Raw genomic sequence first — 144,179 nt, forward strand, 5'->3', positions numbered from 1 at the left:
TTTTTATAGGCCAATATAGCCAATCAAAAAATTCTGGATCTCTATCCACTGATATGTGCCAGGCTTCTTGATTTTCTCTTTTGGAAAAAAAAAAGGGTTTTCATTTCCTTTCTGCATTCCTCTGTAGCCTATAGGATTGTGCTGCTAAAATTCTACAGAAAATTGCCTATTTTCCATGCATTTTCCCCAATTGGGATTAGGGCATATTATTCTATGGGAAAATTAGGATTAAAACAAATATTTTAAGGCTGTTTTAGGATTAAACATACCTATTTTCCATTTATGCCAATTCCTCCAAAATATTAAAAAGGATGGAATGTTTAGCCCTGCTCCTCCTATGAAGATACTTAAAAAGATGAAAGTACTTAAAAAGTGTGTGTGTGGAGGGGGTTTTCAGTGTCTATAAACCACTGTGCCCATTTGGGAGTTAGGAGATGCAAGATTGGGGACAATGCTCTAGCCCAGGGCTTTTCAACCTTTTCACCCATTGTACCACTTTTAGGATATGGCAACATCCGAGTACCACCAGTCGTCTAGCAAGGTGTCAAAAACTTGACGACAAAAAAGAAAAAAGAAAAAAAGTGATGAAGTACAGGTAGTCCCCAACTTACAACAGTTCGCTTAGTGACTGTGTGAAGTTACAATGGCACTGAAAGAAGTGCCCCCCCAAGCCACAGCCGAGCAAGACACCTGCCTGCCCGCCCAGCAGTGCTCTTCCTCCTGTCGGAGGTTTTCATTGTTGTGAGCATTTCTGTTGAGGATTGGCAGCGGGGGTGGGGTGGGGTGTGTTTGGTTTTTATTTCCCCCCCCCCCCGTCTGCTGGGTGGTTGCAGCAGGTTTTGGTCACTTCACATGACCCTGGGACACTGTGACCATCATAAATATGAATCAGTTGCCAAACATCTGAATGTAAATCACAAGACCCTGGAGATGCTGCAACATTCCAGCTGATTGGTGCTTCTTCTGGGCTCATAAGCCTGATCCCTGACAGCCCTGCAGCTCCAGCCATCTCTTGCTCAAGCTTGTATGGTGCTGCCATTCACCTCCCCTGTTACCACTTTTATAGGATGATCGCGTACCACCTGCCAGGTGCCAATGTACCACAGGTGGTACCCGTACCACTGGTTGAAAAGGCCTGCTCTAGCCTTCCCCAAATGGCACCAGGGCTCCAACAACCTTCCTAAAGCTATGAAGTAGTTCATAGTCCATTCTATCACTACCCATCATCACCCATCACAAACAATGTTATTGACTTAGCACTCCATTACTTCTTCATGCCATTGCAATTCCCTTTTTACTTTAAAAGACCAAGTACAATTGTACCTTCTATAGTCTATGGATCAAAGTTATCATAATCTTCCAAACCCTGGGACAATAGGAAGTTTTAATCCAGGGGTCTTCAAACTTGGGTTTTTTTATGACTTGTGGACTTCAACTCCCGGAATTCCTCAGTCAGCGTGCTGGCTGAGGAATTCTGGCAGTTGAAGTCCATAAGTCATAAAAGGGGCAAGTTTGAAGACCCCAGTTAATCCAACACAAATAATGGGCAGCAGATTATGGAAGTCTGTCCTAGTCCCATTGGGAGTCATCTTTATACTACTAAAACTATCATGTCTAGAACTTTTAACTGGGAGAAAGGCAAAATGTTTTCAATCAAGTAATGCTGGGATGCACTACATCTGTGAAAATTAAATTTAAGCTGCTTACTGGCCTTGAACTTGCAACCTCCTACTAGGTTCCCCACTAACTTTCTCCCTGAAAGCTCCCACAAGCAAAGTAAAGGGGAAAGCTGGAAACTTTTGAGGGAAGGAGGGAGGGAGGAAATGACAGAGAGAGATGGAGGAAGGAACAATGAAGGAGGGAGGGAAGAAAGGGTGAAAGGGTTGGAGGGAAGAAGGAAAATTTCTGATGCTCTCTGCCAGCTTCTCACAAGGGAACTGAATGGGAAAGCTTGCAATGGAGTTGCTCTCGCTCCCACTACTTTTTTGACCACCCACGGTCATTCTGTTTCTCTATTTAGATAAGAAATATTTCTGAAACAATGATCCAATAGGGCACGAGTTACATAGTAGATATTACAATTATATTCAACTGTCCCAAATATATAATGAAAACCTTGGGAACTTCACAAGGCCTCTGAAACTATTCAGCCAATGAACAAGGCTTGTCTCTGATACTTTAAAACAATACAGAAATAACAACAAAAGAGACAACTTCATTTACAAACAGAAACTACAATTCCATTGCATTGTCTCCATATTCAGATACATTCCTGGACAGAGAGAGTAAATAATATTTTTTTATTCATTCTGTGGTATGCATGTATTGGTGATATTTCACATTCCACCTGAAGAATAAATGCAAAGCAGAGGAGATATGTTTTTTATACATCACTTATTAACCAACAAAACCTGGTCATTTAAGGGAGAAAAAATAGAGAGCTTGACTCAATATAATTTAAAATGTAAAGTGGAAAAACCTGGAAAGCAAACACTGTGCTTGAGTCATAGTAAAGAAAAGAAAAGGAAATTAAGAACATACAACAGCAGATTTCTTGAAGAACTGGTAATAACAGCAGACAAAATGTAGTAGAAGGCGTTAATACTCCAGGAATCTCCTCAAGAAGAGAGCTTGCCTGCAGACTCTTAGCTCTCAGCTCTGCCATTAAAGTTGGAGCCTAAATTATTGATCCCTTTCCTTGATCAGCATAACAGTCACGTCCCAGGAATCAAGATCTAAGTACACTGCGGTCCCTGTGCTGCAGCCACTGAAATAATTAGGAGAAATTCTCATTAAAGGAGAGTGAAAGGTTTGGCGATGGAGGCAGAAACAGGGGTCTGGGTGGGTGTTTAATGTGTTATAACAGAGTAGAGGAATGGCTCTGATCAAATCCCTGTACAGGGCTCTGGAGTGGGGGCGGATGTCAGTTTATCCAAACGGAAAGTATAAACAGCATTCTTCCCTCCAGTGTGTTCCTGTGTGTATGTGTGCCTGTGTATGTGTGCACATGCGCATGCACACCCAAAGCTAGACAGACAAAAAGCTATTGCTGATTTCAGACCTAAATATAGTCACACACAGTAATAGAGACAAAGGGGGAGGGGGAGGGAGGAGAGAGAAAAATGAATACAAATAACTAAAGAGAAAATTAATAATGGAAAATCCATCATGTACTCCTTTGAGTCTAATTTATTCATCCTGTAGAACTATGAAGGATCTGGGGAAAGAGGAGGAAGAAAACATAAAACATATGGACTTAAATCTAAAAGCACTTGGGAATTTAGACCTCACAAACCATAGTATAACACAAAACATCAGGAATATATGAAAATCTACATATAAAATATTATTTGCCAACTGATAGGGCCAGTCTCTTTTTACTGATACAGGAAGAATTCATAAAATTGCTTCCCGCTGGGAAACATGTCTGGTATCTGAGAGGCTGTTGAGAAAACAGTGCTACACACACACACACACACACACACACACACACACCAGTGGAGATGAGGGGAAGAGGGAAAGGGGAGAGGAAGGGCAGGAAAGCTGCAAGAAAATGGTAAAGGAAAAGAAGCAAAAAGCACATTTAATATGAAACCCAGCACATATTAGAGTTTAAAGCAAATTCCATCTCACACATCTAATCAGAATGATTTGAGACTGTATTAACCCAAACCCATTTGTTTGCTTGTTTATTCATTGATTCATTCAGAATGCAATCCTATGCTGACTCAGGGGCTCCCTGGAAGTCTACTATTAGCAGTGGAAGGCAGATAACCCTTTTGGCTGTCCCATCTTCCTTTGCCATTGCTGTGCTCCTGGTTTCCATGCCTGGGTGTTGCTGGGGGCCAAGGGAAGAACACAGCCCAAAGTCATGTGACTGGTGTGATTTAAAAATCCTGTTAGTTATTATACAAGCCAAAAGCCCAATATTCTCTGATGTCTCTGTGTCTGACATGCCACTTGGGAGAAAGAGTCAAGCAATTTCTTTGTGGTACTGCAGATTCAACTCTCAGGAATTCCAACCAGGCAGGCAAAAAGTGAGGGGGGAGGGCCATCCTTTCACACACACACACACACACACACACACACACACACACACACACACAGGGGTCCCCCAAGAGGTATATGGGAGTCCTCCCCAGGTGCACACACTTGTATATGTTCCAAAACAAGGGTTCTGAGCAGTTTGAAGTAGGGTTGGTGATCGGGAAGAGCAGTATCATTGCTGACTACATTGTAAAGCTGATGGGTATGGAGGCACTTTTTTGGCACACTGGACGCTCAATAATGTGGATGTTATTAATTGGGTGCAATTCTTTATTGCCTCCATGAAGATGACCAATTGGCATTGTTCCAGGCACAGTTCCTGATTGTGGGTACATGGGTACATTTCTGGGGACATCCAGTAGTCTGACATTATGTTACTTTTGTATTTTTGATTAATATGTATTTCTACCTTTCTCTCCCCATTAGATGCAGTGATTGCTCCACTAGCATGATGACAGTGCATCTTGTATCTAGTTATAATGTTAAAATTGAGTTATGGCACACCCATTTGTGTAACCATAAAATGCATTACTACTATGGACAGTAGTAGGGTGAAAAATGTAACAGAATTGCAACCTAAGAGGAAATTGGGCAGGAATGGATTGAACAGGCCCTGATAATATTCCCCCTGTGTTATGAAAGCATGTCATGTAGCATGTGTATCACTTTTCATGGGAAGCACCACATTATTAAATGTCCTAGGCTGGAACAGCAGGGAATAGCAATGCTGAATGTCATTAAGAGAGAAGAATCTGGAGATACATTCAGGTATTTCCCACAAATGCCCCTGTTGCTGTATAAATCTGATACGTCTAGGATTTCAGTTTTATCCACTCGAGATATTGATACCACACAACTGCTGTTTCAGCAAGACCTGATTCTAGTTTGATCCAGGGACAACTGCTTCCCTTAGTAATTTAGTAGGCAATGATTGCATATCTCTGTTCAATTATCCTTCCAACATCACCTTTTAATGCAAAACTAGAATTCCCAAGTGCCAGACTTCTTCTGGATAGTTAGGAATGTCAAGAAAAATCTACATATATATGTCTGTCTGTCTACCAACCTACCTACCTCATTCATCTATTTCCTTCCTTCCTTCCTTCCTTCCTTCCTTCCTTCCTTCCTTCCTTCCTTCCTTCCTTCCTTCCTTCCTTTCTTTCTTTCTTTCTTTATTTCTCCCTTTTCGGTATTTAGATCCTTCTTTTTTGTTAACTGATCTATTTTACTTTACATCACTATCATAGATATAAAGCTTATGTACTGTAAAGTAATGGCTATAAATAGTAAAAATAAATAAAGGAATACATAAAAGTTTCCCTATATTTATGACAGATTAGGAGACATCTAATGGGCTAATAAAACAGTTTGGCATATTTTCTCATGCCTCCTGAAGCCTCATTCTCCCATAATTCCCTAGGGGCACGGATCATGAAGCAACCCTCAGAAACTTGGTTTTTAACAGCAGCACTTGAGAAGGAGATGAGAGAAGCCCATCTTTCATTCCTCTGACCACCCCAGGCTTTTACAGTAGCGTGAGGAGGAAGACTGCTAGAGGAGGGGGAGGAAAGAGGCAACTGGGAGTGGTGACAACAGTGGTAAACAAGAAATTCTTGATAGGAGACTAGGCTGTTTCATAGCATTTCTACTCCATTTATTATTAAAGAAGTTTAACAAATGCAATATTATGATTAATATATATTAATATATTATTATATATTATAAAAGGGGACCCAGATTCATGGGAACTCATTAGGTGACTTTAGGCCAGTCAGACTCTTTCCATCCAATATGCACAGCAATTTTTTTTGGGGGGAGGGGCTTCCCATAGAAGCTGCTTTAGCTTTTGAGGAAGGTGGAGACAAATTCAACAAATAAATACAGGTAGTCTTCACTTACGACCACAGTTAAACCCAAAATTTCTGTTGCTAAGCAAGACACTTATACAGATAAGGTAGTAAAGGAAAGAGAAGACTAAAAACCAGCATTTCATGATTAAAAAGTATGAGAATATTAATGGGTTATCAGTATAACCTTTTAGCAATTTAATATAGCACTTCTACTGTAACCAAAACATTTTGTTAAATCAAACTATTTTTGGATCAAAGCCTAAAGGTTTGGGTTTTCAGTAATTTCTATTGAGATCAATGGAATTTACTACTGAGTAAACACATTACAAAACTATCTGTTCACTAAAACACTACCTTTTCTGGAGTGATTTAACATAATATAGTCTGAGCTTAAATTGTCATTGTGCTGTAATGAACACCTGATAACTTAAATCTAAGAAATCGTGCATATTATACGTGTGATTAGTGGCCCTGGAGTAACTTTATTTGTTGATTATTTTTAAAGTATATATCTTGTGTATCATAACTTCACACTAATTTATACTACTTAATGAAGGACAGTTTTCCATTTCCTGGGATCTCTGCTTAAAAAATGGAGCAGGAAGAGCTCAATTAACCCAGGGACATGACTATAATCCAATCATATAAGGCAGACATGTCAAACACAAGGCCCGGGGGCCAGATCCGGCCCGCGAAGTGGTTTCATGTGGCCCGTGAAGCCATCCTGGAAACAGTGAGGGAACAGCCCCCACTGCCTTGGCCCTGGCCCAGAGACCCTCCTTCTGCCAGAGACCCTCAGATCTGTCCCACTCCTGCCCAGGCCCCCATAGGCACCCTTGATGCGAACGATGTAGAGTTGGCCACGCCCACCCAGTAGGCCATACGCACTCTAGCCACGCCTTCCCAGTAGGCCACACCCACCCAGGCCACACCCACCCGGCCCCCTGAGGGCAACCACAATGCTGATGCGGCCCTCAATGAAATTGAGTTTGACACCCCTGATATAAGGGTTTGAGGGGAACTGAAAGAGTTTTTAAAATACAGTTAGTCCTTGACTTACAACAGTTCATTTAGTGACCGTTCAAAGTTACAACCACCCTGAAAAAAGTGGCTTAAGACCATTTTTCACACTTACGACTGTTGCAGCATCCCCACGGTTACATGATCAAAATTCAGATACTTGGGAACTAACTCATATTTATGACGGTTGCAGTGTCTTGGGTCCATGTGATCAGCTTCTGTGACCATCTTACAAGCAAAGTATATGGGAAAACCAGATTCACTTAACAACCGTATTACTAACTTAACAACTGCAATGATTCACTTAACAATTGTGGCAAGAAGGATCGTAAAATGGGGAAAAACTCACTTAACAAACGTTCCACTTAGCAACAGAAATTTTGGACTCAATTATGGTTGCAAGTTGAAGACTACCTGTATGCACCTTAGATTTATCTGAGACCTTAAAACTGCTTCCTGGGCCATATACATCCTGCTATCTACAGGGTTCCCAATTTTTACTTAAGGCCAGAATTGAAGTCAGAAACTAAAACAGGTAGATTTAAAAAAAATCAAATAAAAGCTTTTTGAAATACAAAATACAAATGTTGCTTGGTGAAAAGAGGTAAATGAAAGGGAACACTAGGGCCATGCAAAGTCAGAATACTTTGCTATATGATCAGGACGGATTTGGGCCAGCTCTGCCTTGTGTAAATCTCCCACACTTTGGCTCCCCTCACTACAGTCATATTCCCACCACACGGATTCTAAAGCCCTATCATACCTAGAGCCTTGGTGGAGCAGTGGGCTAATGCCTCCTTAAGTAACACCAGCTGCCTGCAATTAGTGCAGGTTCGAGTCCCACCAGGCTCAAGGTTGACTCAGCCTTCCATCCTTCCGAGGTAGGTAAAATGAGGACCCAGATTGTTGGGGGCAATAAGCTGACTTTGTAATAATGCCGCTTGGGGTGTGTGTGAAAGCCCTAACAAGCAGGCATATACATAGAATGAAGGCTACTGCTAAGTTGGTAAGCCGCCCTGAGTCTTCGGAGAAGGGTGGGATATAAATGTAATAAAAATAAAATAAATAAAAAAAATCATGCCACTTAAAAAGAAATTTCTGAAAACAAATAAGTCAAAAATGGAACTTTGGGGTTCTATGAGGATCTTTTTTTTTCCTGGAGGAAATGTAACATTTTATTCAACGATGCCAACTGTTAAGCAAGGGGAGGGAGTGTGTGCAATAACATGGTTTTGTGCTTCTTTGCTTTCTCAGGACTTGTCCAAAATGAACTTTCCTTTGTATCACAAAATTCTGCAGGAGAATCTCAGATCATTTGTCCATCAAAGCACAAGTGGGGATCATTCAGCAAGCCCATGAGCCCAAATTTCCAAGGAATGGATGGTGAAGAAATTCAAAGTTTTGGAATGGGCAAATCAAAGTCTGGACCTAACCTTCAAAGAAATGGTGTGCAAGACGTGACACAAGAATCTTATGGCAGAAAATTCTCAAATGTTGTTAGGTTCAATTAAGTGCCATGGTGGAATGGGTTAAAATTCCTACACAGCAATGTGATGACCAATTACACATGACATGAAGTGTTTGGTTGGACTTATTACATTTAAAAAAAATGATGCTACCAGTTACTGAATCTAAGAAAGCAATTAGATTTTTACATTGGGCCATTTGGATTAGATAACTTTGTTTATGAAATTAATAAAATAAAAGTTTCCTTTATTTTTAAGTATGCACATGAAGTTTTGAAAAGAAATCAGTGCAATGATATGCAAAAATTCAGAAAACCCAAAAGGGGCAAATGCTTTTTTTCCACAGAACCATAACTTTTGAAGTAGGCTACAGTAATGCTTGTGGAGAGCTATTCTCCCCAAAGACCACAAAACAACTGTAGCATCTGCTATTTGTGCAAAGTTACAGGAATGCTACTGGAGATAATGAATTGGGCATCTTGGAGCTGAGGACACCCTTGGTATCATACCAAATGGTTACTCCTTGGCTGTTTGTTGACCCAGCACATGGGGGTCAGCAAAGCAGTTGAAGTGAGCAAGAGATGTGCCCCAAACTCTGGAGGTGAATGGGCAAGAGCTGTAATGCCGTGCAGAGTGGCTGACACTGAACATCTTTGCACTGTTTGGCCTCAGTAATGCCAGGCCAGTTGTCATGTGCCAGCATGGCAGCAGCCAAGGCCCTCAGCTTGTTAGACTGAAAGAATGTGCCGTTTTAATTAATGATATGTAAATATCCTTGAATGGGCTGCATTTGCATATTAAGAGAGATTTGCGGAATCTGCGGAGTAATATATTTTAATTAAGGATTAATTAAAAATAATGGGAATTTCATTTTGCCTGGCAGAATCTGTTTAGATCTGAGCACACGTCTGCTCAGGAGTCTGGTCTGACTGTTCAACATCCCACATCCTGCAGCTGAGCCCACCCCTCCCATGTTTATACGGCACCACCCGGGTTTCCAACAACAAATCAGCACCAAAGGGGGGAGGGCAGGCAGCCAAAGCATCCTTTCTGTATACCTCCTTGGTGTGATTTTGGGTTGGTTTTGGTGTTTTTTTTTTAAAAAAATCGTAAAGTAAGTAAATGGCTCTGAGACACGGAACACTAGTTGTGTTGGCAATTATGTTAATGGGATGCTATTAGGCTATGATTCTATATGAGCAATTGGGGAGAAGAAATGCCTTACTGAGAGAGAATGATACAACAGACGTCTGTCTTATTGATATAGCTCCAGTGGAGCTCTCTGCATAATTACACTAGGCCACTTTCCACGGGTGGGGGGAGGCCTTAGACGTGCAGATAGGAGGCAGAACTCCAAACGAAAAGTCAATTTCTATCTCTGACAATAATGCAACACTTATGTCAACTGCATTGTCAGTTGTTAAAAAGAGATATGTATGGCTATAGCCAGCTAGAAATCTAGCCAGCAAATGCCATAGGTCTGTAGTTAGTCCCAGGCTCTTCCCAAGACACTCCGAGACACTTCCTAAGAGTCTGTAAAGGAGTCTGGGGTCAATATTAATTTATTGATTAACATGCTTTGTTATTTTTGGAATTAAAATATTTGTTCAATATAGTTTATAGAGCCTTGGTGGAGCAGTGGGCTGATGCCTCCTTAAGTAACACCAGCTGCCTGCAATTAGTGCAGGTTCGCATCCCACCAGGCTCAAGGTTGACTCAGCCTTCCATCCTTCCGAGGTAGGTAAAATGAGGACCCAGATTGTTGGGGGCAATTAAGCTGACTTTGTAATAATGCCACTTGGGGTGTGTGTGAAAGCCCTAATAAGCAGGCATATACATAGAATGAAGGCTACTGCTAAGTTTGTAAGCCGCCCTGAGTCTTCGGAGAAGGGCGGGATATAAATGGAATTAAAATTAAAAAAATAAAATAGTTTACAACCACAAAAGGCAAACAATGTAATGTCACAAAACACATCATTAAAAAACATTTTAACATTCCTAAAAATCTAATCAAAAAGGACAGCACTGAAGAGCAAAACAATGAAATGTCAGCCCAAACCAGTAATAAAACATATAAACAAAGCCATTGGGAAAAAATATATAAACATACAATTGAAAAAGTATAAGTGGACTCTGCAGAAACTAAATACAGTCAGACAAAAAATGTATTCCAGACCAAATTTAAAAGAAAAGTATTTCAAAGAAGGTGCAAAACACATTCCCCTAGAGAAGAAACATAGAGAAGGAGCCTGGTTTACAGTCTCACTATCCTCAGATCTCTGACCTCATGGATAAATTATGAAAGGAGTCTAAGGACACAGACAAATTCATAGAACTACAGCTTCAGGAACCTGATCTCAAATCTAGTGAGATTCTCAATGTTAAATTTCTGATTGCATTCAAGTCCTAATAGTCATTCTCAAAATTGGTTAAAATATTATATGCATCTTCTCTGTTACATTGATTTAAATTTCTAGGGCATAGTTTTAAAAAAGCTAGGATATTTTATAATCATTTTAAAATATTTAATCCATGTCAATAATGTCTCTTATTTCAGATCTTGCCATAATGAAATACAGGGGGGGAAAATTCTTTACTTTTTATTCTGTTCTTCATTTCTAGCCATAGTTGTTAAATGAATCACTGCAGTTGTTAAGTTAGTAACACAGTTGTTAAGTGAATCTGGCTTCCCCATTGACTTGGGTTGTCAGAAGGGTTACAAACGGTGATCACATGACCCTGGAACTTTGCAATCATCATAAATACATGCCAGTTGCTAAGTGTTCAAATTCTGATCACATGACCATGGTGATGCTACAGCGGTCATAAGTGTGAAAAATGATCATAAGTCACTTTTTTCCAGTCCTGTTGTAACTTCGAATGATCACTAAACCAATGGTTCTACTACTTGGCACTTTTTTAAGAATCAGAAATGTGCTGGGCAGTTTTCCAAAGGGAGTGGAACATAATTTCAATGGAAGTTTTGGATCTTAATTCAGCAGTGCCTTCTGGTTATACATATTTAGTGAGTTTTGTTGATGTGGCTAATTGAAAGAAAATTGGAATTCTGGACAGTTGTACTGTTGTTCAGTGTTTTTGCTTGTTAACAGTTAATACAGATCCCATACTAAAGTGTTTGAAATTCTTAAATATTATTCTCATTTATCTTAAATGTCAAATGTCTGTTTCAGTCTTTTCAATTGCATTCTGGCATTTATACTACCTCCCCCCCACCAAAAGGTTTTTTATTCCTCCAACTGCCTCAGTCTCATAGAAAGTGGTTTGTTTGTTTTTTACAAAACTTAACTCTATTGGCCTCACTCCTCTCTAATAATTTGCCAACTTAATTTGAATAAAATAAATAAAAATGTCTTTGTTTAAATCTTGTAGGCAATAAAGAATTTGTGATTCCTTCAGTTATAATTCCAACTCAATTAAACAAAAAATGAATTTTATTACAAAACTGCTGTGCTGACAATAAAGTACCTGGCAAGATCTGAGTCTCAAATACTTTAATCATATTTTCCTTCCACAAAATATTTAACAAGAGTTCCACATTTCTGAAATGTTCTAAATGAAATTTGTTTACCTGAAGGATGGAACATGATTTTTTTTACCAGATTTGTATTATATGAATAAATCATTTTTTGTGTGTTCTTCTACTTGGGGATTATCAGTGGTGGATTCCCACAAAGCCTGTATCTTCTTATCACAGACTAATGATGATAGAACTTTGACAATCATGAAATGTGATTCAATATTCGAAAAATAATTTTGTTGACTAGCAGTTTTTGGATTATATATACAGTATATCAAGCTCATTTAATTAATGGAACCACTTATTCTGCTCCTCAAATCCCATTTTGCACATGCATAAAATCCCATTTAGATTTAATGGACACCCCAGTTTAACAGACATCCTTTTCCCCATTAAATTGAGGGTTTGCTGAAACTGAAATTCACAAAATTGAAACTGTAAAAGGAGCAGTCCAAACAAAAATTTCCCATTTATAAATATGTTTAAAAATCAAGATGCTAATCCATTAAAAAGCCTAGGAAATTAAACATGAAAACCAAAAAAAGCATAATGCCCCCACTTTAAAGGCATTCAATAAATGAGGACTATCAGTGAAAAGTGCTATTCCTCCTACTCAGGGCATCTCTCAAGACACCCAGAGCAAGGTCTTTGAAGATTATCTCAGGGCATAGGGAGGAACACATAGGAGCATTCCTTCAACTATTTTGAAGGCTGAACCCATGACAGACTTTAAGGGGTCAGAATAGCACCTTAAATCTGGACTGGATATGATCTGGGAATCAGTGAAAATCAGTAAAGGCTGGCCCAGTCCAGTTAATGCCCAAATCTGGTCAATTATCTAAATTTCATATTTTATAATAGCTGAAGTTTCAGGACTGTTTTCAAGGTCGCTCACACCAGCCATTTGTTGCCACAGACAGATCAGTTCTACACAATTAGGACCTTTGCTAGTTAACATCTTTATGGCCCTGTTCCTGATTGTATGTTACCATGTGTCTGGACCAAGAATGACATATGGATTTACTCAATGGTGGGATTCAGCTGGTTCTACCAGTTCGGTAGCTAATTTTTTGTTGCCCAGGCCCAGAATGGACTTCCGGAAGCAGCATCCACACAGAGAACCGGTTGTTCACATATTTGAATCCCACCACTGGAGTTACTTCCGAGTAGTTTCTTTAGTTCACTTACAGATGGAATCTTGCCAGACCAAAGAAACCATCTGCATGACTATAGATGTATTCTGTGAACTGCTAGGGAGGTGTCATCTCAGTTCTCTTCCTGCCAACCACACATTCCAGGTTCTGCTATCTCTTTGCCCTCTGGGAAGTAGCCTCTCCCTCCTGGGACTTCAGACTACATTCTACCACATCATGTCTCAAATGTTAGGATTTAGCATATGCCTAAACAAATGAAAGGTATTTATGTCACAGAGGACACATATGCTTTTAATGATTAAGATAGATCTAGAACAACACAAAACTGCCAATTTGATTCTTAAGGAGACTAGAATATCATTCGGAACAGTTATACTCCTCCTCCTCACCTAAACAGATTAACTATCCAACAAGAGACTTGCTCAGATTAAATATAACTTTTGGCCCTTATCCAAGCAATTATAATGGCCAGACAGCACAGATTCAGAACTTTGACTGCCTCATTGGATTTGATGTAAAGAAATAGAGTCATATGTCATTAGCATGCACTGATGTATACTATATTACTCTAAATCTCTGGATTTCTCTGTAGATTTAAAACGTATAAAAGATAAAATGGAATCTTAAAGAACCCTAAAAGGCAAACAATGTGTACTTGAACTAATGCCATTTCATGTAGTATTTAGGCTAGGTATTGACAGTTTCAGTATCAAAAACAAAAACAAAAAATAGGCCTACGGCTTATTTGAAAAAGATCTAGAAAATTCATTTTTATTTGACCAGTTGTCCAGGAATGGAATACTGGCCACAGATCATTTCCCCCCTTGAACTGATTTCACTATGGCCTTGTTTAATGATGCAGGAATATATAACCTGACCCTATTGGACATCCCTGACTTCTTTGACATAATAAGCCATGAAGAGCAAGGGTCAAGTGAACAGATGGTTAGTTGGACTCAGACAAGGACCTTTGACTGAATATCAAAACTAAAGGGACTATGTGTTGACAAATATAATTATCTACTCTTGAACTGTCTAGCTAACATATCACAGCAAGTTATCAAAAGCTGAGTGTGATTTTATGCTAAGCTAGATCTCCAAAGGTCCCGGACCACATGAAAAAAAAAACTATTTGAAAGCCTGAGAGGACACAAGATTGACTCTATTACTGTATTGCCACAGAATAAGTTTGATTATGAGCTCTTATTCACATTTGATCAGATTCAAGAAAGGTTTTTTTTCAGTTGTCTTTTAATCATCTTTTAACTTGCTTCATTTTCTTAACTGGTTTTAGAAAACAACCAAAAGTATGCATAGTGGAAAAAGGTTTTCAACAGTATTATGTTAACTTTTGGGTCATCTTCCTATTCTACAGGATGATTTATTTTTATATTTATTTATATTTTGCCTTTCCTGACCACCTATCTCCCTCTAAAACATCAAATTATCAAGGCTATGAGAGAGGCTTCTACCACACTAGCCAGAAAATTCCCAGAGCTATCTAGAATCTCTTGAGATTCACTAGCTTCTATAGATATATCATCCTAATGAATAATTGCCATAAATCAAAATCTCAAGAGAAAGTAGTCTGCTCATGATAAGGGAGCAGATACAAAATCCCTCTAGCTTCAGACTACAAACTTCCTTCCTGGGGTAAAAAAATCCTGAGCTACTTCAACAGTCTAAAATCCACAGAAGCATTCTTCCCCACCATTTGAGACTACTATTGCTTAATTCAGAAAACACTGGAAAATACCTACCCAAATTTAAAGTGGACTTAACCCAGCTAAAAACCCCAAAACCAAATGCCTACACAAGCCAGGGAAAATAAAATAAAAATTCAACCTGTCTAGATAAAAATCACATACATTTCCCCAATCCTCTCCTTCTCCTTTTACCCTGTCTTTATCTTGTACAACTGAAACGAGCAATTTTCCCCACAACGACTCACTGAAATGGTTTGTGCTATGAGAGACCACTTGGTCCAAAGTCACCCAGTCAGTTTGCGTCCCACAGAATGACTCAAGCTCCTGGTTTCTAGTCCAGCACCTTAACCATGTCACGGAACTCACTCTCATCTGCCGCACCCACTAAGCCAAAAAAATGATTACCATTTCTTAATAATCCAACTTGGAAGATGGCTTTAAGCAAATTATTCAATTTGCCTCAGTTTTCTATATGTAAAACCTTAGCATTAACTTGATCCAGTCCATTCAAAGGGGACACTGATTTCAGGAGAGTCTGGAACGTTTGAAATAGAATCTGCATGAAAATTAATGTGTAGGCCAGGAATAAAAACAATATTGATCAGTAGCCATCTTATTCCCCTTATTTGTAAAAAGTAAAAGTAAAAAGTAAATTGTTTAAAGGGAGAGACAAAACACACGATTATGGAAAGCCTTATAACTCGCAATAAAGTGGTTTTATCTGACAAACATCTGACAAGTTTCTAAGTTGTTTGATTTACATCTAGGAAAGAAGTTAAATACCTGAGGATTTTCATACTATGACTTTTCACTATGCAATTAATCTGATCATTGGTTTATTGCTATCAAGAGGTAATACTAGTATAGAAGTTTCTCTTGGGAGCTTTTATCCATTCCCCAGACAGATTTAAAAGAAGGAAAAATAAAAACCCATCTACACATAGGATAATTGCAAATCACTGTACAAAAAGGAATCTTACCACAACAGACAGAATGGAAATCTTTTAGAACAATTTCTTATAAACTTTTCCCTTGCATTTCTCTTATTATCACTGGGAAATATTTTTAAAACTGTATATGAAAAAAGAAAATGGAAAATTAAACATATAATGCAAGAAATCCCTATTTATAATTAATTCTATAGTCAGAAGACCTGACAGTAAAATCCTGTTTTTATAGGATCAGACCACTTTATAGCTTGATGAAGAATGTGTTTTATTCCCTTTTGCAGCATTAATTTTTGTAATCACAAAATCATGCAATATCCATTCCCATTGTCCTTTAATAAATCTTTAGACTGTTGCTTTATATCTCCAATCTCCAAACCCAAGTCTCCCAAACAAATTGAAATAACTTTATATAAAAGGAACCAGTATAATGCAAGATCATACAATATTAACTGATGTTGCATTTTTAACATTACATCTCCCACAATTAGTTGAACCATTAGTTTCTTTCTGAAAAGATTCATAATGCCCAACAGACATGAAATAATGAAATAATAACTTTTGTTCAATTATCATTTTAAATCTATAACTATGTAATATATAGGTGTCCAAAAGTTAATTAATTGGCATTTATCCAGTGACTCTATGTTCTTGAGCATTTAATTTGCATATTCTAACAAATATAAAAAGCTAATTATAAACTTGTTATTTTGTACATGAAAAGCATGTTAAGGCATCTGATATTAGAATAGATCTGAAGTACCTAAGGTTGTTAATCCACATCTAAGCCTCAAAAATATGTTGTAAATGAAATACTGAGAAAAATACTTATGTTGTGAATTCTATAAATATAAAAAAAATCTTCATCTGAATAAAATAAGAGAGAGAAATTTTAATACTTTCCACGGTAGTTGCAACCTGACATTCTCTAACTTATATTAAATATACAATTTCTGTGAAAGAAAAATTCCACAAAATGGGTCATCCATTAACCCATAAAAAAGATATATACCTTGGGTTATAAAATGAAATCTGGAAATCTCTTGTTTTAACTGAAACCTCCAGAGTAAAAAACAAGGGGAAGAATTTTCCAAGATTTTCAAAGCAACGCATGAAATGACTGAATATATTTTAGGACTATATAGACTATACATACAGGATTATATCATATGTAAATATTTTTTAAGCTTTTCACCTGAAAAATACAGTTTAAGAGAAGCTGATCTATACAAACCTATAGCCAATTTAAATAATATATTTAAATTTAAATATTTAAATTCAATTTAATAAACCTTGAAGTTGTCTGGAGAGAAAAGAGAAAAGTTTTAATGATCATTAAGCATATTAGTCAAGTCTGGATCAATTCACATTTCCCTAAAAAGTTGCCAAAATAACAATTTTATTAATCTGGTTTAGATATTTCAGTACATGCTACCGTAATACTTGCAAACAGAACACCTATAGACTTCTTATATGTATACTATATATTAAATGATTATTCTTACTGCTGTGGTTAAATGGACATGTTAAAAGTTAGATATAGGACAATCCTGCTTGACATTTTTCAGTGAAAACATTTGGACAAAATCCCATTAATCCCTTAAATTTTTGGAAAATAATTTTAAAAACACCTGAAATTATAGGCATTTTTGAGCATTCCTAAAGAAAACGGGAGGAGAGTTACTAATGAAATTTAAAAATGACCTTTCCACATCAGATAAAACTATTATAGCAATATCCAGTGCTTTTTTTGTAAAAGAAAAAGGTGCCGGAACTCACACATGTCATACAACCTGCCTTGCCTACCCTACAAGGTTCCATCCAAAAAAGGTGCCGGAACTCCGTTCTGAGCATTCTATGACAAAAAAAGCCCTGGCAATATCTACCACAGTATTTCTTCATCTTCACTTTAAAACTAAGAGGCATCTCAAGAGTGCAAAAAATTAGAGAACTAAAAGGTGTGCTAGAGAAAAATTTGCAATCCGAATGCAAATCTTTAACAGACAGTATGAAAACAGACTTGTAGAATGTGGTTGCATGGAATTCATGAAAGAAGAAACACCAGGAAAGAATGAATGAATTCATCATTACCAAAAGAGGGACAAAACTGCAAAGATCCTTAGCTACCTAATGTGCTTTGCCTCTTAAAATAGTTTAGTTTCCTGTTTAGCTTATTCTATACATTTTATAATAGATTATGTACAATTCAGTGTGTATCCAAACTCAGATTTATTAATATGTACAAAAAAACAAAACAAATTAAGCCTTGGTGGTCATAAGAAAATGATTTGCACTAAGCAATACGTTTGTTAGGTTAACTAAAGACCATGAGAGGTGATCCCATCAAGCTGCTATATAGAGATCATTAGGACCTGATGGGAGATTGACATACAAAGGTCTTTAATACTCTTTTAAAAATTGCCATTGAAGAATAGAATCCATTAATAGTATACTTAAATGACCGACTGAAAAATAATTGCAATGTCTTATGTCTTTACTATTTGGGAATGTTCCAAGCATTATAGTTGCCATATCAGTATCTTTACTATTACTTGTACAATAATATTTCAACACTCCAGATCCAAGGAAAGTGTTGCTTTTTGATGATTCATTTGTCTCATGGTTCCACCCTTTCCCCCCATCTCATCTTCAGTGATCGGCAGATGTTTATACCCCACCACCAAAGCCAAAATCATTAGGGAGATTTTTTGTGAGTTTGGGTTTTTGTTTTTTGTTTTTTTGCTAAACAAAGACATTCTTTGACTATTTATTTTGTAACTGGTGTTTTAAGAAGGGAGAAGGCTTCAGCAGAGAAAGCTGCACTTGCATTTGGCAGTAGAGGCGAGAGGAAGCCACAATGCCTAGGCATTAATTGGCTGTTGGGTTTCAGCAAACAAGACAGTGCCGCTGAGAACTATCCTCAGCACTTAAATCACTGTTTAGAAGAGGCTCACCACAGAAACCACAACTTAGTCCCAGAGGGCACTGCCATGGAAAAATCATCCTTTATCTTAGTCAGCAATCTATATCTTCAGCTAGAGTTCTTGGGTCCTCTTGTTCAAACTAGGGTGTTTTTTTAATGGGAACATACAATAGCTGTGATTCACCCCCAAAGGACAAAGAACAATCCTGTTTATAAAATATTTGCCTTTAATAGATTTAATAGGCAGGATGAAACACAAAATATCATCTATATTTGGTTCTTCATCCCTGCAGGTGTATTAGGTTCCATGTCAGGCATAAGACAACAGGAGGAATAGTTTTGACAAGCTAGGGAATGGTTTGTATTTTGACTGACAGACAAATAAGGTCAGTTATTTAAGCAAACAGTTTAGAAGGAAGGGGCACATCCTGACAGGTACCATTTGGCTGGAAGAAAAATTGTTTTCTGACTTTCATTATGATGAAATGGTAGATTGCTGCATTATTAAAATGCAGGAAAAGGTAACTGTCCACTGTCTTATTAGGAAAACAGGTATAACACTAAGACAATAGGGAAAGAACGATATCAGATAAATATGTTAGCAAAAGACAACCAGGGAAGAGTCCTTAAATGTTAATAACATAAGGGAACAGTAAAGGGATGCGGTGGCTCAGTGGGTTAGGACGCTGAGCTTGTCGATCAGAAGGTCAGCAGTTTGGCGGGTCGAATCCCGAGTGCCGCGTAACAGAGTGAGCGCCTGTTACTCGTCCCAGCTTCTGCCAACCTAGCAGTTCGAAAGCACGTAAAAATGCAAGTAGAAAAATAGGGACCACTACAGTGGGAACAGCATTCCGTGCGCCTTTGGTGTCTAGTCATGCCGGCCACATGACCACGGAGACATCCTCGGGCAAGCGCTGGCTCTTCGGCTTTGAAACGGAGATGAGCACCGGCCCCTAGAGTCAGAAACGACTAGCACGCATGTGCAGGGGAACCTTTACCTTTACGTTTACCTTTAAGTATATTTATCCCCCCAATAAGCTTAGAAGAAATTATACCATATCTTATCAAATCAATCTAGTTTCACCATTCCCATTATGTAAGTCTGTGGACTAACTTCTCTCTCCATGAAAACAATCCCCATAGTCTTGAATGCCTATTTAAGTGGGTCACTAATTGTGAAGTATCAAACAATGCAGGAGACAAAGACAACAAAGTGTGTTCATCATTCAGTAAACAATTCCTGATGCACTTAACTTAACTTAACCAGTGGAATTTAACTTAACTTAACCAGTGGAATTTATTCAGCTCATGGTTAGTCATATTCAGCATCTCCTTTTGATAAGACGAGTTCTATCTCCCAATATGATCATAGCCAGAAACAATTCCCAAGATTGCACTGCCATTTTCCCATCTGTTGCGATTATGAGAATTGCTGCCACTGATATCTATGACCATTTGGATAACATGTTTGATTTTTGTTCATGTGAAGATCATGTGAAGATCAGGTTATAGCAGTTGAGTTAGGGCTGAGGTTAGGGGTAGGAATCAAAAATGACTTGATGGCATATAATCAATAGATCAATTCATGCAATCTCAAGGAATTGAGTCCAATTCTAAGGAATATTTGCTTTCTTATTTTATCCTTTGGAATTTGCAGTCCTCAACTGAAAAGATAGAAAAAACATTAAAATGCAAACTATCCATAATATAAATCTATTCACAGACAAAGCCAAGTTGTGCCTGTGTCCTGTTCAGATCCAGGGATGTCTAAACATATTCATAAGCATTCTGCATGGCAGATATTAGTGAATCTCCTAGTCAATATCATGAAATGCAGAATTTCTAAGCGTGCCAGTGTAAGTGCCCTCTTGTGTGAGAATGCAAATATATAATAAAAATATTTGATTCATAGATCTTACATTCCAGGTTCCTATGGAGAAAAAAATCTTTACAGCATTGGACTTTCCTTTCACCACCAGATACATCCACAGCTGAGCATCCTTTCGGCTTTGGCCCAGTTGCTTCATTCTTTCTGGCACTACTAGTACTAGCCTTCTGCTCTTCCCCAGTAGCATATTGGATGCCTTCCGACCTGAGGGGCTCATCTTCCAGCGTCATATCTTTTTGCTCCATGGGGTTTTCATGGCAAAGATACTGGAGTAAGTTTCCATTTCCTTCTCTAGTGGATCACGTTTTGTCAGAACTCTCTGCTATGACCTGTCCGTCTTGGGTGGCCCCTGCACGGCATAGCTCATAGCTTCATTGAATTACGCAAGCCCCTTCACCACGACAAGGCAGTAATCCATGAAGGGGTTGATTTCCATATAGCACATCTATCTGATTATGTTAAAAGCTTTTTTTGCATCAACCATAAGATTTGAAGATTGAAGTTTCCAGGACGAAGACAATTGAAAATAGATATCTATTTATTTAAAGGTTTTTACCAACTTAATTTGGATGTTTTTGTTTGTCCAAATACAACAGAAGTCAGTATACTACGTAATAAATGCAACCAACATGATTTTTGCATACTTGATTTCTAGCATTTCAGTCTGCCAATATGATATAAAGCACATGGAGGCTTCATCACAGTCTTGCTTGGGATGTAGAAAGGATGGTAACATTATTAGTGTATAATAGTATGGAGATGGGGTTGCAAACTAAAAATGGGGATTAAGTGCCAGTAAGAACTTGTACAATCTCATTAACACAGAAAGTAAATAATGGGGGGGGGGCAATATGCATCCCTACTTGACTCCCTTGCAGGTTGGAATACTGTAGGCATACCCAATTTCTATGCTCTTCATGCATTTGAACTGTGTCATTTCCATGCAGCATCATTATGGAATGTGGAAGACATTAATCAATAGAAGAGGTTACCAATTTTCACCATAATCTCCACAAGGGATTGGTTCAACTGTGCCTTCAGATCTATGAAGGTAGCATAGAATCTCTTGGTAGGTGTTATAATTTGAAAACAAATGATATAAGATGGTGCACAGATCTGCTATTGAAAAGCTTGGTTTAAAGCTTGCTTGTTCCATGGCTAAGGTTCTTTCTTGATGCCCCCAGTCAGTTAGTTTATAATATAAATGTTTTACATATAATTTACTAATTATACATATAGACTGATTGGGCAGAATTTGTATGGGTATTCTATCCCCCCCTTTTTATATATTGAAGCTACAGAGTTATTCCATTATTTGGGAATCTGCATTATCATTGTGGAAAGATAGGGTAGCCAAAAACAGGCCAAAAATTCAGGGTTTAATTTTAGCATCTCTGAAAAAAAAAGGTTCCTTCCTATGGGTGCTGCTAACTTCTTAGCTGGGCAAAATTAATATTTTCGACTTTGAAAACTGGGACCAGTCAGATAGAACTGTTAGGTTGGCTATACATCTGAATCCTTATTATTTGAAATAATAGTGGGCAACCTCTCATGGTACTGAGTTAATCCTGATATTAAGTTATCTACTCCATTTGGGCAAACAAGACATCATAATACAGTACTGTATTGGTTTGACCTTGAGCCGGCTGGATCAGTTTGCGTATACAGCTAGTTGGCTCACCTGTTTTTTTCCTTGTCAGAAGGACTTTATAGTAATTTTTAAGCACTGAAAGGTTTTCTGAGCATAAAGATTATTGGTGCCTTTCATGGCTTTATGCATAGCAATCATTAAGGCCTTAGCATGCATACATTCCTTGTGAAGCCAAGATCTGGACATTTATTTTGCACTTTAGGATGATTCTGTATATTTTTATTTTATTTATTTATTTATTTATTAAATTTTTATACCGCCCTTCTCCCGAAGAACTCAGGGCGGTGTACAGGGCAATAAATATCAAAATGTAAATACAAAAGTTAAAAAAGAGTTTAAAAGAATTAAATAATTATGCCCAATATAATACAATAATAAAACTGTGTTAAAACTAAATCCAACCCCAAACCCATCAGACCAGGCCAGATTGTTCAAATAAATAAATTTTTAAATCGCGCCGGAAGGAGCGAAGGTCGGGAGCCATCCGGAGCTCAACTGGCAAGCGGTTCCACAGGTCTGGCACGCCCACAGAGAACGCCCTCCCCCTGGGGGCCACCAATCGACATTCTCTGATCGGAGGCACCCTGAGGAGGCCCTCTCTGTGGGAGCGCACTGGACGGAGGGAAGTTGGGATAGTGTCCCGGGCGAGGCACCGCTGGGATTCCCTCTTATTTATACTCTAACTCTGTAAACGTTAAACCAAGTTTACCCCCAAACCAACCACCATTGAGTCCAGTGGAATTTCTATTCTACTAGATGCAGACCGAACACTTTGCATGTTTTCGCAGAATGTGTATTAATCTGCATATTTGCAGAACAAGGCATACAATTCTCAAAGAATTAGAATCAAGCCAGACAATGCACAGAAGCAGAATATAAAAAAAAAACATGCACAGCTGATTTGAGTGCTTATATTAAGAAAAGGAAAACTGATCTACATGCATCAAATAACATGTTCCATTAGTAGAAATCTGGACTTTTAATCAGTGCTTTAAAGTGAGCTCTGTTATAGTGTTTTTGGACAAGATCACATCTTAGCCTTATTCTAAATCCACTTTCTCAGAAATAACAATTAAGGAGGTCTGCCAAGGAAAAGAAGGGGTGTTAATTTGGACTCCACCAATACTAGTTTGTCGTTGTTTGTTGCCAGGTTCAGAGCAGCCCCAACATACTTCTGGAGGCTCTTTGATTTTAATGGGAGGCTCTCTCCTCTGGGAGATCATTTTTCAGACCATATATTGGCTGCCCAGATACTGTTGCTGCAAAACATAGAAGAAAATGAGCCTTATAGCTATTTTCGACAGATAAAATGACAGACTGAAGACCTGCAAAAATAGGATGAGAGGAGAAGCTGAGCGGGTCTCTACAAGTAGTTGCAAATATGATAATTCTAACTAAAATCTGTGTTCTGTGTTGATTTTTGTACCACCAGAATATCCCACTTATTATGTTAAGGAATTTGCTTTCAGGCAGGAGAGCAATAAGCAAGATATAATAAAAACCCATGACAGCAAAATTTTGAGAGACACTATAATTGCACGGTCTTGGAGATGATGCAGGAATTATGCTAGCAATCAAGTCTTGACAATGACTGGACCAGAAATCAGCAGGAAATGAACCCCAATATATCCCACATAGAATGCTATAAGAAAAGGAAGGTTAGGTATAAATTCATATCACTGAGTGCCTCCATGTTTCCTCCCATGTCAGCTTCTGTACTGCCCAGACTCCAATGCACACACTAGCGCTGAATCACAGAAAGTAGCCACCTAAGTGATCAAGAGTAGCCATCCATGCAGGACACTTCGCATAGACCTTGATCATGAAAGAATAGAACAGCAGCCAGAACATCCTATGATTGGAGTAAATGTTGTCAGAAGTGATTGTTTTAATCACGCTGTGTCAGGAAGCAGAAAGCCTGACAGTCTTGACATAAGAGACTAGAGGCATTTTTTTTAATGATGCAAGAGCTCCAAAAGAAGGAATGAAGCAAGCTTATAATCTAGAAACAAGGTGGCAATCAAAACTGAAATTCTTTTAGGACAAGAAAAGCTGCAGCAATCTCAAAAGAAAGGGAAGATCATATTAATGATGCCAATAACTGCAGGCACAAAAATGGCAGGCGTTAGGAGAATGACTAAGCTGGCCCCATGGTTCAGGGACCCATGGAATGAGGGGAATGTGGGGAGAGCCTCCCCTCCCCCACCTAGGTTTGGTTTGTACCTACAGTAGTATTTTTTTTTTTTAAAAAAAAGGCCCTGAATACAGAATTCTTCCACAGGGGGTATGAATTATTAGAACAGTTCCATATTTTTCATAATTTTATAGCCTGAGACCTCTCCCATTCATGGAAATAGAAAATAGAGTTCTCCACTCAGGAACCCCAATCCCCTGGCTCTGCTTTGCTCTGTAGAATCCCATTACCAATTGGCCTTCCGTGGAGAGCATCCAATTTGGTCTCCCTTCATAATTTATCACAACTACAGCCTTTCTGCTTTCCACCCATCTTTTCCAAGAAAATTACCTCTGTGGGTCTAACTGTAATTAGCCGCCTAGCTTTTAACTATTAAAAAGGGTTAAGCTAATTACTACCATTGAATTATTAATTTAACAATGCAGATATTTACATGCAAGTCTTGGGGATCCTGAAAGAAGTGGGCATTTTACCTTCAGTTCCTATTAAAAGTTAACACAGCAGAATATTAAATGGCTTCAAAAAAGAATCTAGTAAAAGACCCATCAGTGTTGTGTAAAATCCAGATCTAAAAGATATATTGACACTGATTTCATTTGAGCACTGTCAGCTTCAGTTGCCTGGGGTGTCTGTGTGTATGTGTGTGTGTGTGTGTGTGTGTGTGTGTGTGTGTGTGTGTGTTAATGCTGAAAGAAAAGGCACAGCACTTCTGCCCTGAAAGGAAACTTGTCACAGACAGGAAAGAAAATATATTTTTACCTATGTGGTCTGGAGCAGTGGTCAGCCTGTGTAGCCAGTGAGTAAGGCAGAAGCAGTAATTTATGCAGAGAAACCTGGAAAGCTTTTTTTAAACTAGAGTTTTGTTTATTTCTTTAATTAGAATATACAATTCTGTCTATTGTGACACTGATTTAAAAAGTAGAGCATGATGGCCTAATTCTTCTTTCAGGATACTGAGTGTGAAGCAGTTCACTTCTGTTGCTAGGTAGGCACAGCAGAGGGGAAAAAATTCTGTCCATTTCCAGTCTTTATTCCATTTCCATAGTTCTTTTCTTTCTTTTTTTACCATAAAATCTACATTTTAAAAAAAATCACTTGAAAACACTTCAGTAAGAATGAAAATGCTATGGCTCTGTGGTGCATTTGAATTCAACCTGTAAACCATGTTTTGAAGCGTGAAGGAACATGAATGTACTGCCAGAATATAACACCTTGAAGCAGCCTCATGTTTTCTTAATATCATGCTGCAGCTGCTTTAAAGTGCTACAGTCCGGTGCTGCATTCATACACCTGCACGTTCTGAATCACTGTAGTTTTTGTAAATCCTTGTTTTCCCTAAACAGTAAATTTAAAGTGTTAGGAACAGTACTGCAATTTGTGGAGTAAGCAGCATTTAGTGATATTGACATATAAGGTTGTATGTCATCATAATTTTCAAATTTTGCATTGCCAGAGAACTTTCCTGGGGCACTTATGGTTGTGTTAAGTTTACTTGGAACATTATCCAGCTCATATGAGTAACACAAAATGATCATACATCCTATATATGTAAATAAATATAATTAATATTTCCTTGTGATAACATATTGTGCGGTAAATATTATGGAGAAACCAATTCCAATTAATGACCTAATAACTGAAATCATAGAGTTCTGAGAAGACAGTTTCAAAAACTGCTGACAAATCATATTTGATAATACTTGCCAGTTGTCAAGCTGTTAAGTATTTAATAGTATTTTTATTTATTTATTTATTTTAATTCCATTTACATCCTGCCCTTCTCCGGAGACTCAGGGCGGCTTACAAGCTTAGCAGTCTATTCTATTCTATTCTATTCTATTCTATTCTATTCTATTCTATTCTATTCTATTCTGTTCTGTTCTGTTCTGTTCTGTTCTGTTCTGTTCTGTTCTGTTCTGTTCTAATCAGTTTTGAAAATTGCTTGTTAACTGCTTTTCAGCTATTAGAAATATTTGGATCAACAAGTCTGAAAACACTGGGTGAGTTTCTTTCAATTCTTAGTGAAGGAATTTTAAGGATTAAAAAATTAATACAGCAAAAGGCTGATTACAATTTTGATTCTAGAATGTTACAAACTGAGATTATGAGACATAAATTTGATAATAATAATACAAATGGACTAAGGGTCCAGATGGATTTGAAATAAAATGTTGGAATTAATTATAAGAATGCTTCCAATGGAAAAATGCTTTTGTTTTGAATTCTTTTTCCCCTCTAAATGATAGGATTCAATGCTAAATGTTGAACACTAGAAGGAACTAGAAGAAACTAAGAATTAAAGAAGAACCATTTAATTTGATCTTACAAAATTGAACAAAATATTTCAAAATTGGACATATTAAAAAATATTTTTGAACAGTGGACCAAGAAGTTAATTTTAAGAGCATCTGTCTTGATAGACAGACTTTTTAAAAAAATGATATGGACAAGGAACAAGTTTTTTTTGAGTAAGACCGAGACTGATCCGAAAGTGGATTTAAAAATCATAGAATTATATGGAAAAGGATACTACACTAAACATAGAAAAGAAGCCAGGTAATATCTTAACAACCAGGGCTTTTTTTCTCATAGAACGCTCAGAACAGAGTTCCAGCACCTTTTTTGGATGGAACCTTGTAGGGTAGGCAAGACGGGTTGTATGACATGTGTGAGTTCTGGCACCTTTTTCTTTTACAAAAAAGCACTGTTAACAACTAATAAAAAAGGTAAAGTTTCCCCCGCACATGCGTGCTAGTCGTTTCTGACTCTAGGGGCCGGTGCTCATCTCCGTTTCAAAGCCGAAGAGCCAGTGCTTGTCTGAGGACGTCTCCGTGGTTATGTGGCCGGGATGACTAGACGCCAAAGGCGCACGGAACGCTGTTACCTTCCCACCATAGTGGCCCCTATTTTTCTACTTGCATTTTTACGTGCTTTCGAACTGCTAGGTTGGCAGAAGCTGGAATGAGTAACAGGCGCTCACTCTGTTATGCAGCACTAATAGGAATATGCAAAAAAACAAAATCTGACCTGGATAATATTCCTATTTACAAAAGAGGCTTGTTAAATCTTTGAAGAATTTGGGAAGAATGGACAAAAAAGAAATGAAAAGAAATGTGAGTTCTAGGACCTTATTTAAAAGGATTAAAGATTAAGATTTTTAGAAATAAAAGGAAGAAATATAAAGTTGCTTTATTTAATCAGGGTTAAAATAGATATGTTATCTTTGTTAAGCCTTAATGGACTGATCATGACTGAAATGGTGATTTCCTTTCTTTTTATTTATTCTTACTTTTTCTTTCTTTCCTATTTCTTTCCTATTGTCTTTTTTATAACTTCTATTTTTATTTGTATTCTTTTATTTTTAGTTTGTATTAGTTTTTTATTGTCATAAGTGTAATTTTTAATAAAATTACTACTAAAAAATGAAAAATCTTGCTTGAGAAAACTGCAGGGATTGTTCCAGGTAGTCTCCAGGAGTCAACATTGACTTGAAGGTGTAATACATAGAATTTATTACGTGGATCCAGTAAGAGGGCTACAAACCTGAGGCTGTCATAATTTTGCTTTTACAAATCTGGGAGTGCAGTTCTACATGTGATTGTTAAAGAATAAATTTTAATAATTCAGTGGGATATTTCAACCTCTCACCAAATTAATAGCAAACAAAATTCCAGCAAGATAAATTCCAATAGTAAAGTCATGTACAGTCTTCCTTATATTCAATCTTTCTTCTTATTTTTTGTTTCATATGATATTCTCCAACATGTGATTTTTATCCAGGGCTGCCTTGATTTCCTAGAGAAAGTCAGACAACCATTGTCACTCAGGCTCAATGCTCCTAGCAACCACAGCTGAATTCCAAAGAACCAGGCTTCCAAATCAGCAAATATACTTCTGTATTTAGGTGCAATACCAGCCAAACTATAAATGTCAGTTGGAGGCAACCAAGAGGTTTCTGCATCTGTTGCTTTGTCGTCTCTGAACTTTCCTCCTCTAAGCGTTCAGTACTAAGCTTCCATCTTATTATGAATTAGTTCTGACTGCTTCCCTAACTCTCATCCATTGAGTCTGCTCAAGCTGTAACAAAAGTTGTAAAAATCAAAGCAGAAAAAAAATCTTTTTTAAAAAATGGGATATAATTCTTATATATATTCTTTGTTAGCAAGCCAAAAAAATTACACAAATATGAGCTGCCACTGCTGTGGCTACTGTCTGTAGATGGCCTTGGGCTAGGCTGAAACAGGAAATAAGATTTGTCCCGTGTTTGGGACTAAGCAAGTGTATTCTGAATGCTTAACAAACATTTAACATATATATACAGTGTTTCAGCCTAACCCAAGGCCATCAACAGGCTGTAGTCACACAGTGACAGCTCATATTTGTGTAAATCAGCCCAGGTTCGAATTTCAGAAGGGTGTGGCTGACTGATGAGAACAAATAAGTTTGAAATGGCTATATCAGTCTCCCTTTAATTCTTTGTTAGCAATCCAAAAAATTTACACACACACACACACACACACACACACACACACACACACTCCTCCTGCTGGAATAAGAGGAATGGGAAGTTATAAATGGATTTCTTTGTGTATGTGTGTAACAAGGATTGTTCATTGCTGATTTCTTGATTTAGTGCTTACACACTAAAATTCAACATAAGCATATCAGACTTCGGAATTTGAAGTGCGTAGGAAGCTAGGAATTATTCAGAATAATTGCATGGGGAATAAAAAACATTTTGTATAATCTCAAAGATACATATCAGAATACATTATAATACAGTACTAATATATGTACTGTTTTTTTGTTTCCTAGATTTGTATCTTGGCTTTTCTCCAGAAGTGGAGGTGACATATACAACCACCTTTTTCCAATTTTCCCCACAAATTTCACCTTATGGGGTATTGGACTGAGTCACTCAAAAACTCACCCACAATTGAACCTGCCTGCTAAGTAACATATCAGCTCAGGCCAGAGGTGGGGAAAAAAACTCCTTTATGGAGTATGCATAATCTTGAAAAACAAAAATAATTAGCTTAAAGAAACTGATCGGGGCCTCACAGTTTTGACTGACTTGATTTTATGTCACTTTTACGCACGCACATTAACTGTTGCATATTAAAACCTTAATGTTAACTTTAATTAAACATTTTAATTGTTGTGTATATGTGAGCGCCAGTTTGATTTAGTAGTTAAGGCACCAGGCTTGAAACTAGGAGATCATGAGTTCTAATCCTGCCTTAGTCCTGAAAGCTGTCTGGGTGATTTGGGACCAGTCACACTTTCTCCGCCCACAATGTCAGACTTGCATGACAAGTGGGTCAGTTAATTCAAGTCACAACCAAATGGGTCAATGCTCATTTGATCTGAAAAAAAGCAGATCCTGCTGTTGTAGGGAAATGATAAGGAAAAAATAATAATTGTTTAAATGTTTTAAAATATGTTGGTTTAGTCTCATAGATAAACAGATAGATAAATAAAAAGTTTGATAATTTGTTTGTTTGCTTAATACATTTTTATGACTGCCCAACACAAAACAACTCTTAACAGGCTAAAATTAACAAACAGATGGAACCAAGTTTTCAGATCCTTTTCAAAAACCAACCTGGTCAAGGCCAAGCATATATCCAAAGAGATAATGTGGGGAGGAGGAGGGGAAGGTAGTGATGTGTGCAAACATCTAGGAAATGTTGATCTTAACCTTTCCCCAAATTGTTCAAAGAATGCGATTGAGGTTTATCCATCCTTAAGCGCTTGTCATTAGAATTATCTGAGAATGGGTGATTTTTCCCACCTGAATTTTAGGGTGCTAACTGCTCTCTCTTCAGTGTTCCATGCCATTTTGCTCTCACTAAAGCAGTCCTACAGATCTAGCAGTCTTCCATGACAGCATCAGGCATCACCAACAGCTGTTCGTTAGGTGTCCCTAGTCTCAGCGTCAGCGAAGCAACCCTCCCAGCCTTTATGGTTCAAACTGCCCTGGCCTCAAACTAAGAATGTGCAAGGGGCATGGAGTGCGGGAGGGAGAAGGGAAGCTGGCTAACTCCATTCCCCAAAAGCTGTAGTTGCAATCTTAGCCTGGCATCAGATTGGCACCTTTTTTCAGAGCTTACAGCCCCCTCTTTCTCCCTCTTTCTTTCCCAACTCATCACCACCCCAAGCTTCCCTCACTCTCTCTTTCCTTTCCCAGGCTGGGTTTAATTTGACACCTTGAGCCTCGGTAACGAGGTGAGGAGCAGAACAGCCACAGTGGATTTCATTAGGCTCAGCACTGCAGGCCCCACTCTCTGTGCGTTAATGACATCGGAGGATAGGGAAACGAGACAGCCACTGCGCCAGATGAAATAAACATGAGGGCTGTCAGCAGTGACAGCTGAAGCAAAGGGGACAAAAATAAGTCAGGTAGAGACCTTTCCCATTCTACACAATGCAAAGCGACACCTTGCAAAGGACTTTTGCTGCAATTCTCTTTTCTTGGGAGAAAAGGGGTGGGGCAATGGGCAGAGGAGATGAAGGAAAGGAAAGGCTATTAAATTAGCAGCATTTTACCATACAAATTACATTTATCAGTTTAAATGTCAGCAGGAACCAGGCCCAGTCTCCTCCCTTAGGGAAATACTATGAAGGAACAAGAATTCTTTTGCAAATCATTGAGAACTTTCTTCCAGAGTTAACTTCACAAATCCAGAACTGTGATCCATCCTGTTAAATAGTGGGTTCTTGGGTGCAGGAATGACGACGCGAGGCTGAGTATAGGATAACTCATACTTTTATTTCTTGCTGGAACTGTACTGAAGCAAGGGCTGCAACCAGCCGCAATATATAGTCTAGCTCCTAGGCGGCAGCCAATAGGTTTGAACCAACCATTGCCGCCTGGGGCTAGCCAATTGCAGGACAGAAGACAGTTAGTCTGGGTTGCTGGAGAGCCATTAGCTGCTCCAGCAACCCATGTGGTGTAACACAAGAGCCCAGTACATAACACATCCAATGACAGGAAAGAGCAAAAAAACATGTTTCCTTCTCCCCAGGCCAGTCACAGTGAAAGAATTGCAAAAGAAAAAGGTAACAGCAAGGAAGATGAAGGGATGATCCACTTGCTCCACTGGACTCTTCCTTGAAGGAAAGAAATCTGGACTCAGGCCTTTTGCGGAGAGGCTATGTGTAACTGTGGGTAGGGGAGGGGGATAAAGGCATGCTGGTGAAGAAACTCTCCATCTACATACCTCAAAGTCATTGTTCTCATTTTAACAACTTCTCAGGCACAGTGATATAATCGGCCCAAAGACAGAAAGAACTAAACTACAGCATACAGATGAACAAGGTGGATAACCTTCTAATTCTGTGTGCCTTTTTAATTTAGTCTGAGTTTAATTAGCATTCCTTTTTATGTAGCACTGTCTCTTTTGACTGGCAATGGTACTTCAAAATCTTGAATTTTCCCCAGGCCTGCTAAATTGCTGTTTTCAGTTGAAGATGTCAAGAATTAAAGCTATGATTTTTTTATGTATACAAAAAAAGGAAGTGGGGGAAGAGAGAGAGAGAGAGAGAAAGAGAGAGAGAGAACAATCCACACATTCAACTACTGAATATTTAAGGGCCATGTTTATTTATTTGCTTAAAGTATTGTAAGCCGCCCACAACCTGAATGGCTCAAGAAAGCAAACAAGCAGTGGAGGAGGCTCTGGACAGCAGCAAAGCTCTGTTCCTGAAGTAGCCTTTTAGGTATTGTTTAAATAGATCTATCTCTGAGAAAACAAAACCGCAATCACGACAGCTGGAAAGTGTGATTCCTCTTCCCTCTCTCTAAAAGTAACCCATTTGGAAATCCAGATTTTGATAGGAAGACTGCGGTCTTAAGTGAAGCCATTATATAATTTGAGCAGAATTCTTTAACCCACAACTCCTCCATGTTTAAAACTATTCCTGATCCAAGAAAAGTAGGAAATGTATTATGCCTCCCAGGGAGTACAGTTTTGATTGGGGGCTTTTCTTAGATAAGCAACCTAAGTTTTGAGAATGTATACATCAGGCTGCTTTAAGCAATCCTATCAAATGAAAGTGTTTTTAAGCAATCTGCCATAAGCCAGCCTAATCATTACTACAAGCATGGTACCTAAAAACAGCAAGGGCATTTTTAACAAGTCAGACATACTGTCATGGCAGAATTCAGAGACCTTCCAAGTGTTTTTTCCTCAGAAAATCATTGTTGCAAATTGAAGGGAAGGAGGAGAAGCTGTGCTGATACTATCTTCCCATCAGGATTGGCCCAAATAGGATTGCTAAACCATGGTCTAGAACAGAGCAGACAGAAATATATCAACTACTTAGAGCAGACCTAGTCAATCTGAAAGACAAATACTATCTGCCTGACCAAGAGGAACCACATTTTTTTTTCTTTTTCCAGATGAGGATATGTAACTATGGACTAAGGACAGAAAAGGGCGAGTTTTGAGAAGCAGAAACTGTCCTGCCGGAATTACAGAATGATTCTGGGGTATGAACTGGTGCTAGAGAGGAAAGGGGAAAGATAGCTGGGCAGATATTTTCAAGTGCAGTGATAATATGCATAGTTAAAATGAGAGGAATTCTTTTTTTTGCTATGTAGTGTGAAAAGCTACAGAGCAAAGATTATGAAACCTGATGGTGTGGTAACCTGGTTAGAACTAGGGCCTGTTTTATGTTGCAAAAATAAATGCAGGTCTCATCAGCAAAATGCACAGTTTGGCCATGAAGCAAGGGAAGAGTTTCATAACCCCAACAGAGACTGGAGCTCCAAGCCATTGTTATCTTAGAAAAATCTATGAGTTTGTCTGTGGAGGCATAGTGGTTAGAATGCAGCATTTCAGGCTTAGTCTGTTGACTGCCAACAGTTCAATTCTCACTGGCTCAAGATTGACTCAGCCTTCCAACCTTCGGAGGTCAGTAAAATGAGGTCCCAGATTGTTGGGGGCCATATGCTGACTCTGTAAACCACCTAGAGAGGGCTATAAAGCACTGTGAAGTGATCTATTGCTATTGCTATTTTCACGTAGCTTTGATTTTTTTTACGATTTCAACAAAAAGTGCCAAAGCCACTTCTTTGTGTATGCGAAGGTAAACTAAAAATTATCTTTGGAAGTTCCAAATTTCAGTATGATACTGAAATATGCAAGCATGCATACAGAAGAAAAGTAGCAGAGATGAGTGAATGCTGACTACCAATGTATAAACACTATTTCTTGCTGGACACTAAGCAATCTGGGAGATCCACAACAGCATCCTATTCATTAGTTTCAGCAAGGAAGAGTTGAAAACTTAAATGCAAGCTATATAAAACTCTCAAGTTATCTTTGCTCAATCCCGTTTGGTTTTTTAAAAATCTACACATACCTCCAGTTTTTCACCTTATTTTTCATATGTGAAACATGGATAGATATATGTGAAAGAATCAAATGAAATGTGCAAAAAATGCAGTAACCATTCAAAACAATTAATTAAGAACCTAGCCAAATCCACTAAAAGGAATTTGATTATAGAGTTTAATCTGCCCAGCTTAGACTCCAGAATAAGGGGGTGGATTTATGGATGACTTTAATAACATTTTCCAATGGTTATTTTTCACACAGTAGTTTATTTTGTAAATATTAAGATGCATTGGAACTTATTGTTAGATCTGAGGATCCCAATTCAGGGAGAAAACTTTTTTTCCTCTGATATCTCCTGTCCTAGCTTCTTGTTAGTCTGGTTCAGATCTGAAAACAAACATTGGAACACACTCTGATTTCCAAGGAAAATTGGGATAACTCTTAGCAGCATCCTATTATAGGATACAGAGAATGGTGGCAATAGCTCACATAACAAAGCTATTGTCCTGTCTCTGGGTCTCATCGTCATATTTCAACTATAGCATGATGAAGTTGGTGGGTGGGTCATCCTTGGGGAAAACACTATTTCATCAAAGTTAAATCGTCACTGCAGATACAACTTCCTCACATTTGCTAATAACCAGTACATATGTGCAACTTGACAGGCTAAAGGGTTCATATCAAAAGGAACAAGATCTTCGACTGTTAACTGTTTCCTGCACATTACTTGGCACCTTTTTGGCATGCAGGCAATGAAGAAAGAGGCATGCATACATGATATAAAAAGATATTTATTGCTTTTTTGTCAGCTGTGCTACTGGGAAATATATGGGGCTTCCATTAACATGGCTACAGTCAAAACACAGTTCTAGTACCAGCTATCCCATTGTCCAGCCCTTGTTGACCCCAGTAGCATTCAGAGTCTGTTGTAGAATGGCTTGGACCAGTGGTGGTGAACCTATGGCACAGGTGCCACAGGTGGCACGCCGAGCCCTCTCTGTGGGCACGCGCACTGTCACCCCAGTCCTAGGCCTTCAGCTGGGCCTGTTCACTTTAGGGCTCCGCTGCCATGTGCAAAAAAAAAAGGTTCAATCAATCAATTTCAACTTCTCGCGGGGGAAAAAACGTTCTTGCAAAGTTGGAATTGATTGATTGAACTTTTTAGTCCCACCCAGTCTGCCGTTACCACTGCAGCCACACCCACCCAATTGGCCACACCCACCCAAAGGGCTACGCCCACCCGGCACCTGATGATACATAAGTGGGTTTTGGGTTGCAGTTTGGGCACTCGGTCTCTAAAAGGTTCGCCATCACTGGCTTGGACTGTCGAGTCAGGAGAAAACTCCCTGCGTAGTCTGTTTTTCATTAATGTTTCTCCACAGCTTTTCCGGCTGGATTATGATCCAGAAAATATTTCAGGGCTAAAGCATGCTTAAATATGACATAATGATGCTAAACAGATGAGACCTCAGAATACTGGGTCTACTGTTTTCTTCTGATTTTTTTCCTTGTTCTAGGTGAGGATTACTAATTATTCAGCTATTAGTCCACTTCAAAAGAAGAGAGCATTGAGAGGTTATCAAAAATGCTGATTTTGTCTCTTTGCTCACATACTCCACCATCCACAGAGATAATAGCTTCAGAGTGAGTGTGGAAGCTTTGTATCAGGCACAGAACAGAGAATAAATCTAGTATATCTAATTTTATTTATAATTGTCTATGCTGCACAAGGATTAGGAAACAATTGCTCACAATCTGTCCCTCCTGCTCCTCCATTACTTTTTTCTTGCAGGATCTTCTTTTTTTATATTTAATCATCAGGGGTAAAACATCACTGATATGCAGCTTAACAGCCAACTGACCCTGGCAACTACTGACCCAAGGAAAAGGTTGCTTATTGAATCCTGTTGGGACGTGTGCTACCAATGGCGTCATTCAGTCCTCAACCCTGAGAAAACCAAATAAGAAAGGAAGGAGAGAGGGAGACAGAGAAACTTGCATCTCTGAGGCAAGAAAAAATATTTATCAGGAGCAGTTTTCTTATACCTATTGTTCTTCACTGGGGCTTTTAATAATTTCTGGATTTGTATTTCCGATAGCAGTATGTCAGAGCACAGTCACTTCAGAGCAAAGGACAAAATACATTCCGTATCCTAGCTCTGATAAACTGCATCCAGAGAAGACAGAAAAAACCCTACAGTCCAAGAGATACAGACGTTTTCTTCCAGGGCATGATTTTATTTGTACTACTTCCCTTTTCTCCAATTTCTAGTACATTTGCAGCAGCAGAATCTTCCCTTGTTCCTACATGCCCTCTCCAGAAACATAATAAAAAGCTAGTGATAAACAAAATGCTTCTTCTATATTCTTTTTTCATAAAAGTTTTATTATTTTTTAAAAAAAAATTATAGCCTTTAGTGATTAGTAAACAACATGTTGTCTGAGTTCAAATATTTAACATTAACATTTTCAATATAAATCTGTTCAATACTACACAATCCAGTATTTTCCCCCTGATCTTCTTTTCTTCTGCATATTTTTTTTCCATTTTCCCTTCATTACATCATTACAATTTTTGGTACTGTTAATATATACAAAGTTAGATATAAGCATCTTCATCATATTTTACTAATAACATACAAATAATAATATCAATTCATAAGTCAATAATGCCAATTCATTAATCAGTATCCTGGTTTTTGTACTCTTATTAAAGTTTGATTCTCCCATCAGTATTTGAAATATCTTTATCAATTATGATTTCAATATTAATTACATTTATATAGCTGAAAGCTTTATTCAAATCAATTCTCTTCTTGTCTTTATATTTCCCATATCAAAAAAGGGGAAAAATGCTATCTTAATGCTAAATCATATCTTTCAGTATAAAAGTATATCTAAAAGTCTTCTATTATTTTAATCTTATTCAAAAAAAGTATTTTAAACATATAACGGCCCCTCTAGAAGGTCAAGTCTTCTGTTTTTTTAAATCTGACTCTCACTTTCTTTCTTTTACCAAGTCACTTTCCAAGCTAGGGCAATTAGATTGCCCAGGAATTTTCTTTCTATTTTTGTGAAAATTGCTTGGCATGAGGAAAACAATTTGGGTAGGGTATTTTTTTTGTGTGGTGGTGGTGGGGAGAATTCTTCCCATTTATATTCCTTAAACAATTCCCAGTTCCTTTTTCCTCCCATTTCTCTTTTCATTTCCTGTCGCTCAAGTTGCGACATTTCCCTTAAAAACTCTATATTCCCTTTTTAAAAATCTTTTTCTTTGTCATCAGATATATTTTGCAGACCTAAGGGGTATAAGATCTTTTGCATTTTCATTGTTATAGCTAAGTCTTGAAGTTTTTTTAATCTCTTCCATCTCTAAATCCATTTCCTCTATTTTGTCTTCTGATTTCTGGATTATTTTCATACTTTGTGGTTGTTATCTGACAGCTTTCTAATTGTAGATTTAATTTGGAGATTTGTTCATTTATATTGTCTAAATTGTTTTTAGTCTCATTATGATTTCTTTTTATATCCTGTTTGCATTCAACAATTCTTTGGTGGATTAGCTGTAGCCTAGAATATATTTCTTTCTGGAAGGAAAATGTTTTTTCTTGAGACATCATTCCTGGAGATTGGTTTTCTGGTCTTTATATGTATCCTTTATAATCCAATATATTCCAAAACATAGATTCACTTCTGAAGGCAATATTTTATAATAATCCCTTGTCTCAAGTATCCCAAAAATTGTCAATCAGGCAAGGTTGTAATCCACAATATTCAAAGTGTTCAGAATGTTCAACCTCTCTGAAAACAGCTCAAAGGTCTCTCCCAGCCAGGCATATTCCATGGTCAATTTTTTCTTTCTCTCCCACTAGCTTTTGAAGTTAAAAGTCCAAGCTCAGTAGGTATTTATAATCCAAGAAGGTCAGGATGGTAAGTATGCCAAAATATTTTCCTTTTTTGCCAGCTGTTCTCCCAGGGTAGGAATCACGAAGCAAATTATAGTGCTATACACAAATCCACCACTAGATGTCATTCAAAGTCCATTTTCCACTCTTAAAACAAAGGATTGATTTTTTTAAACATTTCGCCTCAGTGGTTTTTTTCCTTTTTTCAAAGAGAACATCTTAACAATTATCTCAGTTCTCAAATTTATCAAAATTATAGCTTTATGTTTTCGTTGTAAAATAGTACAGAAAGAACCAATATGCTTACCCAGTTCCAGACATGCTGTTTACGATGTACTAAGTAGTGCTTTTTTCCTCTTTGGTTGTCAGCAGCTAATGGCCAGCCACAGGAATGTAGCCGGTCTTTCCCCTGCTGGTTTGGAGGGCTTTCCTTGGATTGAATGGAAAGACCACTGTCTTTCCATGATCAGCTAAGCACCCCTCTTCTTCATCATCTCTTTGGGGCAATTTTAGGCCCTTTTTAGGGCCCTCAGCAGGACGAAATCAGGCACAGAAGGCAGAGCCCTGCCTTCCTATGTCCCATCCCACCACGACACAAACCAGGAGAAGAGGGCATGGCCCCTGTGCTCCTTCTATATTCTTTACAATAGCATTTTTGTCATATATATTGACATCCATGTCCATATGCATTCCTAGCTTGGTAGTAGCAAAATATACAGAAAGCATCAATTGGAAAAGTCTAATACAGGAGTCCCCAACCCCCGGTCCATGGACCAGTACCAGGCCACGGCATGCCAGCAACCAGTCCGTACAAATAATCAAAGTCTCATCCATGGGATGCAGGCAGTACACAAACCCATGCACTCTCCGGTCTGCGGAAAAACTTTTCTGCATGGAAACGGTCCCTAGTGCCCAAAAGGTTGGGGACCTCTGATCTAATACATACACAAAGTCAGAAACTACACTGTCACATTTTGGAAGAAGCATGTTAAAAACTATTTTTTTAGTTTAACCACAATTCTTTTGTTAACAATATTGTTGAATGCTTGGCTGACCTCTGTGGTTAGAAGCACATGCTACCACCTAAGGTATGTTAATCAAGAAAGATAGTTTGAACACATTATCCTTCACATCATCATTAGTATTACTATTAGACAAACTGTCCTTTTGATGGATTTGGAAGCTACAGCTAGTGCAGAATATAGCACCTAGGTGCCATTCTGCAGACATGTTAAACTATGTTACAAGGTATGCTCTGGCTGCTAGCATGCTACCAAGTTGGATTTAAGATGCTAGGATTAATGCAGTATACAAAGCTGAGGTGTGCTGAGGTGTTTCTGTGGTTGAATTTCACTCCATTCCATTGAGAATAAGTGTAAAGCCACTTTTTTAATATGTTAAAATTCATGCATGCTTTTTCCCTACTATGTCCTTATTTTTCACATTGCATCCCCTAATAAATCAATCTAAAATCAAGAACTCCAAATTTAAAAATATAATTGAAATCTGCATTCCGTTCTGATAACTGCATTATCAGGTAACTTTAAACTTTATTTAAAAATGAGATTAAAAGAACAGATTAAGTCTTGATTCAACCTATTAAATAATAAAGAACAGTAAAGGATCTACTATTTTATGAATAACTGGCATTAGAAACCTATTCTGGTATACAGCAATTCTAATAACTTCTTTAATTCAGTAGAAAACTTTCATGGCACCTTATGATCTGCTGATTCCATTTCTCCAGCCAACTTCAAATTATGCAAATTGTACCACTTTAAAAAAATTGAAATCATCTTTTGGTGGCCATAAACCCGCTAGGCTTGCCTTTTTCTGCAATGGGCACAAACCATTCATACATTTTACTAGCTATATTCATATTTGCATTCACTGGCACTTTCTTCTGCCTGATTCTCTTCTAAACATCACGCTCCAGATCTTATATCACATATGAGACTTTAAGTGATGCTGCTGTTCCATTTTTACATTCATTCTTACAGCTTCCCCATTTTTTTAACAATAATTGTATGAATTGCAGATTTGTTTCCAACTAGCAAGCAAGAAATAGAACAACTTGTCCAGCTCTTTGGGGCGTGTTTTTTTTCTTCCAAGATCATCACAATAATCAATACTTTTCACAGATCTCTTCCTTTCTAAAAAAAAATACTTGAGGGCCATCTTGATTTCAAGGGGGATTAGGCCACACAATTCTGAAAAGAAAAAACAACCTTGGATTTGGGGACTGCACAAGGCCAACTAATATAAGAAAATGTCCTATGGATGCCCAGTTTTATATAAAGTCAATTTATGTATGCTGAGGGTTATTTTATAAGTTCTTGAAGTATGAATAAGTTCACAAGACAAACAAATGTGTTCGCCATTCTTCCATTTAGGATCTACTTAAAAGCATATGGCAAACTCACAATATTCTCAAAGAAAGTCTGTCCTTTCAGACAATTTTCAAAAAGCTTAAAATGTTTCCTTTAAAAGCCATAGTCTTCCATTAGCAACACAAAATACAATGTTTAGTCTCTAAGCACATTCAGAAGCAGATGTCATATATACATACCATTGTGACCTAAGCAGATGGCTGAGCAGATTCAGCTCCTATTCATCCAGCTGCACCCTTTTTTGTTTGTGTAACTGCCCTTACTGGCTTCCTTTGATAAGATCAGACAAGTAATTCTTTTACTGTATTCTACAACTCCAATTCTAGTTTGTGGTCCATAGAAATTAGTTTTCAATTATGAGAACTTGAAACATATCATGATAAAGTAAATGTTCTCAGGGGACTGAGAATATTTCTGGTGTGGCTACCAGATTCTAATACGGTATTCTAAAATTGATTAAGTGGTTAATATTTTTCATTTTATTTGTATTTCAAAAAAAGCACTTACAACTCTTTTAGTCACTGCCATCCTCTTTCAGCCACTAACAAAAAATTAAGACAGTTAATTTATCAGAGGGACCGCAGTCTCTACTAAATCAGATTTTCCCACTCTTACATTTTCTAATATCTATGCTTAAAACAAAACTCATCTCCCTACTACCAATTCATGTGGTAAGATCAGTTAATACACAAAGCATACATTCTATGTAATGGAATCCAACTTGTACTAAGGATGCCTTTGTAATCACTAGATCTGGATTAAAGTGATTTGATTGAGCCAATTTGGCCCTGAACAATAAAATAACAACAACAACAACAATAATAATAATAAAAAAGATCTAGTTCTTAAAGGGAGAGGATTCAATAAATCTTTCCCTTAATCTTGCAGAATAAGTAGTGCATTTCTTGAGGAACCCAATTTGGCACACAGGGATGTTAACATACCCACAGATACTTCCCTTGACATCTGCTACCATCGAGTGTTTTTCCCCCCATTAAGTATCTGTTTATACTGTATATTTAAAATGGGAAGGTGGCATGCCTGCACAGCAAAGGTACAGTTTCCTGCATCATTTTTATTTCCAAAAACACTACAACTCCACCATAAAACTTCTTAGAAAATTGCAGCTCAGGGATTTCACGCTATGTCCAGCTCCCCAGAAACCTTCCTGGATTGAGAAGCCCCTTCTTATGGCCATGTCACCTTGGTCCCCTCACAGCTAGACTACTGTAATGAGTTCTACACAAGATGCCCTTAAAACCTTTTGGAGGTACAGCTGGTACAGAATGCAATTGCACAAGTAGTGGTGTATATGCCTATGCAACATCCCTGCTCCGTGAGCAGCTCTGGATAAAAGTGGGCTTTCAAATACAATTTAAGATGCCAGTTGTCACCTTGAAAGGGCTATGTAGCACAGGACCTAGTTATTTGAAGGACTGCTTGCCTCTCCTGAATCATCTTTCCCCAAATACCTTCCCAAAGTAGCAACTATTTCTCCCTGTTTAGAATTCTTGATAGATGAGTGGGGAGGGGACAAAAGGAGCCTTATTTTAGCCCGGCCTTTAATAGCATTTACAGGAAATACAATGTTTTCTCAAAATCATTTTATTCACTCTTCTACAATTACTAGTGATTCCTTTTTTGCTGTTAAGATAAAATCCTTGTTATTGTTTTACAAAATGCTGGTTATGGTAAGCAGTTTTAGATTTATATACTACCTTGAGCAAATCCTAACCAGGCATTCCATGACAATTTAGAAACAACTTCACAGTCTTGTGAAAAACAATCAGTTTCTACCAAACCTTAACTTCAACAAGGAAATGTTTTGAAAAGTACTTTGATAACTTTTTTTAAAATTATACAACCGTTTTCTAGAAAATATGCTTAAATCAGTTTTCAATTTTAGTCAAATATATGACAATAAAAAGAACAAAAGTACAATGAAGTAAAGTCTCAAAAAATTACAGATAAGAGACTAAATGGCAGCAAAAGCATAGAGATAATTAAGAATGGTGTACAGGTCTGCTGGAAGTGATTGATTGATTGATTGATTGATTGTGCAGAGCTAAGAAATGGTGGGTCTAACCTGATCTCCCTAACAAAGCTGGTGTAACTCTTGGGTGAAAAATATCTGTCACAATGCTTTCCCCTTCATTGTACTTCAGACAGAGGCAGCTAAAGCCGGGCCTTATAAGGGAAGGATGCACTTCTTGAAATATGCTGCAATTTATGTAGTAACAGCCAGTTGGTCAATTGACACCAGTAATTTAATCACAAACTACTGCTATTCATGAGTAAATTTAAAAAAATGTAAGGGCACCTACAATAAAGTAATAAAGATATTAGAAACTGCCAGAATGATCTAAGTCTTACCCTCTGGTGGTACATTTTAAAAATGTCTATGGTTTCCTTTCTTTTTTTTCTTTTTGTTTATCCATTCGTGTATCAGAGCTGTGCAGACCAGGTCCTGTTTAGATCGTCAGGAGCTATCCACTCAGCAGCAGACCAAATTAATTTCATTCTATATTTTTAAAATATATTATTTTAAGTATTCTAATTCTAACTTTAAAAACAAGCCTACCTATATACCTAAAAAGCAAGACCGATGGAAACATTCTTAGGAGAAAACAGCAACCAAGAGCAAAACCCCCTACTATCTTCCCTAGCCTACTCCAGGGAAGCCCTTCTGGAGCTGAACAATCGCTTTCATAGCCTCACAAAAGAGCATTCATTCGTCAACAGTTTCTAAAAAAAAGGCACAACCCATTTCTTCCTGCGACAGGACGAAAAGTATTCCAGACTACCCTAGGTGATAGGAGATTCAGTTCTTAGGGGAACAGAAACTATAGTCTGCAGACCAGTCAGTCAATCTAGGGAGGTATATAGTCTCCCTGGAGCAAAAATCAAAGATGTAACTTACAAAAAAAATCAACCCCATGGATTACTACCCTTTTCTTTCTTCTACACGTGGGGACCAATGACACAACAATGAATATGAAAACAATAACAAGAGATTACAAACAGCTAGGGAAGAAAGTTAAAGAATTAGGCCCAGAAGTGGTGTTTTTAGCTATACTTCCAACAAAAGGTCAACATCCAATGAGGGAGCAAAGGATTATAGAAATGAACCACTGTCTTAAAAACTGGTGTCATCAACAGAACTTCGGCTTCCTAGACCTAGGTCTGCATTACATAGATGAAGGGCTACTGGCAAGGGATGGGCTGCACCTCACAAGAACTGGAAAGAATATATTCAGAAAACAACTGACTCATCTTATCAAAATGGCTTTAAACAAAAAATGAGGGGGGAGGGGGGCCAAACTCCACGATCTGTAGAACCTAATTCCAAGCAAAAAACACTAGATAACCAATAATATACAGAGGAAGGGAGTAAAGAGAAAAAAAGAAATAAAAAAGAAAAACACAATGAAATAGAGAGTGATGGAAAGGATGGAAATCCCAGTTACAAAGTAGAAGATACAAGAAACATACCCAAGACCAATAAAGAACTCAGATGCCTATATACTAATGCTCAAAGTTGAGAGAACAAACAGGGCGAACTTGAGTATTAGTACATGAAGGCAGATATGATATAGTCCCCATTACTGAAACCTGGTGGGATGAAACTTATGACTAGAATGTACTGATGGAAAGATACAAAATATTCAAAAGAAACAAACCTAACAAAAGAGGATGTGGAATTACATTATAAACAATCACTACATCTCTACAGAAATACACAAAACCAAGGATGAAACCCTCCTAGAATCCATATGGGTCAATATAAAGGTAAAAAAAAAATGACATTGCCATAGGCATATACTACAAGCCACCCAACCAAGCAAAAGAAATAGATGAACTCTTTGCTAATCAATTAACAAAAGCATGTGGGAAACATACCACGGTAGTAATGGGAGACTTTAACTACCCTGATATCAACTGGGAGACAAACTCTGCAGCAAGTGGAAGATCAAACAGATTCCTAACCAACTTAACTAACAACTTTGTCATCCAAAAGGTAGATGAAGGAACTAGAAGAAAAGCTATGCTGGACCTAATTCTTACTAATAGAGAAAAAGTGATAGAAGGAGTTGAAATTGCTGGAATCTTGGGTGAGAGTGACCACATCATACTGGAATTCAATACAATGCAAACACAAGCAATAGAATATAATCCAACCAGTGACTTAAACTTTAAAAAAGCTGATTATGAAAGAGCCTAAGCAAAATTTCATGGATAAAAATCCTAAAGGGGAAAACAACTCAGGTAGCATGGGAAATACTGAAAAATATAATCATAAAAGCCCAATCCAACACAATACCACTAAAAAAGAAAAACAAGACATCCAAGAAGAAACCAGCATGGTTGCAGAAAGATCTCTCTGATAAACTGAAAGACAAAAAGAATAAGTACAAAAAATGGAAAGAGGGACACATAACTAAGACAGAATATCAGCAGATAGCCCAAATCTGCAAAGATAAAGTCAGAAAAGCAAAGGCTCAGAATGAACAAAGACTTGCAACAAAAGTCAAAGATGATAAAAGAAGTTTCTTTCAACATACAAATAATAACAACAACAAAAAAAGGCAGGGAAACAGTCAGTCACCCAAAGAGACAACTTGGAATTAAGGAGAAACTTCTTAACAGTGAGGACAATTAACCAGTAGAACAGCTTGCCTTCAGACATTGTGGGTGCCTCACCGCTTGAGGTTTTTAAGAAGAGACTGGACAGTCACTTGCCTGAAATGATATAGGGTCTCTCCTGCTTGAGCAGGGGGCTGGATTAGAAGAACTCCAAGGTCCCTTACAGCTCTATTCTGATTGACTGAGTCTGGAGGAAGGCTGTACTGAGCAGGAGAAGAAGGAACTAAAAAATATTGAACAGTTGGCTCACAATTTTTTCCAATTATAAATTATGGCAAGTACAGAAGGCTGAACCAATCAACCCAGTTTTTTTTTTAAAAAAAACTACATTGTATTGAATGGGCTATCAGTCTACTGTAAATCAATAAATATGGTGAAAACCTTTACCTTGAACTTCCACCCTAAGTTTCTCTTGTACAAGAGCCTTTGAAAATAATTTGGCTGTAAAAAGAGGCTGTTGAGCATCTCCCAGTTACAGCATTAGGTTCGGTAGCCCAAGGAAGAATCTAAGGCACGGTGTCTCCTGCTTAGCACAAAAGCCAACTTTTCAAGAGGAGGCTTGATGCAGTCCAAACCCTCCTATATAAGAGCTCTTCTCTTCAACATATAAGGATCTCTATATATCTATCCATATAAGGATCTATATATCTATATAAAGATCTCACCCTGCAAGCAGGGGATGAAAGAGAGGGAGAGAGCGGGAGAAAGCAAGTCTATTTGAAAGCAGCACATTCTAACCAAACCTAATGAGTTAATGCAGAAATCTTCCCATTGAGGCTGTCTATTGGAGACACTAGTCTCCCCTGAATCAAGAACTGCTATGTTGTAATATAATAGATGTAAATTAAAACAGAAAATCTATCATGCCTCTAATGTTGTCTGATAGCTGAGAGTCTGGATCTGTAAAAGGAGAGGCACAGCAAGAAAGGGTGATATATGGCAAGGCTGGATAGAGGGTGAAAAGCGTGGCGAGACAAGCGGGAGAATGCTGCAGCCTGCTCTCGCTCCTCAGACCCAAGGGCAAGAGAGGAATAAATGTTGATTAGTGTTGATTTTGTCCGACACGTGCTTGCCGAGTGACAGTTGGACTAAGCAGCTCTGATAGAGAACCATTAATCTTGGTCTGGTTTAAGTAGAGTATATTAATTTGTGTCATTTTTACTAAGTCGTACTGAGAAAGGCTCTTACTGCTTTGCATTTGACTGCTTTGGTGGTTCAGCCTCCTTTCTCTCTCCCCCACTTCACCCTTCCTTTTCTCTCCCCCCAAAACAGATCCTGCATTGAAGGCAGCAGCAGTAACACCATATTCAAATGACACAGCAGGAGACCAAGAGACCTAGAGCTCCTCACTTGGATTAAGAAAATAAACTCCCAGGGTGTTGGCATAGCAACAGCATTTCAGATGAACTGCTATATAGGCAATGATTAATAAATTAACATTTTTATCCTGTTTTTTCTTCTTCTTCTTCTTCCTCCTCTCCATGGAATCATAGAAAGCATTTGTTCACAACAGGGCAGGGAAGAACGGGAAGTTAGAGAAATGGGTGATGTTAGACTACCTGGTAGGGCTTCAATTTCACACTGCTGAAAAAAACGTATCTAGCAAAATTCCACTCTGCAACTCTTTTGTTGAATTTTAACTGGTGCATACTGTTGGTTACCAAGATTGCTTGCTGCAGGAATCAAAGGCTCTCTCCCACTAAAGTATTCTAAAAACTAATGGTACAATACGTCTGCTTCTTACCATCAGCCAAATCTAGGATAGATGTAAAATATGATGGTGCTAGGGGTAGGAACCCAGGAGAATTGCCAGTTATTTCTAAGTCCTATTTTGAGTATGATAATGTATATAACATGTAGCATGTAGTCTAGATCACAGCCTCATATTTGTTAACTTAGTAGTTAGTGCAAGTAAAAAAATAGTCTCTGAACTTTTTGGCCTTGCAAACCTTAACTGTATCCTTATTTAAGCAGCTTCTTTAAAAACAAACCCAAAACAGATAGTATTATAAAATAAAGAACATAACAGAGTGCTTTTTCACTTTTGGAAAACACTACCAAAGTAGACATTACCAGGAATTCTCTAATAATGCAGAAAAGCGCAAATTTATAAATAATTTAATCTTTGGAAATAAATAAAACAATGACTATAATTATAAAGAAAGAAATCTTGTACCCTAACAAAACAAGAGGCATAGCTACGAATTCACAAGTATTAGTTGGAGAGGGAAGAAAAAATGATGACTAGAGTGGACAGGTGAAAACCAAAAAATTAGCCTTTCATAGCTTAATTTATAAAGGATATGGGAAATGTGTTCTATGAGATTTAAAACACCATTTCTGCACTATACAATATGTAGCAGCAATACATGAATCTTTTTTCACATTGAGGGATTTGCACAGCCATATTCATCAGAGATGTTTTAAGAGGGAAAAGAAAACAGAATTTCATTTTTTCTTGAAGACTGCCTTAACTATCCAAACATACTCACAGCAGCCCATAACCTTCCAGATCTTCAAGAATGCCTCCATATAAAGTTTCCTATAATAATCCGACTATGAGCAACCAAAGTGTGAATGATTGTAGCCAAATCTCATCAATTGTAGAACAGTCCCAACCAATGAACTAAAACATTTTTCAACAGTGCTTCTCGCCGCTCCTGCCACCTAGAGCAGGGCTTTCCAACCTTTTCACAGATTGTACCATTTTTAGGACATGACAATATTTGAGTACCACCAGTGCTTAGCAAGGTGTCAAAGGATAAGGGGGTAAAACTAATTACATTTGTTTAAAGGGATTTAAACTTTGGACTCATTGCTAGCCTTTGTGAAACAGACTAAAATATTCCAATAACCAAAGCACACAAACCAAGCCTCTGAATTACCAAATGCTGTAAAAACTGTATAAAAATCCTTATGGTAATCCATTCAAGCTGCCAGTTGACCAGGAACCCACTGGCTTCTGAAATAAACCCACCTCCTTTCTGACATGCTCGTCTCCCAGCTTTTCATTTCATAAGTGCTGATTGCATTCTCCTGTCTGGAGAAAACAAACCAGGGGACCCTTTCTTCCAGCAACAGCATCTTCTTCTTCCCTGTCTCTTTTTCCTCCCTGCTTGCTGACCTCTTCTTCCACAGCTTCTTCTCCATCCCCTTCCCTTTCCATGTTGTCTTTTTTTCCCTTTCTCCCCCAAACCACCTCCTTTTATATCCTCTCCTCTCCCCCCGTTTTTTCTCCAGTTCACCTCCAGTTCCATGCTGCTTCTGGAAATGCCAATTAGTTGGAGCCAATCAGCTGGAGCCCTGCTGGTGCTCCTGGGGCTTCTGCCAAGCCCCAACAATCCTGTAGCTCCAGCTGCCTCTCCCTCAGTCTGCAGCTCCAGCTGCCTCTCCCTCACTTCTCTAGGATGGTTGCGTACAACCTGCCACATGCCAAAGTACCACAGGTGGTATGTATACCACCGGTTGAAAAGCCCTGACCTAGAGATCCAGAGATAGCTATTGGTCAATGATCACTTTGCAGATTGAAGAAATGCTTTTTCAGAATGAATACAACTCACCTAGACAATCTGAACTCTGGGCTCATTTCATTTCCTATCAACCAACATTGTCTCCTCTTACTTGGGTTTAACTTTGATTTCTTTTTCCATCATCCAGCCCATTATAAATGTAGGCAGTACTGAAGGGAATCAAATACTTCCTGGGACATAGATGGTAAGGAGAAGTGGATGCTTCCAGAATATTGGCAGCACTTCTTTACAAAGCCCAGAATACTTTACAGAGGTTTTATGCAAATATTGAAAAGGAGAGGGGGGAAGATGGAGACTTATTGGTTAACATAGACCAGCAAAGAAATATTTTCCTTTTTTAAATACTTTCTCACGAAACAGCGCAATCACTACAAAACAGTATTCTTGGGGGTTGTTCTATCAGGACGTTATTGAGAATGCCATATTCATAAGTATTAGAAACTGTCACCTTCAGACCACTGCTTCCCATGAGTCCATTTCCAAATGTAGACCATACCCAAACAAGATCAAAGTAGACTCATTACCATATCCTGAACAAAAACCAGAATAATCTTATGAAATCATCAATATGTTCTAGAGAAGTGCAAAGTTTTCCCCAGGAACCAATGGGACTCGCAACCTTCCCTAAACTACTCATCAAGCCTCAGTCAACCTAAAGAGAATTTGAGATTTAAAAAGCAATATTGGACTAATATACTGTACTGACCTTTCATTATGTTATGTCAGAGACAGAAATGTGAAGCCCTCCAATAAGGGAGAGCCTAATCTGGGATAGAGATAATCTATAAGAAGCATGAATGAAAATTGGATGACAGAAATTTTAGACGTGGATTTCATCTACAGAAAACCTTGAGCCATTTAGAACATTTAATATTTAATATTTTGAGAGGGACGCGGTGGCTCAGTGGGTTAGGACGCTGAGCTTGTCGATCAGAAGGTCGGCAGTTTGGCGGGTCGAATCCCGAGTGCCGCGTAACAGAGTGAGCACCTGTTACTTGTCCCAGCTTCTGCCAACCTAGCAGTTCGAAAGCACGTAAAAATGCAAGTAGAAAAATAGGGACCACTACGGTGGGAAGGTAACAGCGTTCCGTGCGCCTTTGGCATGTAGTCATGCCGGCCACATGACCACGGAGGCGTCCTTGGACAAGCGCTGGCTCTTCGGCTTTGAAACGGAGATGAGCACCGGCCCCTAGAGTCGGAAACGACTAGCACGCATGTGCGGGGGAACCTTTACCTTTACCTTTATTGACATTTAATATTTTTACATTATTTAAATATTCAATTTACTTTGCTTCATGCAAATGCTGGTGACATCCTATTAGAGATCTTGATTATTATGAGCTTCACGAAACATCAAGATTTGTCAGTACCTATTGTAATATTGATAGAAATTAACGTTCTGAGAATTTTTCTCACTTTGTGTATCTCTTGTAAGGTACATTTCATATGTCATTTGTCTTTTAAATAGTGAAAGACTGAATTAATACTTAATTCCTTATTTTCTACATCAGCCGACTCCAGCCATGTGCTCACCAGATGTGGTTGGGTTTACAAGTCTCAGGATTTCCAGCCAATTATAGCTCCTATGCATCTGGGCTCTACTGATCACAGAAGGTTGAATTCCTTGGTAATTCTCAAATGGATCAAGAAGGAAAATCAATGCCAAAATACAGATGTTGTAGGATCCCTACTCTTTTAAAAGTATGGTTGGTCACTAGAATATAAAAAAGATGCTAAGACTCTGGAAAGAGTACAGAGAACAGCAACAAAGATGATTAGCAGGCTGGAGGCTAAAACACATGAAGATCAGTTGCAGTCTAGTGAAAAGAAGGACTGGGATGACAACCTGTAGTAGTACAGATAGTCCGCAACTTACAACCACAATTGAGTCCAAAATTTATGTTGTTAAGTGAAGCATTTATTAAGTGAGCTTTGCCCCATTTTATGACTTTTCTTGTCACAGTTGTTAACTGAATCACTGCAGTTAGTAACCCAGTTGCTAAGTAAATTTGGCTTCCCTATTGACTTTGCTTATGAGAAAGTTGCAAAAGGGGATAGCAATAGCAATAGCACTTAGGCTTATATACCGCTTCATAGTGCTTTACTAAGCAGTTTACAAAGTCAGCATATTGCCCCAAACAATCTGGGTTATCAGATTTACCAACCTCAGAAGGATGAAAAGCTCTGTCGAACTTAAGCCAATCAGGATCAACTGCTGGCAGTTGGCACAATTAGCCTGCAATGCTGCATTCTAACCATTGCACAACCATGACTTTAGGTGACCTTGGGACACAGCAAAGATCATAAATATGAACCAGCTGCCAAGCATTTGAATTTTGATCACATGATCATGGGGTTGCTGCAAAGGTCATAACTGTGAAAAATGGTCATAAGTCATATTTTCCAGTGCTGTTGTAACTTTGAATGGTCACTAAAAGAACTGTTGTAAGTTGAGGACTACCTGTATGACAATATTTGAGAGGCTACCACAAAGGAGAGGGGAACAACCCATCTTCCAAAGCACCAGAAGGCAGGACAAGAAGCAATCAATGGAAACTAAGCAAGGAGAGATCCAACCTTGTAATGACTTCCCCAGACACTTCCCCAGATACTTCTCCAGATGTCTGGATAATGATTTATTAAAGGCTAAACAACTTATGTAATAATGTAATGTAATATAAGGTAGATTATGCAATAATAGGAATGACTCAGCAGGTGTCTGTATTCCTTTAAGAGCCTGAGTATAAAAGGGAAGACTTTTGCTGCTGTGTTCTCTCTCATCTGTTTCCTGCTATAATTGCTGTGTGTTGGAGTTTGCAGAATCACCACATGTACGTATCTTGTTCCTGGTGATAGTTGTAGATAGTGTAATATAAACCACCATTTAATACAGACCACTGTTTACTGTATTTACTCCTGGGTTATCCCAGAGCAATGACTGTGCATGCTCTGACATGTCAGCTTCAAGGAGGATGAACCAGTTCTGGGCACATCAGGAGGGGAGTTGGTCAGTGGCTCCAAGCAGCTGTCTGAGAGTGATTTGGCTGAAGCACAGATATAGCAGGACAGCCTTGAGGCTTCAGATGGGGAAAGCATAAAGCTGCAGGCAGTCAACGATGAGGAAAAGGAACTGTCTTCTGCCCCTGATCCAAGAACAGGTAGGCCAGAAAAAAGGTAGGAGCAGCAAAGGTCAGTAAGATTACCCATGAGAAGGCAGCTTTGCCCCTCTTGATGGGCTGCACCAGAAGCTGTCTATTTAGGACAGCAGACAGATAGAGAGGATGCTGGGAACAATGTGTTTGTTTCCTTGCTGTGTGTTCTTGCCTTGAACTTCGGTTTGTGTCTCTTCAGCTATTGCCTTTGCCTTGCCTTGCCTTTGCCTGTGGACTGGCCTTTGTCTTGGAACTTGCCTTTCCCTTGGAAACTTGCTTTTGCCTGGTGGACTGGAGTCGCCTTTGCTTTGAGGACTAGTGTTGGTTTCATTTGAGTAACCTGTGGAATTCCTTGGGGTTGAGCTAATGCCAGCACAGGGAACTGTTGGGGAATACCAGTTCAGACTTGGAAGCCTGAATAAAGACTCCTTATACCATGGGTGTCAAACTCGATTGTGTCATGTGATGTATTGTGATGTATTGCACTGTTTTTTGCCTTTGTGGAGCTGGGATGGGCATGGTCTGTGCACGATGCACCTGGCCTGTGGGCCGCCAGTTTGACACCCCTGCCTTACACTCTATGTGTGTGTGTAAGAGAGAGAGAGAGAGAGAGAGAGAGAGAGAGAGAGAGAGAGAGAGAAAAGAAAGAAAGAAAGAAAGAAAGAAAGAAAGAAAGAAAGAAAGAAAGAAAGAAAGAAAGAGAAAGAAAGGAAGAAAGAAAGAAAGAAAGAAAGAAAGAAAGAAAGAAAGAAAGAAAGAGAGAAAGAAAGAAAGAAAGAAAAAAGGCAGCACAAACCTAAAACTAAGGAGAAATTTCCTAACAGTGAGAACAACTAACCAGTGGAACAGCTTGCCTTCAGAAGTTGTGGGTGCTCCATCACTGGAGGCTTTTACGAAGAAACTGGAAAGCCACTTGTCCTGAAGGGTATAGGGTCTCCAGCTTGAACAGAGGGTTGTATTAGAAGACCTCCAAGGTCACTTCCAAGTCTGTTGTTCTGGTATATAAAATTAAAAAGTATATTTATTCCAATAATACAAATGTATTGATTCACTTTGCTTTCAAATGATTCAGTTTGAAACAAAAATAGAAACATCAGTCGTTGAAGTATAATTAATGTAGTAGCTCTTCATTTTTGTCTATGAAGTAGAAAAAAGTAAAATATTACAGCTGAAAATTGGAGAACCTGTCATACTTGTAGTAAACAAAGAACAATGTGTTTTGGGCTATGCAATGTTTAACAGAATTATTGCAGAATGCAATAATTAAAAAAACATGGGGAAAAATGGGAGCAACATCTAAATACATATTTTGCCACATGGGAATAAAGCCTAATCAATCTTACTTTCAGAATCTGGATTATTCAAAATACTTTACTGAACTTCAAAAACTTGCCTTATTCATCTTTGCACATTATTATTTATTTTCTGATTCAGTGTATTTCTTCCATAACTTAGCATGTGGAATTTTAAATGAAAACATTAGAAATAGTTCATCAAACATTTTTCTGTTTTTTCATATTTTTTTCCTTGATTTTCATAGTTACAACTGCCATTTTTATCTTCTGCCAATATCCATAAGGTGTAGTGAGGCCAAGAGGCATTCTTGGAAATAAAAATTGTGCTAGAAACTAACATTTTCTATCATGCCTGCTTCCCATTTAATTTTTTTTTTAAATTCCTTTTAAAAAGTAGATTTTGGAGAAAGATTGGCCATCGCCAAACCCAATGTCAGGAGATACATTTGAGTGCACAGACACTGCACTGAGGATTCAAATGCTATAAAGTTGGTAGCAATAGTAATAAAGGCTTAGCAATTATGAAGGCACATGCCAAGCCCCTTCAGAGTGTAAGATATGATAAAATAAACATCCTGTACTGATCTGTCTGCCCCCCTTTTCCAAGCACCTCCCTCACTCTCCAGATGCTTTTTTCTCCTTGAAAAATTGGGGCCTTTCTCTATTTTAGGAAACACTGGTGACTTTATAACTTCAACAACCCTTATTTATTTGCATCTCGGTAGAGCAAAAACAAAGACTGTTTTGTTTGATATGCTCTGATATCCAAGACTGAAGAGTCAAGAATGAATGTGGACATCAGAAGTGAACAATAAAAGAATAATCTTTATTGTGACATAAATAAGCAGTAATATAGTATTTACAAAAACTCAAGCAGCTTAAGCAAATGTTGATTATCCATCAAGCTGCATTTCTGCACAAATAATTTCCATTACTTAATGCCATCTCAATAATATACCTATAGAAATGGATTGCAGCTGAACAGAACACAAGGAAGGCACTAAAAGAAGCACTAAAGGAAATGCAGAGAAATGAGAAAGGAATTAAGAACATAAAATACAAATGGTGATAGAGGCTCAAACGATGGAGGTTACAGAAGCAGAGGAAAACAACCAGGAAGAAAGTGGGGATTGGCAATCATTCAACCATTTACCTCAGCTTTACAGTTATTCTTTAATTAGAGCTAGCCAACGTTCCTTAGAGGCAGAAAGATAACTTTATATCCATTGACTTATTATTTCAAATTCTAAGAAGCAATAAATAGAACCTAATATGCTCAAACTAGAATGCGCCCCTTTAAACTTGTAAGTTTCTTACTGGGAATCACATATATATCTCAGTACAGCATGGCATTAAAACTACCTATTAATAATATTTCAATATCCTACCACTAATGAGATTGCTAATTAGTTAACAATACTAATAAGATAGTATAAAGCCAATATTTAGTAAATAGTTTTAGTAAGAAAAGATCAAAAAGTTTCTGGGAACTTTAATGCAATGCAAAGGAAAATCAATAGAAAAAAATTGTACAATCTTTTCAGCAGCCTGAATTTTAAAATTGTCAATTGATCTGTCTTTTACCTAGCTAGTATTCCAAATTGTAATCTACATTTTCTTTAAAGAAAAACAACCCCACTCATATAAAAAAAAGTATACGGGATTACGGTATTTCATTTTATTTTATTTTTAAAATTATTTTCCTGCTAAAATAATAAAACAGAAAAAAAATTAGGATAACAATAATATGGAACAAAAGAATAACTAATACAGATTTTTTTTAAAAAAAAAAAAGTATAGAGAAAACTTTCTAGTAACATCCTTTCCATCCTTCTACGTAGCCACAGTATAAATTTTTATGCTTTTCACTGAACATTAATGATTGTTGTTGGTTTCTCCCTATGTCCAAGAAATCGTATTCCAAATGTGTAAATCTGCCTTGCTATGTGATATGTTGTTCATCAGGGAGTCGCTCCTATTTAAGCATGGTTACACTTCTATTATGGACATACACTGTCAGTTTTGCTATTGCAGTATATTCTCTACTTTGGGTCTCCTGGTCTGATACTGTTAGCATAGTTTCTTTTTTCAGAAATTGTGTCACATTTGTTACTGCTGCTTTTAGTGTAAACAGAGAATGCCACACAAATGTGGCATTTGTGCAGGGGCCATGGTAATCTTCTCTGTATCCTTCCAATTTTAATATACCTGCTGTCAAAGCAACATTTTATCTTCCCTTATGATAACATTAGGTGAATAGGTGAGGCTGAAAATCAGTGGGTAATTCAAGACCACGTTGTAAGCTTTATGACTGAGCAGGATGTGAATCCCGCTCTCCCCAGTCCAGCAGTCTCTCCACCACATTGTTCTGCTCTTTCAGGTTCGGTTGTCAGAAGCAGAGAAGCAAAGTCAGGAACTTGCCTCTAACTTGGAACAAGAGTTCTGCTTAATTTCTTGCACTGATTAGAGAAATATCACTTTGCCCTCAGAAATACCCTCTTTGACCGCCCAGCAATTTGCCAATCACAGAAAAGCTTACCAGTCCAACGTGAAGCTGAAGCTATTCTGCTTCGACCAGTGGTTGTCTAATTTTGTTTTAAAAGTAGTAAAGAAAGAGGAAGACTTCCAGATCATGTTCGCTTTCAGAACCAACAAATGGAACACTGACTTCCCAAAATCCAGATGCTGACAAGCACTTTTCCAGTGTTTTTTTTTAAAAAAACTGTTTATTTCTAGGTAAAGGTAAAGAATTCCTCTGTCAAGGTGTGTCCAACTCTAGGGGCTGGTGCCAAATTCCGTTTCTTAGCCAAAGGAGCCAGCGTTATCTGAAGACATTTCCATGTCACATGGCCAGCATGACTATAAACCAAGGTGCACAGAATGCTCTTACCTTCCCACCAAAGTGGTACTTATTTATCTACTCACATTTGCATGCTTTCAAACTGCTAGGTGGACATAAGCTGGGGCAAGTAATGGAAGCTCACCCTGTTGCACAGCGCTCGGAAGTATTCCACAGTAGAAAAATGTCTTGCCCCCAATACTAATATTTTGTAAAATATTCCAGCTGATATCCACATCTTTAATATAAATTATTAAAAGGAATTAATTTCACATCTTTAAATGTTTGTGAATCTTCTCTTACTTTGACTAAAGTAGTAGTTAGTACTTTAGTTGACAAAACTAGTGCCTAAACTAGTAGACCAGCAAAATGCTGTGCACGTAGTATACGTAGACTTCAGTAAGGCATTTGATAAAGTAGACCAAAACCTACTCCTTGGTAAGCATGAAAAAGGTGGAAGAGACAACATCACCACCAGATGGATCCGTAACTGGCTGGCAAACCATACTCAATGAGTAGTCCTCAATGGCACTACATCCACATGGAGAGAAATAAGCAGTGGGGTACCACAAGGCTCCATCTTAGGCCCAGTACTCTTCAATATCTTCATCAATGTCTTAGATGAGGGAATAGAAGGGGAACTCATCAAATTTTCAGATGACACTAAACTGGCAGGAATAGCCAACACCCCAGAAGACAAGCTCAGGATCCAAAAAGATCTTGACAAATTTGAACAATGGGCCCTATCCAACAAAATGAGTTTCAATGTGGAGAAAAGCAAAATCTTACATTCAGGCAGGAAAAATCAAAGGTACAAGTACACATTAGGCAAGACCTGGCTTAAAACAGTAACTGTGAGAGGGACCTTGGAGTCCTAGTGGACAATCACTTGACTATGAGCCAGCAATGTGCAGCAGCTGCCAAAAGAGCTAATACAATCCTGGGTTGTATAAACAGAGGCATAGAATCAAGATCATGCGAAGTATTAGTACTGCTTTATAAAACCCTAGTGAGACCACACCTGAAATAGTGCAACCAATTTTCCTCACCATACTACAAAAGGATGTTTATTTATTTATTTTTATTACATTTATATCCCGCCCTTCTCTGAAGACTCAGGGCGGCTTACAAGCTTAGCAGTAGCCTTCATTCTATGTATATGCCTGTTTGTTAGGGCTTTCACACACACACCCAAGCGGCAATATTACAAAGTCAGCTTATTGCCCCCAACAATCTGGGTCCTCATTTTACCTACCTCGGAAGGATGGAAGGCTGAGTCAACCTTGAGCCTGGTGGGATGCGAACCTGCACTAATTGCAGGCAGCTGGTGTTACTTAAGGAGGCATTAGCCCACTGCTCCACCAAGGCTTTAGAAGAACTTCAGAGAAGAGCAACTAAGATGATCCTGCTGCAGGACTTGGGTTTGGCTAATCTAAAGAAAAGAAGAAATCGGGGAGACATGATAGCAGTATTCCAGTATTTGAGAAGCTGCCACAAAGAAGAGGGGGTCACGTTATTCTCCAAAGCACCAGAGGGCAGGACAAGAAACAATGGTTGGAAACTGATCAGAGGGAGAAGCAACCTGGAATTAAGGAGAAACTTCCTGACAATGAGGACAATTAACCAGTCTCCAGAAATTGTGGGGGCTCCATCACTGGAGATTTTCAAGAAGAGGCTAGACAGTCACTTGTCTGAGATGGTATAGGTTCTCCTGCTTGAGCAGGGGGCTGGACTAGAAGACCTCTGAGGTCCCTTCCAGTTCTATTCTATTCTATTCTATTCTATTCTATTCTATTCTATTCTATTCTATTCTATTCTATTCTATTCTATTCTATTCTATTCTATTCTAAATTATATCAACCACATTTCTGTTGTGCAATTCTATTTTTTTTTTGTTTCATTCTGTTGTGTACTGCTGCTACCTTGCATGTAGGGGTCTATTATTTTCAAACAGCTGCATTTTCAAATCAAGATTTAAAAGTGACATTAGAAATTGGGTAAGATCTATAATATACAGATACAAAAGAAATATTATGGTAATTATAATTTTGGAGAAAGTACACTGAGCAACTAAGTAAATTTAAGTAAATTTTCTCTTCTATTTCCCACACCCATTCACAAATCTGGAATAAGAATGCTATAAACAGATATTAAATCTTTCCATCACAAGATTTAAGATGTCCAATTAATTTTTTTTTCTCCAACAGGCAGCCAAATGTGGATGCAGAAGATTAAAAGCTAAGTGGTTTAATTAATATTAAATTTATTTGCTACTTTACTACTGAAAGCATCGTAAAATTGAAAACCCAGTTATTTTTATGATCATCATGCTCTGCTTTGATCTTTGATCCATGGAATAAAATTACACAGTGTAAAGGTTATTCTGCTTTACTGTACTTGTTTAATACTATGGTCGGGTTGTGGAAATATTTTGATATTAAAGTGTGGCGCTGTCCAGATTTTCTGGAATGTCACTTCAAGAAGGTACAACGATAGCCACCAGTTATGATACTTGTTGTGATGTCTTTTCAGAACACAGTTGTCTCTTTTTCAAGAAGTTCTTTAATTTGTTAATTTACCAGATAAGCTCCAGCTCCCGCATACTTTTCCTTCAGGTTTTCCTCACATTATATATGTGAGAAGTCCATGTCAGTTTTGCTGATTCTGGTCCATATTGGACATATCTGACATTTCAATATCATGCTGGTATGATGTCAGAAAACACCATTGCAAGCAATACATCTACAGCACCGGTTATTTTTTCTGTTTGAACACACGCACAGTTAAGCAACCAAACCCTAATGGGTGTTTTTTTTTCAAACATATTCTTTGTTTCAACACAAACACTCAGTTTTACAACAGCAAAAATAAAGTGTGGGGAAAGGGAGGAAGGCAAATACAGATTGCAAAGAAAAAAAAAGGAAAGAACAGATTAAAGATATTTCTTACAAAACATGGGAATTCAAGGAGTTGCAGTCCTAAAAACTTTTAGCAGTGCTAAAACCTACACTGATCGATATTGTATATAAATTTAATACCGTTTTTTAAAATTTCCAAATCCCACTTAAATGCTGAAAGCACATATTAATGTTCTTGATTTCCTGAATTCAGGGTTTCTTTCATTGCTTTCACCAGTTACTAGTGATGGCAAAGGTGGTAGCCCTAGTCAGATAATCCAGATGTAGGAAACTTTAGTAGGAATTGAAGTAATAAAAATATTCATTCCAGTAGCTGTTATTTTTTAAGACCATACATTGGAGCTAAATGGATCTTCATCAAAGATATCAATGATTAAAGCAATCAAAGAAGTATCCCATCTTGTGGGGGAGGAAATTCAGTCTTAGCATCATGTGAAATTCCTGTTCCTTGACCCACCTAGAAATATGAGTGGGTGTCCAAAATGTAGGAATTAAACACAAAAAAGGACACAAGATGAGGATGTGGAAAACTCACGGCAACTCTCCTATTCCCAAACATGCTTCTCTGCTGACATTGGCTTGAAGCCTTGCTCCCTTCTTTCCCAATGGTTAGAGTAAAAGACCTAACCTGAATAACTGGGTATCTGGGTATCACCAGGAAGCTCTGCAGGAGGTGTCAAGAATGGCTGGAGCTTCCTTGTGGCCCATGCATACCATATAGCAGTCTGGATTATACCTAAAACTATTAGGTATGTATGTGGAAAAAGGAAAGTGCATATTATCATTTATGTGAAAGGGAATTCTACTCAAATAAAATGTTCTAGTTGCAGTCAAATGTGTTCAGACTGCATGCATGTATACACACAGCACAGATCTCTCTCCCCTACCATCTCTGTCCAAACAGTTTCTGTTAATCCATTTTCAACAATGTTTATCTGAGGCCATATCCAACCAGATTTGTTAAGCCCCCTCCTAACAACTTGTTGTCACAGTCCATTACCAAATTGCATATAGTTATATATTCCACTAATTAGGCTTCTAAAATATCATTAACATGTCTCTTGATCATTAGCATAACGTATGAGGCATCCTCGTTAGGCACGACTCAAGTTTGTTAACGTGATAATGAAAAGGCACAGGGCTGGCATTATGGGAACTGAGCTGATAGGAGGCTAGGAACATCAAAAGCAATGAAGCTAAACAAAAATACCTGTGTGTGTGTGTGTGTGTGTGTGTGCACGTGCACGTGCGTGTGTGTATGTGTGTGAATGAAAAATAGAATTCAGCATCTTTGAATTAGGGCCGTGTTCCAGTCTGAAGAAGCAGAAGTTAAGGGGAAATGCATAGGTATGTGCACTGGAGCACAGCTGTGGTTTTATAGAACTCAATTAAATCAGCTCTTCCAGGATAAGGACCATTGAAATGGATGAAACTATACATTTCCTGCATAGTCCCTATGTGGGGGGTGGAGGGGGGACAACAAAACCTATAATCAACAAACAAACTATTTCTAGATGTAGGTGGAAAATAACAGAAAAGGGGGGGAAACTATTGTTTTACCTCAGCCTTCAGGAAATCATAAAATCACAGAGATTTTAAGAGCCCCTAGAGTCCCTATTGGGGTGTCAACAGAACCTCTTTTGTTGTCCAGCAGCCTTCCTCCCTCCCCTCCCCTTTTGGTTTATCATTGGCCAGTCCATCCAGTCAAGCCCCTCCCCATGGCAGCCACACACACACACACACACACACACACACACACACACAGTGTAGTTTAAGTCTTCTGCTCAATATAGTATAAACGGTGCTGAAGAGGAGTAACTGTAGCTGTTGTAGAAGTGAGAAGAATTAAATGAACATGCATGGGACATTTTTTTTTAAAAAAAAAGGAAAACCAAAGCCAAAGGGCCAGACTTGTACATAACAAGGAATCACAAACTCTCCTCTCTCACTTCCCAGGAATTTTTAAATGTATTATTTTCTCTTTACAAAACAGACAAGGGAAAAGAAACTTATGGCAAAGGGAATGGAGGATTTCACACAGGGACGCAGTTTAAGCCATAGTGTTTTCATTTAATTAGCTGTCAGATGGCATACGGTAAAGGCAGCAGTTAATCAAAAGAGGCATATCAAGTGCAAGGTGGTTTCATATTTCACCTAGGACACTCTCAAAGTCTACAGGGAGAAACAACAGTTTACCTTTATATTTGAATCTATATAAATTAGTACAGGGGTGTCAAACTGCTGGCCTGTGGGCCGGATGCGTCACACGGAAGCCACGCCCACCCCATTGCCGGCAATGGCAAAACAGTCAAAATACATCGTGCGATGTCACATGACATCGCGAGTTTGACATGTCTGAATTAATTAATTCATTTATTTAATCATCTATAGCAGTTGTAACCCACAGAATCAACCACAAACTTCAGGAAGAGTTGCCTTCTCTCTGCCATAGTGAGATGTAACTAAATGTAGATTTGGTCACATGAACATTAATTTTTTTTTCCTTCTTCCCAACCTCAAAGAATGTTGGAAAGCAATTGTGAAAAGGGGCTTGGGGACTCAGGTTCTGCATATGGCAGAGGAAAGAAGAAAACGGGTTCAAACACAGAGATAAAAAATTGGTCAAATCCATCTGAAGGCTACTGGTCATCACTTCTGATCACATCTTCAGGCCATCAGTACAAAAAAGACACTGAGACTATGGAAAGTATGCAGAGAAGAGCAACAAGGATGATAGATGATACACGGTCTGGAAGTTAAATTGTATGATGAACAGTTGAAGGACCTAGGTAGGTTGAATCCAATCTAAGAGAAGACTAGGGATGATAGGATAACTGTCTTCCAGTACTTGAGGGCCTGTCACAGAGAAGAGGGATCGGCCTATTTTCCAAAGCACCAGAAGACAAGACAAGAAGCAATGGGTGGAAGTTTGTTAAAGAGAGGTCCAATTTGGAACTAAGGAAAGATTTCCTGACATAACAATTAATCAATAAAATAGCTTACCTCTCAGAGTTGTGGGCCCTCCATCACTGGAGGTTTTCAAAGATAGACCAAACAACCATTAGAATTGGGATGGTATAAAGCTCTGCCTTAAGCACTAGAAGATCTCTGAGGAGTAGAAGATCTCCGAGGTCCTTTCCAGCTGTATGATGCTATGTTCTATACCAGACATGTCAAACACAAGGCCCAGGGGCTGGATCCAGCCCACAAAGTGGTTTCATGTGACCCGTGAAGCCATCCTGGAAACAGTGAGGGAACGGCCCCCACTGCCTTGGCCCTGGCCCAGAGACCCTCCTTCTGCCAGAGACTCTCAGATCTGTCCCACTCCTGCCCGGGCCCTCATAGGCACCCTTGATGCGAACGATGTAGAGCTGGCCATGCCCACCCAGCAGGCCATATGCACTCTAGCCACGCCCACCCAGTAGGCCACGCCCACCCTGGCCATACCCACCCTGAGGGCAACCGCAATGCTGATGCGGCCCTCAATGAAATTGAGTTTGACACCCCTGTTCTATACTATGAAAAAACAACAACAACAGAACAATTCCTTCTGGACCTCCCCTATGGAGCATGTAGTTAGGAAAGGACTCCTCCATTCTAGTCTTTCTTCTTTTTTCCAGTCATGTGAATTCCAGAAGCCAAAATCTTCATGCTTCTTCTAATATGTTTTAAATAATCTTGCCCAAGATCATTAAAGAATTTGAAGGCTTCCACACTATTTGTCTTACCTTGAATAACCGTAATAAAAAATTGTTCTAATTTGGCCTTTGAATGTTTTCTAACAGTCAACATAGCTAATTTGCCTATCCTGCAGATGTTTATTTAAACTATGGTAGGGAACCTCTAATCTGTATAACTAATGTTGCCGGGGAAGAGATTTGGAAAGAAGAAGCACACATTTAAGAAAAAGATGAAAAACAAGACTGAAGAGTCAATCAAATGGATTTTTAGTGTTGTTCTATGTTGATGTAATCCTTTTTTTAAAAAAAACTGAATCCTTTCTATGTCAAGCAGATTAAAATGAGGCATAACTCATAATTTATTATAAATGCCTTTTCTGTGAAGTAGCAAACAAGCACACTTTCAGACAGCAAGGATAACAGGAGGGCTTGGCCTAAAGAAAGAATTTGAGCAAGGCAAATATGGATGATTTTGGTGGGATTCTAACCTGAGGTTGGCTTATTTTATGGAAGCTAAAATAAAAGCCACAAGGAGCAAGGGAGGGAGAAATTAACGGACAATCAGCAAGGGAACAGTGTATTGCCTCCGAGATTATTAAACTATAAAAAGCTCTCACTCGTTCATTCTCTGTCTCGTCCAAATAGGCTTTCCATAGGCAACAGTTGTGATGGCTGATTAACAAACATAGGATATAAAATACATTTCCCCAATTGTACACTGCAGAGACAATATTTCTAGTTCAGGCTATGGTGTGAAAGCCCCAAAACCAAATGTTGTGGAGTACCAGCAGCCAGGTTAAGTTAGGGTGGGTTATAATCAAGGTACCTGCCATTCCAAAAGTTTGTCCTCCCATTCCCCGCCATCCCACAAAGTGTTTGAGGATTGCCTACCTTTCTGAAGAAGGACTTCATTTCAGTGTTGAAAACATACAAATCACAGTGACCCGGTGACTGTACCCTCCATGACGCCAAAGCACAACAGCAGGAGGGGGAGTGTAACATAAAACCATCAAAACACCAGGAACAGAGAAGAAAGGGAACCATAAAGCTATTCAGCCTAATCCCCAGTGCTGGCTCTAGAAGCCCTCCTCCAATTAATTCATACCTTATTCTTTCCTGAAATAAATGGTCCCAACTTTGGAGTCTTCTATAACACAAAAATAATCTTTCTGCAAAATTTCAGCAAGTTCAATGTTGACCGAAGATAACACAGTTAAAAAAAATGCAACTGATAGGGTTAAGTTCTGGGGACGCATCAATTGTTTTTTAGAAGCCAGATTTTTCTTCTTGATGAGCAATCGTTTTAATGTTATATAGGTTTTACAGAAATAACTTGTACTATACTTTTTCTTTTAATCAGTTCTGACTTTCCAAAAACCTGGGAAGGAGAATATGAACCATGTATGGTATGTATGATAAATAATTTGAATTTCCAGAATAGCTGGTATATGAATGTTTCCAGTATTTTTCTGCAACTGATCCTAATAGGAATGTGCAAGCCAATAACTACTAACAACATAAAGAGTTAACAAAAAAGAAAGACACAGAAAAAAACAAAATCCTATTTTCGAGTTTTGTAAAGACTGAAGATAGGAGAATGGAAATACCTGTATTTTGGAAAGACTGCAGCAAAATAAAGCAGAGAAACTGAGTTTTGGCAATACAAGAGAAAGAGAAGGAAATACCTCCAAATTTATTGCTAGAGAAGTTTCAAATTAAAAACAAAGAGACACAATTCCAGCAGCAATAGGCAGACTGTAGCTCTGAACCTAACAACATACTTTGTTTTTTTCATTCAAATGATCTTGTTTTTATTCAAATAAAAACCAGACCAGTGTTGCACTAAAACGATTCAGGGGCTTTATCTCTGGATACTATTCTGATGAATCCAGGAACATCCATGTTGTCAAGTTACCTCAGAAGAAACAGTTCTATCATGAAGACTGTAATCAGAAAAAATTCAGCATCACCAATAGTATGCCACAGGGTAATTTATGAATCTAAGTTGAATTCTCACTCTATTTAGACTACTATAGCATCTGCAATCCTAAACGAAAGTAGCCAGGTCTTAATAGATCTCCTGACAAGAATCCTTCCAAATAGAGATGCAACAGCTTGAATGTAAAGCTTTCCACCTAAAAATCAAGCAATCTTAATCATATGGGACTACTACCCATATTTTAAATCTGCAATGTTATTTAAACTGGCCACACATCCCAAGATTGTTAGGAAATCATTATTTTCAAATAAGAAAATGGGCTTTGACTAAAGGTGACTTTTAACTGAAGCTTAGATTTACCACTTAGAGTTATGGATTTCAATTCACACAATACTCAAAACTCTGATTTGTTCATTGCACTAAGATAAACTGGCCTGGTTTCCCCACAATAAAGTAAGCTGTAAAATGCCTACTCAGCAGTTTGAGTGCCCTTTAGATTTTAACTTCCAGAATTCCTTGGCCAGCACATTGTTCAGAATGATGGAAGTTGAAGTCTACACACTGAGAGCACTAAGCCTGGAAAAACTGCCACTGGTCAATATTTACATGGCTAGATCACTTCATGCAATATGCTAAACCCAAATCCATAGAAAAACAATACAACATGTGAATCCTATTATATTGGAACATATTGAATGTACTATATCTCATGATAAAAATCAGGTCTCCTCCTCCACCTAGCCTTGAAATCTATAGCGAGAGAAAGATTAAATGAACTAGACAACTCCTTTATGCTTGTTCTGCAAAAGTTGGAGAATACTAGTTAGCTGTTACCCAACCCAGAAGATTATAACATGGTGGGAAAAGTGCAACATTTGGAGTGCATCTTATTACAACCGCCCTGTTAACACAAAGCACGAGAAAGTAGGAAATGTTTAGGCAATCAGCTCTAACTAATATTTGCAACTAAACATCAGAAGGTAACATTACATCAAAAGAAAACAAATCTGCCAAAGATGCAAGAGAATCAAAACCTACCCCACACAATAGGGATTAGCCTCTCCTATCACATGAATAAAATGTTATCCATAATGTATTTTGTGTGAGTTTGCAATATGATCTCCATAAGGGAAGGATAGGTATGAAATCTTTTCCCAACAAAACCTGGATGCAAAGTTTAGGACTCTGGAAAACAGCACCACCTAGTTGTGGCACATTAATTTGCTATCATTCTGTGAAGGTATTGATTTAACAGCTAACCAGTTTAGGTAATTTAAGATCTAATGTAATGATGAGAATGACTCAGCAGGGTTTGTGTCTCTTTAAGAGCATTGTATAAAGGGAAGGCTCTGCTGATGTATTCTCTCTCTTCTGTTTCTTGCTGCAATTGTGGTTAGTTGGATCCTGTTGTATTAGCATGTGTATGTATATTGTTCCTGGTATATGATACTGTAGATAGTGTAAGATAAACCACCATTTAATACAAACCACTGTTTACTGTGTTTACTCCTGGATTATCTCAGCGCAATACGACTGTGCATGCTCTGACAGGTATGGACCCAGAGAGAGGAGAAACCCAGTGAGAGTTTGGCCCAGAGCCACAGAAATTAAGGCTTGTGGTTTGTAGTGGTTTGTGGTGGTAGCAGGCAACATGGACTCAGTCAGCGTAATGGGAGGAGGTTTCGTAGTATCTTGTCTGAATGCGATAAACTACTGGTGTCTGAAAATGGAGATGTACAGTACCTGAAAGGGAGGAGTTGTGGATGATAGTTACTGATCCATCTGCAGCCCTGTATGATGGGGATTGGAGAAAGAATGAGAAAGCATTGCCCAGCATAATCCTGAGTTTAGAAGACAGCCAGATGATACATGTGCAGGGTCTCCCAGAGTGCTGGAAGCCTTGCACAGTGTGTACGTGAGAGAGACTGCAAACAGCAAAGTAATGCTGACAAGAAAGCTATATAAGGCCCAACTGAAACCGGGAGAGAGCATGTCTACATATTTGCAGTCCATGAGACATTCCTAGAATTAGAGGAAAGAGGGATGACTTTTACTGAGTCACATAAGGTGTATGTGGTGCTCAGTTCATTGGATACTTCATGGGATGTCCTAGTGACCAATTAGAATCCATGAAGGAGAAGGACTTAACCATGAGTTATACCATAACATCCATAGATGCCAGCAGGGCAGCCAAGAATGTTTGCATGGTGAAATACTGCTTCAAGTGTGGTTCTACAGAGCATCTCCAGAGACACTGCCCAGAGAGGAGAAACAGAGGAGCAGCGAGACAAGGTTGTTGAGCTACACAACCAACATTTTCCCTGGCAGCAACTTTAATGGAGAAAAACACTTGGTTGTTAGACAATGGGGTGAGTCAGCATATTGCAAATGACCCACAAATGTTTTCAAACTTAAGACCAGCTAAGCAAACTTTTGTTAGTTTGGCTAATGGATAACAGCCTGCTGTTAAAGGGAAAAGTAAAGTTTATGTAACTGGTATTGGAGAAACATTGGACAATGTATTATATGTACCAGAGTTAGACCATAATTTACTCAGTATTTCGAACTTGGATGATATGGGGTATAAAATACGGTCAATACACCATCAGGAAAAGTGGGATGATTTGTGCACAAGGTGTTAAGCTGGATAATTTATACGTGTTAGGGAAGCAGCAGAATGTTTGTGCACAAACACTTACAAATACTCCCACACATGATAATTGCATGCATCTATTACACAGGAGGTTAGGTCATACAACTTTTAGAGTGCTGCAAAGGATTTCAGACCTAGCTGAGGGACTTAACATTAAGCAATGCAACACATATTTAGATTGCGCTATTTGTAAGGAGTCAAAGTCCAGAGTGTATCCTGTATGTAAGAAAAACTCAAGGCAAACAGAGTTTTGCAGTTAGTGCACACTGATTTAATTGGTCCTATGGTGTCCTCTCTAGGAGGAGTTAGGTATGTACTAGTCTTAGTAGATGACTACACCAGATATGGGTTTTGCTATTTATTAAAGAGCAAAACAGAAGTTCTACAACAGTTCAGGCAATGGGCGAACTTGTACAGTGTAGAGTGAAGATATGGCCATAATGTATGCCAGCTGCAAACAGACAGGGGACAGAGTTCATGTCTGACAATTTCCAAAAGTGGCTGAGAAACCTAGGCATAAGGAATAGATGTACGAATCCGTACTTGCCAGCAGAAAATGGGAGTTGCTGAAAGGAGGAATGGTGTATTGCAAACCATGAAAGACTCACTGCTGGCAAATGCAGGAATGAGTAAAACATACTGAGAGGGAGCCATGAAAATAGCTAACTATTTAGTAAACAGGGTATGGAGTGTTGCTATAAATGAAATGCCACATTACCTATTAAATGGAAGGAAACCTTCATTGGCTCACCTAAGGATATTTGGCAGTTATGCCTGGGTGCATATTCCCAGAAGTACCAGAAGGAAAGGACATAAAAAGGCCAGGAAACTTAGGTTTGTTGGATATGAGCCAGGTTCCAAAAAATATACATTCACAGATGGAACAAAGAAGGTTCTGATTTCAAGGCCTGCTAGTTTTGCAGAACAAAACAATTGGGACAGGGTGCATGTTAACACTGAGGTGTTCATGCCAACATGTAGTGCTAGTTCTCAGGAATAAGAGGCTACATAAAGGCCAATGAAGAAAAAACAGGATAGCAGGTCAGAAATAGTAGGAATAGCAAGTGGGGTCAGAACATATAGTCTAAGGTATAACCCCATAATTACCAGGAGATGAAGTCATTGCCTAAAGTAGAACAGGATAAATGGAAGGAGGCAATGGATAGAGAAATGGAATCTATGAATGTGTATCAGGTGTTTACCCTTATGAGATTACCAGACGGACAAAAGGCTATGGGATGTAAATGGGTATATAAAACGAAGCTGTGCCAATATTTCAGGACAATGTTGCATGTATAAAGATGGCAATGGGAGAACGTATCAGAAGCAGAAGCAAACATGTAGACATAAAATATTGTAACATCAGGGAGGCTGTGAAGGATAATCTGGTAAAGTTACATTATTCCACTGACATCAATATAGCCAATATGTTGACTAAGCCTTTAAATGTAGGCAAGCATCAAGAGTATATAAAAGCATTTGGGTTAACAGCTTTAAATGGGAGGAGTGTCAAGGTATTGATTTAACAGCTAACCAGCTTATGTAATGTAAGATGTAAGATGTAATGTAATGATGAGAATGACTCAGCATGGTTTGTGTCTCTTTAAGAGCATTTGTATAAAGGGAAGGCTCTGCTGATGTGTTCTCTCTCTTCTGTTTCCTGCTATAATTGTTTTTTTTTATCCTGCTGTATTAGCATGTGTATGTATATTGTTCCTGGTGTATAATATTGTCGATAGTGTAAGATAAACCAACATTTAATACAAACTATGGTTTAAAGTGTTTACGATTATCTGAGAGCAATAAGACTGTGCACACTCTGACACAATCTAATAGATTGCTATCCTAACTGACAGGAGGAGGATTTAAATTACAGTGTTGGAGAGGGTATGTCCCAAGTTGACCTTCCCTTTCCCAAAGCTTTTTCTACCAAAATGGATGTTTTAACCTGACTCTAAACTGAATGCTGAGGGGGGAAAAAACATTTCAAAAGTATCTATGTGGATGTCTATACACTGTATATATGCAGAATACATGTATGCAGAAAAAAATATTCAGCTAGCATCTTCTTCTCATCTAGATAATAGATTAAAATAGTACCCTTGGAGATTCTTGGAGAACCACAGCCTACTTCTTGGTTAGATAGAACAATGTGGGATAGACTGTACCATCATCAGGTGGATTCACAGTTGGCTGATCAACCGCACTCTGTGTGTAGTCCTCAATAGAACTACATCTACATGGAAGGAAACACTGCAAGTTTCTGTCTTGGGCCCAGTGCTGTTCAACATCTTCTTAAATGACCTAGGTGAGAGGATATAAGGGGAACTCATCAAATTTGCAGATGACACCAAGCTGGGGATATTGCTAATGACAGGCTCAAACACAGGCTAGAAGATAGATTCGAGATTCAGAAGGATCTCGACAGATTAGAGCACTGCTCTATCCAACAAAATGCAATTCGGTGGTGAGAAAAGTATGGTCCTGTACATAGGCAAGAAAAACCAAATGTACAGGTATAGAATAGGTGGTACCTGGTACAACAGTGGTAGCTGTGAGAGGGATCTAGGTATCCTAGTGGACCATCACTTAAGTATGAACCACCAGTGTCCTGCAATAGCCAAAAAAGCCAATGCAGTCCTAGTGTCGGGTGCCCAAATCCTTATTGTCTCCCTTTCATATATACTTTTGTGCTTTGCTTTGAGGCCTGCCATTCTGCTGGGGGGAGGGGGTATATTGGTTTTGGCTTGAGATAACTTTTGCTTTCTGCTTTTCTTCTCCCACCTCTATCCACTTGAGAAAGGAATGTTTCTCCCTTATCTGGGAGATGGTTACAGAGAAACAAAAGCTGGAGAAGACTTTGAGATGCATGCCAATTGTGCCAGTAACCTGACATTGTGCCACCTGTGGATTGGCTGGATTTCAAATGGACATTATGACATTGGTGGGAGGAGGAATATTGCTAGTTTAACTATACCATTTGAGCGGGATTTTCCCCAGATCTCGCCTTGACTTCCCTACTGTCACTGACCCCTAATAAAAGTTTCCTTTTGAGACAATGCCTGTTTCAAGAGTTCTGCTTTCTTGGGTGATTATCTGAGGAGGGTCCTTACATAAGGCAAGATCTGCACAGTACTCAACCCAAAGAAGCTTCTGCCCTTATGGGGGACTCACAACTGATTTCTATGGAGGAGTTCCAGGAAGAGAAATAGGCCAGAGATCTCCTCTGTCTGAAAGCAAATGAAAGCCTCTCCAGGGACCTGGAAGAAGGCAGACCTTCTGGTGAAGAAGATCAGGCCAGATGTTCACTCAGGATTGGTAAGAAAGAAGGATGGAAGGAAAAAGCCCCAAAAGTCACTCCTACCCAAGGCAGAGGAAAGAAAAAAGGGTAGGACAAAAAGCAATGGGTAGAAGCTTGTAAAAGACAAAATCTGGAACTAAGGAGAAATTTCCTGACAGTAAGAAAAATTAATCAATGGAACAGCTTGTCTCCTGGAGTTGTGGGTGCTCCATCATTGGATGTCTTCAAGAAAAGATTGAATAGCTATTTGTCCATGATGAAATAAGATCTCTTGCCTTGGGCAGGGTGTGTGTGTGTGTTTGGATTAGAAGTCCTCCAAGATCCGTTCTAGGCCTGTGATTCTATGAGATTTACAGCCACTGCAAATTAGATCTGTGGATCTTGTGTTTTTCCTTGTAACATTATCTGAACTTGTTTGTATGACAGCGCTTCCTAATTTGATCTCTTCAAATCATTTTGGGTGCATAACTCCCACAATTCCTAGTCCGAAGGATGCCATGCTGAGGCAAGCTGTTTCCATGAAAAAGATTCCCATGAAGAAACAGACAGCAAGACCTCCATATATTCTGTGTACTATATTTTCTAAAACAAGAAAGATCAAACATATGTCAAATCTCCTTGGTAATTGTGGAGCTGAACCCATTTTATTATTAAGTCCATGTGGTGGAAAAATGTAACCATCTGTTCAGGCATGTAACTGGGTTCAACTGCAGCCACCTTTGGGAAGAAGCAGGACAGCTGTTAACTACGTACAACACTGTAAAAATTATCAAAGGGGCCACCTGAAAACTTCAGTGGGAATTTACTAGACCAAAATAGGGAGACTGACATTAGCTAAGATCTCAGCCACATTCTTGCAGAAGTGCCATCACTGAAAGTAACATCTGAGACTGTCTCACCTTATTCTCCCCAACAATAATGGCATTCTCCAAGTTTGGCATTGTTAGTTAATAGAGTTGGTACCAGCCTGAATAAGATGCAGCCAATGGTATAGGCCTGATTGGTCAACACAGCCAAGAGTGTCTTAAAGTGGTGCAACTCAAAACCTCAAAACCTACCTTTTCGAACAAGCTGGCCTGGCCTGATGGGATGGGGTTGGGTTTTACTAATCTGTTTTAACCTACTTTTTAATGTGTTTTAACTTATTTGTGGGCATTTTGTTTAATTGTTTTTAATTTTTGTATCTTGTTTTTTTAATATGTATTGCCCTGTTCACCGCCCTGAGTCCTTCGGGAGAAGGGCGGTTTACAAATAAAATTAATAATAATAATAATAATAATAATAATAATAATAATAATAATAATAATAATAATAATAACTGGAGCAACAGTCCAAATGACCTGCATCCCCACCTCCAAAATGGATGGGACCACATGCTTTGATCTTCCTTCTATGGTAGGATAAGGGCTTGGGATTTTTTAAACTGTACATTAATACAACTTTAGGGATTACAATAATGCTTTCATGTGTTTCTTTCCTCAGAAATGATTTTGGAGGCTACCTGAAGCATGGAATTGGGTTACTTAGTCAGTAAAGCTATTCTATTTGAAAGACTAGTCACTAAAAATTCCTGTTTGTGTTGTGCATATACAAGAGGGAGTTATTAAAACAAGAGCTGAACACAAGTGAGGTAGCCAAGCACTGCATCTTGAAAAATGAGACTGCCTGCTTTTGTTTGTGTTGCTAGGAGTAAAACCATGTGCTTGCTTTTAAACTCGGCGTTGATTGGAAGGAAGGTTTTATTAGAAGTATTCATCTTATTTTGCATTGATCATAATCCCTGATGCAGAGTTCTCTAATTTTTCAGCTCTTTTTCCTTAATCTGGTTCTGAAGTATTGTCTGCAGATTGCAGGTAGCAAAGGAAGACAGACAAGGTTTCCCAATAACCCAGAGAAAGAAACCCGACACTCTTCAAATGTTGATAAACTACAACTCCCAGCTTACTTCATGACTGTAGGTGTGGGCCTCATTACTGCAATTACATTCCTTCTCTTATTTAGAAATAATTATAGCCTTTTAGGATTTCAGAAACATGCAGCATAAATGACTGCCATGCCAGAACATGTTCTGCGTTAAAAAAAAATCTGAAATTATTATAATGACTCCTTGTATTTCATTATAGTGTTTATTTTGTTACTAAAAATGAGATGGAGCAGGTTAATAACCGAATAAATCCTTAAGTATGCAGGGTAAGAGAAAATCAATGTCCCAAAGGTGCTATTTCAAAAGGCAACTGGACCTTCTTGTTTTTGCTGGAAGACGTTTAGCTCCTCATCCAAGAAGCTGAAGTGAACTGAAGAAGCTTCTTGGTTGAGAAATGAAATGTCTTCAAGCAAAAACAAAGGAACTCCAATTGCCTTTTGAAAAAGCATCTTTGGGACCACCATAACCTGGATGACTGAGAATCTCCACAGACATAAAATCAATATATTGTTACTACTTTGCACAACCAATATTATAGATTTACTAATATTTTCAGAGGATTAAGAATCAGAAAAAAAGAAATAGGATTAAATCAAAGTTGGACAGACTGCCCTAGAAGAATCACAAAAGAAAACACTTGAGAAGATGAAGCAGTCAATTCCCGAATCTTAAGAAACCTTTGGTTTCTAATCTTTTTCATAAAGTGTTAAGTAGCCATACTAATTCATTTAAAAATAAGACATTCCATCCTTACCCTTAGGGAGGACAACTGAAATTTTTAACTACTGGACTTTCAACATACAGAAAATACATGGACCAAATAAACACCTCTCACAAGTACAGTTGCAAACAAGCTTTCAGAACTTAAGATGCTGAGCCCTCCTTTGGAGGAGAGCCCGCAATGCACTAAATCAGGGGTAGGCAACCTTGGCTCTTTTATGACTCGTGGACTTCAACTCCCAGAATTCCTAAGCCAGCATAGTTCCAAAGCTATGCTCCAAAGGACTAAGACAAGCTGAAGTTCTACTATGCCTGCAATCCCATCCAAGCTGTCATGGGACAGTTTGAGAATTCTGCAGAGGACAGCAGATGAAAGTGAATGATGGTGAAGCACAGAATGGTCTGGTCTGCAGCTTTCAGTAGCTTGTTTAAAGATACAAACAATGGAACAGCCCTCAGGCATAATTCATCCCCAGCTTAAGTTTTGCTTTCTAGAAAATGGGAGTTTCTTAATTTGTGAAACCCTTCCCACTGGCAGGAGGAGCCAAATTGAAGTGATAAAGACACGTGCAATATCATGCTTGCTTAAGTTTAATCAGCTAGAGCTTAGACTAATTCTAGTTCATTGTAAAATGTGAACACTCATTATCGTGGGGCAAGGACCTGGCATTCCTAGTGCATAAACCAGTACTGATGATAAAACAAAAATATAGCATTCCTACTAATCAAGGTTGTAAATACTATTCTAAACAAGAACAGCCCGGCTCATTGTTCATTGCTTCTCTTCAGCACATTTCAGAATCACAACAAAATGCAGTAAAGGTAGGTTTTTAGTGCTACAGATGAGGCACATCCCCCACCCCATAATTCACTGCAAGACAACACTGAACACTATGTCTTAATTCTAAAGGAAGGGCAGTGCATACACTAAATTTACTTCAGCAGGTGGGACATATTGTCATGTCTGTATGAAAAATAAAGCATGAAAAGGTAGATTTCTTCAAGGTGAAAAGGAAAATCTAGCCAGAACACTGGACAGTATACAATTAGACTAAAATTAAAATTAAGTGAACTGAGATTGTCACTTCTGTTTTTGTCTTTAGAACTTTATCTGCTTTATGAATTCAGGGACACTAATATGCATGCCTATTATTCATGTTTCATTTACTGTAACATGCTCTATGAGCTATGTATATCAACTTCTTCACCTGCTGCCCCACCACTAAACCATTTGAAGATTTACTCTAATCAGTAAATAATAGACTAATAATAATGACAGAAAGAAAAAGCACAAATGCCCATAGCAAACTATCCATTAATTACAGTAATTGAATTACTAATAATAATTTTTATGAGGTGTTTGGAATATTTTGAACAAAGTATATGAGTTTACATGATCATGGAATGTGTTTATTTAGTACATTAGCGACCATCTATTTTGCATCAATATTGGATTCATCAGTAGCAAAAGGAGAAGTAGTCCTGATTTCAGGCATCTCTTCATATTGCTTCCTCTAAACATGAGAGTACTGTAGGCTTAGTTCTGGGTCCAAAACAAGCAAGCAGAAACTTAACACCTTCAAAGGCCAAACTCCAACTGGCTTCTTTTACCAGAGCAGCCAAACCTATACATGCCATCCTGGGAACTCATAATGGTTCCACTCACAGAACTTCATTAACTTTTTATACACTCAGCTACTCATTTATAATCATTAGTAGACAAGAGGCGACAATTACTTGAGCACTGAGCAAAAGAGGAACCGTTTACAGGAGAAGGGCGAGAGCACAGCCCTCACCTAAGGACCCACAATGGCACCTTCATTATCTATTGAAACATTTCTTTAAGAGGTTTGGAAATGTGGGTTTGATGCCCATGGAAGAGGTGGTTATGAATTGATATTATATGGAGAAAAATATTTGGTGAGCACTAATTGGTGGCCTTGGTGGAGCAGTGGGCTAATGCCTCCTTAAGTAACACCAGCTGCCTGCAATTAGTGCAGGTTCGAGTCCCACCAGGCTCAAGGTTGACTCAGCCTTCCATCCTTCCGAGGTAGGTAAAATGAGGACCCAGATTGTTGGGGGCAATTAAGCTGTCTTTGTAATAATGCCGCTTGGGGTGGGTGTGAAAGCCCTAATAAGCAGGCATATACATAGAATGAAGGCTACTGCTAAGCTTGTAAGCCGCCCTGAGTCTTCGGAGAAGGGCGGGATATAAATGGAATTAAAATTAAAAAAAATAAAAATAAATAATTAATTCCAGGCAAGCAGCATGGTTAAAAAGTACCACTGAGTCCAAAAACTGGGCATTGTACTCAAGTATCGCTCTTAGGAGCAGATTTTATATTTTTTTAATCATATTTGGCGATTCATTCCGCATCTAACTAACACTTAAAAAAGTGAAACAAAGCCGTTAATGAAAATATATCAGTGAAGATATTCATTCCTTCAAGATCTTTTAAAGAAGGAAAAGACAGATACCCAGAGAGATATGGGGAGAGAGCTGCCAAGTAAATTAAGTATTGTTATTATTTTGCTACTTAGTATTGCATATACAATTCTATGAAAAAGTATTCATCACCTTTTGTATTTTCCGAATTTTTGCTCTTTGCCACAATATTATTTGAGGCGTAACAAATAATAAAATGTTATACTTGTTTTTTTCATTTACTTCCTAAGCAAAGTAATCTAATAAGTAGTATGACAGTGTGAAAAATACTACCATTAATTCAGTAACATTTTCTACTGTGAGCTATATGTTTCAGGTCCTGTCGCAACTATGGAAGGGCAGTGCATACGCTAAACTTTTTAATGGAACTTGGCCATCCCAAAGCGCTGAATGTATTCTCCTTTATCTGTTCCCTTGTTCGGTAGACTTACGTGAATGGTTGGCATCATTGTCTTGCTGTACTACACCTGTTCTTTAGTGGACAGTTAGCCTAATTTTCCCATGTAGAATGCTTAGCTACAAGAAAGAATCCATGGTCCTTTCAATGACAGCAAGTCATCCTGAGTAGTTTATCATCTCCAAAGCATGACACCACCACTTCCATGTTTGGATGGCATAAGATTCTTATTGCAGGACCCCATGTTTGATTTCACCTAGATGTATCAACAGCATTAGGGCAGCTAAAATTTCATTTTCAGATCATAGGGCAATCCCCCAGAATTCCTTATTCCATTTCTTCCTTTGACATTTTAAAACAAAACTTCCCAAACACTACTACAATGACAAAGAAATACTGTAGCTGAGAAAAGCTGCCACTGTAATGCTTCAGATCCATTTATTTTTCTTCAATGGCTTTACACTATTATACATTTAAAGGTTTCTTATTTTTGTTCAGATTTGAAAAAGGGACCACTTTCAAAATGTGGCACCTGCCAATCAATCAGTGATGTGTATAGCTATAGAAACATGCAAAGCTTTTGGATTTTGGAGATCCTGTAGTTGGAATCAAATACAGCAGATTAAAATTTGTGCATATAATTACATGGTTGTAACTCGAGGACTACCTGTAGTTATTTCATCCCCAATATTAACAAGAAAATACTGATTTTTCCTAAAGTCTAAACATTTTTATATATTGCGTCCATCCATATTTAACTGTTCGTTCCTAAGTATGCAAGCTTGAAGATTATGCATTTTCTTTTCCCCTTTTTTCCTATTTCCACAAAGGCCAAAGAATTAATAATAGTTACAGTTATTAACAGTAACCTAATAATAATAGATTTTACAGTTAAACACCAACAATTACAAACTAAAAGAAACATGCATTTTAAAGCAGTCAAAGAATGATAAGTAAAATAGACTTAAAATGTAAATCAGCCTAAGGGAAAACAAATTATCAAGAATGGTAGATAATTAAGCATCTAAAAGCAACATCAACTGCATCAAATTTAGCAGCCCTACTAGAGATACTGGGGATCTATCAGATAAGACAAATCAAATAATCTCCCATTCTGATCTTGCGTGGCTGGGTGTTAAGAAAACCATTATTAGTTCACTTTGTTACATAAAGGGAACATCACAACAAGAGATGGGAGACTGATTCTACTTCCTGTAACAGGTATGGACAAAATCATTCTTGCAGACAAACGTTGGCAACTCTTCCTTCTAACAGGGAAATGGCAAAACATTATATTAGATTAAGATAAAGGTTCTCCTACAGGGTAGGCAAAAGATGTCCACTAAGTACTGACTCAAAAAGAACTGCCTCCCAAACCAGTCAACTCCATATAAACACAAGAGTTTGAGATCAGACTTCTGATTCACAACAGATAGAGCAGACATGTCAAACACAAGGCCCGGGGGCCGGATACAGCCCGCGAAGTGGTTTCATGTGGCCCGCGAAGCCACCCTGGAAACAGTGAGGGAACGCCCCCCCCCTGCCTTGGCCCTGGCCCAGAGACCCTCCTTCTGCCAGACACCCTCAGATCTGTCCCACTCCTGCCCAGGCCCCCATAGGCACCCTTGATGCGAACGATGTAGAGCTGGCCACGCCCACCCAGTAGGCCATACGCACTCTAGCCACTCCCACCCTGTAGGAGTGTAGGCCACGCCCACCCTGGCCATACCCACCCGGCCCCCTGAGGGCAACCTCAATGCTGATGCGGCCCTCAGTGAAATTGAGTTTGACACCCCTGAGATAGAGGATCTAGGCTTGATTATTAGTTTATATTATTCAGGCATAATTAAAGGTGAATCGTATAATATCCTTTTTTGCACTCAGTGAAAATAAGGAGTGAAGGAATAAACATGAACATTGATGTTTACATGTGGCTAGCCATATACATAAGCCAAACTAATAGTCCGCCATTATGTCGCTACGCTGGTAGTGTATGCATTTCAAGAACAACATATTTTCAGAATAGGCCATCCTTTGCTACAATTGAAAACTATACCATGTAAAACATAAAAACAAAGATACACAAGAATCACCAACTTGCTTATCAGCATAACCTTACCACTATGTCAGCTGAACACTTGATGAAGAGTGAAGACAGGCGTAACGTAAAATGAGAGCTCCTACCGAATCCCTCTGCTACAACGTAAGCCCAGCTTCTTTCCAGCTTCACAACCGAAATGATTGGCAAGCATATAAGCCATACTGAATTTTAATTCAACAAAGGCATTTACTCCTTGCTTTGGTCTCTATTTATTTTATTTTGCTAAATTTTGTATTAAATGTCAATATTCATTAAATTAACTGTTAGCTTATCTATTATTCATTTTTCGTTTACCTAATGTCTAGTGAAAAAAACTTTATAAAATCAAAACTGCTTTAGGAACGTGGAAAAAGTTCCTTCAGCCTATAAGCAACAGGGGACTTCCGGTGGCTCCGCGGCGACGGAGGGAGCCTTCCCGGGCTGCCCGCGGCTCAGCTGGTGTTTTTTCGCCCGAAACAGCGCCGATCAGCTGTTCGGGCGAATCCGAAGCCCCCTCCTCGGGAGAAGAGGAGGGGGCGAGCTCCCAGGTAGGGGTAGAGTTCTCCAGGGCCACCTGAGCTTATGGCTTGGGCGGCTGAAGGATTGAACTCCCCCGTAGCCTGGGCTGCTCCCAGCTGGCCGTCGCCTCTGCTCCTGACTTCTTGGAGCAGAGCCAGCCGTCTGCGACCACCCCTGCCTGAAGGAATGACTATGATTTTAGAATAGAATAGAACAGAACAGAACAGAATAGAATAGAAGCTGGAAGGGATCTTGGAGGTCTTCTAGTCCAGCCCCCTGCTAAAGCAGGAGAACTTATATCATCTCAGATAAGTGACTCTTCTTAAAAATCTCCACTGCTGGAGTGCCCATGGTTTCTGGAGGCAAGCTGTTCCACTGTTTAATTGTCCTCACTGTCAGGAAGTTTCTCCTTAATTCTAGGTTGCTTCTCTCTTTGATCAGTTTCCAAACATTGTTTCTAGTCCTGCCCTCTCGTGCTTTGGAGAATAATATGACCCCCGCTTTGTGGCAGCCCCTCAAAATACTGGAATACTGCTATCATGTCTCCCCTATTTCTTCATTTCTTTAGACTAGCCAAACCCAAGTCCTGCAGCCATTCTTCATATGTTTTAGTCTCCAGGCCTTTGATCATCTTAGTTGCTCTTCTCTGATTTTTTTCCAAACTCTCAATATCTTTTTTCTAATATGGTGACCAAAATTGGCAGCAGTATTCCTTGTGTGATCTTGATTGTATGCCTCTGTTTATACAACCCAGAATTGTATTAGCTTTTTTGCTTGTTGCTGCACACTGCTGGCTCACAGTCAAGTGATCATCCACTAGGACTCCAAGGTCCCTTTCACAGTTACTGTTTTTGAGCCAGATTTCACCTAATCTGTACTTATATCTTTGATTTTTCCTGCCTAAATGTAAAAGTTTGCTTTTCTCCACATTAAAACTCATTTGGTTGGATGGGGCCCTTTGTTCCAATTTGTCAAGATCTTTTTGGATCCTGAGTTTGTCTTCTGGGGTGTTGGCTACTCCTGTCAGTTTGGTGTCATCTGCAAATTTGATGAGTTGCCCAATTCTCTTATCTAAGTTGTTTATGAAGATATTGAAGAATACTGGGCCTAGGACAGAACCTTGTGGTACCCCACTGCTTACTTCTTTCCATGTGGAAGTAGTCCCGTTGAGGACTACTTGTTGAGTACAGTTTGCCAGCTACAGATCCATCTGGTGGTGATGTTGTCTATTCCACCTTTTTCCAGCTTACCAAGGAGTAGGTTGTGGTCTATTTTATCAAATACCTTACTGAAATCTAAGTATATTACATCCACAGGATTTTGCTGGTCTACTAGTTGAGTCACTTTATCAAAGAATGAAATAAAATTGGTTTGGCATGATCTATTTTTTAAAAACCCATGCTGTCTACTAGTTATAACTTTCTTTGCTTCTAGTTGCTCACAGATCTGTTTTTTTATTATTTTTCTAGGATCTTCCCAGGTATTGATGTTAAACTGAATGGTCTGTAGTTTCCTGGGTGCATTTCCCCCCCCCTTTCTTGAAGAAGGGAACCACATCAGCTCTTTTCCAATCCTCTGGTACTTCTCCGGTGCTCCAAGATTTTTGAAAGATATGGTGCAATGGTTCTGAGATAACATCTGCCAGCTCCTTCAGAACTCTGGGATGTAATCTGTTGGGTTCTGGTGATTTATATTTGTCAAGATCCGATAGACGTTCTCTTACCATTTTCTTGCTTATTTTAATTTGTGTTTCTAGTTTCTCTTTTGCAGTGGTTTTTTTGGTAGGTTGGACTGTAATTTCTTTTTGTGTGAAGACTGATGCAAAGAATGAGTTAAACAGCTCTGCTTTCTCCCTGTTGCCTGTTATTTCCTTGCCATCTTCTCTCTTTAGTGGACCTATAATTTCCTTGACTTTTTTCTTCTTGTTAATATGTTGGAAGAAACTTTTTTTTGTTATCCTTAATTTCTGTTGCAAGTCTTTGTTCGTTCTGAGCCTTTGCCTTCCTGACTTCATCTTTGCATGTTCTGAGTAAAAACTAAAGCCAATAAACAAACCAATTTCATAAAAAAATGTTTATTGATTGTGATCATCACATCCAAAAGGTAATTACAGACCCTGGCTTTCATCTGGATGCTGCATGGTTTTTCAAGGGCCAAAGCTTAGAATATAGAAAGGTAGAAAATACATATATGTATATTGCAAGGTAACAGTGGAAACCTGCAAAGAACTGCCAACCCCACAATTGCCTCCTAAATAAATCATGTTTCTCTTAAATCACTTAACATAAAAAGGAGGATTGTGAATCTCTAATTATCCAGGGATTCTTTTCCTCAGTTCACAAAGCCTTTCTTTAACTTCAGATAGATGCATGTAGAAGCAAGTTAAAGTTTACGTCCCTCAAAAGTAAATATTTGTTATTTATTTTATTTATTAGTTTATTTATATCATGCCCTCTGTTTCTAGTCTGGGCGATTCCTTATAAATCAGTAAACTTGGTAACTAAAAGGGCTCATATGTAGGCTTCAGTTTTTCTTTCAAAGTTAACAAGTCCTTTCCATTTTGTGATATTTTTTTTAAAAAAAATCTTAAGGCCATCTTACCTCCATTCAAAATGGAAATGGAAACCATCAATATTTTGTCACGTTTTCCAGTGCCCTTCTCCCTCCCCTCCTCAGCAGGAGTATTTTTACCCACCAGTCATCTGTGCCAAATCTGCCAACCTCTGGTGGCGCTGGATTCCTGCCTTGCAAGGAGGGATGGGGACAAAGCGCAAGAAGTCAGGGGAAAAAAAGAAAAGAGCCACTCCATGCACTGGTTAGAGAGGAACTTCGAACTTTCAATGAACTCGGTTGGGAAAGAGGAAGAGGGTGAAACTCACCAGGCTCAGCTTTCCAAAGGAAGGGAGGGGGCAGGGAGGAGAGGGGGAGAAGCAGAGGGGAGGGGCCCTCCTGCATCCCGTTCAGCACAACTGCCTTTAGAAGCAGCAAGACATCAGAGGGATATGCAAACGGCCTTCCCAGGGGGCACATTCAGTAACAGAGGATGCCAACACAGCTCGTTTCTCAAACAAATCCTTCAGCAGCAGAACTAGGGGGCCAGGCTGATGGATTTGTAATCTGTAGGAACCAAATATTCATTATCCTTTTATTTTGAAAGTCACCGTGGAGTCTGCAAAGAAAAAAAGGACTTTGAGGAGAGCACAATTGTGAACCGTTCCCCAGAAATTCACACAACAAAGAATACCAAAGAAGTCCTATAAAGCTTTTTTTAAAAAGAGGAGGAGAAGGAAAGGCTTTGCAGCATCACGCTTCTCCAAACTCATGCATTCAATCTGCAGAAAGGAAAATTAGAGCTTTTCATTCATTGCCCCTATGGAAGCAGCAGAGGTTATCTAATTTGGAGTAATTAGGAGGAGTAATAAGGATTTTTCAACTTATTTTTAATCAACCTTGTTCCCTATAAGCACCCTCAAAATATAAGGACTTCACCTCCCAGAATTACTGATAAACATGATGATTGCAGAATTTTGAAAGCTGATGCACAGATACACAGATTCTCCATTATCATCAAATGGACATACCAATCTTGATTTTCTTGGCTTTCAAGAAGGAAAACAGGCAATTCTAAAACAAGGATTATCTATTTTCTTATTCAGCTCCACAGCAAACTTTACAGAGATCAAGATCTGCAACTCATCCAGGAATCCCAATCAAAAACCTGTCTTGTCACATGTGTTAGACTAGACAGGTCCACAATCATTATGCCGTCATGAAATTTCAGGCCACACATGACAAGGCAGCTAAGCATGCCTGTTCATTCTCTTCATATCATAAAACTTTTAAAATCCTCAAATCTACATCCAGGATTTTTGTTACAAAAACTGGACAATCAAACCATGTGTACTGTTCAGCTGGGTAACAGAAAGAAAATGAAACCCTTTTAGAATATAGTTAGCTATTCTCAAGATAGGATTGGTGCTTCATGTGGTAATTTGGTAGACATATGTCATGGAGATTAACCTTGTTTCCACTGTATCACCCAATCAGCCTGCTTTTCCTGGGCAGAATCATGGCAAGTCATCACTTTAGTTAACCCAGCACTTTCTATCAGTGTTATCTAAGCTTGTAGAAACTGCAATGAAATAATTAGAATTATTGTGGCTGCACATTATGCTGAAAAGGAAATAGTACAAAAACGTTTCTTCATCTGACTTTTATTTGAATTGGGGACTCTAACACTCCACGGGACTGGCCATGACATCCCTGCAGTGGCCCCTTTATTTCCTTGTCTCTTGGCTCAAAACCCAATAACCCCTAAATACACCCTTATAGTCAATGGACATACAGATGTATTCTATTTGCAAAGCCAACAATAAAAATGGAAAGGATCTCAAATTTCAGAATTGCAGAGAAATAGTATATAACAGCTTAATGACATTAAAAAGGACAAAGTCCACAAATCTAAAACTGCACCTCTTTTCCTGGAGAGCCTCCTACAGATTTACAATATGGACCTGACCCTTGCTTAACCCCAAATAGCTGTCCGCATTAGTCCCTAAGAAGTACCCCTGACCCCAGAAATACCTCTTTAAATCAGTGGGTGCTATACAGTATCCTGAAGGATTGAATCTCTTTCTGGCAATGCCATAGTCATACAAGACTCTTACTCCTTTGGGGGGAGGGGGGCACTCCTGGAATGATTTGGTAATTCTTACAAATGCTCAGAAAAATAATGAATTACATTTTTAAAGCAACTCAAAGAAGATTTTTATAAAGCTTCTAATGGACAAAGACTAACGGCCATGGACCTGTCGCAAATAATTTCTGGACCGACTCATGAGAGAGGCCACACCCCAGACTTAGTGTTCTTGTCTGGACGGTGGCGCGATGATATCGGTGGGGGTGCCACGACTGTTATGCCCCTGTCATGGACCGATCATCACCTCGTGCGGCTAGACTTCCCCTTTGCCACCCCCCGCCGTGGGTGCACGGTGCCAACCAGATGGTACCGCCCTAGGCGCCTAATGGACCCTGATAGGTTCCAGGCAGCGCTGGGGGACGCACATGCACTCCCTGCTCACAGCTCGGCAGATGCCTTAGTGGAAGCCTGGGAGAAGGCAGCCACGGAGGCTCTGGACCGAGTTGCACCCATGCGGCCTCTGACCCGGCGCAGATCCCAGTGAGCCCCATGGTTCACCGCGGAGCTCCGGGAAATGAAGCGTCGGAGACGGGGCCTAGAGAGCCATTGGAGATCCAGTCGATCCGAATCCGACCGATTGCGATTAAGAAGCCTCACCTGGTCTTATCTCGCTGCGATAAGGGTGGCAAAATCCAACTACTTTTCCACCCTCATCGCGTCCGCAGATAACTGCCCGGCTGCCTTGTTCAGGGTGACTCGCTCCCTACTGAACCAAGAGGTGAGGGAGGAACCCTTGCAGGGTCGAGCCGAGGAATTCGGTCAATATCTGCTGGATAAAATTGCTCGGATCCGAACCGGCCTGGACTCCAACTGGGCTGAGTTGGAAGAACAAGGCATGGACAGTCTTGTCGACGTCACCTGGGAGGAATTTGATCCTGTGACTCCCAAGGAAGTGGACAGGATTATGAGGAGGCTGAGCTCCTCCACATGCTTACTGGACCCGTGCCCTTCATGGCTGGCATATGCAGCTCGAGAGGGGACACGAGGCTGGTTCCTGGCGGTCATCTCCGCTTCTCTGAGTGAGGGTCACTTCCCCACCGCCTTGAAGGAGGCGGTGGTGAGACCTCTCCTCAAGAAGCCCACCTTGGACCCATCCTCATTGAATAACTTTCGTCCAGTCTCCAATCTTCGCTTCCTTGCGAAGGTTGTTGAGAGCGTGGTGGCGCACCAACTCCCTCAGATCCTGGATGAAGCGGTTTATCTAGACCCGTACCAATCGGGCTTCAGGCCGGGGTACAGCACGGAGACGGCATTGGTTGCTCTGATAAATGATCTCTGGAGAGCCCGGGACAGGGGCCATTCCTCTGTCCTAGTCTTATTAGACCTCTCGGCGGCTTTCGATACCATCGACCATGGTATCTTGCTGCGACGCCTCAGGGGACTGGGAGTGGGAGGCACGGTTCTGCGCTGGTTCTCCTCCTTTCTCCAGGGTCGCTCGCAGTCGGTGTTGGCAGGAGGACAGAGGTCGACCCCGAGGCCTCTCGCTTGCGGAGTACCTCAGGGGTCGGTCCTCTCGCCTCTCCTGTTCAACATCTACATGAAACCGCTGGGCGAGATCATTCGCAGCTTTGGAGTAGGGTACCATCAGTATGCTGATGACACCCAGCTTTTCATCTCAACTCCAAACAACATCAGTGATGCCCTCGACGTGATGTCCCGCTGCCTGAAAGCGGTCCGGGAATGGATGGGGAGGAACAGGCTTCAACTGAACCCGGACAAGACTGAATGGCTGTACGTACCGGCTAGCCAGGATACTCAGAACATCCCATCCCTTAACATCGGGGACGAGTTACTACCCCCTGTTGATAGGGCCCGCAACCTGGGTGTCCTCCTTGACTCGCAGCTCTCCCTGGAAGATCACATAGGAGCTGTGACCAAGGGGGCCTTCTCCCGGGTTCGACTAGTTCGCCAATTACGGCCTTATCTGGACCTGGATGCCTTACGTACAGTCACCCATGCTCTTGTGACCTCTCGCCTAGACTACTGTAACGCTCTCTACTTGGGGCTGCCCTTGAGATCCACTCGGAAGCTTCAACTGGTGCAAAGTGCAGCGGCGCGGACACTCTTGGGAGCCTCCCGATACTCCCATATCACACCTCTCCTCCGTGCGCTGCACTGGCTTCCAGTTGCCTTCCGTGTGAAGTTCAAGGTGCTGACAATGACATACAAAGCCCTACATGGCATGGGTCCGGACTACCTGCGGGAGCACCTTCTGCCAATGTCAGCGCCCCACCGCCCTGTGCGCTCCCACAGAGAGGGCCTCCTCAGGGTGCCACCGCTCAAGGAATGTCGGCTGGTGGCCCCCAGGGGGAGGGCATTCTCAGTGGGTGCGCCAGCCCTCTGGAACAGCTTGCCAACCGAAATCCGGATGGCCCCCGACCTCCGCACCTTCCGGCGAGAATTAAAAACTTACCTGTTCCAGCAGTCCGGCCTGGCCTGATAGCTCTTATTGGGGTCCCAGTTTGTATTTTACTATTGTTTGTTTTCACTACGGTTCATTCTGTATGCCTATCTTATTCTGTACACCGCCCTGAGTCCCTCGGGAGAAGGGCGGTTTATAAAAACAAATAAATAAATAAATAAATAAATAAAGGTATTTGTTTAAGAACCAGACATTTGCTTATTTTTTTCATGGATATCTCTTCCTCTTTCCATCTGATATACACAAACACACACACACACACACACACACACACAGACTATCATAAACTCACTAACATATCTACCTCTACACAATGTGTCCAGATTTAAGTTCCTACTTTGAACTATCAGATTATTGTATCCGATATTTTATAAGATCTTCTAATTATAATGTTGGGGTATTGATTCTCAAAATTCAAGAAAATTAAGGTAATACTTTACTTCCAATCCTCTCTTTTGTAACCAGAGAGGCAAGAACTGAGAAGCAGTCCTTCTTCTGGAGATGACTGTTTTCATAAACTGCACTAAGTCAATGTTTGTTTAATCATAATTTAATAACTGAGCCAGAATTCTCAAGCCAAAATTGCTGGCTTCCCATTAGCACACTAAACACAAAACTGAATACTGTAACCCAGACATGTCAAACACAAGGCCCGGGGGCCAGATCCGGCCCACGAAGTGGTTTCATGTGGCCCGCGAAGCCATCCTGGAAACAGTGAGGGAATGGCCCCCACTGCCTTGGCCCTGGCCCAGAGACCCTCCTTCTGCCAGAGACCATCAGATCTGTCCCACTCCTGCCCAGGCCCCTATAGGCACCCTTGATGCGAACGATGTAGAGCTGGCCATGCTCACCCAGTAGGCCATACGCACTCTAGCCATGCCCACCCAGTAGGCCACACCCACCCTGGCCATACGCACCCGGCCCCCTAAGGGCAACAGCAATGCTGTTGCGGCCCTCAATGAAATTGAGTTTGACACCCCTGCTGTAACCACTCCACAGCTTGGCATATCTTGTGAAAACCAGACCACAGCTTAGATGAAGTGGCCTTCAGCATGTCCCGTGAGAGCAAATTCTGCTTTGAAGTTTCATGATGAAAATATACTATTTTCTTTAAGTATCACACTTAGAATTTCAGTGCCTTCCTCCAAAATCTCTTCATCACCATTGCTAACACATTTTTACAGCTTTGTTTGGACATGGAAAGTATGGACAGAAAAAACAACAACAGATAATTAAAGGTACCATCCAACAGCTTGGATTTTAATCAGAGTTGCCACAGTTTCCAATCCCAAGTGCCATTTCTCACCCATCAAAATGGCGGAGTTATAGTTTGGAAGGAAAAGTAAAAAGAAGAGAGATTTTGGTTCTTTAGTGACGAGGGAAACACATGTGCTCAACTATCATTGCATTCTAATGCTTCACAGTAGAACTGGAAACAAGGATGAGGGCTAAACTGCGAACAAGACATCACTCCAGCCCCCAAGCCTAAGGTTGAGTTTTAAAGCTTTTCAAAAAGCTAGAAAAGCCAACCACATTACCTCCAAGTGGATCCCTTTCTCAAACCTAATGGATGAGTGTATTGAGCTCCTAGCACAAGCACCAGAGAGTGTGGAGAAAAATGAAGAAGAGGCTTTGCTTATGAAAGATTGGTATAGTGGTATAGATTCAAGGTGCTGGTGATGACCTATAAAGCCCTAAATGGCATGGGTCCGGATTACCTTAGGGAGCACCTGCTGCCAGCATCAGCTTCCCATCGTCTTGTGCGCGCCCATAGGGAGGGCCTCCTTAGGGTTCCGCCGGTTAGAGATTGCCAGCGGGTGATTCCCAGGGGGAGGGCGTTCTCTGTGAGTGTGCCCGCCCTTTGGAATGAACTGCTGATGGAGCTTCGGACTGCCCCCGACCTTCGCTCGTTTCGCCGAGATTTAAAAACTTGGTTGTTTGAATTGTCTGGCCTGGACTGAGGGATTTTAAGTTATATTAATTAAATTAAATTAAATTAAATTTAATTAATTTTAAATTTTAATTTTTAATGTTATCTTAATTGTGGGCTGCATTAATTTAATTTAATTTTATTCTCTCTTTTGTATTGTTTTTAACTTGCCCTGTGAACCACCCTGAGTCCTTCGGGAATAGGGCGGTATATAAATTCAACTAATAAATAAATAAATAAATAAATAGTAGTGAAAGTGCCAGGCTAGAAATCAGGAGGCTGTGAGTTCTAATCCCACTTTAGGCATGAAGCAGCTGGTTGACTTTGGGTCACTCTCTCTCACAGCCCTAGGAAGGCAAACCACTTCCAAACCCTTTGCAAGGAAGCTACAAGGAGTTGTCCAGGCAATGGTCAGGAGTCAACAATAACCTGAAGGCACACAAAACATTGCTTTTGAAAAGGAAAGAGCTTGGGGAATGTGCAAACAAAAAACATTTGTGAACATAGAAAGGAGGAGAAAAAACAATTTTGAAAAAAACAAAATGTTCTCTGGCTCTGGTTAGCTGATAAAAGTATGGGAAATAGGCAAGTATATTTTAAATATAACAACTTAATCAAAACTGTTTGAGCAAAGGATATTGCAATTCTCTGCTGAAGGACAGAAAACTTGGAGTGTCTTGAGCAGCACTCCTCATTATTCCGTTTAAGAATTCTCATCCATGTCATCCAGTCTCAACCTTGGACTGCTGTGAAGGTGCCTTCACAGTAAAACTCTTTGGCCAACAAGACAACTCCTTTGCAATTTCTCCAAAACAAGTCCCAAAGAAGAATCCCATTTCCCTTTTCTGTCTCAGGACTGATTTGCATCTCTACAGTTTGAGGCTCTCACAGGAAGTCTGAAAACCAAAATACCACATTTAAGATGTTCACTTTCTTCTTTCTCATACACATATAAAAATGGGGAACAGGATTTACCAGCAAAGTTAAATTTGTCCAAGAAACAGGAGGAGGAAAACAAGGAACAACCAAACCAGAAAGAAACGAAGCCGGAAAAAAACAAGTTGCAAAGACAAAAATACCCAGACCTGAAAAAAAGCTTGCAGTTCCTGGATGTGTTCGGGGGGGGGGGAGTGTGTGTGTGGGGGGGGGAACAGGCGGAAGAAAAGCTCAAAGGCGGAGGGGGCACATGGGGGACAGCAAGCAAAGGCAGTATAATTCTTAATTGTCTGGAATCTCCCATTTCCAGAAGAATTTGGCAAAACCTGCATTATACGATTCAATATAAAAGGATCTCTCCCTCACTTGTAATCCCATCTGCTTCTATTCTAAATTGGTGAGCTGCCTTTTCTTTCAGGGAAGAAAAACTGACTCCTGCACAAGTATCGCAATACTGTTTGGTGAACTGGCAGCAGGATCTGATCATATCATTCAGAGAAGGACCTCTAGAACAGACATGTCAAACACAAGGCCTGGGGGCTGGATCCGGCCCGTGAAGTGGCTTCATGTGGCCCGCAAAGCCATCCTGGAAACAGTGAGGGAACGGCCCCCACTGCCTTGGCCCTGGCCCAGAGACCCTCCTTCTGCCAGAGACCCTCAGATCTGTCCCACTCCTGCCCAGGCCCCCCATAGGCACCCTTGATGTGAACGACGTAGAGCTGGCCACGCCCACCCAGTAGGCCATACGCACTCTAGCCACGCCCACCCAGTAGGCCACGCCCACCCTCGCCACACCCACCCGGACCCTTGAGGGCAACCGCAATGCTGATGCGGCCCTCAATGAAATTGAGTTTGACACCCCTGCTCTAGAAGAAGAAGAAAAACCTTAAAAGAATTCCAGAGCTAGTTCTTTTACATATACAGTACTTGCTCTATCCAGAGAATTTCAACAACATTGTTGAAAACATTTCCAAGTTGTTTATTAATGCTCCAAATTCAGAAATGGAATCTGACTTTACCTTGGATTTACCCTCATTCTTGTGGAATACTCTTATCTTGACTATTTCCATAAATTGTAAGTTTATAGAAGCAGATTAAAGAACTCCTTACAGAAACCTGGAGCAGATTAGAATAGAATAGAGCTGGAAGGGACTTGGGAGGCCTTCTAGTCCACCCCCTTGCTCAAGCAGGAGGACCTATACCATCTCAGACAAGTGACTGTCTAGCCGCTTCTTAAAAATCTCCAGTGATGGAGCCCCCACGATTTCTGGAGGCAAGCTGTTCCACTGGTTTTATTGTCCTCACTCTCCGGAAGTTTCTCCTTAATTCCAGGTTGTTTCTCTCTTTGATCAGTTTCCAAACATTGTTTCTTGTCTTGCCCTCTGGTGCTTTGGAGAATAACGTGACCTCCTCTTCTTTGTGGCAGCCCCTCAAATACTGGAATACTACTATCATGTCTCCCCTATTTCTTCTTTTCTTTAGACTTCTTTAGACAAGCCAAACCCAAGTCCTGCAGCCGTTCTTCATATGTTTTAGACTCCAGGTCTTTGCTCTTCTCTGAATTTTTTCCAAACTCAACATCTTTTTTGATATGGTGACCAAAATTGGCTGCAGTATTCCTGGTGTGATCTTACTAGGGTTTTATAAAGTGGTACTAATACCTCGCGTAATCTTAATTCTATGCCTTTCTTTATACAACCCAGGATAGTATTAGCTTTTTTGGCTACTGCTGCACATTGCTGGCTTATGGTTAAGTGATCATCCACTAGGACTCCAAGGTCCCTCTTACAGTTACTGTTTTTAAGCCAGGTCTTGCCCAATCTCTACTTGTACCTTTGATTTTTCCTACCTAAATGTAAAACTTTGCTTTTCTCCACATTGAAACTCATTTTGTTGGATAGGGCCCATTGTTCCAGTTTGTCAAGATCTTTTTGGATTCTGAATTTGTCTTCTGGGGTATTGGCTACTTCTGCCAGTTTGGTGTCATCTGCAAATTTGATGAGTTCCCCTTCAATTCCCTCATCTAAGTCATTTATGAAGATATTGAAGAGTACTGGGCCTAAAACGGAACCTTGTGGTACCCCATTGCTTACTTCTCTCCATGTGGATGTAGTGCCATAGAGGACTATTTGCTGAGTATGGTCAACCAGCTACAAATCCATCTGGTTGTCTGTTCCACCTTTTTCTAGCTTACCAAGGAGTAGGTTGTGGTCTACTTTATCAAATGCCTTACTGAAGTCTAAGTATACTATGTCCACAGTATTCCGCTGGTCTATTAGTTTAGTCACTTTGTTGAAGAATGACAAAGTTCCTTTTTGTGTGAAGACTGATGCAAAGTATGAGTTAAGCAGCTCTGCTTTCTCCCTGTTGCCTGTTATTTCCTTGCCATCTTCTCTCTTTAGTGAACCTCCAATTTCCTTGACTTATTTCTTGTTAATATGTTAGAGAAACTTTTTTTATTATCCATGACTTCTGTTGCAAGTCTTTGTTCGTTCTGAGACTTTATTTGCTGACTTCATCTTGCATGTCTGGCTGTCTGCTGATAATCGGCCTTAGTTATGTGCCTAAGTTATGTGCCTTAGTTATGGAGCAAGCAAGAATCTTATTATCCCTGTACATATTTTTTGGTAAACCAAGAGAATGATTCACAAACAGATTCACAATTCATATATATATAAAACAGCATATTGTACATTTAGAATAAGAAAAAATATTTTATGTACTGAATGTACTGAACACCCTGTTTGCAACTTAAGTCCAAGAGATAAACCCACAAAACAGTAACAAGCACCTCTATTTGTCATGAGCACTACAGAATTCAAGAAGGAAAAGAGCAAGCAAGTAGTACATCTGTGCACAGACTAAATATTCTTCCTGTGATTTGTTTGTTCAAAGCTTTCTCAAAAGCTTTAAAACCGTAAAGGAGAGCTTATAGTGTCCAGTTGTCCATACCTATAAAAGTCAGTTCTTCCCATCATGACCTCCAAACTAAGAAGAGGAAGAGATGGGGGGAGGGCACTTCATTGCCTTGTGTGCAAAGATTAAGGTACTCCAGATGTGCAAATGTTAAAGAATGGACCAAATAGGCAGAAAGCAAATTCCAGCTACCTCGGGAAATATTGAGCAACATATAAATACAGGCTCTGCAAATAGCATGAGCCTGTGGAAAGTAGGGGAGAAAGCTTTGGCAGATATACCAGCCCTTAATCCTTCCAGGATACCTCAAGAGGGATATTTGCTCAAGAATTCAAAGCACATACCCACGCAAAAAGAATGGGCTGGAAATTAGTGGAGCCAAATATCAATTCACAACGGTATAGAGCACCCCATCTAAGAGAAAAAAGAGGCAGCAGACATTTGCTAGGAAATCATCCCATTCAGAATAACAGAATGGATTCTAGCATCTCTTTCTCCCTTGCTTTTAAATACATTATTGAGATTCATTGAGTCCCAATAAAAACTAAAGTAATTCCAATCAAATGCAGGCCAGAAGGAAATGGCTTCTCAGATATGCCCCAATCCTAAAATGATCATCAGTATGGTCATTCATTGTACCAATAATACTCTACACATTTTCCATCAGTCCTGAGGCTGCTAATTAGCAAAATGTCATGTTGCCATAGACTCACTGAAGTTCCATCATATTCTACCCAAAACTCCTCTTCATTTCAATGAGGCTTGTCATGGCTTCCCATTCTGCCGTTATTAATAATTTTGAAGCCTACCACTTCAGAAGGCCAAATCACCTTGCCTCATGACAAGGCTACCCTTGAATGCTTCTTCTGTGCTTGGCTTGCAAATGGCAACCAACTGGAAACTGCTGAGAACTCCATTATTCCCAGGCCAGCTGTTTCACTTAACTTCTTAATCTACATGAGCAGACAACTCAACATGACACACACTCAGACACATGTGCTCATAATTAAAAGGAGAAACAAACCCTTGAACTTGGCTTTTGTATGATTTTCTGCAACAAATCCTGGGGGTCCAGCAGCATTCTTCGCAACTGCCATAATCATGGTATTGACCTAAATTTGTGTTCAGTATGGTTCATTCACTCTAATGGCAGAAAGTGAAGAAGAACTAAAGAGCCTCTTGTTGCGGGTGAAGAAGGAGAGTGCAAAACTTGGGTTGAAACTAAACATTAAGAAAACCAAGATCATGGCATCTGGCCCTCTCAATTCCTGGCAAATAGATGGGGAAGAAATGGAGGTAGTGACAGATTTTATTTTCCTGGGCTCCAAGATCACTGCAGATGGGGACTGTAGCCAAGAAATTAAAAGACGCTTGCTCCTTGGGAGGAAAGCCATGGCAAATCTAGACAGCACACTAAAAAGCAGAGACATCACCCTGTCAACAAAAGTGCGGATAGTCAAGGCTATGATCTTCCCAGTTGCAATGTATGGCAGTGAAAGCTGGACCATAAGAAAGGCTGAGCGCCAAAGAATTGAAGCCTTTGAACTATGGTGCTGGAGAAGACTCCTGCGAGTCCCTTGGACTGCAAGGCGATCAAACCGGTCAGTCCTAGAGGAGATCAACCCTGACTGCTCTTTAGAAGGCCAGATCCTGAAGCTAAAACTCAAATACTTTGGCCACCTAATGAGAAGGAAGGACTCCCTGGAGAAGAGCCTAATGCTGGGAAAGATTGAGGGCAATAGAAGAAGGGGACGACAGAGAATGAGGTGGTTGGATGGAGTGACTGAAGCAGTAGGCGTGAGCTTAGATGGACTCCAGAAGATGGTAGAGGACAGGAAGGCCTGGAGGAACATTGTCCATAGGGTCGCGATGGGTCGGACACGACTTCGCAACTAACAACAACAACAATGGTTCATTCTTCTGTTTGTCCATATGATTGCTCACACATATGACTAGGAACAGGATATTCACATGGAGAGGCAAATAACTGGGAGAACTGGGTATTGCTGTGCAATTCTCCTTGTCGTCTGTTCCTTTGGGAGTATCTGATTAGGCTCATATTTTAGAATCTGACTAATAATGTAAAAGGCAGACTGTCTAACCAAGCCTTATTCTTTACTGCAATTTTGTATCCAGTCTCAAACTGAATGCCTTACGGAGTTAAATAATTTGAGACAGCAGGCAGTATAAAGTATAAATTACAGAAAGCAATGGAGTAAAGAGATTGTATGCTGAATAAATTAAAGCTTTCAGTTGCGAGACCAGTAATGGGTGAGGAGAGGAATTAAGAGCCATGGAGGCAGTGGGACAATGGACTCATTTTTAACTCTGGTGGGAAACTGAGAGTACCTTTGGTGTTGAACTGAATTTACAGCCCCAAACTTATAACATGTTGGTGTTTATTTTCTGAGTTATTTGTTATTAACATTTAGTTAAACAGTATTATTAAAATGTATTGACATGATTTTGCCCTGCCCATCAGTCCCATCCTTTCAAGTCCAAAAAAAAGCAATCAATGGATTTTTCCCATAGAGAAATAAAATGATGGGATCCTAAGCAACAGGCTAAAGGATTTAAAAAGCTTTTGTATTCTAGGGGGTACTTAACATTTGCAGGAGGGATACTGCCACAGTGACTGTGACAATCCTACCAAATTGACCATATCATAAATGTGGACAGGACAGAGATTGTTTAGCTTTTATTCATGGTTTGGAAGAGTTTTTTTTAAAAACTGTTTACTCAATTTTGTGACTGATATGAGTGATCTTTCTTTCCTCAAAATGGTGGGGAACGATGTCACTGCTTTTCAATAGTCATGGTTGAAGAAGATGCTTTGTCCTGCAAGCAAAAGGGGCATTGGGGGAATGCAAGTTGCTCTCTATCGATGGCATGCAAGAAGGCAAATGCTATGGCAATGCAGAGACAGAAGTTGTCAGCTTCCAGCCAAGATATGGAACACATGTCTTAACATGTACAGATTAGGCTTGCTCTTTAGTTGTCCCATGTTGATTTATTGAAAATAGCTGGAGGGGGGATTGCTCGCCTCTCTGAAGAAAAGCTCAAGGTTCAAAATGATCTTGATAGGTTTGAACAGTGGGCTTTATTTAGCAAAATGCAGTTCAGTAGTCAGGGGTTTGCGCTTAGGAAAAATCAGTGCACAGCTACAAGATAAGTAGTCTATTGCTCAGCAGTCTTGCTTGTGAGAATGAACAACAGATTAAGCATAAATCATTGTGTGTTACAACTGCCAAAAGAACTAATCCAATCTAGTCAATACTAGACCCAATCCGGCCCCTAGCAAATGACAGCATGTGAGTGAGTCAAGTCATTTCTGCCTTTCGACTGAAATTAAATAAAACCCAGTTCTTCCATTAAATCCTATGCCACCAGAGGGAACATTCAAAAGAGGAGAGATGAGCAGAAAGCATAAAGAAATACAGATAGTTAGTAAACTGTTAGTGACCTTGGCTGATCCCATAAAAGCTAAGCAGGATGGGATTTTGTTAGTACTTCAATAGGAAGCCACCAGGAAATCCCTGGGCTCTGGACTGGACTAAGAAGTCACAATTGTGCCTATACTCTTGCCAATGAAATAATAGTCCAGGTAGTCAGCAGTAGTCAAACATGGTTCAAGTGAGACTTTATAATAAACTCTTTGCCTCACAGAGGTCATGAATCATCATCACAGGATGTGTTTGTATGTGTGATGGCAGTACTGTCTTAAAAACACCTCCCACTGATGGCAAATTCCCATTTCTGTCTACACAGCATCTATAAATTTAATAATCACTTAGCAGCTAACATGCATTAAGGCATGGGTGTCAAACTCGCGACGTCACCTGACATATCACGACTTTTCACCCACTGCTGGCAATGGGGTGGGCACGGTTTTGGCGTGACACATCCAGCCCATGGGCTGGCAGTTTGACACCCCTGCATTAAGGGAATGGCACTACTATGACCAGCACCCATGCCCAGGTAGATATGATGCCAGTCTTGTCTAAGATAAAGATGGGAAAATAGCTATTGTTCAAATGGAAGGTTCATCCCATTGAACTAATTGCTATACTGGAAAGAAGTCAGATCTCACTCATTTCTTCTAAGGAATCAAGGAATGGGAAGAAGCAAGGTTTAGCCAAGGTAAGGATTCTGCATCTCTTGCAGTTCATTTCAAGCTTGCTCAGCATCAATATCACATACACATCTATAAAATGAGGGTAATTCTCTTCCAAAGTCTTCTCTTTGGCATTTCAGAGTACCGGTAAATATCTGAAGCAGAATGGCTGAATGCTTCTTAACAAAGGGACAAATGTATGGTAGGTTCATTCACTTTGCAGTGATTGCAGGCAAAGTGTTAGGCTTGCCTGCCTATTCTTTCTTTCATCTCAAGTTCAGCTCCAAATAAAGTAAGTAGATTTATTTCTCCCGAGGACAAAAGGAAAAGTGATGCTGATCTGAGGAAATCATTGGTATGTTTTGCCAATGATTTCCTCAGACCAGAGTTCCTCTTCCTTTTCTCCTTGGGAGAAGTAAATCTACTTACTTTTTTTTTGCCACCAAAACCAGACAAAAGAAGAAGAAAGATTGCAGTTTATGATCAAGGCAGGCCCAAAACATTTTATCGCCCCAGAATCTATAACAGTTAAGCTAATTTATTAGCACCTCACTCTAAAATAAACAAATAAAAAATAAAGAACAAATAATGTACTGCATGACACCAAACATCTGCCTGCTCTGAGTATCGGTATCTGTGCTAGAGATGTCTTTGTGACAGGAGCATGTAGGTACTGCTAAAGCTCCTCTCTCAATGAACAATAAGTCAAGGAACACTTTCTCAAGTAACCTCAGCTATTTCAAAGCTACATTTTCATCATACAAAGTTAAATCTCAGTCATAATACTCGAGTGCCTATGAACTTTCTCATCAGTGGTTGCTGTTGTCATTCACTATCATAGATTAAAACTTTAGTTTACTGCTTTTCTCATTTAAAGACTCTCCCCCCAAAAAGCAGTTTCTAGTAAAGTCGATTTTCTAGTTTTACAATAACATCACCTTTTAACATCACCTTTCAACCATTCAGATTCCAATGTAGTGTAGGATATACATAATAAATTACCAAAAACTAACACAATTCAATAAAATATTTGGCAGTCTAATAACATCTAGACAGACTGGGGGATGAAACCAATTAAAATGTCTGTAGAAATAGTTACAATTTAAAATAGCATCTAAAATATTGCAATGTAGACAGGCTTTCTTCTTCTGAAACCATTGGTGAAAAAGCCTACTTTTGAAGAATGCTAGAAAATTCAGTTGGAGCAAAACTAACTCTAAATTTAAATCCTGGGCATCAATTGTTCATTTTTATTTCCCAATTTAATTGAAGATGTTGGTTTTAACCTTTAAAACTTAAATCTCAACTATCTATGGGACCGCTTCACTCCTTATGTATCAATCAAGTTATTAGACTCTGCATGTCAAGCTACTGTTATTTCCAGCATTGGATAATGGCTTAATATATATTTCATATTTTGTGATGTTACTGTTTTATATTTTTTTAAAAAATGTTTGTCATTCTTGCAGGATGTACATTTAAGCCAGTTTGAGGAACTCACTCATGGGAACATTCCTACTTGTATGGTGTAGTAACAACAACTTGCACCTAAACATTGGCAAGATGAAAGAGATGGTGTTAGACTTCCGGAGAAAAAAGGAGGAACCTGCCCCACTTTACATCGGGGAGGACTGTGTGGAGAGAGTGTCCTCCTTTAAATTTCTGGGAGTCTACCTCTGTGAAGATCTGACCTGGAAAGTTAACACAACCCAGGTGGCTAGAAAGGCCCAACAGACATTTCACTTTCTTAGGTTTCTTGCGGAAGAACAGGGTAGAACAACAGCTAATGACCCTCTTTTACCGGTCTACTATAGAGAGCGTCCTCTTATATGGTATTGTGGTTTGGTATGCTGGTCTGACAGCCGCGGATAGGAAAGTATTACAGAGGGTGGTTGAGCACAGCACAAGACATTGTGGGCTGTTCCCTGACACCACTGGATGACATCGCCAGGGCTCGTTGCCTTGGAAGAGTGAGGAAGATTCCTCAGGGATGACTCACACCCTGGACAGTATCTCTTTACTCTCCTACCATCCGGTAGGAGATATAGGAATATAGCCAGCCGTACCAACAGGCTGAAAAATAGCTTTTATCTGTGGGCTGTTAGGCTTTTAAATGGGACATAATCTCTGTGAACTTATGCAGAATTGACTTGGGAGGCCGGTGTGTGGTGTAGTTGGTTCACATGGTGTGGTAGGATGGAGGGTTTGTTGTCACTGTGTGTTGGGGGGAGAGAGCATGGGGGGGGGAGGCTCAGCTAATCTCAATGTACACATGTTGTACTTCGACAATTACATTACATTTTGGAATACAAAATGAAACACTCAAAAACTTTCACAGGAAAGAATGAAAGATGTCATGCAATCAAGCTAGCAATCCACCACCAACCTATTTTCCCTCTACGGTTGCCCTCAATTTACAACCACAAATGAGCCTTAAATTTCTGTTGCTAAGCGAGACAGTTAAGTGCCCCATTTTATGACCCTTTTTGCCACAGCTGTTAAACAAATCACTGTAGTTTGGTGAATCGTGTGGTTGTTAAGCGAATCGGTTCCCCCCCCCATTGTCAGAAGCTGACTGGAAAGGTGGCAAAGGGTGATCACGTGACCCTGGGTCACTGTAACCATCATAAATACCTGCCAGTTGCCAAGTGCTTGAATTTTGATCATGTGACCATCGGGATGCTGCAATGGTTGTAAGTGAAAACTAGTCAGAAGTCACTGTGTTTTCAGTGCTGTTGTACTCCAGTCACTAAACAAATCGTTGTTAAGTAAAGGAAAGGCTGCTGCTGAAAGAGTGATGCCTTTTAATCCCCAATATTTCTCATTCGGGAGCGGGCGGTAGGGGGGGGAGACATCAGACTCTCCTTTTCAGGCACTCTGACCCTGCAGGCAAGAAGAGCCTTGGTGGAGCAGTGGGCTAATGCCTCCTTAAGTAACACCAGCTGCCTGCAATTAGTGCAGGTTCGCAACCCACAAGGCGCAAGGTTGACTCAGCCTTCCATCCTTCCGAGGTAGGTAAAACGAGGACCCAGATCGTTGGGGGCAATAAAGCTGACTTTGTAATAATGCCACTTGGGGTGTGTGTGAAAGCCCTAATAAGCAGGCATATACATAGAATGAAGGCTACTGCTAAGCTTGTAAGCCGCCCTGAGTCTTCGGAGAAGGGCGGGATATAAATGGAATTAAAAAAAAAAAACCTTCAACAGCTTTCTTTTTCTTACAGACCATACAGTACAACTTATCATGCTTCCCATAACAACTCCTATGTTAAAATTCAAGCAATTGTGAAATCTATTACATTTATCTTACTCAATAGTAAAATATGAACCAATCAATTAATCATTACTTTCTCCCTGCCCATGAAGTGCATGCCGCATCTAGACAAATACAAAGATGCAATATAATTCCCCTCGTGGTACATCAATATTAAATCTTGTCTTTTATCATTTTTGAAGAAAAACAAACAAACATGTTAAGTTTTCATACAACTCACAGCATTATACATCAATGATTCATGACAACCAAGCTTATATAAAAAGTATCCATAACTCCTTTAAAATAAATTGAAATGACAGCAGGTAAGGGAAAATTTTGGCCAATAAAGACAATCTGCTCTGTAAAAACTTTATAGACACTTTGAGTTTATCCTAGCAATGTTAACACCATGAAATATTAGTTGCACTGTTACAAGGAATGGTGGTATAACTTTCGGCATACTCTAGAGTCATCTAAAAATAGCAATAGAGCGAATACCAATTCGGTATATTGGAACTCCAGGGTTGAAAATAGATACAGAAAAAAAATACAAACCATATTAACAAGGTGATATTTTCATCTACTGTGATAAAAATAATGATATTTTTATGCGCTGGTTGCAGTATTCCCCTGTACTGGCCTGGGTATTTATTCCTATTCTATCTCAAAAAAATCAAATCTATTTCTCTTAATTCCTGGGCAATTTAAATTGAACTTATCATAATTCTTAGCCAGAAATATTCTAATAGCACAGACATATTACATGAAGGAAAATAAAAGGGTGTGCTAAAAATAAATTTGCTAAAAACTAAACAGGTTGGAAATGGCAGGTGCTCACCTAATTTTTGCTCATGGCCAGAATACTGAAAGTTAGAAGATAGGTTTTCAATTACTGTATGTAACGGTAGAAAGCATATGGGACAAAAATAATGTATCCGCCCAAAATACTCCTGGGACCTGTACTGCACCCAAAATCCCAGTTCCTCAGATCAGTGAAAATGCTCAGGAATAGAGGCAGTCCTACCTTACAGTTTGCCGTTTTGGAAATCACCATTATGTCTGCATGTTAGCATGCAAATTGGTTGCAAAGGCAAGACCAGAAGACAAAAAAAGTACACAAATAGGAGCAGTAAGATAAAAATATGCACATATATGCTTTTGTATATGCAGTCCTTCATATTATACTGCGGCACGTGGGTAGACAATTTACAACAACACTTTCATAGAGACAGGATTTTAGTAATTGTTTATTACAATTCCCTCTCTCAAACTTCCTGTCTCCACATTTCAACAAGTAATACTTTTGAATATGATAAAATAAGCAGAAAAATATCACAAAACAGAATTTTTTGGGAAAAAAGCAACCAAACTCTTTTTTGTTTGCAGGGTCAAATAGTTCCACCTTTTGTCAGGTCAAATAGAAGTTACAATATGCAAATAAGATGCACTGAGTGGGTAACAATGCAATGGAATGAACCAGTGGTAGGACAGTGCAAGTTTTCTCATCTCACCCCAACTATTAAACTTCTGAGAGAAGAGGAAGACATTTAAAGAAGTTGTATTCTCACCAATCATCTACTACAACTTTGAACCATGTCAATTTCCATTCAGGACACAAATCAATTAAAGACTGTGACAAAGAAGAGATTAAAAAAAATAGTCCCGGAAAATGAATAATACTAAAGCTTAAAACCACAAACCCAAATTAGGTTTGTTCAGGTTTTTTCAAGAAAAGACAGGAAAGACCAACAGTAAAAGAAAATGTAACCTGGTAAGGGTCAGCTGTTGTTCTTCCTAGACTTACATATTCAAGCTGCATTACATCCCATTAAGAGAGACTGTAGGTGCCCCTTTACATTACATTATAGGAGACACATAATGAATGGCTCTCCTCAAGAAGGTCAGCCTTCAGCTCTGCAGCCTTAAGGGCTTCAGAGGCCTGAATGCCAATGTTAGGTGCTTTGTCTAGGTTACTAGTAGCACAAATAAGATTTAACAAAGGATCTCCTTAGTCATCGTATACGGATTGCTGGAGTCAAATAATCCTATTTCATTTAGCTGTTCACAGGATGCAGAACACACACATAGAATTTCAGGGGCACAAGGAATTCAGTTTTTTTAAAATGCACTCTTTTCTTTTATGCATCCCTTTTCAATGTATATCAAGTGAGTTTACAATCATATTTGTTGTCACTTTCATTCATGTCAGACCTTGTCCTTATTTGATCTGAGATATTGACTGTTACATGCTCATTGAAAAATGAGGAGGAAAAAAAGGAAAAGAACAGGAGACAACACTCCACAACTGCACATCTAATCCAAGAGCTGAAACTCAGCAATAGCTGACACTCTGGCTTTTTCCTCTGAGCTAAGGCAGAAGACAAATCTCTCTTTTCCATAAAGAAAAACATTTGGAAGTTGAAATAAATAAGTACCGGATGTCACTGAACATTGTTCACTGAGCATCTGCTGTTTAAGATCACCCTTGATTGATGACAGCTATTTTTAATTGTTGCTTTTAAAATTTAAATGCCCCCCTGAGACATGTTATAAGTGTATTAGCACATGGCAGGAGGCCTGTGAGGTGGGAAACACAGAACGGGTATTTTCATGTCATTAACACTTGAAACCAAGAAATACAATGTAAAATAAGATAACCCTGAGAAACAATAGTCAAAAAGGCTAATTCCCAATAGATATTTGCATGTTTGCCTTGACATAGGTTTTTCCTGGTCTTGGTATACGCCAAAATGAACCATTTGCAATTATTCGTGCATTTTTCAATGAATTTATAAAGCACTGTGTAAAAGAAGAAAAATATTTATGTTTGAGTAGATTATAAATTACAGCATTGTAGGCACTTCTGGACTCTTTTAAATTAATGTAAATTTTAGAAAAGGTATTAAGATAAAAGTGACACAAGAAATGTTCCTCTCTTTGTTTTTCCTCTTATACATAGGAACAATATCACATAAATCACATTCTATTTGCACCATTTAAAATATGCTTATTATAACAATTGCAATGTTCCTTTTCATTTTTTTGAATGAAATAGGTCTGCAGAAATATGCATTAAAAAGAGGGTAAAAAATGCAAGATGCAAATAATAAAATTTCTCCTTACCTGTTTTTTCTTTAATTTCACACAAAACATTAAAAAGTGCAGGTTTCATTCTGTGACAGTTTAGAGCATGTTTTCTGCAAGGAAATCAGAAGGTTAGGTTTGAACTGAGCCACAGAAACGTGAATATCTTTAGAAATAGATTACAGAGGATCCCTTATTACAAAAAAAGTATTAAAGGTTAGAGCTCAGTGGAAATTTTGCCCTAGTGAAAAACAGCTTTCAATTTTATACAGAATAGGATATCAGTTTGGTGACTGTAAATGCTACCAAACAGGCAACTATTTGACACCGCTATTCCAGCAGCATCCATAAACTATACTTGCTGGCCAGGCTATTAACCGATCAATGCCAGGAGCATGTAGAAACCTTTCCAGTGTTTAATGATGATCTTATTCAACCATGTAGGGAACTTTTGTATCGTTCTCTTCCTTTTTCCCCCTCTATTCATCTGTGTCTTACAATTCTTTGTGTTGAAGCAGCTCTACTGGAAAGGTTTGAAAGCCCTTTAAGGAAATCTGAAGTACAGAATAGCCATTTTTAAGTAAAATAGTCTCAGAATGTAGAACTATGGTGCCAAAGAGAGAGACAGAGAAAAAAAAAACATCGAATAAGGCAGGATGGAAGTGGAAAAAATAATTACTTTCATGTTCCTCATATCTTACTGGCTTCCTTGAAGAAGTAAAAACCATACAGTTAAAAAAATAAAAAATAATATTAATCAGGGTAACAAATCACCATCATCACCATCATGTTGCTATTCTAGTACGCAAAAAAAAGAGAGAGAGGGAGAAATTATATGGGTCATTTCCTGCCCCACTTCCTTGTGCCAAAATGGGCCAGTTGTTTTTTTGTTTATTAGGTTGATTAGTTTCATGTCCCAGCAGATGCCCATACAAGAAAAGAAACAATCTAACATTGCTGTAACAATTACTATTTCTTTGACAAGTGATCTCTCCTGAAGATGTGCTGCTACAATATGCAAGAAGTCTAATCTCATTGGGCATCAAAAAATGGGTTTGAGAATCAAAATTACATCTCATCAGAACATGAACATTTGGGTGCCTCGGGCAGAAAAATTGAAGAACCTTCTCATTCCAATGATTTACATGGAATTCAATCCATTAGGCAGGTCTCTTTTGCCAGCGGGCCCCCTTGTTTCTAGTGGGGGGGGGAAGGGCTTGTGCAAGAGAACATCCCACTAGTGTGTACACAATGTGTTGAAACTGCTTGCTTTCCATTCCTAACAGCACCCAAAATCCATGGCTCTGTGGCTTGCACCTGGCACATTAGCATAGACTATATTTGGATTTCCCAAATATCAGAACTATAAAAAAAATAGTGCGAGTAAAATGAAACTTTGCTGCCACATACGTAAAAAATATCTTTGATATTGGGTTACACAAAGCAGAAAAATAATGAAATACACATTTCCTTTTAGGAACCTGATCTGCTTTTTAAAAGTCTGTAAGCAGAGCTGCGTAGACAGGTATGTAAAGAGTAACAGGCGATAAAAAGCATCTGTACCCTTGGTATTGATTTTCAATTAGATTAGCACATTTAATAGTATCTATACACATTAAGTATTTAAACCAAACATCAACTCTTGCAACTTTTAGAAACAACATCTTTCCTCTGCTTTGTCTTATAGCAATACTGGGAAGCAACATTCAGCAGAAGCTATTATTCATCAAATCCAAGTGTTCTATCAAAACAAGGTTATGAACCCTGCACTTCTCAGCTCAGTGATGCTTTATGCTATATGCCTTATAGTAACAAGAGTCAGTAACGAGCTACTGAAATCCATGGTACTTACTTGTAAGTAATCACTTAAAAGAATTCCACTGTTAGCTAGTGCTATATATCAATACCACCTCGGTGAATATTAGGTGTTACAAACCAAGTAAGATACGCAATATACCATTGACACATAAAGACTAGCAGTCTATCCCAGGCGATTGTGGAAAAGATTATAGACCCAGAGTGGAAATCAAATGCTAATAGCTTTTTCTCATGTAAGATTATTCTATTAACTATTGTCCTTTATTTTCCAATTTTATTTCTCTTTTATTTTCCAATTCTCTGTTCTGAATTTTTTTTTTCATTTTAACTTTAGAGATTTGCAGAAATGTTCTAGGAGAATGCTATACACTTAGTTATATATATATTGGTGTCTGTAAATGTGTTTAAGAAGCTCCATTTTTAAAATGCACAGAGGCACTAAAAGTGTAAGACTATACTTACTACCTACATTGAAGTTTTACAAAATACTTCTAAGGGAGATAGATAGATAGATAGATAGATAGATAGATAGATAGATAGATAGATAGATTTCTCAAAATTCAGTTTGAAGAGAAACAAACATGGTGACTTGTGAAAATCACAATGCTAAAGATAAAAGTATTGTACAAATTGTCAAATGCTTCAGTGCACATTAGTAATAGGCACATACAACTTGCCTTAGATTACGATCTGCTGTTTCATATGGAGAATTCATGTGGTTTCATATGTGGAAGTACATCCTGGAATGGATATCTAGTTGGGAAAGTAGCAACATTTACAGGGTGTATTCTACTATCTTCTAGGCTTCTTAAAAGGCTCAACTCCTTATGGTAGAAATATATATATCCTTTTGAATATCACACATAGGAAAAAAACTGAGTTCCTACTGCAGCATTAATACTTGCTATCACAAGAGGAACAGAAATTATTCTGTTTGTACAAAGAAACCACCAAAGGGAACAAGCATTAAATGATATTAAGATTATTGATTTTCCATGGGATTAAGTGTGATTAAGGTTTGTTGTTTTTTTCTTTCTTCTGTACCTAAAGAGCTATAGGGACTGAGCTTTCAACCATGGCCTTCAAATGGCTTTGCTTTTTTGCTATTTCAAAAACAGAAAACACCAGCCTTTTTTATAGCCACTCTATTTGCATATTTCTTTTAAAAGGTAAAACCCACTCAAAATATTTTTTGGAATAATGGCTGATACCATAATCTATTTGCCTCCTCTGTTAATAAGCAGATGCAGTCTGATATTTTACTCCCAAAGTTCAATCTCTCAGATATTACAGCTAAGAAAATGACAATGATTCAACTTCTTTTTTTCCGATCAAATACAAATTAACTTGGCTATTTGAGACTTTCCGTTCACGAACTACTACAAACAAAAGCACATGGGAAGAGAAGCTGCAGCTCCTTCCAACTCAAACCATCCAGTCAATTTAGCCTTGTCTAACTTAACTAAAGTCAGTCACAAGCATAACATCCCTTCCTTGGAACCTCTTTTTTTTTCTGTGAAAACCTAGTAAAAACGCAATTTTGGGTTGCGACGGTCGTCCAGTGAAAAATCTTATTTTTCTTCGGGATTACTTTGTTTCCGGAAAGGCTAACGAAACTACAGAAAGCACAAGTAATTTGTCTGGGTCAGATCTCTTCGAGTTAAATACGCGTATCATCTTCATCGCCGTCGTCATCACCCAAGGACTCACCTGGCCTGCGCTTCATCCAAACTCTGGTCGGTGATGGTCATGATCTGCTGTAAAATGTCCCCGATGTCTTGTTTTCGTCCCGCCTCGCTTTCAGTGCCGGCAGCTCCGTCCGGCATATGCTGGGACAGGCCCGGATGGCCAGCCATCCCCACTCCGGCGTGGGAATGCATCAACCTGGGCTGATCATCCATCCCCAAGGCTAGGCGCGGACGGGAGCCTCTTCTTTTACCACCCACCCCCCCTTCTCGAGCTTTTCCGGGAGCGCGCTTCTTGGAAGAGAGGAATCAACTGCCGGGCTCGCCTTCCTTCCTTCCTTCCTTCCTTCCTTCCTTCCTTCCTTCCTTCCTTCCTTCCTTCCTTCCTTCCTTCCTTCCTTCCTTCCTTCCTTCCTCCCCTTTCTTCTTTGGGTTTTCAAAAAAAGAACGACGTTATCCCTCAACGAACCTTAAACCTCCCGAGAGAAAGGGTGGGAAGGAGGGTGGGAGGGAAGGAGGGAAGGAGGGAAGAAACACTCTCGGAATTCTTGCGAGGAGGCTGTCGGCTCCAGCAGGCAAGGAAACCCCCTTCTCCGCGGCGCACTGGAGCAGGATCAATGCGAGAAGCCGGATCGGGCTAGTTTTTTGTTTTTTTGCTGCTCTTTTTTTTCTCCTCCCCGTCCCAGCCAGGTCCTCGCTTTTCGCAGTTGAGCGGGCCGACCGAGCAGCACCGGAGGCGGTCGGAGGTCGGCGGTCGGCAGGCTAGCGTTTAATCCTTCCTCGGGCAAAAAGCCGCCTCGATCGGAAAGGCGAGGGAAAGAGCCGAGCAAACTTTCCCTGCCCGCCCGCCCGCCCGCCCGCCCGCCCCGCTCGGGAGCCAGATGCTCTCCTCGAAAGGAGCTTCGCGCTAGGCAGAGCCGACGCCTCGGCCGAGGCAGGCAGCCTTCCCCCCTCAGTTCGGCGTCTCGGCGAACTCCGGAGAGCCCCTTCCCAGCCTCCTGCTTTGTTTCAGGCTCGAGCTCAGGACTCCCGAAACTGACACAGAAAAAGGCACAGCCAGGAAGGAAGGAAGGAGGGAGGGAGGGAGGGAGAGGAGGCGAGCAGATGGGTGGTGCTGATGAGAGAGCCGAGAGGGCGCCTCGCCCTCCTGATTGGCCGCCGCTCGCCGCCGATAACTCCGCCCCGCTTTCGCCATCAACCGATTCCCCCTCCCCCCCCCCGCGGGCGGCTGTCTGTCAGTCAACGGGTTCAGAGGTGCGCAGCGCTGGAGGCTCCAGGCCTTAAAGAGGCAAGCTGGAGTTGGAAGGGAAAAGGGGCTCCTGCCTCCGACTTAGTGGAGCAAGCCGCTGCTGGTTCATGTTATTGTATTAATTGTATTGAATTGGGCTGGAATATTTAATATTTTTTTTAATTTTTGTATGTTGTATTTTATTGTATTGCCCTGTACACCGCCCTGAGTCCTTCGGGAGAAGGGCGGTATAGAAATTAAATTATTATTATTATTATTATTATTATTATTATTATTATTATTATTATTATTATTATTATTATTATTTATTATTATTATTGTTGTTGTTGTTGTTTGTTATTATTATTATTATTATTATTATTATTATTATTATTATTATTATTATTATTATTATTATTATTATTATTATTATATAGTGCCTGCAGAAAAGGCCGTCTTCAAGTCAAAAGGCGGTTTTTCACTCGAACCCAGGAATCTGATAGAAAAGAAATGCAACTGACTCATTTAGTTGCTGTTGTAAGTAGCAGACTTGAGTAGAGCCTGCAGATCCTGCGTACAGTAATAAACTTCGAGTTAGTCATTAGTATTATTTTGGCTGGGACAAATCATTTGTTGCTTCTTTTTGTTGAAGCAAAACGAAATGAAACTGGGAGCCACCCATCCTTCCCGATCTGCTGCAGATCAGCCAGAGATCCATAGTAGATGAGATTTATTTCCTGCCCATCCTTCCAATAATGTAGGCAGCCCAGCTAATTCAGGAGGGAATGAAATATCCTAGTCGGGCCACCCAATTCTGTCTGCACACATTTGATTATGAGATGCATGATAGTAATGAGAAATAATATAAAAGGCATTTGGAGATTAGAAGAAATGATAAAAATAACCAGCCTGGGTAGTGTAGCCCTCATAGTGGCACTAGAGAATAGTACTTGGCTAACTGGGTGACTCAGTAACATTTCTACACACAATCAACCTTCAAAGATTCTCAACCTTTTTTTTCTTTTTGCTCAAGGGCCCCTTCTGAGCTTCTGTAGCTTTGTGACCCTGCCTCCCTCAATAGTTGCTGTTAGCTGGGAAAGGGGTACTTTTTGGGGTGCTATTGACTCCTGGTGACTGCCCGAACATGTCACTGCAGTTCTCTTGGCAAGATTTCATATGTTTCCTGCTTCCTAGGGCTGAGAAAGAGTGACTGGTCCAGGGTCACTGAGTTGGCTTCATGCCCAAGGTGGAAGTTCTCCCAGTTTCCAGTCTAGTGGTTTTGCACCCAACTAGCTCTCTTTTTTCTAATGAGTTAAAATTCCATTTATTATACATTTCTTTTATTAAGATATTTATTATAAACTGTAGTAATTTTCAGCATGTATGATGCTGAAATTAGTACAGATGAGATATGAGGTTTATGACAAATTGATCATTCAACTTTGAAGTTAAGTCAATGGTTTGTGATGAAGGAAATGGGCCTTTATATGCTTTTTATATTATGTATGTATGTATGTATTTAACTTATATGCATACCCATCTCAGTCAATGACTATGGGTGGCTTACAATTAAAAAAAATATTTAAAAATATTAAAACATTTTAAAACAGTAAAACCAACAAAAACACCAAAACATCCAATTAAATATACAAATTAAATATATTGTTTATTGATGGTTATTTTTTATTGCATTTTTATGAGCTTTCAGCTACCCAGAGTTGCATCTTATGAGATGAGTGGCCATATAAATTAAATAAATCAAATGAAATAATTCTAACTATTTCAAGCTCCTGAAGAAAAAGAGAGGCAAATATTGAATTCATATCATATTGTCTACTGGCTGGCTATTTCTAGATCCTGCCAGCCACAATCACTGCCAACACTAGTCAAGGATGGCACTAGCTTATTATCAGTTGCTCTCTCATCCTTCATCCTGTTCCCCATCTCCATGCCAGAAACCCACCAGTAGGGCTATTCTTTTTAACGTCGGTTTAGCACTTCTTCAGAAAAGCACTAGATCCATATTCAGAAATAATGACTTAAATATTATTATATACAGTCAATGTGCACACGGCTGAGAATAAGCCTAGTTGAATTTAGTGGATGTATAAACCTGCAGTGGATCAAAGAACATCTTGCTGGAATTACAAAATGTGTATATACCATGTTTCTCCGAAAGTAAGCCCTCTCCCAAAACTTAAGCACCAGCTGATTTTGGGGGTGGGCCTAATATAAGCCCTCCCTCCAAAAGTAAGCCCTACCTAAGAGCCTGCACAGATGGCCGGCTGTTGATTCCGTCTCGTTTCACCAAAGACACGAGGTAAGGGGGGGAGCTGCCAGTGCCTCTGCAATGAGGTGAAGCGAATGGGGGAGGGGGAATCTGACCATTTGCCGCCAGCTGCAGCCGTTTGCCGCCAGCCATGGCTGTTTGCCACCAGAATGCCAACTGCCATGAGTCCTAATGGGCCAAGTACTGGTGTGGGCAGGTCGCATGCCCTTCCCCGTGCCAGGCCAGCCCCTGCAGCCCTAGGGCGGCCGTGCTGGGTGGCGGGAAGGGCGTCAGGGTGTGGGTGGCCAGGCCGATGCTCCTTCTGCTGGAGCAGGGGAACTTTGCCCCGGGGAGGCCCCCTTCCTGGCCTGCATGGGCCCACCTGAGAGGTGAGCAGAGAGGTGGCAGCCTAGGATCAAAGCAGCAGGTGAGTTCCAGAGCCTTGGGTAGGGAGGGTACTGAAGTGAGCGGGAGTCCTGCCATGAGTACCCATGCCGGCTGCCCCTTCCCCATGGAGCTGGAGAGCTTGCCACACCAATGCCCAGATACCCTTGCTTCCCCCAGGAATTGCATGTCTTTGCTTACCTGACTTCCAGCCCCGTCCCATTTCTCCTTCATGGTCCTCCGCTGCTGCGTGCAGGGAAACAAAAGTTTGTGGGGGTGGAAAAAATCAATTCCAACTTCACGAGATATTTTTTTTTTGCGAGAAGTTGCAAAGTTACTTCAGAGCCTAAAAGAAAGTAAGACCAGGTCTTACTTTTGGGGAAACACAGGTAGATGATTATAGTTTCAGTTCCAAAGTGATTACTAGGGATAAGAGAGGTATCTATTAGGATTGTGCAGAGCTTTTCATTCAAAAAGTCCTTCTCGAACGATCGTACATTCTGGAAAAAAGGTGTTCCAGATCTAGTTCAAAACAATTTCCGTGGTTAGTATAATCACTACTGCCTAGATAAAAAAAAATAATATGAGCATTAGTATACCAGCACTTCTTTTTTCCTTAATTTTCCTCTTCCCACCATTTTGCTGATTAAACCTGCAAAATGGTGGGCTATAATAATTTATTTTTATAATTCAGTTAAACCATTGTTTTATTTACCCTTTAAAAATGAATCATAATACCTACAGCATTTGATATTTCCTAAAGAAATGTGTATTGTAGCAATCCAGTATTTATTTACTGAGAGCAGTAAGGATGGCTGAGCACAGAATTTGTCTCAAGTAAAATCTGCACAGCAACAACTGTGTGCAACTGTTGTGCAATTTCCACTATACAGTAGGCAATGTTTTGTTATGATGACAGGCAAAATACAAGTGATAATAAATCTGATTGCCCAAATGCTGTTACTATTCTCATACAACTACCAGCAATGTGAAGACACAGGGATACAGCACTTTCCACACTCTACTGTTTGCAACTTTTTAAGGCAAACAACCAAACAACCAAACAACCAATTTGCCCTCTATCAGACATATGCAGACTTGGCACTTGGCATCCTTTCATCTGATTGGTTGTCCAATTGTCCTTGGTTAATAATATAGCCCCCCCACCTCCCTTCCCCCACAGTATTTCAAGTGGATTAATTCTCTCTGCTCCAGACTTTCCCATAGTGCCCTAATTTTTCCTCACCATTACATAAGGAACCCACTTCAGCTAACCAACCAAGAAAGCAGAACTGTTGAAAAAGGCATTGTCTCAAAAGGAACTTTTATTAGGGACTAGTGACAGTAGGAAAGTCAAAGCAAGATCTGGGGAAAATCCCACTCAAAGGGTATAACTAGCAATCTCCCTCCTGCCACCAAAGTCATAATATCCATTTGAAATCCAGCCAATCCACAAGTGGCACGATGTTTGGGTAACTGGCACAAGTTGGCGCGCATCTCAAGGTCTTCTCCAGTTTCGTTTCTCCGTAACTGTCTCCCTGATAACGGAGACATAGCCTTCTCTCGTTAAGATAGTGGCAGGAGAGGAAAAGTGGAAAGTGAAAGTTCTCCAAAGCAACAATAATCCCCCCCCCCGGTCCCAGCAGAATGGCAGGCCCCAAACGGGAATACATATGCAAAGAAGCAAGAAGGGTTTGGGAATCTGACAATAAAAGTGTATTTTTCCAACTTTTCATGCAGAAGGAAGAGGGAGAACTGACAGCTCTGTCTGCTTGGCTGGTAATTCTGCTTTATTGTCTCTTTAAGTGTTTTCTTTGTTTTGAAATAGAGGTACAGAATGACAGTATAACAGACCTGGAAAGGACCTTGGAAGTCTTCTAGTCCACCCCACTGCTCAAGCAGGAGACACTATACCATTCCAAACAAGTGGCTATCTAGTCTCTTCTTAAATGCCTCTAGTGATGGGCACCCACAACTTCTGAAGGCAAGCCGTTCCACTGGTTTATTGTTCTCACTGTTAAGAAATTTCTCCTAAATTGTAGGCTGCTTCTTTCCTTGATTAGTTGCCATTCATTGTTTCTTGTCTTTTCTTCTGGCACTTTGGAAAATAGATTGACTCCCTCTTCTTTGTGGTAGCCCCTCAAATATTGGAACAGTGCTATCATACCACCCCTAGCCTTTCTTTTCACTAGACTAGACAAAACCAATTCCTACAACCTTTCTTCATATGTTTTAGCCTCCAGCCCCCTAATCATTTCTGTTGCTTTTTTTCTGCACTCTTTCCAGAGTCTCTTCATCTTTTTATAATATGGTAACCTATTCTAGTAAGGGACGCGGTGGCTCAGTGGGTTAGGACGCTGAGCTTGTCAATCAGAAGGTCGGCAGTTTGGTGGGTCGAATCCCGAGTGCCGCGTTTAGGATTGCAGATGCTATAGTAGTCTAAATAGAGTGAGAATTCAACTTAGATTCATAAATTACCCTGTGGCATACTATTGGTGATACTGAATTTTTTCTGATTACAGTCTTCATGATAGAACTGTTTCTTCTGAGGTTACTTGACAACATGGATGTTCCTGGATTCATCAGAATAGTATCCAGAGATAAAGCCCCTGAATCGTTTTAGTGCAACACTGGTCTGGTTTTTATTTGAATAAAAACAAGATCATTTGAATGAAAAAAACAAAGTATGTTGTTAGGTTCAGAGCTACAGTCTGCCTATTGCTGCTGGAATTGTGTCTCTTTGTTTTTAATTTGAAACTTCTCTAGCAATAATTTTGGAGGTATTTCCTTCTCTTTCTCTTGTATTGCCAAAACTCAGTTTCTCTGCTTTATTTTGCTGCAGTCTTTCCAAAATACAGGTATTTCCATTCTCCTATCTTCAGTCTTTTAAGGGACGCGGTGGCTCAGTGGGTTGGGATGCTGAGCTTGTCGATCAGAAGGTCGGCAGTTTGGCGGTTCGAATCCCGAGTGCCGCGTAACAGAGTGAGCACCTGTTACTCGTCCCAGCTTCTGCCAACCTAGCAGTTCGAAAGCACGTAAAAATGCAAGTAGAAAAATAGGGACCACTACGGTGGGAAGGTAACAGCGTTCCGTGCGCCTTTGGCGTTTAGTCATGCCGGCCACATGACCACGGAGACGTCCTCGGACAAGCGCTGGCTCTTCGGCTTTGAAACGGAGATGAGCACCGGCCCCTAGAGTCGGAAACGACTAGCACACATGTGCGGGGGAACCTTTACCTTTACCTTTAACCTATTCTAAGTGTGATCTTACTAGGGTTTTTTAAAGCAGTTGTCAAGGTCCCGACTTAGACATTTAGGAAACAAAGACCCTCGACTCTGTTTCTTTGAAGTGAAAGAAATCAAAAAAGTCAAATGGTAACAGCGAAAGTAAAGCTAGATCTGAGTATTTCCCATGCAAAGGTTGCACTTTTCCCTTTCCCTGGCCTTCCCTCCTTTAACAGTCCATCAGTGTCCAATAATATTCATTTTTGATGTTTTGAAAATGGATTTGGAGTGTAAGGTCTTGCCTCAGCTAGTGCTCCCAAGAAAGCACAACTCTTGAAACAGGAATTGCTTCAAACAGGAACTTTTATTGAGAGTCAGTGAAAACACAAAGGCAAGGCAAGATCTAAAGACTTCCGGCACAAAATGCTACATTAAAACATCCCTTTTCAAACCCCTTCCTAGACCCCAACTGTCCAGTTCATTTCCAGCCAATTGACAGGTGCGAAGTTGTTATGGGAACCTGAGCAATAAGGGACGGTTCCCAGGCGTAGCCTCATCTTTACAACGGAGTGGAGATAAGGCAGATGGCCCCTGGCACATTCCTCCCCCTTCGTCACACCAAAAGGTATAGATTAAAGATGGAGAGAACAAAGTAAAGGAAATACATCTGCTAACACTAATGCCCTCCCAAACGAGTGAAACCTCCCTCGTCCCACCAGAATGGCAGAGCCCTTAAAAGGTGAAATAGAGGGAATTTGACATTGAGATTTGGCACCTGTTTGCATTCTGTTCTTAGGCTGTGTGTCTTTGGTGGCCTGTTTATTCTGGTTTCTGGTTCTCATCAGCTTGTCTCCCCTTCCCCTTTTCTTCCCCATTCCTATACCCAACCTTTACTTCCCCAATTTCTTTCCCCCTCCCTTGCATTTTATGGATGTCAGCAAAGCAAAGAAGCTGATGAGGGCAGGCTTGACAGCAGTACTAATACTTTACATGATCTTGATTCTATGCCTCTGTTTATACAAACCAGGATTGTATTAGCTTTTTTGGCTGCTGCTGCACACTGCTGGCTCATAGTCAAATGATCGTCCACTAGAGCTCCAAGATCCCTCTCACAGTTACTGCTATTGAGCTAGGTTTCACCTAATCTGTACCTGTGCATTTAATATTTCCTCCCTAAGCGAAAAACCTTTACATTTGCTGTAAAGCTTCAGTGAAACACTCAGAGATTAAAACTTTGTTACCAATTGTTATTTTTAATGTGACAGAAAAAATAATAATTATGCCTTATTTTCATCTACTGTATTTTGGAATGCAGTCCTGACACCTATTAAAAAGCCAAGTGTGATCCTTAGCCTAGAGAAAGTTACATACCCCTGTTTTACAATATTGCTGAGTCAGTGGAAGGGAAAAAAGTACATGGTTAAGTGTCCATTTTTATTCTTACAAGTCAATTTTGGAAAGAATAACTTCCAAACTTGAACGGGACTGAATTTAGTGTAAAAGGAGAAGCTAGCAAAAAAATTTTTTTAAAAAAATGTTGGACTTCAAAAATGGCCCAGTGGACAAAAATCCCTTTAGGATCAAGAGTAGCAACTGAGATAGCGAATACCTGCTTCCTCCCTTCAAAGCCCACTTCCCACCTCCCTCCTGGTCATGTGATTAAGCTAATTTAAAGAATTGGAAGGAATTCCACCAACACTTACTCTGCATGTTTTCTTAGTCTTTGTTTTCAGCTGTTCTTCTCTATAGAACACTCTTCACCAACCCCGTGCTATCTAAAGGTCTGAACCTCCTGAATATAATGCAACTTGAAGAATAACAGCTAAAATGTGCAATATTGAAGGAGGCTGGTCTAAAACCTGAATCCTTAATGTGGAAGGCACTGGGACCTATGCCATCTTTCTTACTCCCATCTTGCTCTGAACCACCTTTATTATTTTTAATAGTTTTTTTAAAACCTTAGTTTTGAAAAAAAATAAATAAATTGGAAGCTAGCGTATTATAGACAAAAGTGTGCTGATATTGTTGAAGTTCTTGGACGTTAAGTCTATTTGAAATGAAATTGCAGGTACTGAGTGAAGTTACATATATAATTTCAGATATCTTCTGACTCAGTCGAGTAAAGTGATTTTGTAGGACATCCAACTTGTATTCTGAATTTTTGGCACAATGAATGTAACACCCAGCATCGTCTTTATTTCCACATTGGTCCCAAAGTTATTCTTAGAAGCAGAAAAATAATGGTTTCTTGAGTATGGTTTATTTTTTCAGAACGGTGAAAAAAGATAAAGGTAACCACATCTGGTCCAACTTCCTGGGGAGAGGGGGGACCTGGATGGGTTGCAGATGAACAAACTTTCCAATTTACACTCTGATAAATGGATTTTTGTGATTAGCCCTGCAATGACAACCATTTTGTGAAGATTCCCATCACATATCCTCAGAACTCCCAATGTGTCAGCTGCTTAAGCTTATATTTATTTATATTGATACAACTTTATATTGTTCTTGAATAAAAACATATCAGAAAATGACAGAAGTAACAATTAGCTACTTTAGATTTTTTTTTCTTTTTTGAACCGCGCTTTGTTCTTATATAGCTCCTTCTGTGATCTCAATTGGTATAACTCAAACATTTGCTTATTTACTCCCTGTTGCTTCCAGACTCTTTTCCTTGGAAGGTTGAGGTTCCTCCCTGTCATTTGGTGTCTACAAAAAGCAGAAGAGTAATTATTTTACCAGATCTCCTGCCAGACCATATATTGTTCTGTATTCCAAATTCTCAACCTTGGCAGGTAGCCAGTTTAAGCCTTTCCTATAAGTTGGGGTGAGATTCTTTGCATGAGTTGTTTGGGTAGCATAAAAAATAAATTTTCCCGTCCCATATCTGGACAGAAATGCAGCTAGATGTTCAGAGAATGATATGTCAATTATTACTCTACAGGTTATCCTCAGGTTATAACCATTCATTCAGCAACTGTTGAAAGTTACAAGGGTGCTGAACAAGGTGGGGGGGAAGGCTTATGACAGGTCCTCATAGTTTTGGCCACCATAACGTCCCTAAGGTCATGTGATTGCAATTTCCTATGTTCCCAACTAGCTTCTCACAAGTAAAGTTGATGGAGAAACCAGCAGGAAGTCAAAAATTGCAATCATGTGAGGTGACCTCACTTAATGAACTGTTGGGTCCTCACTTAACAATGGCAACTGGGACTGCCAAAAATGCCATTGGTAAGCAATGCAATCATGTGACATCACACTTTACAATAGTAGCCATGAACTATAAGTCATTAATCCAAGTATATCCATGGGGGGGAGTCAATGCTGTTTCCTCTACTTCCCTTTCAGTTCGTATAATTATAATATAAATTAATGTTTACATGAATATAAATACAGTATTCCGTATCAGAGAATTAACTCCAAAGCATAATCTGTTTGGGTACTTTAAACATATCTGAAACCTTCACAGAATATGCAAAGATGAAGTCAGGAAAGCAAAGGCTCAGAACGAACAATGACTTGCAACAGAAATCAAGGACAATAAAAAAAGTTTCTTTCAACACATTAACAACAAGAAAAAAAATCAAGGAAACTGTAGGCCCACTAAAGAGACAAGACGGCAAGGACATTACAGGTAATAGAACTGCTTAACTCATACTTTGTGTCAGTATTCACAGAAAAAGAAACTATAGGCCAACACATAAAAAAAACACTGTAAAAGACATACCAGAAACAAAAATTAAAATAAGCAAGAAAATGGTAAGAGAACACCTATCCAACCTTGATGAATTTAAATCACTGGGGCCTAACAGATTACATCCAGAGTTCTGAAGGAGCAGGCAGATGTTATCTCAGAACCACTGCACCACATATTTCAAAAATCCTGGAGCACCGGGGAAGTACCTGAGGATTGGAAAAGGGCTGATGTAGTCCCCATCTTCAAGCAAGGAAAAAAACGGACCCAGGAAACTACAGACCAATCAGTTTAACATCAATACCTGGGAAGATTCTAGAAAAGATAATAAAAAACCAGATCTACGAACAACTAGAAACAAACAAAGTCATGACTAGTAGCCAATACGGGCTTGTTAAAAACAGATCATGCCAAACCAATCTCATCTCATTCTTCAATAAAGTGACTAAACTAATAGATCAGTGAAACACAGTGGATGTAGAATACTTAGATTTCAGTAAGGCATTCAACAAGGTAGACCACAATCTACTCCTTGGTACACTAGGAAAAGGTGGAATAGACAATATCACCACCAGATGGATCTGTAGGCACTACATCCACATAGAGAGAAGTAAGTAGTGGGGTACCACAAGGTTCCGTTTTAGGCCCAGTACTCTTCAATATCTTCATAAATGACTTAGATGAGGGAATTGAAGGGGAACTCATCAAATTTGCAGATGACACCAAACTGGCAGGAGTAGCCAACACCCCAGAAGACAAACTCAGGATCTAAAAAGATCTTGACAAACTTGAACAATGCGCCCTATCCAACAAAATGAGTTTCAATGTGGAGAAAAGCAAAGTCTTACACTTAGGCAGGAAAAATTAAATGCACACGTACAGATTAGGTGAAATCTAGTTCACTAGCAATAACTGTGAGAGGGATCTTGGAGTCCTAGTGGACAATCACTTGACTATGAGCTAGCAGTATGCAGCAGCAACCAAAAAAGCTAATACAATTCTGGCTTGTATAAATAGAGGCATAGAATTAAGATCACGCGAAGTTTTATTACCGCTTTATAAAACCCTAGTAAGACCATACCTGGAATACTACAGCCACATATCACAAAAAAGATGTTGAGAGTTTGGCAAAAATTCAGAGAAGAGCAACTAAGATGATCAAAGGCCTGGAGACTAAAACATACTAAGAATGGCTATGGGACTTGATTTGGCTAGTCTATAGGAAAAAAAGAAATAGGGGAAACATGATAGCACTGTTCCAGTATCTGAGGGGCTGCCGCAAGGCAGAGGGGGCCAGGTTGTTCACTAAAGCACCAGAGGGAAGGATGAGAAACAATGGTTGGAAACTGATCAAAGAGAAAAGCAACCTGGAACTAAGCAGAAACTTCCTGACAGTGAGGACAATCAACCAGTGGAACAGCTTATCCCAAAAATTGTGGGCACTCCATCACTGGAGATTTTTAAGAGGAGACTGGACATTCACCTGTCTGACACAGTGTAGGTTCTCCTGCTTGAGCAAGGGGGTGGACTAGAAGGCCTCCAAGGTCCCTTCCAGCTCTATCCTATCCTATCCTATCCTATCCTATCCTATCCTATCCTATCCTATCCTATCCTATCCTACCCTATCCTATCCTACCCTATCCTATTCTATTCTGCTCCAGATTTCTGTAAGGAGTTCTTTCATCTACTTCTATAAACTGACAAATTATGGAAATAGTCAAGATAAGAGTTCTATTCTATTCTACTTCCTACTGTTAGGGTGGGATCTTTAACATGTTCCATGTTTATATGCACTGAGTGGGCACATTGTATCTTAAAACAACTGTCTTGAAGATACCTAGCCTCCAAGCCATAGCAGGGCTTTAAAGATGATGGCCAATATCTTGAATTGCATTTGAAAACAGTCTGGTAAGCAGTTCAGCTCACCTGCTAACAGTGCAATATGGTTCTGATATATATCATATGGGCATCTTTCTTCTGTACTTTGTTCTGAAATGCACAGGTAATCTTCAAGGCCAATGAAAACAGAAATGCAATATACAGTACCTATGAAAAGGCAGTAAAGACTGCACATAGTGCTTCCTAATCCAAGAAAGGCTGCAACTGGTGCTCTAGCCAGAATTGAGCAAAGTCCCTCCTGACCACAGCTTCCTCTGATAATTGCAGCAGCAGCTGTGACTCCAGAAAGACCTGTAGATTGCAAATCTGCTTTTTCATATAGCTCTAGTACGACATAGAAAATAAGCAGGCCTCCAAAAAAAAATATCCCTTATATTTTGCTTTGAGTACATCTAAGCCTGTTTCTCTCTTTTTAATGTAGGGAACATGGCAGTCTGAAACAGTCTGAAAACACAGAACCTATACTGAATTTCACCCCTTCAGCCTGGAATATTGATATATAACTAATTATTATCAGTGTACTGATGATTCCTCATCCTGAACATATGTAATGGGCTGAAGAAATAACATTGAGGAGCAGGAAGAGCCGCAACCAAGACAATGGCCAGATGAAATAAATTTGAGTCCAGGCTAGATCTGTAATCTGAATAAGTGTTGGTTCAAGACCCCTTCCTAGTTCCCAGAAACATGAATGGAGGGAGGGGGAAAGTGCAATCAGATTGCAAGGCTGTTACTATAACTTTATAATAAAAATAGCAATTTGCATGCTTTGATTTCCTAATCTGTCCACCTTGGAGATATATACCTTGACAACTGACAGATCATCTCACCCAGCAGCTTTATGTAAAAGCTGGTGAGAAGCTTGAGTCTTGGGACACTCCATACATGGGCTCCTCCCTGTAACCATCATCTTGGAGTGCCCACATAGGAAAAAGAAGAATCCTTCCTAAGGGAATAAGATTGATTTTTATCCTCAAATTGATGGCCCCCCCCAGCCAACTTCCAATCCTCAGAGGCTGCACACCATGGCCGACCTTATTGAAGATTGTTGAGAGCTTCAGCAGGACTTGCAGGGTCACATTCCCTATATCCATATCCTGCCATAGATCATCCATGAGAGCAACCAGGCCTGAATCCAGGTGGCCAAAGGTCCAAATGATCCTTTTCCTCCAGAGTTCTTTGAATTGCTATTGCATTACCTTCTGCACAACGTCCCTAAAAAGAGACAGTTGGAGATAGGGTGACAGATAACCAGACCCTCTTTCAAGGCTACCAGAATCCCCACCTTCCACAATGAGGCCTTGACTCAAGACCCAGTTCATTATTCTCTTCCTAGTAACCTGAACCATCCAGGAGGAGCAAGGATTAATCCTGTCAGTGATAAAATGATCATCATGAAGAACCCTGGCTGCTTCTCCAAGATTAACGACTTAAAAAAAAATATCCCAAATGATCTTGCAAGATATTATTCTTGTCCTCTCTTTGCGTTCTGGCTGTGAAGCCTCCAGCTTGAAATAAATATGGGCAAATTTCCTTTCACCAGGATTTTAATTAATTGATGCTGGTAGTGGCTTTAATATCTTTACAAATTTTTATGTATTTGTTTACTTACTTTTGTCATTTGACTTTGATTCAGTGTTAGCAGCATTTCGTGCTTAAACTTGTAGAAGGGAGGGATAATCCTCATTATCATAGCTCCAGTCCCCCTTCTGCACTAGTGATGAACCTCTTCAGACAAAAGCAGCAAAGTCCCCTCTTTGGGGATTTGAACATACACATTTCACCACAACTTTAATTTTAATCACATTCATTGCACTCCAAGTGGGCCTAGTTTGTTTTACAAATAGGACAGGTACTGGTATAGAAGGAGAGAGAGTAATAAAGATTGCAAGCAAATCTTTGTTTTCTATAGATTAAAGTAATTAGGCATAGACAGTATATATATATATATACACACCCATCCTCCACTGTCCAATGAATGAATGAATGAATGAATAAAATAAAAGCAGGAATTACCTCCAAACTATAGAAGTACAGAAGCTATTTTCCTACAATTAAAAAAAGAACCAGCAATTTATTTATTTCTTTTTTATTAAAAAGTTTTAAAGTACATTTTTAAACGTAAACCCCATCCCCCCTACCCCTACCCCATACCCTAACCCACCCAATACTCCTACCTCCCCCTGCCCCCACCCAACTTCCCAAAGCAGAATACAGGGTATTATTTTCACAATCTTAATCTAAAATATACTAACTAACTATAATTACACTTTAAATCCAGTCACGCTTTAACTCTCCTATTCTACCATTTCTATCTAATTCAAAACTTTCAAAATCCATTCTTCTATAATAAACAAATCAACCTTCTTCCAGTATAACAGTACCAAAAATTCTACTATAATTATTAATTATAAATATCTTTTTCTTAAAGATCTTACATATTCCACTAAATTACGTTAACTTTTAAAATTGTAATCTTTTACAATTCAACCATGCATAATAATACATTGCATCGTCACAACCACATCTTCAAGATTTAGACTAACAGGCCTATAACCGTCCTGAGAGGACAGTGGCTGACCTGCTCCGGAGATTTAACCAGCTTGAGTGGCAGTGGAGCTGGTTTGACGGTCTGGATTTCTGCCCACTTTCTGACTTTAAATCCTCCTGATCAAGCATGGTATCGCCTATTGCTGGACCTTATGAACAATTATGGCTCGCCTTTGCTATACTAACACAGCCTTATTCGCTCTCAGGGGTACCCCCTCTTCCTGGGTGCGACCCGCCTCTTTCTCTACTTCTCCTCTTGATGACGGACCCAATCATTGGGACCCCGAGAGATGGTTGGGCAGGGACGGGGACCTCCAATATAAAGCCAATAAGAGATCCCTGGTTTATTTTTTAACTAATTTTTTTGTGGGGTTAGGGAGAGGGGAGGGATTACAGGTTCGGTCAGATACTGGGAAGTATCCACCAACCGCTATTCAGGCCAGGCCTGAGATTGATCACGCTGAGAGGGAGCTTAGACTAGCTACCCCCGGGGCCCCGAAGTGGAGTGTGGGATTACCTATTCCAACGACGGCAGGGAATGGCAGTAGGTGTACAAACAGAGGGCCGCATCAACATCCGGGAGTGCGTCCCCGCTATCTTCAAGCGGTGATATGCTCCGACCCTCTGGTTTCGGCCCGTGGTTCTGGGAGTGAAGATAAACAACCACCTGAGCTCAGGCTTGTATATCTTAACGCCAGATCCATAGTCAATAAAGCTCCCCTCATCTGAGATTTGGTTGAGGGAGAACATGTGGATCTGGCTTGCATTACGGAGACCTGGTTAGGACCAGAGGGTGGTGTCCCTTTGGTGGATCTTTGCCCACCAGGTTTCTGGGTGCTACACAGGCCTCGGGCTCAGGGAAGAGGCGGGGGAGTGGCGGTAGCGGTGAGGGAGAACCTATATCCGCGGGAGGCCACTGTGGTCCAAATAGCCGGGTGTGAGTCTCTCCTCCAAAGATTTGGCCCTAAGGCTCAGTTGGGCTTGCTGCTAGTGTACCTTTCACCTAGTCGCGTAGCGGCAGCCCTGCCCAAGCTTCTTGTCATCCTCTCGGGACTGGTGATTGACCAGTCTGGATTCCAACTGGGCAGAATCTGACGATGAGAACATGGACAGTCTTGTTGATGTTATCTGGGAAGAGTTCGATCCTATGACTCTGGACGAGGTAGACAAGATCATGAGGAAGCTGAGCTCCACTACATCCTTATTGGACCCGTGCCCCTCCTGGCTGGTTTATGCGGCTCGGGATGGGACATGAGGCTGGATCCATGCTGTTCTAAACCAGCCCTCTTCTCGCACCCCTAATCAAAGGAAGAGTCTGGAAAGCGTCCAAGATCAAAAGGCTTCTGCCAAGTTTTAATTACACTGTTACAAAAATACAAGAGCTTGACTTCTCAAAGAAAAAGTTGCTTTCAGCAACTAGCCCCTCCCCAAACACTTCTTTTATAGAGAGCTCAGGGCGTGGTCTCCCTGTGCCTCCTCCCGAGGAGTCCCATAGCCTTCCTTTGTTTGTCCCTGCTCGTCTGCCTCCTGCGTCGGGCGTCCTTGAACAGGGCCAGCTGTGGGTCATCATCCTCCGCACTCTCGGGCTCACACAGCTGAGAAGAGGTTCCCGGCTGAGGACTCTGCAAAGTCTCCAAATCATCATCAGCCGGTTCGTTTCCCTCCTCCCCCACATCTGAGTCCTCCGATACATCGGACCCGGCTGTCGGGCCCACAGGCTGGCCCTGAGTCACAACACTATCCCGCACCGCAGGGCCCTTCCCCCGGGTCTGCCGATCCGGATGCGGTCGGGATGGGAACTGTTCGTGAAAAGCAGTCACCAACGCAGGGGCATGAACGGCGGTCGCGTCTTCCCATGTGAAGTCCTCCGGCCCGTACCCTTTCCACTCGATCAGGTACTGGAAGCGACCTTTCAGCCAGCGGGAATCCCTGATGCTGGCGACCTCGTACTCGGGGGTGCTGTCGCCATCACGAGGTCCTGATGGGGGAGGTTCCGCTTGGCGAAGTGGACAAGCCGGTTGTTCGGGGACCAACAAGGACCGATGGAAGACGGGGTGCACGCGCAGGGAACGTGGCAGAGTTAAACGATAGGCGACCGGGTTGATGACGGCCTCGACTGGGAACGGTCCAAGGTAACGGTGGTCCAGCTTCCTCGCCGGCCGAGTGGATGGTAGGTTCCTGGTGGACAGCCAGACCCGATCCCCCACCGATAATGGAGGCGTATCCCTTCTCGACCGATCGGCGAACCTCTTGTAGTCGGCCTTGGCCTTCTCCAGCTGCCGTCGCACCAACCGATGGATCGCCTGTAACTCCGCCATGAATTCGTTCGCTGCCGGCTCCGGTGAGTCCACGGGAGAAAGGGGGAAAAACCGAGGGTGATAACCCACATTGGCCAAGAACGGTGTCATCTGCGTGGAGGTGTGCTGCGAGTTGTTAAAGGCAAACTCGGCTATGGCCAAATAGTCCACCCAATTGTCCTGCTGCAGGTTAACGTAGCAGCGCAGATACTGCTCCAAAATGCCGATGACCTTCTCGGTACCCCCGTCGGTCTGAGGATGATGCGCGGACGAGAGGCAAACCTTAATGTCCAACGCCCGCATCAACTCCTGCCAGAAGCGGGCTGTAAACTGGGCCCCCCTATCGGAGACGACTCTATCGGGAAGGCCGTGCAGCCGGAACACCTGTTGGATGAACATGCGACTAGTGGCGCGAGCTGACGGTAAGCCGCGACAGGGGATGAAGTGCGCCATCTTGGTCAACATGTCCACCACCACAAACACTGTCGTGAAGCCGGAGGATGGGGGTAGATCCGTCAGAAAGTCCATGGACACAGCCCCCCAGGGTCTCTTGGGCGTTGGCAAAGGCTGCAGTAAACCAGGCGGGGCCCCTGTCGCTGACTTGGCCTGCCTGCATGGGACGCAGGAGGTGACATAAGACTGGACATCGTGTCGGACTCGGGGCCACCAGAATGTACGGGAGACCAGGTTCAGAGTCTTGAACAGGCCAAAATGCCCCGCAGCCGGGTTATCATGACATTGGCTGAGGACGAGTCCCCTGAGTGGCCCTCCTGGAACATAGAGCCGGTCACGATAATACAGGAGTCCATCCGTGACCGACCAAGGCGAATCTGGCCCCACCTCTTCCTTCCGCTGAGCCACCCACGCCTCCTGCTGCTGCGCCTCCCGGATCCGAGCCCGTATATCCACCGGCTCCCGCACCGCAGCAAAAGACTCGACGGGGATCACGGTCCTGGGCGGAAGCTTGTCTTCCACTCGGGTGTACTCGGGCTTCCTGGACAGAGCATCCGCTCTCTGGTTGTGCCCGCTTGGTATGTACCGCACCCGGAAGTCAAACCTCGCAAAGAAGAGGGACCACCGGATCTGGCGTTGGTTCAAATTCCGAGCGGTCTGCAGGCTTTCCAGATTCTTGTGGTCCGTCCGGACCTCGATTTGATGCCGCGCCCCCTCCAGATGATGCCTCCAAGCCTCGAACGCCGCCTTGATGGCCAGCAGCTCCTTCTCCCAGATGGTATAGTTGCGCTCCGAGGGATTCAATTTCCGTGAGTGATACGCGCAAGGGAAAAGGGTACCGTTGGGCGTCGCTGCCTGAAGTAACACGGCCCCAATGGCAATGTCGGAGGCGTCCGCCTCCACGACAAATGGCCGTTGCGGGTCAGGATGCTTCAAGATGGGCTCCTTCATGAAGGCGTCCTTCAGAGCTTGGAACGCCTGTTGTTCGGGGGCGTTCCACTGGAACCGAGTCTTCTTCTGCAGGAGCCGGGTGAGGGGGGCTGTCAAGGCAGCAAAGCCAGGGATGAATGTCCGATAGTAGTTGGCAAATCCAAGAAGTCGCTGAATATCCTTCACGCGACGCGGGGGTTGCCAACTCTGCAATGACTCAACTTTACTCGGTTCCATGGCGATGCCCTCAGGAGAAATGCGGTGACCCAGGAAATCAATGGTCACCTGGTAGAACTGGCACTTCTCCAACTTGGCAAACAGCCGATGATTCCGGAGGCGCTGCAGGACCTGACGGAGATGCTGATGATGCGCTTCACGCGACGGGGAGTAAATCAGGATGTCGTCCAGGTAAATCACAACAAACTGGTCCAACAGATCCCGAAAGACGTCATTCATAAAATGCTGAAACACAGCGGGGGCGTTGGTCAGGCCAAACGGCATCACCGTGTACTCGAAATGTCCATAGCGAGTACCAAACGCCGTCTTCCACTCATCACCCGGCCGAACCCTGACGAGGTTGTAAGCTCCACGCAGGTCCAGTTTCGTGAAGATCTTAGCCTCCCGGAGTCGGTCCAAGAGCTCGGGGATGAGGGGCAGCGGGTAGCGGTTACGCACCGTGATAGCGTTGAGTTTCCGGTAGTCACAGCAAAGCCGTAACTCGCCCGACTTCTTTTTGACGAAGAGCACGGGCGCAGACACTGGCGAGGACGAGGGCCGGATGAAACCACGAGCCAAGTTCTTCGTCAGGAAGTCCCGCAATGCAGCCAACTCAGGCTCCGACATGGAGTACAAACGCCCCACTGGGAGAGGCGCATCAGGGACTAGGTCAATGGAGCAGTCGTAGGGCCTGTGCGGGGGTAATTGGTCCGCCTCTGACTCGCTGAACACGTCAGCAAAGTCGGACAGTTCGGGAGGCAAGGAAACCCCTGAGGAACCCTCCACCTGGCCGGCACAGATATGGCGGGTGTGGTCCACGCACTGCAAACTTGGGAAGGTGACCAAGTTCTGAGACCAATAGATCTGTGGATCATGCGCCCGGAGCCACGCCAGTCCCAAGACCACGGGGAAGTGCAGATCCGAAGTGACGTAGAACTGAATGGCCTCCACATGGGTACTGATGGCCATACACACGGGTTGCGTGGCGGCCGTGATAGGCCCGGACAGGAGCACTCGACCATCGATGGTCTCCACAAGCATGGGCGGATCCACTGGACACTGGGGAACAGCCCATTTGGCCACAAAGGCCGAATCCATAAAGTTAGTGGTAGCCCCAGAGTCAATTAAGGCATGGACTGGAATCCCCTCTGACTTGCCAGGGAGGATCAGACGTGCCTCCAAAATCAAATGCCGTGGAGGTTCACAGGCACCGTTGGAACGGCGTCGCTCGGAGTGGATGTTGTGGGTCGCCCGATCTTTCACACCGTCTAGATCGGGCTCGGGCCGTTTCCCGATAACAAAGCAGGGGACTTTCTCAGGGCAGGCTTGGTCACTGACGCCCGCTGACGCTTCTTCGGGCAAGAAGCAGCCAAATGTCCAGGGTCCCCACAGTAAAAACACAACCCCTCCGATCGTCGTCTGTCCATTTCCATCACCGATAGACGGGACCTGGCGGCACCCAGCTCCATTGGCTCCTCCCTCTGGACCGGGGGCTCACGCACAACAGGGGCGGCAGGGGTCTGTGGGGTGGCACGGCGACTCTTACGCTGCTGCAGCCGGGCATCGATCCGCAGACAAAGATGGATCAGCCCATTCAGGTCTGAGGGAATGTCCACGCGGGCCAGCTCATCCAACATCTCCTCTGACAAGCCATCCTGAAAGGCATCCACGAGCGCAGCCTCATTCCAGGCGGAATCCTGGCTAAGCAGCCGGAAATCGCTGATATAGGCCTGTAGAGGGCGCTGACCCTGCCTCAAAGCTTTCAGGCGTCGGGTGGCCGTCTGTGCCTTAATCGGGTCCTCGTACATGAGGCGCATATGGTCACAAAACCCCCCAAAGTTATCCAACAAAGGGCTAGGCTGTGCCAACAGAGGCGTGCCCCAACGAGCTGCATCTCCCGACAGAAGGCTCAACACGAATCCCACCTTATCTCGGTCAGTGGGGAAATCAGCTGCTTTCACGCTGATATAAAGCTGGCATTGTCCCAGGAAGGCAGGAAACAGTTCTGGATTACCAGCGAATTTATCCGGCATAGCTATCTGACATTTCCTCCTGGGTGGGGGGGCAGCATGTACCTGAGCCTGCAGTTGTGCCACCTGAGTGGCCAGCAAGGTGAGTTGCTGGTTGAGCTGGACATTCTCGGCAAGAAGCTGCTCCATCGTAGTATTAAGGGGTGGGTGGCTGAAAGCAAACTGTTCTAAACCAGCCCTCTTCTCGCACCCCTAATCAAAGGAAGAGTCTGGAAAGCGTCCAAGATCAAAAGGCTTCTGCCAAGTTTTAATTACACTGTTACAAAAATACAAGAGCTTGACTTCTCAAAGAAAAAGTTGCTTTCAGCAACTAGCCCCTCCCCAAACACTTCTTTTATAGAGAGCTCAGGGCGTGGTCTCCCTGTGCCTCCTCCCGAGGAGTCCCATAGCCTTCCTTTGTTTGTCCCTGCTCGTCTGCCTCCTGCGTCGGGCGTCCTTGAACAGGGCCAGCTGTGGGTCATCATCCTCCGCACTCTCGGGCTCACACAGCTGAGAAGAGGTTCCCGGCTGAGGACTCTGCAAAGTCTCCAAATCATCATCAGCCGGTTCGTTTCCCTCCTCCCCCACATCTGAGTCCTCCGATACATCGGACCCGGCTGTCGGGCCCACAGGCTGGCCCTGAGTCACAACACTTGCAGTGATAACTGCTTCATTGAAAGAGGGCAGTTTCCCCACAGCCTTGAAAGAAGCGGTGGTGAGACCCCTCCTCAAAAAGCCTTCCCTGGACCCAGCTGTTTTAAACAACTTTCACCCGGTCTCCAACCTTCGCTTTCTTGCGAAGGTTGTTGAGAGCGTAGTGGCGCATCAGCTTCCTCTGTTCCTTGAAGATACTGATTATCTAGACCTGTACCAATCAGGTTTCAGGCCCGGACACAGCACGGAGACGGCATTGGTCGCTCTGATGAATGATCTCTGGCGAGCTCGGGACAGGGGTTATTCCTCTGTCCTGGTCCTATTAGACCTCTCTGCAGCTTTTGATACCATCGACCATGGTATCTTACTGCGGCGTCTCAGGAGATTGGGAGTGGGAGGCACTGTTCTTCAGTGGTTCTCCTCCTACCTTCTGGAACGTTCACAGTGGGTGTTGGCAGGTGGGCAGAGATCGACCCCGAGACCTCTCATTTATGGAGTTCCTCAGGGGTCGGTCCTCTCACCTCTCCTGTTTAACATCTATATGAAGCTGCTAGGTGAGATCATCCGTGGTTTTGGAGTGGGATATCATCAGTATGCTGATGACACCCAGCTTTTCATCTCGACCCCAAACCACACCAGTGATGCCCTTGACATGATGTCCCGTTGCCTGGAAGCGGTCCGGGTCTGGATGGGGAGGAACAGGCTTCAACTCAACCCGAACAAGACTGAATGGCTGTACATACCGGCATGTCAGGAAATTCAGATTATTCCACCTCTTAATATTGGGGGCGAGCTATTACCCCCCGTAGATAAGACTCGCAATCTGAGTGTCCTCTTAGATTCACAGCTCTCCTTAGAAGATCATATAGGAGCTGTGACTAGAGAGGCCTTCACCCAGGTTCATCTGGTGCACCAGTTGCGAACCTATCTGGACCTGGATGCCTTGCGTACAGTCACCCATGCACTTGTGACCTCTCGTCTAGACTACTGCAATTCTCTTTACATGGGGCTGCCCTTGAGAACCACTCGGAAGCTTCAGCTGGTACAGAGTGCAGCTGCACGAGTTCTTTTGGGGGTCTCCCGATACTCCCATATTACACCTCTGCTCCGTGAGCTGCACTGGCTTCCAGTTGCCTTCCGAGTGAAATTCAAGGTGCTGGTGATGACATACAAAGCCCTACATGGCATGGGTCTGGATTACCTGCGGGAGCACCTACTGCCGACATCAACGTCCCTCCGTCCGGTACGTTCCCACAGAGAGGGCCTCCTCAGGGTACCACCGGTCAGAGAATGTCGGCTGGTGACCCCCAGGGGGAGAGCATTCTCTGTGGATGCACGAATCCTTTGGAACCGCTTACCAGCTGAACTCCGGATGGCCCCCGACCTTCGCTCCTTCCAGCATGATCTAAAAACTTATCTATTTGAACAAGCCGGCCTGGCCTGATGGATTTGGGTTTTAAAATTATTTAACTAATGTATTCTTATTTTATTGCCCTGTACACCGCCCTGAGTCCTTCAGGAGAAGGGCGGTATATAAATCAAATAAATAAATAAATAAATAAATAAATAAATAAATAAATAAATAAATAAATAAATAAATAAATAAATTTAAATACATACATACTAATTTTTAAGATCTACTGTAAATACCATCCCCAAATATCCACCATTATTAGATCTTAATTATCCTACAATCTTTAACAAGTTCCATTTCTAAATCTTATTTCTATCAAAGTCCTCCATTAATCTCTACTGTTATTATTATTATTCCTTAAATCTAAATGTGACCCGTGTCCTTCTTTGAATCTTAAGATCTTTAAATAAAACCAAGGATTGCACAGCTTCTGAAACTATTTCTTGTAACTGTTACTCTCCTTCTTCCTTTCCTTTTTGACTTCTGAGGATGATGGTAAGCCTGCTTTCAATACATTAGAATAAAAATCACATGCCTTCCCTACTGTATTAAGACAATATCTTTTTCCAGAATAATTCACCACAATCCCCACTGGTATCTCCCACCTAAACCGAAGCTGTTGTTTCTTTAATTCATCTGTCAGAAAGAAAACTTTTTTTTCCTTTTTCTCAATATTCTTGGAGGAATCTCTTTCAAAATCAAAACCTCCTGATTAGCCACTTTAAGTCTTTTATTATAAGAGATTTGAATGATCTCATTTCTAATCTTTCTCTTTGTAAAATACACAACCACATCCCTTGGCAGTTTCCTTTGTTTAGCAATCCAAGAATTAACACAAAATACTTTATCTTCTCAAAAAATCCTCAAGTTGAAACCCCAAAACAGGTGCCAGGGCATCTACCAACATCTCTTCCAGATTCTCCTATGGATTTTCTTTCAAACCTCTGATCCTTAGGGCGAATTCCATATCTCTCTATTGCATCATCATCATTTCATCTTCAATTTTTTCCATTTTATTCTCCACTTCACCCATTTTAGCCTCCAGCATCAGATTATTTTGTTTCACTTCTTCCACACATTCATCCAGATTCTCAATACAGCCTGAAAACACTTGAAGTGCCATCAAAGTATCCTCCCTTATTTTCTTGCTCTCCTTTCCAATAAATTCTGCCACCTTCTCAAATATTTTTTCAGACTGAATTTTTAAGGCATCGTTTAGAGCATATTGTAAATCTTTTAAAGTCAATACAGATGCAGCAGCTTTGGGGGGGTAACTTCAAAGGCTGCGTTCCAGATTGCTGAACAAACAATGCCTCCGCACTTTTAAAAACGGGTCTATGTGGTTTGGGAGCCATTTTTGCAACTAATGACTTTCAATACACACTTTCACTTTCTAGTACTTTGTAGTTAAACTGTGAAATAACCAAATTTGGAAAATAACTTTTTAGCACCTCCAAATTCTAAATAGCTCTTTTAAGGTTTAAAAGTCCATTTTACATATTCCAACTCAGTTCAAACAGTCACTTTACTTTAAAGAAAAACACTTTCGCTTCTTGTTAAAAAGAAAAAAAATCAGTCAGGCGCCATCTTCCCCTTCTTTCAAAACGATCGTTGGAGCAGGAAGAGAGTTTGAGTTTCAGAGTTAAAGCTTTGTACTTGATATTTATACTGCTCCTGCATCGGCTCTGCTGCTACCGTCACTCAAGATGTCAATCAGATCCGGCAGGAGTGGATTCAGCGTCTTGTTCTGCTACAGCAGAAGAGTCCTTCGTCCGGAGCATTTCCAGTCTTCCGTGAGGCTCTCACCCTTCATGCCCCAGAACAAATGTTCTGGGGCTCTAGGGGAGCTCTACCCCTATCTGGAAGCTACCCCTCCCCTCTTTGCCCGAGGAGAAGGGTTTTCGAGCGGTGGAACAGCTGATTGTCGGCTATTCCACTGCTTCAACAGTTTCGAAGGGCCAGCAGTCGAATCTGACCATCCTCGCCGCTGAAGCGCCACCCGGAAGTCCAATTTATTTATTTCTTTAAGTTCATCAATTTAAATGTGTTTATTGGCCAGCATTATTACACAACTGTTTCCCAAGCTTTTATAAAGCACTTTTAAATAAATTCAGAATATTTCCTAGTGTTCTTAAAATTTTCAGATATGTGCTGATATTCATCTTTGAACATACAATTTACTATTCTGAAGCTTACAGGAAACTATTCTTGGTGGCTGTCAAGCTGGCCAACACCTGAGGAATTTTTGAGCCTGACTACAGGCCCTGCTCCCTCAGCCCAGTAAACTGGATTATAAGTGAACCAAAAAAATCCCTTTTCTGGCCCCACATAAAAAGAAAGGATGGTGTGATGATTCTTTGAAAAGCAAATGGAAAGTTTCCGAAGAGATATGAAATAGTTATGAGGGGAGATTTTAATTATCCCATCATCTTCTGGGAAACAAACCCTGCCTGGCATGCACCTTTTAGAAAATTTCTAAGATGTCTTATTGATAATGATTTATCCAGAGAATGGATGAACATATAAGATATCTGCTATCCTTAATACTACAAGTTGGGAAGACTTAATTGAGGAAATTTATTTTCCAGGAAAATCACTCTGCAGTGTTGGAGTTCTTGAATTTAAGAGAATTCAAGAGAAATAAACATGAGTGTGGCAAACAGTAACTTGAGCTTCAGAAATTAGAGCTTTCATAAATGGAGAGCAACAATAAATGAGTTTTCACAGCAGTCTAAGCTAATGAGAGAAGGAACTCTGGAATGCATGGTGGTTCTTCAAAAATCAGATATGAACCTGCAATTGCAAACTGCAATGGAAAAAAATGGAGGAGGGAAAAAGAAGTCAATATGTCTGCACAAAAAGCTTAGTGAAGAACTGAAAGCAAATAAAAAGACACACTGTAGAAAAATACAGGCAAGTAACCCAGTGGCGTAGCGTGGGTTGTCAGCACCCGGGGCAAGGCAAGTGACGTCACGGCACCGCTGAAAAGACGCGCCCTGCAGTGGCGTAGACTTTCCAAGAAGAGTCGCGCGCATGCGGGATGCTTCCGGGTCCCTCTCGAGGGTGCCTGGGCGGGGCTCCGACCTGCAAGAGCCGCTGCATTCACGCTCGCATGTGAGCCCCGCTAAATAAAGCCACGCATGCGCATGAAGCTAGGCCGGCTGGCCGGTGGGTCCATCTTTGCTCGGCCAAGCCTGCCGGGGCGCCTGCGGGGCGCTTGCGGTTGGCCTGAGCCTGGGCAGAGAGTTGGGCACTTCTATTTATTTTATTCAGTTTATGTGGCCGCCCATCTCATCTGCCGGACTCGTTTTGCTTTGCAAGAAGGAGCAGCTCAAGAGCGGAGCCAAGCCGACTCTGTGCAGCTCTTGGGGCTCCCTGAGCAGCTCAGTGCGAGCGCGCCCCCCCAGATGTTGTGCCCGGTGCGGCCGTCCCCCCCTGCACCCCCCACGCTACGCCACTGAAGTAACCAGAAACTGATAGAGAGTTAGGATGTTTAAAAACTCAGAATGATTTGAATTTGGAAAGGATGTTAAAAAGTTTATTTAAATAGCTTCTTAAACTTGTATCATGACAAACCTACATTACAGAAACTTTTCTGGGCAATTTATTGGAGATGAGAATGAAGAAAGTTCACTTGTAAATAATGCATACACTGGGAAATTGAGTTCTGTGTGAAATATGTTACACCTACAAAGCTATGGGGAGAGAAACATGTATTGCAATATGTAGGTATGCATGTATTTACAGGACTCCAGTAGGAATCAATTTTCAGCAACATACAATTCCTCCTACATAAGTCAGAATAAAAACAAGGTGGATATATCTACTGAAGTGTCGGGGTCACATTACATTGTGATGTTTTGAGACTGGACAACCATTTGTCAGAAATAGTATAGGATCTCCTGCTTGAGCAGGGATTTGAATTAGAAGGCCTCCAAGCTCCCTTCCAACTCTGTTATTCTGTTAATAAAGCCTACAAAGGAGAACTCCTCAACATATGACAACACCGATGACATCATGAATTTCAATGGGAAAACCAGCATTTCCTTGTTCGGAAAAATGCAGCAGAGAGAGGAAACTGCACATATAAAATTTATATTTACATATATAAGTTTCCTGTATCATTAGTAGGAACAATTTGTTGGTGGACTAAAAAGGTGTCAGAATTTTTTCATATCTAATCCTTAAGGCAGATGTTGTGAGTCTTTGTAATTCTGGGAAAATATTTTGTATCTTTAGTCATATACAAAAGCTGAAAACTCTTACAGAATTCAAAATACTCTATTAACCATTTTGATAGATTACAGCAATTTATCCAAAATCCAAAAATAATTTTTAGTACCGATAGATATAAATGTATAACTTAACAAAAGAAATACAAATATCAAAACTTTAGTCTTCAGTGCAAAAAGCTTATCCATTCCTAAAACTGTTTTGGCATTTGAGGAATTATGGCAAATCGATGTCATAAAGAGAATTAAAATATAGTTCCAAAGGGAATGATGTTTAGAATAATTCCAACAGTAATAAATTGTGTCTCTTTCAGTATATAGGGTATGCGGTCGGGGTTGCTTCAGAAGTGAAGAAGCTGCATTTCCATACAGGCTGATTGGAACACAATAGCTAGGATGAGCTGTGGAAAGCGCTGTTTGCTTTGCTTCTCTCAGTGGCATCATCTTATAGCCAGAAGTATGTATCATAATGTCATCATGTCTGCCAACATTTTATTTCTGTACTGAAGATATTTTCTATGTTAACATTAATTTTTTTACAGCAGGTCATATCACAATAAAAGCAATAGAGTGGGAAAGGCAATACTAAAATAGCACCACAACATGAAAAATACAGTGAAGATCTAAAAGACTGGAAAAATTAAAAGACCTTTGTATAGTGACTGCTCCTATAAATATAGGAGCCAGACAAGCCTCTTGGGGGAAGAAAATTCTACCAGTGGAGGAGCATGACTGGCTGAAGGAGTTCTACACCTCCAATAAAAAGGTAAAGGTAAAGGTTCCCCCGCACATGCGTGCTAGTCGTTTCCGACTCTAGGGGCCGGTGCTCATCTCCGTTTCAAAGCCGAAGAGCCAGCACTTGTCCAAGGACGTCTCCGTGGTCATGTGGCCGGCATGACTAGACGCCAAAGGCGCACGGAACGCTGTTACCTTCCCACCGTAGTGGTCCCTATTTTTCTACTTGCATTTTTACGTGCTTTCGAACTGCTAGGTTGGCAGAAGCTGGGACGAGTAACAGGCGCTCACTCTGCTACGCAGCACTTGGGATTCGACCCGCCAAACTGCCGACCTTCCGATCGACAAGTTCAGCGTCCCAACCCACTGAGCCACCGTGTCCCTACACCTCCAATACCACCTGACATATTTTTAAAGACGCAAAAGATGGTGTAAGGTTGCAATAGGAGAAAACAAGAGAGGAACTGAAGAAGCTGCATTTTAAAAAGCTTTCTTAGAAATAATTCTAATTTAACAGAGTTCTAATTTTGGCCTATAAATTACGTAGTCAAACAGCTAGCAGGACCCGTTAAGTCACTCTTTGGTTTAGATTAATAATAGCATTAATAAGTCTTACTGTATACATGAGAGAGAAGGAAGCATTTGCTTTACTTAACAGTAACCAAAAGAAACCACTATCACAAAAAGCCTCTAGAAGGAAGACGTACCATGAGCTCCAAAGACAGGTTGGCCAGGTCTCAGGTTTTGAAATCAGTAATTTAAGGATCAGGAGGTGAAGTAGTCAGTTCTGAGACTGAAGGGTCAGAACAGATAGGTGGTTTTTATTTCATTTAAAATTCTGCCCCATAACAGCTAATTCACCCAGCATGGACACCATTTTGTGTGAAATTCAGAACATCTACTTCAGAAGTTTTCAGGATTGGCCCTTTTGGGTGGAAAGTCATTCAAATTGGGGACAACATTATTTAACCATATGCACCATCAAAAAGGAGGTGGCAAAAATCTAAAGCATGAGCAGGTGATAAATGTGAGGCAACAGATATTGGATAAGTCCAAGAATCGAACAGATCAGGGTGCAAACTTGGATTAAGTACCCTTTCCTCAGATTTTCAAGGTTTTATGTTTTTATTGTTAGCCGCCTTCAGTGCCTTATGGACAAAATCAAATCAGTAAAATAATTGCCAGAAAACACAGGGGAATCAATGTTCGCCATTGTTTTTTCTGATCCAATTTTGTTGCTTCCAGGTGCCTAGAGGTTGTTTTTCAAAGAAACATTTGTGTATTGGTTAGTGTCATTGTGAGCTGACCGTCTGGCACCAAACCCTCTGTTCTTGCACTTCCTGCTTGATTTCAAGGACAGATGGCTCCCTTCAACTACCCATCTGCAAAGCCCATTCATCAAGCTTTAAGTGTGAAGGGCACTGAGCATCAAAAGCAATTTTTCCTAAACTCTGGGACCTCTTGCTGCATATGCAGAGACAGATAAAAAGCCATTTTTACAGTTCTCTGATTGGTCAGACTATCTGCCTTTGAAATATAGAGCACTCAAAGCACTGCAATAAGATGATCTAGGACTGTTCCAAGTACAGCAAGACATGAAATGGACATAACTAGTGAGTCAGTCAAGGAACTCTTGTAACAGAACTTCAGTGTTCAGTGTTACTAGTGGTACAATCCTCATGAGAGAAGGCCAGAAAGTATAAGTTCAAGGACAGCCTAAAGGGTGAAAAATGAGAAGAATAATGATGACATTGCAACACCAAGCCAATTACTGCAATTGCTACAAAAGATTTTACATGTAATCTAGAATTTATCCCAGTATGATTTCTAGATGTAAAACAGATTATAGTCTAAGAAAATTGTATTAAACAAAGAATATCTTACTTACAAAGTGCACAAAAATCAAAAACATTATCAGCAATGGGTATTGTTTTAACGAATAGAAACATTTCATCAAATGAAATATTTCATCAAATGTGATGCCCTTGCTCAAGTACATCACAAACAGCAATTTATAGAGTCCATATTGTCATGTCATTCAGTTGCTATCAATGGGAAACCCAAAAGATGATTCATTCATTTCCAAGTAAAATTGCCTGGCTTAATAAGATGTTGGTATATTTGCCTATTTGTGTTGAACTATCTGACCACTTTACGAGTATTTTGAGCTAATGCCAAATCTTATTAGTGGATGCGGTACTTTTTTACTGTATGTTTACATTTTCCATTTGCAGCAATGTCTAAACAAAAAACTGAAATGGGGGAAAAAGGGATTTTCTGTCATATAGGACACACAGATATTTTCTACTGCTTTCACAAGTTAATGTTCTTTATAGTCTAAATATCCTAATCCTGAAGGAGGTAGTATTACTTTGAATTACACTGTTCTATGTGGCCCCCTGCTTCAAATGATTCCTCTTGCAATCAGATTGACCCCTGTGAGAGAAGCGCCTCTTCTACCTCCATTCCCTACACTACACATAGTTGGCTGGCATCAGCTACTGATCACTTTGAAAAGAAGTGGGTATTTGCATATTCCTGCTCCGTAGTCTTCTAGTCTTCACAAACCATCACAGTCCATGTCAGGCGGAGCTACGATCAAAACCTTTCAGAGGAGCTTCCCTCAAAATTGCTTGATGGACATGTTTAGGTTCCCTTGAACTTGCCCTATTAAGTCATAGAGGAATTATTGCCACACTTCCCAAATCACTTTTCTTTCTCCTTTATATGTTTTGTTTGGGATCATCTCTTATCTGCCTGTATCATCAAAATGTCATTCTTATAGGAGAAAAATAAATATCACAGCAAACATCTGGGATGAAATCAAGTCATTTCGCAAGCATTGCTATTCTACCTGATAAACCAGCATCTTATTCCTTTTCTTACCCAGAAGTCAAAGAAGCAAAGTTTTTAGGAGGGGGGGAAAATGCTATAATGCTAGATTCAATCCTGTGCTGCATCATGTGGAAAGTGAAATCAGTTGGGTGATGTAACTTTAAAAGTCAGAGAAGAGCACAGTGCAGCCGCAGCCCTTGAAGTCAATAGTAATTTCCCCACGTGGATCGATACCCTGTGATGGCTGCATAGCTGACTGCAAAGATCATTCCACATACATTCTGAAAGGAAGGGCTGGGGAAGAAAAGGGAGTCGGTTTAATGATTACAGAATTCAAAGGGCTTCATTCTTGTTGGCTTGCATTAAGAAGAAGAAGCCAATCTTTATAACGGCAATTTGCAAGTGTCATCATCGTGAGGCCAGTTTCCCTGCAGACAGGGTTCAGAAGAACAGTTTGGAAAAGCAGTGAATGACATCTCCATTGTAACAGTTACTCTAATGATCTAATAATTCTAGAACAGGTCTAGAGAGAAAAAATAATCAACCGAATATCACATATGGTTTATTATGATTGATTCTAGAGAAATATGCAAAGACCTAATCAAATACCCCAAATAGTTAATTATAACCATACTTTAAGGAAACAGACACATTATAGTAAATAACTATCTAGAACTATCTGCAAGGAGGCCTTGTCTTTCATTCCCCTCTACCAGAGTTGCATGTTCTTTTGGCTACCACCAAAACCACGAAACAGTGGTATAGAAAAATGCAGCCATAAATGTCTAGATAATTCCCACTATTTCAGGGCAGTAGGCTAGACCAGAAAGTTGAAAATCCATGCCAGAAGAAGAAGAAGACAGTGGTAAACCACTCTGGTATTGCTGTTGCCAAGAAAACTACATAGATGTGTGACTATGAAGTCATCAAGAATTGAACTTGACTTGAAAGAGATTTTATTTTACTGAGGAATATTATTCACCAGAGAAAATAAGATTTCTCTATGCCATTACTAATCTGTTCTTTCAGAAAGGAACTGCGCTGGATTGAAACCAGAATATTAGCAAAGTCATGTCTCATCAATTTTCCTTCATATTTTCCAGGTATGCTATGCCTTAAATACAGCAGACATACTGAAAAGAAGTCAGGGAAAATGGTGATTTATGCTGATGGGAAGAAACAGTCTGGGCAGCATTACATATCCCAAGCACTGGAGATGAAGTCAGGTTTTGGACATATTATAGCTGATATTTTTCCTGTCTCACTGTGAATCACTTCATACGTTTCTCCATAATACAACTATGAAGAACAGCCAGGTCTGGCTCCTGAGGAAGCATTTTCAATCCATGATTAAGTTACATTCATCATATACCACCCTAGATAAACACAAATGTACACAATTCCTACACTGTACATGCATACAGGCCCTATATACTAACGTAGTAGTCTGCCTTTTTCCTCCTGCCTTTACCCTTTTGTGGAAAGCTATAAGAGGGAGCAAAAGGGACGCGGTGGCTCAGTGGGTTAGGATGCTGAGCTTGTCGATCAGAAGGTCGGCAGTTTGGCGGGTCGAATCCCGAGTGCCGCGTAGCAGAGTGAGTGTCTGTTACGCGTCCCAGCTTCTGCCAACCTAGCAGTTCGAAAGCACCTAAAAACGCAAGTAGAAAAATAGGGACCACTACGGTGGGAAGGTAACAGCGCTCCAGTGCGCCTTTGGCGTCTAGTCATGCCAGCCACATGACCACGGAGACGTGTCCTCGGACAAGCGCTGGCTCATCGGCTTTGAAACGGAGATGAGCACCGGCCCCTAGAGTCGGAAACGACTAGCACGCATGTGCGGGGGAACCTTTACCTTTACCTTTTATAAGAGGGAGCAACTCTTTGAAGTCTGTTGATCTTTTCCAACAATACACTTTCCACCGTTTCCACATCCTTCCCATGGAAAGTGTGTGTGGGGGAGGGTGCAGAGTAGAAAAGCAATTTGTTTCCATTTAAATTCATTTTTAGAGAAAAGGAGAAGGGAATAAAGTAATCAAGATTACTCACTACTGACATGGTTCTTAAAGGCCAGAAATAGGACATGATATTACTGACCAGGAAATTGAAATCTGGCGTAAACTATACTGTATAGCTGAAGACCTGTTCCCTGGAAGAGAGTCAAACTGCTCAGTCCCAATACGAGACCAAGAGTGGGGCCCATGCTCCTCAGGGTCACGTACTGAAATGAGATTACCTCCCCACACTTAGTAGCTGTGAGCATCTTGACCTACATTCTGAAAAGCCCTAATGCCAGCATTTCTGAACTGGGGTGCTGCCGGTGATTCTCAAGTATACCTATTGAATAAATGTCTCTGTTCCACAGATTAGAAGACGTGGGTTCTGTTCAACTGAGCAAAGCCTACATTACAATTCTTGCACTCACAACACAGTTAGTATACCCAATCCCCTAAAAAGAGCCCATGATAGTGTTAGCACCCTGATTTCTACCCATTTAAGCCAAGAAGAATAAGTTCTTGGAGAAGCCATGCACTCTATTTAGAACTACCTGTCCTTGCTCATGGTATATATGATTGGGAAGAAATCGTTTCACACGTATCCCTTGCCTTCTTTTGGTTTTGTCCTGCACAATGTCATTGAAAAAAACAATGAATACAGTGTGCTTCTCTATGGATTACAAGAGTGCTTAGTTTTCTGGGCCGCACATGGATTTCCTTTCTGTTATGATTGCCAATGAACTAGGAATAAACTGTCCCAGCACTAGGCAGTGGGTGGTTGCCAAGAATTTATTGTGTAGAAGCGAGAAATTTGGCTGTTGATTCTGTTACTTCTCAGCAGAGCCAGAATGTTTTTGAATGAAAACCAGCAGCAGCATTTTCTTCACCATGTGTGCTTGAACAGAATCGCCTACTCATGTTTTCCAAAGCCCAAATTAAAGAACCAGGCCATAGCAGGATCAATTCATGTGTGTGAGACTGAAGCATACAAATGGGTGGTTTCCCCTGCAGCTTCTCTCTGTGGTATCTGCTGAGTTGAGGGAGGCTGAGTAGTAGAAAACAGCAAGAAAGGGAGGTGTGGGTGGCAACCCAAACAATACAGTAGCTGTGGCAGCAACCTTGGAGTTAACTTTTAATATTGCTTCCCTGTAGAACTGCTTCATCTTCTTTGTTAAAATGCAAGGTTAGATTGGTTCTGAGTTGCTCCTCTACCAGCTGCAGATGAAGGCAGCATAGAATCATAGGGCTGGAAGGGACCTTGGAGGACTTCTAGTCCAATCTCCTGCCCCTGGGCAGGAGACCCTATACCATCCCAGACAAATGGCTGTCCAATCTCTTCTTGAAAATCTCCAACGATGGAACGCCCATAATTCTGGGAGTCGAGCTGTTCCATGGGTTAATTGTTCTCACTGTGAGGAAATTTCTCCTTAGGACCAGGTTGGATCTCTCTTTAATGATCCTGGTGATTTCTTCTGATGCATCTCTGTTTGCTGGCTCTACCTAAGCCCTATCCGGGCATCAGAAATGGTGGAAATCAAACCATGGTTGTACTTTTTTTGAAAAAAAAAATCCTTTAAAAGGATTACTCTTGAAGGAACCTTTAGCAATTATTCACCACATCTAAACTATCAATTAGCATAATCTATACTATGCTGATGATAATTATTCATCATTGGATTATGACAAGATTTAAGATATACACAGAACCAACCAAAATAGCACCTCTATAGATGGACACAATCAGATCACATGTATAGAAATCAAGAGGAGAAGGCTGCTGAGAACATGGTGGACAGTCAAGAAACAAACCAATGGATCATCAAACAAAATCCAGAGTCCTTGCTTGAGGCACAAATGGCCAGGCTCAAATTATCCTATCTCAGAGACATTATGCAAAGACCTAGCTCTGTGGAGAAGCTCAAGCTGAAAGGAGTGAAAGAAAAGAGAAATGGATGACCAGCAACCAATTGAATGGACTTGGTTTCAGTGGCCATAAATGCAACACTGGAAGCCCTGAAAGACCAGGTTAGGCACATATTGTCATGAAGAATAATGTAAGGATGTTATCACTTTTAAATGTTTTGGTGCTGCCTGTTCTGAACCAGCCCTCTTCTCGCAACCCCTATTCAAAAAGAAGAGTCTGGAGAGCGTCCAAGGCTAAAAGGCTTCTGCCAAGATTTAATTACGCAGTTAACAAAAACACTAGAGCTTGTCTTCTCAAGCGGAAAAGTTGCTTTCAGCAACCAGCCCCTCCCCAAACACTCCTTTTATAGAGAGCTCAGGGCGTGGTCTCCCTGTGCCTCCTCCCGAGGAGTCTCACAGCCTTTCTTTGTTTGTTCCTGCTCGACTGCCTCCTGCATCGGGCGTCCTTGAACAGGGCCAGCTGTGGGTCATCTTCCTCCGCACTCTCGGGCTCACGCAGCTGAGAAGAGGTCCCCGGCTGAGGACTCTGCAAAGCCTCCAAATCATCATCAGCCGGTTCGTTTCCCTCCTCCCCCACATCTGAGTCCTCCGATACATCGGAGCCGGCTGTCGGACCCACAGGCTGGCCCTGAGTCACAACACTGCCAAGAAAGCTTCAGATTCCTAGACCATGGTCTGCATTACCTACATGAAGGGCTTCTGGCAAGGGATGGGCTGCACCTCACAAGAACTGGGAAGAATGTAGTCAGAAAATGACGGCTCAACTTATCAGAAGGGCTTTAAACTGAAATTGAGAGGGGGGGTCAATCTTTATGACCTTTAGAACCTAATTCCATGCAAAAACCACTAGATAACCAATCACATACGGAGGAAGGGAGTGAAGAGAAAGAAAAAAATCGAAAAAGAAAAGCATAATGAAGTACAGAGTGATGGAAAGGATGAAAATCCCAATTACAAAGTAGGAGATATAAGAAACATACCCAAGACCAATAAAAGACTCAAATGCCTATATATAGTAATGCTCAAAGTTTAGGGAACAAGCAGGATGAATTTGAAGTATTAACACATGAAGGCAGATATAATATAGTTCTCAATACTTAAACGTGGGATGAAACTCATGACTGGAATGTATTGAAGGAAGGATAGAAACTATTCAAAAGAAACAGACCTAACAAAAGAGGATGTGGAGTTACATTACAAGCAATCACTACATATCTACAGAAATACACAAAACCAAGGATGAAAACCTCCTAGAATCCATATGGGACAATATAAAAGGGGAAAAAATGACATTACTATAGGGGTACACTCAATCAAACAGAAGAAATAGATTATCTCATTGCTAATCAATTAACAAATATATGCAGGATCCAATTGTCCAAAGATATGTACCATATTTTCAAAAATCCTGGAGCACCAGGGAACTACCATAGGATTGGAAAAGAGCTGATGTGGTTCCCATCATCAAAAAAGGGGGGAAAAACAGACCCAGGAAACTACAGACCAGTCAGCCTAACATCAATACCTGGGAAGATACTGGAAAAAATAATAAAAACAGATCTGTGGACATCTAGAAACAAATAAAGTTATAACTAGTAGCTAGCACAGATTTGTTAAAAACAGATCATACCAAACCAATTTTATTTCATTGTTTGACAGAGTGACCAGAGAAATGCTGTGGACATAATATACTTCAGCAATGCATTCAACAAAGTAGACCACAATCTAATTCTTGGTAAGCTAGAAAAATGTGGAATAAACAGCATCACCGTCAGATGGATTTGTAATTGGCTAACAAACCATACTCAATGAGTAGTCCTTAATGGTACTACATCAACATAGAGGGAAGTAAGCAGTGGAGTGCCACAAGGTTCTTAGCCCAGTATTCTTCAATATCTTTATAAATAACTTAGATGAGGGAATAGAAGGGGAACTCATCAAATTTGGAGATGACACTAAGTTAGCAGGAATAGCCAACACCCCTGAAGACAAGCTCAGGATCCAAAAACATCTTGATAGACTTGAACAATAGGCCTATCGAACAACATGAAATTAAATGTGGAGAAAAGCAAGGTTTTATACCTAGACAGGAAAAACCAAAGACACAAGTACAGATTAGGCAAAACCTGGCTCAAAAATAGTAACTGTGAGAGGGACCTTGGAGTCCTAACGAACAATCACTTAAACATGAGGCAGCAGTGTGCAGCAGCAGCAAAAAAGCTAATACAATCCTTGGTTGTATAAACGGAGTCATAGAATCAAAATCACATGAAGTATTAGTACCATTTTATAAATTATTAGCAAGACCACACCTGGAATACTGTATCCAGTTTTGGTTTCCACATTACAAAAAAATTATTGAGACTTTGGAAAAAGTGCAAAGAAGAGCAACTAAGACGATCAAAGGCCTGGAGACAAAAACATGTAACAGTTGCAGGATTTGTGTTTGGCTAATTTATAGAAAAGAAGAACTAGGGGTGTTATGATGGCAGTATTCCAATATTTTAGGGGCTGCCACAAAGAAGAGGGGGTCAACTTATTTTCAAAAGCACCAGAAGGCAAGACAAGAAACAATGGATGGAAACTACTCAAGGAGAGAAGCAACTTGGAATTAAGGAGAAACTTCCTAAAAATGAGGACAAATAACCAGTGGAACAGCTTGTCTTCAGAAGTTGTAGGTGCTGGACAGTCACTTGTCTGAAATGGTATAGGGTCTCCTGCTTGAGCAGGGGAGGGGGTTGAACTAGGAGACCTTCAAGGTCCCTTCAAGCTCTATTTTTATTGATTCAAGAAACCAGCATGGTTACACAAAGAACTCTCTAATAAACTGAAAGACAAAAAGGATAAGTAGAAAAAAATGGAAAGAGGGATGCATAACTGAGGCAGAATACTAACAAATAGCCCAAACTTGCAAAGATGAAGTCAGAAAAGCTAAAGCTCAGACTAAGACAGGCATGTTAAACTTGTGACGTCACATGACGTCACACGACGTATCGCAACTTTTTTCCCATTGCTGGCAATGGGGAGGGCGCAGTTTTGTCGTGATGCATCTGGCCCGCGGGCTGGCAGTTTGACATGCCTGGACTAAGACTTGCTACAAATGTCCAAAATAATAAAACAATTTTCTTTCAACATATAAAAAACAAGTTTTTTGTTGCATCTGTCTTCACGGAAAAAAATAATACAACCCAACCTACCAAAAATATAATCATAAAATGCAGACTTGGAATACAAATTAAAATAAGCAAAAATGGTCTGCTCTAGATGAGTTAAAATCACAGGGACCTGATGGATTACATCCCAGAGTTCTGAAGGAGCCAGCAGATGTGATCTTGGAACTATTGAACCATATCTTTCATAGATTCTGGAGTACCAGAGAACTGGAAAAGAGCTGATGTGGTTCCCATCTTCAAAAGAGGGGAACAAAAGCAGATCCAAGAAATTACAATCCAATCAGTCTGACATCAATACCTGGGAAGATCCTGGAAAAGATAATCAAACAACAGATCTGCGAACACTTAGAAGTGAGCAAAGTTATAACCAGAACCCAACATGAGTTTGTCAAAAACAGATCATGTCAAACAGATCTCATTTCATTCTTTGACAAAGTGACTAAATTAGTAAATCAGTGAAATGTAATGGACATAATTTACTTGGATTTTAGTAAAGCATTTGACAAAGTAGACCACAACCTGCTTCTTGGTAAGCTAAAAAAATGTGAGATGGATAGCATGACCACCACCAGGGGGATTTGTATCTGGCTGAAAAACTGCGATCAATGTGTAGTCCTTAATGGAAGTACATATACTTGGAGGGAAATAAGCAGTGTGGTATCCCAAGTTTCCATTTTAGGCCAATACTCTTCTTAATAAACCTTTATTGTCAAAGTACAACATGTGTACATTGAGATTAGCTGAGCCTCCCTGCCCCCCCCCTGTGCTCTCTCCCCCCAACACACAGTGACAACAAACCCTCCATCCTACCACACCATCAACATAAATGATTTATGTGAGTGAATAGAAGGGAAAATCATCAAATTTGCAGATGATACTAAACTGGCAGGAATAGCCCACTGCCCAGAAGATAGGCTCGAAATTCAGATGGATCTCAACAGACTTAGTCTGCCCTATCTAGCAAAATGTAATTCATTGTGGACAAAGGTAAGCTTTTACACTCAGGCAAGAAAAACCAAATGTGCAGGTAGAGATTAAATTTTGTAAGGTCACGCAGAACTAGAAATGAGAAGCACAAATTCAGCAAAATTTGAACATGTTAAAGTGGAAATGAAGCATATAAATGGAAGTCATAGGAAAAAATGAG

The 144,179-nt window shown here is 40.5% G+C and overlaps 1 protein-coding gene and 1 long non-coding RNA gene across 3 annotated transcripts; one reads left to right on the plus strand and one right to left on the minus strand.

Annotated features, from left to right (window-relative positions):
• Positions 1-27,503: 27,503 nt before the first annotated feature.
• Positions 27,504-105,780, minus strand: LOC310637229 (pre-B-cell leukemia transcription factor 1-like). Its single transcript, XM_083357575.1, has 3 exons — positions 104,945-105,780; positions 101,456-101,529; positions 27,504-28,179 (listed from the first exon to the last, which is right to left on the minus strand). Exons 1-3 carry the CDS (start codon positions 105,133-105,135, stop codon positions 28,157-28,159), a joined length of 288 nt encoding a protein of 95 aa, XP_083213701.1. The 5' UTR covers positions 105,136-105,780; the 3' UTR covers positions 27,504-28,156.
• LOC310638415 lies at positions 61,067-69,918 on the plus strand. Of its 2 annotated transcripts, none has more exons than XR_014492102.1 (5): positions 61,067-61,190; positions 63,442-63,487; positions 66,196-66,389; positions 68,754-68,981; positions 69,473-69,918. It is a non-coding gene; the product is annotated as an uncharacterized lncRNA (long non-coding RNA). The 2 variants fall into 2 exon arrangements; XR_014492103.1 differs by having other exon boundaries at positions 69,477-69,918.
• Positions 105,781-144,179: the final 38,399 nt, after the last annotated feature.

This window comes from Vipera ursinii, assembly GCF_947247035.1.
Source record: "Vipera ursinii genome assembly, chromosome: 3".
Lineage (NCBI taxonomy): Eukaryota > Metazoa > Chordata > Lepidosauria > Squamata > Viperidae > Vipera > Vipera ursinii.

Bases quoted from the DNA above. Each gene is read 5' to 3' on its own strand.
- LOC310637229 (XM_083357575.1), bottom strand. From the start codon at position 105,135: ATGGATGATCAGCCCAGGTTGATGCATTCCCACGCCGGAGTGGGGATG. The intron at 101,530-104,944 runs GTGAGTCCTTGG...ATTTCCTTGCAG, and splicing joins TTGGATGAAGCGCAGGCCAG to AAAACATGCTCTAAACTGTC. The intron at 28,180-101,455 runs GTAAGGAGAAAT...GACTTTCTCTAG, and splicing joins TGAAATTAAAGAAAAAACAG to GAAATCAAGGCAGCCCTGGA.